The sequence below is a fragment of the Phyllobates terribilis genome, unplaced genomic scaffold, assembly GCF_046119375.1.
Source record: "Phyllobates terribilis strain yellow unplaced genomic scaffold, ASM4611937v1 Scaffold_9__5_contigs__length_417890890, whole genome shotgun sequence".
Classification (NCBI taxonomy): Eukaryota; Metazoa; Chordata; class Amphibia; order Anura; family Dendrobatidae; genus Phyllobates; species Phyllobates terribilis.
The window spans coordinates 374,850,446-374,972,341 of NW_027362769.1; the positions used below are offsets into that span (position 1 = coordinate 374,850,446).

Consider the following 121,896-nt stretch of genomic DNA (forward strand, 5'->3'; position numbering starts at 1 on the left):
TCATGCTTCAAACATGCCTCAATCACACCCATCCTCAAAAAGCCCTCCCTTGACCCATCCTCTCTGACTAGCTATCGCCCCATATTACTTCTCCCCTATGCCTCAAAACTACTGGAACAACACGTCCATTCTGAACTGTCCTCCCACCTCTCCTCCTGCTCCCTCTTCGACCGCCTACAATCTGGTTTCCGACCGCACCGTTCTACTGAAACTGCCCTGACTAAAGTCACCAACGACCTACTAACCGCCAAATCCAAGCGACACTACTCTGTCCTCCTCCTCCTAGACCTGTCATCTGCCTTCGACACAGTGGACCATTCCCTCTCGGCATCACAGACTTGGCCCTATCCTGGATCTCCTCATACCTAACAGACAGGACATTCAGTGTCTCCCACTCACGCACCACCTCCTCATCTCGCCCATCTGTCGGTGTCCCCCAAGGTTCAGTCCCAGGGCCTCTGCTCTTCTCCATCTACACCTTAGGCCTGGGGCAGCTCATAGAGTCCCATGGCTTTCATTATCACCTCTATGCTGATGACACACAGATCTACCTCTCTGGACCCGATATCTCCTCCCTACTAACCAAAATCCCACGTCTGTCCGCCATTTCATCCTTCTTCTCTGATAGATTTCTAAAACTTAACATGGACAAAACAGAATTCATCATCTTTCCGCCATCCCATTCACCCCCCCCAACTGACCTATCTATCAATGTCGATGGCTGTCCACTCTCCCCAGTCACCCAAGCTCACTGCCTTGGGATAACCCTGGACTCTGAACTCTCCTTCAAACCACATATCCAAGTCCTTTGCACGTCCTGCCGACTCCAACTCAAAAATATCTCCCGGATCCGCACATTCCTCAACCATGAATCTGCAAAAACACTAGTGCATGTCCTCATCATCTCCCGCCTCGACTACTGCAACCTCCTGCTCTGTGGCCTCCCTTCTACCACTCTTGCACCCCTCCAATCTATCCTAAACTCTGCTGCCCGACTAATCCACCTGTCCCCCCGCTATTTCCCAGCCTCTCCTCTCTGTCAATCTCTTCACTGGCTCCCCATTGCTCAGAGACTCCAGTTCAAAACCCTAACCATGGCATACAAAGCCATTCACAACCTGTCTCCTCCATATATCTCTGACCTAGTCTCCCGTTACATACCCGCACGCAACCTCCGATCCTCACAAGATCTCCTTCTCTACTCCCCTCTTATCTCCTCCTCCCACAATAGCATACAAGATTTCTCCCGTGCTTCCCCCGTACTCTGGAACTCTCTACCCCAACACATCAGACTCTCGTCGACCGTGGAAACCTTCAAAAGGAGCCTGAAGACCCACCTCTTCCGACAAGCCTACAACCTGCAGTAACCACCGCTGCATGACCAGCTCTACCCTCACCTAATGTATCCTCACCCATCCCTTGTAGATTGTGAGCCCTCGCGGGCAGGGTCCTCGCTCCTCCTGTACCAGTCGCTGTCACATTGTGTTCAAGATTATTGTACTTGTTTTTGCTATGTATACCCCTTTTCACATGTAAAGCGCCATGGAATAAATGGCGCTATAACAATAAATAATAATAATAATAGTTGCATACATCCTGGGGGGCCTTTGTGAGCCCGAAAAGTTCCCTTTGCCACATAAGAACACACCACTATTGAAATGGTAGCTGGGGGCCTATAGTTGACAATGGTCCCAAATTTGCCTGGACTGTCCTGAAATTTCTAGAAATGGTCCCAATAAATTTAGGTATTTCCTGGTCCGAAGTTTAATACTTGACCAATAGTCATTCCCACCTTCTTTTGAGCTATCTCTATTCTACCAACCGAGCACTTGGCAAATATGGCGGCTTTGGTATGAGAAGGGAAGCCCTATACCTTACAGTTTAAAAAAAATGATATGTATATAAAAAAAGAATGCACAGTGAGAATATAAAACTGTATTTATTAAGAAAACAATTCATTAATATAAATGTTCCAAATTCCAACATTTATGACAATTTTCCTCTCGTTATAAAAAGGATTTGTATGATTTAAATAAAGTTTATTGAAGGTCTGCCATTTTCAAATTCTGAATCTCTCTGCTGCCCATAGCAACCAATCACAGCACAGCTTTCATTTTGTATTCTGCTTTTGAAAAATGAAAGCTGTACTGTGATTGGTAACCTTCGCAAGAGGACGGCAACCATTCTGACCAGGTCCATGCCGCTGCAGGGATTTCTTACAAGCTTTTATTTTTGAATTGTGGCAAAATGAATACATAAAAGTGTAATAGATAAATAAAAACATTGGATAAGTAAGATAAGATACATAAAAACGTGGGAATTCCAAAGCAAAAGTCCATTTTCAGATATACTATAATTATATATATGTAATAGATATATATATCTATCCATCCCTCACCTGCGTCCGGTAAAGAAGTGTTCCCATCTCCAAGATGCTATCCCAATCTGTAGTAGATGTAATAATAATATTACCAAATACATCCAATTAGAAATTAAGTACAGTTCTTCTGATTAGCTATATTGCTTACCCCATGGGCAGAGCATTGTAGTAACTTAGGTGTCCATGGTTGTGACCACTAACAGCTAATTGTCACTATATGGGTGGTAGTAACCATGGATACCTAAACTACTACAATGCCCTGCACATGGGGTAAGCGACGTAGCTAATCAGACGAACTATACTACATTTCTAATTGGAGGTATTTGCTAATATTATTACACCTACTACATAGTAGGAAGGATCTTGGAGATAGAAATACCTTTTTAAGCCAGCATGGCGGCCACTATGGTAGCAAAAATGTGCATTGTTTCATGGCGATTTTCCAAAATCATGGAAAATGGTTTAGTTGTGATGCAATCGCGGCAAGAAACGCAATGCACGAGCAGTGTTTGATTCCTTATCTAGGGCCATGGAGGGGTTTCCTATTGCCAAGGCTATGCTCAAGCAGTTTTTTTTGCAGGCGTAAAAAAATACAACAATTTTTCAAAGAGGAATCTGTTTTTGTTTTTTTACCTAATGTGGTACTGAAATTGAATTTTTTCCCCCACACATTCTTTCACAGCATCAAGTTTGTAGCAGATTACACGTGGAATCCTCCTCAAAGAAGTGACATGTAACTTTTTTTTTTATTTTTCCCCATGAATTGTTTTGCAAAATCTCATTGGGGAAAAAAAAAAAAGAAAAACGAATAAAAAAATAATTCTTTCGAACAGCAGCGCGAATTTTCCAATGAAATAAATAGGAAGAGTAATAAAAGTGGATTTTATGCAGTTTAGGAGGAGAATTCTGGATTGGATCTACAGTAAAATCGTCCTTTTAAAAAAAACTGTATGTACAAAACTGGATCTTCTCCAAAATCCTCTTCAAATACTCGAACTATTTCTTCAATGGAAAATAAACTTTGCTGTTCATAAGCAGTTTTTTTTTACTAATGAGGTCTTGAAAAACTTCTTTGAGGTGGATCCTCTTGGAATTTTCCAAGTCAAAAGGCTGCAAAAACATAGGGTAGGTTCTTTTGAAGACAGGAAAAAAAATGAGTTTTTCCAAGAGAAACCCACTTCAGGAAACTTTTTTGGGGATTTTTTTTTCCTGGAGGTGTTTTGAAGAGTATTTTGAGGCTTTTTTTTCTTCTTTTTTTTCTCCATACTGTGTTTTGCAGCTTCTTGACCTGACAATATCAAGTTCGAAGAAGATTCCATGAGGATGTGTTTTTTTTTTTTCCACAGGGCATTTTTCAAACATTTCTTGGTAAAAAAAACAAACAAACAAACAAACAACAAAATAAACCCTCAAAAACATGGAGATTATTCAAAGCGTATTTGAAACCTTTTATACACAGGATTTTGGATTAGATCTGCTTAGAATTCCTAGCCAAACGCTTTAAAAACCTTTTCAAAACAATTTCATGGGAAAAAAACAAAACAAAAAACATTTCCTGAAAATCTTGTTGAACTTTTCCGTCTCCCAAAAAACGTAGTGTGAACTTAGCCTTATATCCCTCTGTTGCTAGAACAAGGGGCCCCATAACCCTGAGGACCGCGATGGGGAGTTGTATACTCTGGGTCTCAGTATGCGTGTTAGGCCATGTTCACACATTCAGTATTTTACATCAGTATTTGTAAATCAAAATCAGGAGTGGAACAATCAGAGGAAAAGTATAATAGAAACACTTCACCACTTCTGCATTTATCACCCACTCCTGGTTTAGGCTGACAAATATTGATGGAAAATACTGACCAAATACTGAACGTGTGAACGTGGCCTTATAGCTCAATACAGTGGGAGCATTCATGGCCGAGTAGCTGCTGTGCAATCAGAGGATCCCAGTGGTTGTGATCCGTTTACTCTGCTTCCTCCGTGCTAGCAGAGCCCTGTGGGCCTTCCAGGGCTTCACTAAGCAGCTGTATCTGTCTGCTCATCTGGGAGGAGAGACTCTCGATCCTCCGCGCCTTCTGGCGCAGCTTGTGTAACTGTTTGTTGTAGGTCTCTTTTAGTTCCATGTAGCAATTGTGCTCGTCTCGGTTTGCAGGGGTCAGCAGCGCTCCGCACCCCATGTGACACGTCTCGCTCCAATACTCGCAGCTTTGGCTGTGGTCAACTATGTCTTTCCTCATCACCTGGGCAGGACATCCAGCATTGGCGCAGGGCACCAGTCCGAAACCGCATGACTCTGCGTGCTCCTCGCTCCTCAGCAGAGGGAAGAGGGCTGGGCAGCCATTCTGCTCGTTAGGACACTGATCATCAAGACAGATACATTATGTTATAGACCTTAAAGTAGATTTATCACTAGGTATAAAATATAGATTTTTTTTTTTTTACCTGCTGTAAATGACGCGCCCCCTGGGCCGTGGGGCACCCGGAGCCGGGCCGGTAGATGCTGGGGGTTGTAGTCACTGTGGCGGTGACCCGGTCCCTGACCCAGGGTGGTCAATCCAAGGGGATGTATAGGTTTTTATAATGTCTGACTACGCCACCTGTGGAGTGCGGCTAAAGGGGGGGCCACCACTGCGGAACAGTCCTCTGAAGCTGGTGGTTGCGCAGCAATGATGGTATAACTCCCCACAGGAAGAGTTAGCTTCAGGGCAGTGTGTGAGGATGATGGTGGTTGTGCTGAGCGTTATAGTGCAGTGAGGGATGGCGCAGCAAGTAACACAGAGACAAGATAGTGCAGTCCCAGGGGCTTTACTCACAGTTATTGCAATCCAGATTATAGAGCTCAATGTAATTGCCCACGTCATTCTGTGCTTACTCAGTGAGGGGCTCAGTCCACCCTCAGGTATTTCCAGAGCACTCAGCAGGACCCCTTTCTGTGTGCCTTCCTCAGCCGTCTTCCTGCGCTGGCTCTCACCCTCCTGCCCTGCGCCTCACAGTCAGTGTCCCAAGCCGGTGGCCTCGGGTCTTGGCAGGCGACCTGCAGTCCCCTGGGCCCTATGTGGCCACCTTTTTGGCGATTGTTAACTGTGGTAGGGGGCAGCTGCACCCTGAAAGTACAGCCACCTCCAGTTGCTAGTTGGACTTAAAGTATCCGTGCTAGTTAAGGGGCCGGTCCCCTCTGCGGCTTGATCCTTCCAATGTCTTGTAGATTCGGGCGGCCTCCAGTACTGCCTGTACCCCTAGGATCCCCTCGTTCCTTCCTCCTGGAGCCTTTCCTGCTCCCCTTCTCTTCTCTTCCCAGACTTGGGCCTCACTGGCCAGGCCCGCCTCTGGAGCAGAGCTCATGCAGAGCCTCTGCTCCTGGCGCTCCTCCTCCTCTGACTGAACACTGAACTAAGATGGTTCCCTATTTTATACAGCTTCCTGTCAAGTGCTCCCAGGATCTACTTCCTCCACCCCATCCACTACATGGTTCCCCCTCTCTAGGTTGTTCCCCCCACTCCAGCCAGAGACCAGGGACTGTGCTCTCCCATAGAAGCAATCTCGCCCTGTCCCTCGGAAATGTGTAGTGAATGCAGTGTTAGGGTCCTGAGCTGTACTCCTTCCTTACCTGAGAGTGAGGTACCACACCTCTGGATGAGATGCAATACCTCTGTGGTGACTGAACCCTCAGGGGCACCACATAAATGCCACCGTTCTCCTGAATATGGCGATGTTTTTCTTTTCTTCCTGCGCCTCTCCGTTCCTGAGATAAAGTCCTTTCTGCCCTGTGTATCTATTATTTTAGCCAACTGGGTGTGGTTCTTCAGAACAAACCCACAGAGAAGAGTTGGGATCATACAGGTAAGAAGCCGCCATATCTCAAGAATGGAGAGGCGCATGAACAAAAGAAAAACATCGCCGGATTCAGGAGAACAGCGGCATTTACACCAAATTAAAAAAAAAATACATATTCATGGCAAGTGATAGGTCCCGCTTAAAGTGGTTGCACAAAATTCAAGAACAAAACATGACTGCTTTCCTTCTCTTAAAGACGCACCACACCTGTTTGAAGGTTGTGTGCGGTATTGCAGTCTCTGAAAGTTCACTGGAACGGAGCCACAATACCAGACGCAATCCATGAACAGGTGGCGTTGTTTAAGGAAGAAAGCAGACATGCTTTGTGTTTCATTTCACCACCATTTTGTAGAACTCTGCCATTAGTAACTAGAATTACCCTTGCTTACACAAAATCAGAAATTCCAACTGCTGGCACAGGTGCATGGTTCATTAAAAGGGCTATTTCAGACATTTTGGGCCAGATTCATTATTGAATTTACACTTTTGTCCAGATTTTGTTTTTTTATTTTTGCCCATTTCTAATTGTTGCCTTTTTTTAAGATCTATTTTATATGTATTTGCCTATTTTTTATTGTGTTTGCCATTGTGGGAAAGTTTTGGGGTTTCCAAATGTTTTTAGTTTTTTTGGCTGATCACAATTTTTTTTGCGAAGATGTACACCACTCCCCACGAAGTGATATTTTCATGTACGTCTTTTACATACGACATCTTCAGTTATGGAAGGGACACAATCACTCTCATTAAATGATGAAGAAATCTATGGCCGCCTTCTATCCTTTACCTTGACTTGCAGACTGTTGATTTTCCTCTTCAGCTTATGCATCTGTACATAAAGTTTACCCCTCACTTCGGTTCTACAGCACGGGCAGGTCTGCTGTCTGGGAAAAGGAAGTGCAGTCAAACAAGGATTCATGGAGATGACCCCCATTGTACAGTCTGTGAGAACCATCAACAAGCTGCTGTTGATGGAGCCGATTTTCAAGTTTCCATCACAGGAAGCTCCAACAAGCTGGAGTTAACGGAGCTGGTATTTTCCACCTATTTAAACCTTTAAATCAGTACTAATATTTTATGTTTGGGCTGTGGGTAGAAAAAAAGAAAAAAAAAAGTATTGAACATATGAAGAAAGAGGTACACAAAGCCCTGGAAACTCATCTCACCAGCTGAAATTATCAGTAATTAGAACGCAATCCTGCCACTTAATGACAAATTATCTCAGTGGGTTCAACTGATGGCCAATAAAAAGGTGTCTCATTACCAAGGTGCCACACAAGAAACCTCTCATGCTGGGTAAAACAAGTGAGCTGTCTCAAGACCTTCGCAACCTTATTGTTGCAAAACATACTGATGGCATTGGTTACAGAGGGACTTCTAAACTACTAAAGGTTCCAGTGAGCACCGTTGGGGCCATAACTCCGAAGTGAAAAGAACATAATTTCAGGATAAACCAGTCACAACCAGGTGCTACCCAGAAGATTTCAGACAGAGGAGTGAAAAGAATGATCAAGAGTTGTCCAAGAGCCAAGTACCAACTGTGGTCAGCTACAAAAAGCCCTGGAATCAGCAGATACAATTGTTTCAAAGAAAAAAGTGATGCATTCAACCTCCATGGCCTGTATGCCCGCTCCCCACGCAAGCTCCGTGGCCTGTATGCCCGCTCCCCACGCAAGCTCCGTGGCCTGTATGCCCGCTCCCCACGCAAGCTCCGTGGCCTGTATGCCCGCTCCCCACGCAAGCTCCGTGGCCTGTATGCCCGCTCCCCACGCAACCTCCGTGGCCTGTATGCCCGCTCACCACGCAACCTCCGTGGCCTGTATGCCCGCTCACCATGCAACCTCCGTGGCCTGTATGCACGCTCACCACGCCACCTCCATGGCCTGTATGCACGCTCACCACGCCACCTCCATGGCCTGTATGCACACTCACCATGCAACCTCCATGGCCTGTATGCACACTCACCACACAAGACTCCATTGCTGAGCAAAAAGCATGTTCAAAGTATGTTGAACAACATTTAGACAAGCCTGTGAAATACGGAGAGACTATAGTCTGGTCAGAACTCTTTGGATGCCATAATACACACCAAAAGGCACTGCATATCACCCCAAAAACACCATACCAGCAAAGAAGTTTGGAGGTGGATACATCATGGTGTTAAAATGTAATAATAAAAAAAAAAAAAAAATGTATCGAAGGAACTAAAAGCTCAGAGTTCATAGAAGGAGCCCACGGGCTCTTCAGGATGTGAAGAGTGTTTGTATGGAAGAATGGGCTAAAAATCACACCTGAGCAATGCCTGCAACTAGTTTCCCCATACAGGAGGAGTCTTGACGCTTCATCACCAACAAAGGCTTTTGTACGAAGTATTAACTACATTTCAGTAAGTGTTCAATACTATTTCCTTGTGAAATTTCTCATTACTACACATAATTTATGGACATCTATGGATGATTTCTTTACCCGTGTGGAGTAGATGGGTTGCTACTGACATCTGGTGAGAACTTCATGTCAACAGCACCTTTAGAAATAGGTTTACTTAGAAAATTAGTGACAAGTTCAATACTTATTTCAACCGCTGTATAAGAAAATAGAGCAGAGCTAACCAGTGGTCAGGGGTGGCATTGCAGACCTTCTCCACAGTGCATGGATGCAAGTTTGGGAAATTGCACATTTTCCGGTCACGCTTGTCCTAGTCATGGACCTCCTCACTCAAGCTGACTGATCTTACATTCTTATGACTTCTCTAACACTAGTGCATCCCATTAACCCGCTGCAGCCTTGATCATACAGAACACACCACACTGATTTTCTCACCTTTTTAGCCACTGTAAAATGCATTTTCGGCAGAAGATGTGCCCACAGGAGATCATGACGGGGCACCTGAGCACACCATGGCAGATAGAGCACAGTAGGTCGTCATCTGGATTTTCCGTAAATATATCTAGATCGTATCCACCTCCCTGAAAGTATGGAAGCACCAGAGGCATAAGGTCATTAATAAAAGGTCAGGGGTACTGGGCAGCTATGGACACAGCATCAGAGCTACCCTGAGACCTTACAGCTATGATCATGTCCTGGCTGCCGCCGTAAAAGCACAAGTACCCACTGGAGACCTTGAATGTACCCTGGCACACGTCACTCCAGTACATACCATTGTGGTATATATGTACGCTCCACTGCCCCAGGGAATCTGTCACATTACACTTACCACCGTCCGTCCCAGTGCAGCCATCCAACAGTGGGCTCTTTCTAGATCCATGTAACATTAGTCACCCTGATCATGTGCGGCAAGCTGAACCTCCCCCCCACCCCCCCGTCACATTCCCCATACGTTCACGTCAGCATTTATTTTGGACACGGTCCTCTATTGGCACTGCAGATCAATGGGCAAATCGCTTTCTAGCTGTGTATTGTCATAAGCCCCAAAAATGCTGCACAATGCAGGACGGGAGTGAACGTGCACCCATTGTTCTGCACCGGGGTGGAAAATTGTCAAATGTGGAGTCAAAAAATAAGGCAAAAAGTTCTGTAGATAAAGTGCAACTTTATTGAAAATAAAACAATTAAACAACGCAACAAGTATCGAAACCTACTGTAAAATTCATACATATGATAAGGACCTGCAGAAAGGAGAGGAATGTCAAATATAGTTTAGGTCCATTCATACATATGAGAAGTCACAAATCAGACTCTGGGCATAGTGGGCAATAAGTGACTACTTTTCCAGGATCAGAAAATATCAGCTCTTATATTACATTACCTTGGACAACTACTTTGACTCCTAGCTTTTTGGACTTGGGAGCCAAAGTATAGCATTTGGTCACTACACTAAAGGAAGTAGTTTTATACAGAATTTTGGAGGGGACTGTTTTGTCATTCTGTAGATTCTCTGACCTGATGATCAAGATATCACAATTTGGTCTTGGTCAGTCATTCAGATGCTCTCACTTGGGTCATTCATCTAGCTTCCGTCACACTTACGAGCTGACTATTCATTTACTGCCCCCTATATACTTAACATTGAAATTGCAACACCAGGTAGTGTTGCGTGAACATGCTCAGATAAGGCGTTAACCGAGCGCACGCTCAAGCCCTAACCGAATATCTTCGGCATGCTCGCAAAATAAGTCTGCATGTCTCGAGTCTGTCAAACAGCCAGGAGACATGAAGCCACTGCGACGCGAACATATTTTGCGAGCACACCGAAGGTACTCTATTAGGGCTTGAGCGTGCTCGGATAACACTTTCTCCAAGCAGGTTCGCGCAACACTAACACCAGGAAGTAAAAGTTGTGGAATTATGGAAACAAGTTAATGATCTGCAAATGGTGAAAAACAGGAAACAAAATTTCTGAATTTATTCCGTCTGGAATATGAGCACCATGTGCAAAAATCCCAGCACTGAGGTTTATTAATTGTCTTTTGAGAATGGTTCTACACTTGGGCAAATCATCAAAATCTGTTGCTAGCAGTTCCTGTGTAATCACCGACCAATGGCATCCCAGATCATTCGATGGGAGACAAGTCTGGAGACGCTGCAGCCATGGGAGCACGTTTAGGCCACGCAGGCTGCTCACAGTAGAGGGGCACTGACTATATAGCTAGCAAAATTACGTATTAATGTTACTGAGCCAACAAGGACTGAATCAGACATACATACATAAAGCTTGCTACTAAATTAGTGACAACTACAGAGCAATAGCAAATATAAAGCTATGGAACAAAATAAAATATTTTATCTGGTTTTCAAGTGCCTCCCACAGATTGGAGCTTAAAAATGCAATTCTTTGCAGATCTTACCAACGATTTCCGTAACCCTACAACTGGTCCTTCTTGGTGTTGCTATTTCAATATTAGGAGGGGATACAGTCATTATCGAAAGTGGACACAGACTGTTGTGAAGAACCAAACCAACATGCTGAACTTTTTTTTTTATTTAGGACACAAATAAGTCTGCGGCTACTGCTAATACACACAACCATGGGCCTTACAGCAACTTATAATCAGTAGCAGGTAATCAAATTCACATAATTTACTGCCATATATATACAGCAGTAAATCATAATGCTCCTGTTATTCAGCCTTAATTACAGATACATTGATGAACAGAACACATATGCAGTAGGATGCCCCCAGTCCTCCTCACACACAGTAGGATGCCCCCAGTCAACCCCACACACAGTAGGATGCCCCCAGTCAACCCCACACACAGTAGGATGCCCCCAGTCAACCCCACACACAGTAGGATGCCCCCAGTCAACCCCACACACAGTAGGATGCCCAAACTACTGATAAAAAACGCATCTTATTCCATTACCCCAATGCCTTGCAGCGTGTGGACTGAGACTGCACAGCAGGCACAATAATGACGTCATCGTATCTGCTGCTGAATGGCGGCACAGGGAGCTAAATGCTCCCTCTTCTGTTCCACCATTGAATTCACCTGCATCCTGAGGACCAAGGCGACATTGCCCAGGTGTGTTTTATGGTATACTGAAATACAATTAAACCTTTATTGACAAATGCATCAAGTTTCAGCAGAGACTGAATATTTACAATGTTGTCCCTTATTTTTTAAGACTTCTGCAATTCGCTGGGGCATGCTAGATATCAGTTTCTGGGCCAAATCCCGAGTGCTTGCAGTCCATTCTTCCCTAATCAGTGCTTGGAGTTTATCATAACTTAAATCTTTTTGTTTGTCCACCTGCTTTTTGAGGATAGACCACAGGTTCTCAATGGGATTAAGATCTGGAGAGTTTCCTGGCCATGAACCCAGAACTGCAATGTTTTGCTCATCGAGCCACTTAGTCACCAGTTTTGCCTTATGACATGGTGCCCCATCATGCTGGAAAATGCATTGGTCATCACCAAATTGTTCCTGGATGGTTGGGAGAAGTTGCTCTTGGAGGAGGGTTAGATACCATTCTTTATTCATGGCTGGGGTCTGAGGCAGAATTTTAAGTGAGCCCCCTCCCTTGGATGAAAAGCAACCCCACACATGAATGGTCTCAGGATGATTTAATGTTGGCATGAAACAGGCCTCAGGGAAGCTCTCACCTTTTCTTCTCTGAAGCATCATTCTTCCAGATGCTCCTAAAAGTCTAAAAGAGGCTTCATCGGAGAAAATCACTTTCCCCCAGTCCTCTACTGTCCAATCTCTGTACTTCCTGCAGAACGTCAGTCTGTCCTTCATGTTTTGCTTAGTGAGAAGTGGCTTCTTTGCTGCCCTTTTAGTCACTAAACCAGCCTCCAAAAGCCTTCTCCTCACTGTGCGAGCAGATGCACTGACTCCTGCCTGCTGCCATTCCAGGGCAAGCTCTGCACTGGTGTTAAACTGCTCCTCTTGCTGAATCTTCTTTAGGAGACTGTCCTGGCACTTGCTGGTCTTTCTTGGACGCCCTGAAGCCTTCTTCGCAGCAATTGAACCACTCTGTTTAAAGTTCTTGATGATCCGATAAATGGTTGATTTCGGGGCAATCGTACAAGCGGCAATGTCCTTGCCTGAAAATCCCTTTTGATGCAAAGCAATGATGTCTGCACGTGTTTCCTTTGAGGTAACCATGGTTATCAAAAGACAATGATTTCATGCTCCATATTACAGCAACCATCAGCTGCCTTGTCCTAGCTGACACTTTCTCCTGAGCCACGGAGTAGATCACTGGAGTGATGTAAGCAGGTCATTTTGTGGCAGGGAATGGGTTTTGCGATAAAGGTTATTAATGGAAAGGAATGACAATATTTTTTTTGCAATTCAACTGATCGCTCTTCAAAACAATCTGGCCACAATCAAAAATGAAGCACCAAAAACAATTTGTCAGTCTCAATACTTTTGATCAGAACCCTATATACCACCTCTGACCGGCTCCATTGTCACAAGATAATCCGTGTTATTAACTTTATCCATAATGTTAACACCTCTGCCAGGTGATCGCTGCACATTCTTCTAGTTCAGCTTCCACAAATTCGGTCTCAACACGAGGACTAAAATAAGAGAAAACAGGAGGTTAGTTAGTGCAAAGTCATATGTGGCACCCACAATCCAGGCATGCACAGCCAGACAAATGTAGGAGCACGGGTCTCATTACAAGCATACAGATTATGGGTAATGAGCTAAATGCTCCTATTCCTATAGGCACAGAGATCTTACTAAAGGCTACAGAAGAGGCCAGAAGCAATTTTCAGTTTGTGCCAAAGTGACTATGCCAATATTGTCCAATACAAGTCATCACCTGACTTCCAAGTTCTCAGCCTACAGCAAACATCCTGCCTATACCCCCTACCCTGGGAGCCCAGCCTATGCCATATAAACCCCCACCCTGGGAGCCCAGCCTATGCCATATATACCCCCACCCTGGGGGCCAAGCCTACACCATATACAGTTATATGAACAAGTTTGGGCACCCCTATTACTCTTAAGCTTAATGTTTTATAAAAATTGGTGTTTTTGAAACAGCTATTTCAGTTTGATATATGTAATAACTGTTGGACACAGTAATGTTTCTGCCTTGAAATGAGGTTTATTGTACTAACAGAAAATGTGCAATCTGCATTCAAACAAAATTTGACAGGTGCATAAGTATGGGCACCCTTATCATTTTCTTGTTTTAAATACTCCTACCTACTTTTTACTGACTTACTAAAGCACTTTTTTTGGTTTTGTAACCTCATTGAGCTTTGAACTTCATAGCCAGGTGTATGCAATCATGAGAAAAGCTACTTAAAAAGTGGCCACTTGCAAGTTGTTCTCCTGTTTGAATCTCCTCTGAAGAGTGGCATCATGGGCTCCTCAAAACAACTGTCAAATGATCTGAAAACAAAAGATTATTCAACATAGTTCAGGGGAAGGATACAAAAAGCTGTCTCAGAGATTTAACCTGTCAGTTTCCACTGTGAGGAACATAGTAAGGAAATGGAAGAACACAGGGACAGTTCTTGTTAAGGCCAGAAGTGGCAGGCCAAGAAAAACATCAGAAAGGCAGAGAAGAAGAATGGTGAGATCAGTCAAGGACAATCCTCAGACCACCTCCAGAGAGCTGCAGCATCAACTTGCTGCAGATGGTGTCACTGTGCATCGGTCAACTATACAACGCACTTTTCACAAGGAGAAGCTGTATGGGAGAGTGATGCAAAAGAAGCAGTTTCTGCAAGCACGCCACAAACAGTCGGCTGAGGTATGCAAAAGCACATTTGGAGAAGCCAATTTCTTTTTGGAAGAAGGTCCTGTGGACTGATGAAACCAAGATTGAGTTGTTTGGTCATACAAAAAGGCATTATGCATGGCGGCAAAAAAACACAGCATTCCAAGAAAAACACTTGCTACCCACAGTAAAATTTGGTGGAGGTTCCATCATGCTTTGGGGCTGTGTGGCCAATGCCGGCACCGGGAATCTTGTTAAAGTTGAGGGACGCATGGATTCCACTCAGTATCAGCAGATTCTTGACAATAATGTTCAAGAATCAGTGACAAAGTTGAAGTTACGCAGGGGATGGATCTTTCAGCAAGACAATGATCCAAAACACCGCTCCAAATCTACTCAGGCATTCATGCAGAGGAACAATTACAATGTTCTGGAATGGCCATCCCAGTCCCCAGACCTGAATATCATTGAACATCTGTGGGATCATTTGAAGAAGGCTGTCCATGCTCGGCGACCATCAAACTTAACTGAACTGGAATTGTTTTGTAAAGAGGAATGGTCAAAAATACCTTCATCCAGGATCCAGGAACTCATTAAAAGCTACAGGAAGCGACTAGAGGCAAAAGGAGGATCTACTAAATATTAATGTCACTTTTCTGGTGAGGTGCCCAAACTTATGCACCTGTCAAATTTTGTTTGAATGCAGATTGCACATTTTCTGTTAGTACAATAAACCTCATTTCAAGGCAGAAACATTACTGTGTCCAACAGTTATTACATATATCAAACTGAAATACCTGTTGCAAAAACACCAATTTTTATAAAACCATAAGTTTAATATTAATAGGGGTGCCCAAACTTTTTCATATAACTGTATACCCCTCCCCCACCCTACGCCATATATACACCCCCCCCCTCACCCTACGCCATATATACACGCCCCCAACCCTGGGGGGCCCAGCCCTACGCCATATATACGCCCCCTCCCCCACCCTGGGGGGCCCAGCCCTACGCCATATATACGCCCCCTCCCCCACCCTGGGGGGCCCAGCCCTACGCCATATATACGCCCCCTCCCCCACCCTGGGGGCAAAGCCTACGCCATATATACGCCCCCCTCCCCTACCCTGGGGGGCCCAGTCTACTCCATATATATTACCCCCCCCCCACCATGGGGGGCCCAGCCTACACCACATATACCCCCCCCCCACCCTGGGGGGCCCAGCCTACGCCATATATACCCCACCCTGGAGGGCCCAGCCTATGCCATATATACCCCCCCACCCCTGGGGGGGTCCAGCCTATGCCATATATTACCCCCCCCCACCCCAGAGGGGCCCAGACAGCAAATATACAGGGTGATCCAAAAGTAGGTGGCCAGAAAATAATAACATTTATTTTGATTTATATATAAAATTATATTTACTAACACAGGCATAAGGCTATGTGCCCACAATGCAGAAATGCTCAGGATTTTTCTGCATCTCCCTGGCAGAAAAAAACGCATGCGGATTGTACATGCGTTTTCCTGCCAGGAACATTCGGAAGTGAAGCGTTCTCCACTTGCATTTCCACATGTGGGTTGTCAAGCGCTTTCCAAGCGATTTTATCACCTGGAAAGTGCTTGACAACTTGGTCTCACTATATAAACCCATGCAAAAGGCATGGATTTATATAGTGTGACCGAAAGAATGTCAAAAAATAAATAAATATATACTTACCCTTCGATGGCCCCCGGAGTCTTGCTTCGCTTGGTCCCGGCTGCCGGCAGCGGTGGATTGAAGGACCTGCCGACGTCAGTGTCGTGTGACCCGTCACATGACTGACGTCAGCGCAGGTCCTTCAGTCCATCGCGAAGTGCCGGGAAGCAAAGAGGAGCGCAGTGCGGGCCGCCAGAAGGTAAGTATATATTTATTTTTTATTTTATTCTTTTTTTACAGCTTTTTTAATGGGACCTGGGTGTGGATGAGACTCTCCTCTCCTCTACACCCGGGTACCATCCGCACATTAGAACGCGCCAATTACACAAGTACAGATGCAGTCTTGAGGAATTGGTGCGTTCTAATGCAAGTCAATGGCGGCGAAAACGCAGCACTTCTGCAAAATAATTGGTAGTGCTGTGTTTCTTCCGCAATGATAATCCGCAGCGGAAATTTCCGCAGCATGTACACAGCACATGCAGATTATCATTGGGGAACATGGCAGGCCTTCTACCATGCGTTTTTGCCGATGCGGAAACGCTTAAAAAACGCATCGTGGGCACACAGCCTAACACTGACAATTACATTTTATTCTGAACAATAATACAAAAGCCCTTCAATTTTACCAACGCAGGCGCTCACACTGTTTTCCATTACAATTTGCACAGCTTTGAAGTCGCCTCTTACGCTTCAACAAACTTTTCTGCACAAGTCTCTTTGGGTGTTAATTTCTTGAAATGCATCTCTTATGTAATTTTTCAAATCACTGACACTTTTTGGTTTTCGACTATAAACTTTGTCCTTGAGTACTCCCCAAAAGAAAAAATCCATTGGGGTCAAGTCCGGTGAACGTGCCGGCCAATCAAGTGTGCCTCTTCGGCCAATTCATTTATTAGGAAATGTTTCATCAAGATACTCGCGGACCACTCTTGAATAATGTGGAGGGGCCCCATCTTGTTGGAAATAAAGGTCATTTGAATTAGGCTGTTGCTGTAACTGGGGAACAACTTGATTCATCAGAATTTCAAGATACTTATCTCCTGTGACTGTTCCATCAAAAAATATTGGTCCTAAAACACCAAAACTTGAAATACCACCCCAAACATTGACACCAGGCTCATTTAGTTGTGGCTCTAATGTTAAATGCATGTTCTCATTATACCAGTAAATACAATTATGTCTGTTAATATGGCCGGAGAATGGGAAAGAAGCTTCATCACTTCACATCATGTTATCTAAAATTACTGGATTTTCTTCAATTTCGTTAAGCATAATCTCACTAAATTGCAGCCGCCTGTCTGGATCATCCTCCAATAAACCATGAATTAGATGTGGACGATCAGCTTCCACCCAATAGATTTCAGGATTCGCATGATAGAAGCTCGTGAAATTCCCAATTCCAGAGAGTTTCTTCTGGTGACTTTTTTGGACTGTGAACAAATCCTTCAGCAACAAGTTGTTTATTATCTTCTGTACAGACGGTTTTGGGTCGAGCAGTTTTTGGAGCATTAAGGATTGAGCCAGTGGCATTGAATTTGTCACGAATGCGGTAAATGGTTTGTCTCTTTGGGGCTTGAGCACCAAATGTTTCAACCCAATTTGCTCTAACGGTTTCAGCATTTTGAGATTTCCAATACTCTGTTAAAATCCATTTTCTTTGATCTGTATTTAAATTATTTGCCATTATGTGTTATCTGAAAAGAAAACAGATTTGGGGGAGATCTATCTGTGAAAACTAGATCTGTGAAACTGGCTCAGTTGCCCTTAGCAACCAGATTCCAGATTCCACCTTTCATTTTCCAAAGAGTCCGTGAGGAATGAAAAGTGGAATCTGATTGGTTGCTAAGGGCCAGTTTCACTTTACACCATGTTTGATAAATCTCCCCCATCATAACCGTATTACACTTTCTGTCCACCTACTTTTGGACAACCCTGTATTTATATTACACACCCCTCCACCCCAGCCTGCACAGCTTGCCTATAAGCCCCACCCTGTGTGTCCATAGTATACCATAGATCCCTCCAACACAGAGGTGCCCAGACATCTCATCTATATCTGTAGTGCAGCACTATACAATGGCAGACACAGATAGAACAGGGCTCCCGTGCTCTATGGGCCCTTTGTAGTGCAATAGCTCATCAAAAAGCAAATTGCCTCCAGTTTTGGAGGTCGTAGTGGCCCCCTGACCGGTTATACCAATGGTTGGTCGACCCCTGCACTATATACACTCCTATCCCAGAGGTGCCCAGCCTCCAATACTACAGATATAGCTATATATACCCGCACCATTACACTCCATACAACACACATTGTTACCATTTCCAGTAAAGCATGTAAAAAAACAAACTAACTGCTCCATACACTAACTACTATTACCCCCATCATCCCTCCTGCAGAGTCTCACCTTCCCCACGAGGCTCAGGCAGTACAAAAAGGATCCTCGCTGCCAGGGCGCCTCCTTTTATAACTTCCGGCTACACGCCTTTGACGTGACGTCATTACCACCCAAATCTATCTGCGCATGCTCGTTGTAGAGCTCCAGCTCTCGCGCTGTTTCGCGGGTATAAGAAGCCTCTTCCGCCGGTTTCCGCCCTTCTAGTCTATCGACATCACGTAAGTGACTGCAGCCGGCGTGAGAGCGAGGGGAGGCCGGGTAGTAATCCGCGGACATCGGGGCCATCCCGCCCGTGCGGCCGCTTGTATTGGGGTCGTATGAGAGTGTGTGAGCGGGTGGCTGTTTCCATGGTGATATTAGTGGGGGTTTCGCTGTAGTTGTGGCGCGGCCTCAACTGTGCCCGGCGGGTCGTTGTCTGTTTCTATTAACCCTTTACAATACCGCTGCTTGTTGTCAGTGACTGGATGGCTGACTCCGGTAATGAGGACCATGTGTTTGTTACTGAAGACCACCCTGAGTCTTTCCTTACAATGTATCACTATAAGGGGGATGGGGGTTCATCCTTCTATAAACTCTTTGATCCTCAATGATCTAAATTTATTTCCTTGCAGCAAATGGCGGACGACGCCGGTGCTAACAGGGGAGGCTTCCGCGGAGGCTTTGGCAGTGGAGGCCGAGGTCGCGGTCGTGGAAGAGGCAGGGGCCGCGGAAGAGGACGTGGGGCCCGAGGTGGCAAAGCGGATGACAAAGAAGTGAGTAGATCAATGAGCCCTAAAGGGGAAGGAGCAGACGGGTCACGTCCTGTGTCACTGGGGGTCTAGGACCCCCCCCCCCCCAATCCTGATACCGAAGAGGCTCAGTGCTTTTCTTAAAGGGGGATTTTCTTACATGGATGCATGTGTTCGGGGCTAAAGAAAATGAAACCCAAATAATTTGGGTTTCATTAAGATTTGCAGTTCTGCTTCAAAGCAGTTTCTCTATACAGTTACCTTTGATGTGGTTATAAATTAGCTGAGAGGAGCTTAGACTCCAGTTACAAAGTCTCCCATTGGACATTGAAAGCGAGCTCATGGACACATTCTTAGTTAACTCATTTTACTTCCTGCAGTAAACTGAGAACTACAAGTGTTATAACAGGCAAGCGATGCAATTACAAAAAATAGCCCCAAATTCATGCACTTAACATAAATGCTCTCTAAGGAGGACATCCCCTTTAAGCTCACTGTGAAGGGAATTGTAGCAGTCCTGTAAGGAGGACATCCCCTTTAAGCTCACTGTGAAGGGAATTGTAGCAGTCCTGTAAGGAGGACATCCCCTTTAAGCTCACCTTGCAGCAGTCCTGTAAGGAGGAAATTCCCTTTAGGCTGTGTGCCCATGATGTTTTTTTTAATTCGTTTTTGCAGCTGCGGAAACGCATTAAAAACGCATGATAGAAGGGCAGCAATGTCCCCCAACGATAATCTGCATGTGCTGTGCACATGCTGCGGAAATTTCTGCTGCTTATTATGATTGCAGAAAAAAACGCAGCACTAACAAATTATTTTGCGGAACGGCTGCGTTTTCACCGCCATGGACTTTCATTAGAACGCGCCAATTCCGCAAGACTGCATCTGTACTTGTGTAATTGGCGCGTTCTAATGTGCGGATGGTACCCGGGTGTAGAGGAGAGGAGAGTCTCATCCACACCCGGGTACCATAGAAACTGTAAAAACAAGAATAAAATAAAAAATAAAGATTATATTCACCTTCCGACGGCCCCCGGTCTCCTTCCCTGTGCTTGCGGGCAGGACTGCAGGACCTGCGGTGACGTCAGTCATTGCAGTGTCGCGCGATCAGCTGGCAGCCAGCACAGGAGTGCAGAAAGACTGCAGGGGCCATTGGAAGGTAAGTATAGGTTTATTTTTTTATTTTTAACCATTCTCTCGGGTCACAATATATAAATCCATGCTGTTTGCATGGATTTATATAGTGTGACCTAGTTGACAAGCACTTTCCAAGTGATGCTAAAATCTTTCAAAGCGCTTGTCAATCCACATGCAGAAACGCATGTGAATCCGCATGTATTCCGCAGGAAAAAACGCATGTACAATCCGCATGCGTTTTTCTGCCAGGGAGATGCAGAAATTTTCTGCTTCATTTCTGCATCGTGGGCACATAATGAGAAACACAAAAGCCCACATTAGGAGATTCAAAATAGGGTGGTATGGATAAATAGCCACTCACACCCCATATTATGTAGCCAACTTGAACAGAATATAATAGAACAGGAGAAAGGCAAGTATAATGGTGTACAAAAGTTTATTATAATTTCATGTTTAAAAAGATCCATATATAGACAATAAAACGGTAAGGTGCTGACAAACAGATCCAAAAGACAAAAATAATAAAATAGAACAGAGTAAGAAATGATGTGACACTTAATGTATAGGGAACACAAATACCATAGTCCTGCACAATGATTCCATTGCTACAGTGTGTATCAAATACATAGTAAAGGTAACTCAGCCCAAAGTATCACACATAGCTAGGGACAAGTGAGGGCAAATATCTGCCAAAGATGGGCTACCTCAAAGGATGTGACACCTAATATATGGGGAACACATGTACCATAATCCTGCACAATTGCACCATTTCTCCAGTATATATCAAATGCATGGTAAGAAGTAACTCACCCCAAGGTATCACACGTGGTTAGAGACAAGGAAGGGCCAGTGTGTCAAAAGAGGCCTCTTCTGACACACTGGCCCTCCCTTGTCTCTAACCACGTGTGATACCTTGGGGTGAGTTACTTCTTACCATGCATTTGATATATACTGGAGAAATGGTGCAATTGTGCAGGATTATGGTACATGTGTTCCCCATATATTAGGCGTCACATCCTTTGAGGTAGCCCATCTTTGGCAGATATTTGCCCTCACTTGTCCCTAGCTATGTGTGATACTTTGGGCTGAGTTACCTTTACTATGTATTTGATACACACTGTAGCAATGGAATCATTGTGCAGGACTATGGTATTTGTGTTCCCTATACATTAAGTGTCACATCATTTCTTACTCTGTTCTATTTTATTATTTTTGTCTTTTGGATCTGTTTGTTAGCACCTTACCGTTTTATTGTCTATATATGGATCTTTTTAAACATGAAATTATAATAAACTTTTGTACGCCATTATACTTGCCTTTCTCCTGTTCTATTATATCGTGGGCACATAGTCTTAAGCTCACTGTGCAGGGAATTGTAGCAGTCCTGTAAGGAGGAAATTCCCTTTAAGCTCACTGTGCAGAGAATTGGAGCAGTCCTGTAAGGAGGACATTCCCTTTAAGCTCACTGTGCAGGGAATTGTAGCAGTCCTGTAAGAAGGATATTCCCTTTAAGCTTTCTGTGCAGGAAATTGCAGCAGTCCTCCCTGATTTGAGTGGGCTGTGATGCTGTTTTGTGCACAGTGGGGGTCTGGGACTTGCTGGATTGTGGGAAGCTCTGAGGAAGGGGCCACTTTATAAAAGGCATCCCCCTTATAGGGGTTGTCGGTGCTATTCACTTCCACTTGAGGTGAATCCGTGCGGATACGATCCCACATACCCGCTGAGACATGTGCACGAGATCTGCCAATCAAGCACCCGTCTTGGCAGATGTGGCATGGTAACCTCATGGACCGCACTCGCCTACAATGAGGAAGTACTTAAAGGCATAGCGATAGGATCTGGAGATTATGGTCAGTTCATACACTCCCTGATATCTATGCTGCCCCTTCTGGATTTGCATTTGGGGGGGGGGGGGGGGGGCAGAGAATGGTTTCCATCCAGAATTAACTTTAATGTTTTTTTTTTTTTTTTATAGTGGGTTCCAGTCACCAAACTTGGCCGTCTGGTCAAAGACATGAAGATCAAGTCCTTGGAGGAAATTTACCTGTTCTCCCTGCCAATCAAGGTAAGTGACGTCTGCCGTTTTGGTCATGAACCCCACCCAGACACACACACTTTGGTCTTTTCAGAGTTAACCCTTCATGTCTGTTCTTCCAGGAGTCTGAGATCATTGACTTTTTCCTGGGCTCCTCTCTGAAGGACGAGGTCCTGAAGATCATGCCCGTGCAGAAGCAGACCCGTGCCGGACAGCGCACAAGGTTCAAGGTGGGTCTCCTATTCCTGTGCCCACCCTCATTTGATTTATACAGACACAAATGTAAATGTTTCCTATTTATATTCAGGCTTTCGTGGCTATCGGAGACTTCAACGGCCATGTTGGTCTCGGAGTGAAATGCTCCAAAGAAGTCGCCACCGCCATCAGGGGCGCCATCATCTTGGCTAAGCTGTCAGTCGTACCTGTACGCAGAGGCTACTGGGGTAACAAGATTGGCAAACCGCACACCGTGCCCTGCAAGGTAGGGAACCCTGGGGGCCTTCCTGATCTTGCGCCCTCTCAGCTCTGCTCAGTCATATATATATGTGTGGTGTGATTGACCTTTTTAGAGAGGCAGAGCAATGGGCCCCTATGCACGGCAGGCTGACTCTATTAATGGGCTTCCTGTTCCTGTTTGAGGCTTAACACCTCATTGTTCCTAAATGTTCCTGTGGCTTCGTGTGATAAAATTACATTATTGTATCTTCCAGGTGACTGGACGTTGTGGCTCTGTCCTGGTGCGTCTCATCCCCGCACCCAGGGGGACTGGCATTGTGTCCGCTCCCGTCCCCAAGAAGCTGCTGATGATGGCTGGTATTGATGACTGTTACACCTCGGCAAGGGGCTGCACTGCCACCCTGGGTAACTTTGGTAAGTTGACCCCTAAAGGTTTGTCTACAATTGGTTTGTACTTGCAGATGGTCATTAACCCCTTTAGAGCCCATGACGTCTTAGTACGCACATTTGCGTACCCCTAGTTCAGTGAGGGCTCCGGCGCTGAGCCCGCACTGAACTGAGCACATGTCAGCTGATTATTACAGCTGACATGTGCCCGCAACAGCCGCGGGTGGAATCGCGATCCACCCGCGGCTGTTAACATGTTAAATGCCGCTGTCAATCTCCGACAGCGACATTTAACGCGCGCTTCCGGGTTGCGCATCTTAAGCCCCGCCCACCGGCGACCCCATCACGTGATCGCGGGTCACCGATGGGTTTGCATGACAACCCAGGGTCTGCAGCAGACGCCTGTGGTTGTTATGATCTCGTCGCTATGAGTGCCACCTAGTGGTCGGCGCTCATAGCACAGGACCATTTCTGCTATATGCAGGGGATCTGCTGATCCCCTGTATGTAGCAGAGACGATCAGACAACTGCTGCTTCTAGTCTCCTATGGAGACTATTGAAGCATGCAGTAAGTGAAACAAAAATGTTTTTAAAAATATGAAAAAAATATAAAAGTTTAAATCACCCCCCTTTCGCCCCATTCAAAATAAAATATATATAAAAAAAACCCACATACACATATTTGGTATCGCCGTGTTCAGAATCGCCCGATCTATCAATATAAAAAAAGAATTAATCCGATCGGTAAACGGTGTAACGAGAAAAAAATTCTAAACACCAGAATTACGTTTTTTGGTCGCCGCTAAAATGCAATAATGGGCGATCAAAACATCGGATCTACCCCAAAATGTTATCAATAAAAACGTCAGCCTGGCGCGCAAAAAATAAGCCCTCACCTGGCCCCGGATCACGAAAAATGGAGACGCTACAGGTCTCGGAAAATGGCGCTATTTTTTTTTTTTAGTTTTTTTTACCAAATTTTGGAATTTTTTTTCACCACTTAAAAAAAAAATAACCTGTACATGTTTGGTGTCTACGAACTCATAATGACCTGGAGAATAAGAATGGCAGGTCAGTTTTAGCATTCAGTGAACGTGGTAAAAAAAATAAACAAACTGTGGTATTGCACTTTTTTTGCAATTTTACTGCACTTGGAATTTTTTTCCCGTTTTCCTGTACATGATATGGTGAAACTAGTAATGGCGTTGAAAAGTACAACTTGTCCCGCAAAAAATAAGCCCTCACACGGCCATATTGACCAAAAAATAAAGATACTATGGCTCTGGGAACAAGGGGAGCAAAAAACGAAAAAGCAAAAACAACAAAATCCAAGGTTGCGAAGGGGTTAAAGAAGTTGTAGACTACTTTATATTATCCCCTCGGGGCCCCTAAGACTTTTTGTAATTGCCTTACGTTGCTGATAATGCCTGTGGCACACCGTATCCCCGTGTCCCCGCGCTGACGTCACAAGTGAGGCGTGACTCGGCGCTGGGCTCCCCATGGTGGCTGCCTGGTTACCCCCCGCGTCACACCCAGCATCCACCGCGCACTTTCCCAATGAATGGGTAGAGGCAGAGCGCGCGGTGGATTCTGGGTGTGATGGGGGGTGTTAACCCCGCCCACAGCCTGGCATCCACCTGGAACGTGGAAGACAAAGACCCCCGGCTGCTGCCAGCACTTGTGACATCAGCGGATGTCAGAGCTGGCTGCAGCTGGGGGTCACGTGATGCCTGTGAGCGGCCAGTGATAGCGCTGCTCATAGACATCTACAACATAAGGCATTTACAAAGTCTTAGGGGCCCTGGGGGGATAAATTGTGTGTGTGGGGGTAATATAAAGTAGTGTATAACTCCTTTAAAGCACTTGCTGCTAATGGCAGTACCCTGTAATAAGCCATTATGGTCATTACATTGTCTGTTCTCCAGGGGGGATAGTAGGGGGCTTATCTCCAGTGTTTGGTGCCCTCATCTTTGTTCTTCGGTGGCTGAATAACCCTAATATGGATGACCTGAATCTGCTTGTTTTCCACTATTCATAAAATAGGGAAGAATTTGCTTATCTGAGAGTCTGACTGCTGGGACCCCCAGCAATCCCAAACTGGGATCTGTAGAAGTAGAGTATGGCACCTTTTATCTTTGACTGCCGGGTATGACAGTCTCCTACACAATGAAAGGAGCAGTGGTTGTGTGCATTACTGACTCTTGCAACACTAACTCCCATTAGCGAGGCTCGGGGTATGCTGGAAGTTGTAGTTCTGAATTGACTGAGCCACAATTTGTGGATCACTCTAAAATAATGGGGTTTAGTCATCAATATATGTGATAAGTTCTGATTCTCTCTGCTCAACCCAGCTGTTTAGTCATCAGTATGTGTGATAAAAGTTCTGGTTCTCTCGGCTCTACCCAGTACATCTGTTTGTGGTGTCGCTGTCACTATGAGAGAGAAAAAGCAACTGAGCTCCATTTGCACGGCAGGGCGGCTGCCATTACGGCTGCTTTGCTCCCTTATGAAGCTCTATAGTCATCTGTGTAATGTGGGAAGCTGCAGTGTGGAGGCCGCACATCGATCACTTAACATGACCAGCTCTTGTTCTCCGCAGCCAAGGCCACCTTTGATGCCATCTCCAGGACCTACAGCTACCTGACTCCAGACCTCTGGAAGGAAACTGTCTTCATCAAGTCTCCATACCAGGTAAACGCGATTCCCTGTATTCCTGACCACCAAGCCGGCTGTGTATTATATACTCACACGTATCTCTCTCCACCTCCAGGAGTATACAGACCATCTGGCAAAGACCCACACCAGAGTGTCCGTGCAGAGGACCCAGGCCGCCGCTGTCCCGGCCACTTCCTAATCGTGTTGAATGAAATAAAGTTCATGATTATCACTGTAACCCCTTGTGTGCTGCATCTTACTAGATGTCACTCCTACCAGGGTTTAGGCTGGCAAACCTTAATCCATAATATTGGCTCTGTCACTAATATGACCCCCTTTTCTAGAGGCTGAGGTGTAAAATTTAGATTTGAGGCATGGCCTGTAGACCAGTTTTTAGTGGAATTAAGTCCAATACTTGTAAAGCATTTTTGGGGAGAGATCTTTAGTTTTCGAGCTCTGAAATAGCTGGTGGCTGACTTGTGGTTGGTTGATGTGGCTGCTTCCAGCCAGGAGCTGCTCCAGGTTTTTCTGGGCCCCGGGCAAAAGTCTCAGTGGGCCCCTGTTAGACATATATACATGCGTGTGCGCACACTAGAAATATTTTTAATATGGGGATTGGGGAAGCCTTGCTCACCTGTCCCTAGACCTGTGTCCAGTCCAGCAGCTCCTCAGGTATGTGGCAGTGCAGGGCCACCACTGGCAGATATGGCCCTGCACCATCAGAGGGGCCCACTTCCTCAGCTCCTGTTCAGGACTGCCAGCGCTGCTTGATTGCCAAGACATGGCAGTGCGCTGTCTCTGCTAGTAATGAGACAGCAGGGGTGAAACACAAGCAGAATTAAAGGCGCCTTGTCATTACTACCAGGCACTGCGAGTGACCATGTCTGGTGAAGCGCCGGCGGCCCAGGCCCCGGCACTTGGGTGCTGACGCCGACCCTGCACCCAGCCCTACACAGACCAGAATTAAAAGTCTGAGCGCAGATGTGAGCATGCATCTTTATTTTAGCCCCATAGGTCGGGTGGGGAATCTTTATTCTGCCAAGGGCTATTTATTCCATCCTTTGGGGGCCATACAAAATTATGAACCTTTGATCAAACATTTAAGTCCCTCCTAATGTGATGGCTGGAGCGGCCTGTTAGGTGGTGTGGATGTTGGTACTTGCAGCTGCTTTTCCAGGTTTGCCACAGTTTTGAGTGCAGGCAACTCTTTGCAATGATAACTTTTTGTAAAGAACTTGCAGCAGTAAGTTGTACTGACACGTGAACACTGATGTATATTACACTGCAGGTCTGCTCATGGGGAAATTATCATTCGTTACATTTATAGAACTCAAGCAGTGAGCTGTGCTCTATATACATCAGGCTCTAACACTGCCACGTGCACCACATAGGTGACTGCGGTATAGACAAGAGATGCTGGGGCTGCCCCTGTGGTTATGTACTGTGGGACAGGAGCGCATCACATTCTAACTCAGCCCACAATGTACATTCTGGCCCTGGCTAGTGTCTGGATGTAATCTCATTGCAGGCGCTGCAGCGGTCAGTAGTGATGTCGTGCGCTCGCAGAGCAAGAAGAAATTAAAGGACCAGCAGCCATCAACATGTAGCTGCTGGCCTGAACACTGTGGTCACTGGGAATCTGCCTGGGGCCTGGAGGAAAGGTTCAGCCTGAGGTTCCCCACGACTGCCGTTAGGTGCTCACTGCTGCATTTACATTTCAGAACCAAGAACCCTTTTAAAGACCTGACAAAAGTTGCACGGGTTATTGGCAGGGATAAAGTTTATCCCCTAATGCTAAATTAGGGCCTGACAGATGTCACTTACACAGAAGCAAACCTGGATTGCTAATCTTTTTACTAAAAGATCAGTGTTCGCACTCCTTGGTGTTCTGCATCCTCTTCTGTAGGAGTTATACTTGCTGCTAACTCTCGGTGCAAATGATGAAATCCACAACAAATTAATACAAAGCAAGATCTGCAGCCCAAGTCTACTTCATTCAGTTACTGGGATAATAGTTGCTCCCAGTCACAGCAATCAATAAGTTATCACCGGAGCACCTCTATAAATCTGCAGTTACCTATATGATTGGAAACCCTGCAGGGATCTAGTACATTCACTAGAATTATGGTGTACGGAGCTCGGTATATAATCCTGCAGACACCACAACACCGATCTCCAGATCTTTATTTTACACTTTAGTTTTATTTCTTTCATTTTGAAACACGAGAGACAAGTAACACGAGATGTACAGGAGATAATTTATTCCAGATTGGCATTTTCCTGTGCGGCAGCCTTCCTCTCCTCCATCATCCTCTGCCGCTGCTTCATGAGACAGTTCCTGGCTCCCCCGTAATATCCCAGGTCCTCATCTGCAAAAAGTAGGGTTCATCTATTAGGGCAGTGATACCGGAAGCAGGAGATCACCGCAGGTGAGGTCGCTGGTGGTCTAGGGGTGACAGAGGAAGGGATTCACGGTGAGGTCGCTGGTGGTCTAGGGGTGACAGAGGAAGGGATTCACGGTGAGGTCGCTGGTGGTCTAGGGGTGACAGAGGAAGGGATTCACGGTGAGGTCGCTGGTGGTCTAGGGGTGACAGAGGAAGGGATTCACGGTGAGGTCGCTGGTGGTCTAGGGGTGACAGAGGAAGGGATTCACGGTGAGGTCGCTGGTGGTCTAGGGGTGACAGAGGAAGGGATTCACGGTGAGGTCGCTGGTGGTCTAGGGGTGACAGAGGAAGGGATTCACGGTGAGGTCGCTGGTGGTCTAGGGGTGACAGAGGAAGGGATTCACGGTGAGGTCGCTGGTGGTCTAGGGGTGACAGAGGAAGGGATTCACGGTGAGGTCGCTGGTGGTCTAGGGGTGACAGGAAGGGATTCACGGTGAGGTCGCTGGTGGTCTAGGGGTGACAGAGGAAGGGATTCACGGTGAGGTCGCTGGTGGTCTAGGGGTGACAGAGGAAGGGATTCACGGTGAGGTCGCTGGGGGTCTAGGGGTGACAGAGGAAGGGATTCACGGTGAGGTCGCTGGGGGTCTAGGGGTGACAGAGGAAGGGATTCACGGTGAGGTCGCTGGGGGTCTAGGGGTGACAGAGGAAGGGATTCACGGTGAGGTTGCAGGTGGACTTGGGGAGAAAACATTAATAATGTAGTTGCTGGTGGTCTAGGGGAGAGGCGTGGTTAGTGGTGAGGTCGCTGGTGGTCTAGGGGTGAGAAGGGATTCATGGTGAGGTCCCTAATGGGAGAGCAGCAGGAGACACACAAAAGCAGGTAATGGTGACGGAGTCCTTACATCTGGATTTAAATGCCTTGCAGACCTCGGCGTACTGTTTGAGCAGCGGTGCACAATTCTGGGCTGCGCTGTCCCCTTCTCTTGTTTTGCACGCCTGCACACGGCTGCGGATAATCTTCACAATCTCCTGATCTACAAGGCTGGAAGACAGAAAAGGCAATAAAGTCACTGCTGGTCAATAATGGCGGAGGACACATGGCTGCCCTAAAGGGGTAAGGGGGTGCTGCTCTCCTAGAAGTGCATGGGGGATGGGCACCTATTTGTCCCTCTCTGGGCCAGTGGGACCACCCTGTACTTAGTGACAGGCATGCTGCACTCACAAGTCTCTTTGCCACTGCATGTCGGCCTCGAAGTGACATACATAGTCCTCCTCCAAGCAGTGGGTCAGGTCGGGGATGCGTCTGAACTCTCGGTGGTAGTAGTGAATCCTCCTCTTCGCTCGCTGACTTTCCATCCAATCTGTAAGAGGTTATGGGGGACATTTAATCATTGCGTTTGCACCTACAATTTTAGGACAATTAGTGACATTTCCTTGTTGTAAATGCCTGCGCCAAACGCTATAAAAAAAACTTAGAGCGGATCCGTCCCCAGACTCCACAATACAAACTGCACACATTATTAAAAGGAACTTCGAGACCCAAGAAGGCTGGTGTACTTACTTACAAAAATCCTTTAACAGTATGGCTCCGTATAATCCTTAGTTAAAATGTTGCTGCCTATAATTAACCAGTTAGCGATATCATTATACGGAGCGGGATCAGGAGCTGAGCCTATTCCATACAGCAGAGTGCCAGCTGTAACAAACAGCCGTCACCGAGAGTAACTGATGTGATCAGAGCTGGCTCCGACTGCACCAGTTTAACCTCTTAAATGCTGCTTTCAAGAGACCTTTAAAAAGGACTCCAAAATGGCTGCCATCATCAGTCCAGAGCCCATCAGCCCCACTCAATCACAGGGGGCTGGGTTGTCATGGCATTGCAGTGTATTTATAGGCGATCAAGAGATCGCAGGTTCCAATAATAAATCTTTATTTATATAGCTTTATTATCACTGTCCCATTGGGGCTCACAATCTACATTCCCTATCATTGTGTCTTTGGAGTGTGGGAGGAAACCGGAGAACCCAGATGAAACCCATGCAAACACAGGGAGAACATACAAACTCCTTGCAGATGTTGTCCTTGGTGGGATTTGAACCCAGAACCCCAGCGTTGCAAGGCTGCAGTGCTAACCACTGAGCCACCGTGCAGAAATACATATAAAAAAAACATTTCAGTTCTATAATAAAAAAAATATATAAACGCTAATAGAAAAAAGTCTTAACACTTTTTTTTTGTACATTACCACTTACAAAAGGTTTAAACATAAAATATATAGATGTGAATTTTATTACACATAATAATCATGTCTATATATTTAATGTTTAAACCTTTTGCTCAAAAGTGAGTAATACGAAAAACAAGTAAAACATTCTGCTACTGCCATGTGCATATTTGCCAGAACTAATAAAATATAAAAATATTTATCCCATAAGGTAAAACACCAAAATGGGAAAAAAAATACAATTTGAAACCTCCAATATTGTCGTCATTTTGGTCGCCGCACGTTCCCAAAATATGCAGTAAAAAGTGATCAAAACCTTGTAAATACCCCAAAATGGTATCAATAAAAACTTCAGCTCAAAGAGCAAGAAAAAAAAAGGGCCCCAATGAACAATTAGTGGTCTCAGAAAACGGCGACAATTTTTTTTTCTTTCAACATTTTGAGTTTTTCAGATTTTTTTTAACCACTAAAAAAGGAAAAAAAAAAATCTAAATAAGTTTAGTATCGCTGTAATCATCCTGATGCGTAGAATTGAAGCGTCAGGTCATTATTATCGCGCAATGAACGCTGTAAAAACAAAAAAACAAAGAAAAACTGTTGCGGGATTAAATTATTTTTTTTTTAACCCAATACATTTTATGGTAAAGTGAATGGGGTCGGTCAAATCTACAACTCGCCCCACAAATAAAGAGCCCTTATGTGTCTACGTAGATGGAACAATTAAAAAAAAAAAAAGTGAATGATCCTGGAAAAATGGGGGAAAAAAACAAAAAACAAACTTCTGCTCTTTAAGGAGTTAAAAAGTTGCACCAAATCTATCAGCGACATTTGAAAAATTATTAATGCACTGAAGATTTGGTGCAAATTTTGACACTTTTTGGATAAACCTGGGATTAGACACAATCATTAAGTTACTTAGACGTCTATGTTAGGCTTAGGCTGTGGTACTACAAGTCCCAGCATTACTACAGTCAGCTCTGCCCTCGCTGTTATCAGCCCAGCGTCCCCTGCTCACCATGGAAGGCTGTGACCGGCTTGTCTATGGCATAGCTGAACAGGCCGGTCAGCAGAGGTATCGGGTCGAGGAGGTTGGACTGCCTGTTCGATACCGGGGTCTGGCGCGGAGGCTCCGGGTACACATCTCTATCCACGGATTCCGGCATTTCTCAGGTCACCCCGTCCCCTGTGACAGTGACTATGGCGGCCGCAGGACCCCAGCAATGCCACCCTTGCGATAATTCACACACTTGGTGGCATCAAATATATTGCATTTAATTTCTTAATACCTAACGAGGTGATTCTTCCCACACTGGACCTCCCCGCATTATCTCATATCTAAATAAATCAGGTGACATTGAAATAACAGGCGCCAAGGGCAGCTCACATTAGTCACGTGGTAACATGTAGCCAATCACATCTTGCCTTGCGTTTCATGCCTCGATTTCGCATTTATTAGTTTTATTATATTTATGCTATTCCTTTACCAGCAGGGGGCGGTCTAACGCAGCTGCATATAAATAAAACACAGCAGCCATTGAATTTTTATTTTCTTTTTTACTGAGATGTTGGGGCTAAAAATTAAATTCCATACCATAATATATTAATATAGATATATCAAAACTAGTGCAAATAGCAAGAGGTTACCTAACAACCAATCAGAATAAAACTCACTTCACAGCAGGACTTTGGAAAATGAAAGCAGTAAGCTAATTGGTTGGTTTTGTGTAACACTTATGTTTACTAAATCTACCCCATATTCAATTACTGGCTACCCCAGTTAACTACAAAACATACAGGGTCAGTGACATACAGGGGTCACTCATAAACTGGTCAGGAATTGTTTATGTACTTTATTAGGTGACTGCTGGTCGTGGAGATCCAGTGTAGTCACCCAGTGACTGCAGCGCCTGTTGCAAGGCAACAATGTAACATGTACCAGCGTTGCCTTGTAAAAGTAACCGCATATTTGGAAAATTCACACATAACAGATTTGAAGTGGACAATACCAGCACCGAATAGTGTGGATTTTGATTTTGGCAGATTCTAATTAACCCTGGTTCAGGCAGGTGTATTTCACAATCTGTACATGGACCGCAATGCCCGGACTGACAGCGTTCTGTTTGGGAGACCCATGGTCAGTTCTAGTATTGCGGTCCGTATACAGACCGTAAAATACATCTGTCTGACCTGGCCTTACTCATTGTTTAAAATGAAAAAGAACAATCCCATGTCCCTCCCATGATGACCTTTCCGATCCCCCGCCAGTCTTTGTTGTCCCGGCTCCATTAATTACATGTTCACACGATCATTGAGACCCTCATAGGTCGTACCCCAGCGACTACAAAGTTATTTTCTGTCCCATGCATATGAAATAACTTGTTTTTTTGGGGAATAACCCTTTAAAGGGGTTGTCCCCTTTCAGAAAAGTTTTTCCTATAAGCTCCGTTAGTAGCATAAAAAAAAATAAATTATGCTTTACTCACCCTCCCCGGGCAAGGCCCTGTGTCTCCGTCACTGGTTCCACAGTTTGTTATTGTTGTCATGTCGACAGCGTGCTACAGCCAATCAGTGAGCTCAGCGGCTCTGAGTGAACCATGCTATCTACATCGGCAGAGCCGCTGAGCTCACTGATTGACTTCAGCGCGCTATAGACATGACATCAGCACTGCAGACATTACCAGATGCAGTAGCAGAGACTCATCACTGGGAAGTGTGAGTAAGGCACAGTTTGGTTTTTCTACTATGAACAGAGCTCAGGGCCGCCATCAGGGCATTACTGCCCTTACTGCTGTATGGGGCCCCGTGAGCAGCAGTACGGGGGGGGGGGCCCAGGCCCATGCTGTAATGAAGGTGCGAAGCGCCGGGGCGTGCGCCGCCTTAGGCGGCACACATCTCGGGGCTGGGTTCCTTACCGGAGCTGCGCAGCTGCAGCAGCTGCTTCATACTTCTCCTGACTTCTGGTCATCTGACAGCGCATACGCGCCATCACCTGACCATAAGTAAGGAGAACCTAGCGGCGGCGTGCATCTCCTCGTTGCAGCAGGAGCGCCAGGATGCTGCCGGGATCGTATGAGGGGTACGTATGGCAACTTTATTTTTTTAAAACAGAATTAATTAAATGGGAATGGGAGGATGAGCTGCACATGGGGAATTGGGAGTAGGGGAGAGGATGAGCTGCACATGGGGAATTGGGAGTGGGGAAGAGGATGAGCTGCACATGGGGAATTCGGAGTGGGGGAGAGGATGAGCTGCACATGGAGAATTCGGAGTGGGGGGGTTGAGCTGCACATGGGGAATTGGGAGTGGGGGAGGGGATGAGCTGCACATGGGGAATTGGGAGTGGGGGCGAGGATGAGCTGCAGATGGGGAATTTGGAGTGGGGGGAAGGTGAGCTGCACATGGGGAATTGGGAGTGGGGGGGAGGATGAGCTGCACATGGGGAATTGGGAGTGGGGGGAGGATGAGCTGCACATGGCAAATTGGGAGTGGGGGGGAGGATTAGCTGCAGATGGGGAATTGGGAGTGGGAGGAGGATGAGCTGCACATGGGGAATTGGGAGTGGGGAGAGCAAATGGTAAATTGGGAGATGGGATTAAGGAAAACACATGATGAATTGGGAGTGGGAGGTGGGGAGAGCAAATGGGGGGTGGGGGAGACTTAATGATGATAAATAGAGGGTGGGGTTGAGGAGAACAAGACATGACATACTGAATTGGGGCAGAGGGTCCATGTAAATATAATGATTCAGGGGAGCAGGAGGTACAGAGTAGGGGGCGTTGATGCAGGAGTGTGACTGGTAATAAATTGGGGGAAAGAGTACTAATTCATTTATATATTTATTAGGTGGGTAAAGTGGCTATTTACCGTTAGTGTGGGCACCGTGGTGGATTACAATTTATATTTGGAATGGTGGGTTGCATAATGACTGATTATATATTAATGGTGGGTGTGTGGCGCCCCTGCGGGTTCAGTCGCCGCAGAGGTACTGCATCTCACCCAGAGGTGTGGTATCCCACTCTCAGGTAAGGATAGAGTGCTGCTTGGGACCCTAACACCTGCATCCAACACACTCCACTTCAGTAGGGCAGGGCGAGATTGCTCCTACGGGAGATCACAGTCCCTGGTCCCTGGCTGGAGTGGAGGGGAACCTAGTGAGAAGGAACCATGTAGTGGGTGTGGGTGGAGGATGTAGATCAGGGGAGCACTGGTGAGGGAGTGATATAAAAGGGGGAACCATCTTGAAAGTTTAGTTCAGTTCAGTCAGTGAGAGAGAGAGAGTGGTGTTGGAGGAGGAAAGTGAGGGGTGCAGAGGCTCTGCGGGAGCTCTGATCCAGAGCGGGCCTGAGGAGAGGCCCAGGACTGAAGGAAGAGGAGAGGGAGCAGGAGAAAGGCTCCAGGAACAGAAGGGATCCCAGGGGTACGGGAAGTGCTGGAGGCCACCCATACGCCCGAATCTGCCAGGCGGTGGAGGGATCGAGCCGCAGAGGGGACCGGCCCCTAAACTAGTGGAGAACTACAAGGCTCAGCTAGGAACCGGAGGCTGCTGTACTTACAAGGTGCAGTGGCCACATCTGCAACTATATCGCCGAAAAGGTGGCCACATAGGGTCCAGGGGACTGCAGGTCGCCGACAAGACCCGAGGCTACCGGATTGGGACACTGGTTGCGAGGCGCAGGGCAGGAGGGCGAGAGCCAGCGCAGGAAGACGACTGGTGAAGGCACATAGAAAGGAGTACTGTCAGGCACTCTTGAATTACCTGAGGGATTGCTGAACCCCTGCCTGGTTAACACAGCACGACGTGGGAGGTTGTAGTCCGGAACCTGTAACCTGAGGAACTTAACAACTGTGAGTAAACTCGGAAGACTGCACCCCACTGTCTCTGTGATTATTGTCTGCGCCATTGTAGCGCCCCGAGGGCTCGGCCGCTACAGGGGTATTGCACCTCAGACCAGAGGTGTGATATTCCACTCTCGGGTAAGGATGGAGTATGGACCAGGGCTCAGTTAGCTGCATGCAGCACACACACCCCATTTCTCAGGGACAGCTCAACGGTGCTCCCACTAGACATAAGTGCAGGCACGACCGACCATGTCCCTGCTGGAGTGGGGAGGGAGGGGTGGAACACCCAGTGCTGTAGGGGCAGATAGGGGGCGGTTCCTGAGTGTAGGAAGAAGCCCATTGGTTGCTGGTCACCTGGGCTCATGGCTAGAGGGAGGTATAAAAGGTGGGCACCATCTTAGTTCTGGGTCAGTTCAGCCAGAGGAGAAGACAGGGAGTAGAGGCTCTGTAGGAGCTCTACTCCAGGAGGGCCTAGTGAAGAGGCCGAGGAGGAGGTGAAGGGGAGCTGAGATTCTGGCTCATCTCAGCTCCAAGAGAACGGAACAAGAAAGGAACAGAAAGGAACAGAGAAAGAGAAGGAGAGACAGAGAAACAGAAGGGCTCAGGAACAAGAAGGTGGAAGGGACCCTAAGAACCCACGAGAATCCAGGGTGAAGGGTCAGGCAGATTAAGGGTACCGGATCCCAAGTTGGTGGAGGAGAAACAACCCTCAGCCAAAGACCGGTCGTCGTGATCATCTATTGGTGCGACACCTCATCAAACCTGCTAGGAAGGCACCATATAGGACAGCGGAGGACGGGGCCCACGTTTAACCGCACAAGTCCGCGGCAGCTGGACAAAAGTGGGCCACTGGTGAGGCAGGCCAGAGAAAGGATTAAAGGGGGTCCTGTGCCATGCTCCTGAACTGCCTGGGAGTTGACCGAGCCCCACACCTGGTGGACGCAGCACGGCTCGGGCGGTCACTATCTGTGCACAAGTGACCTGGACTACCTGAACTGTGAGTAAAAGACATTGGGCTGCAGTACGTTGTCTGTGTGCTCTTTCGCGCCTCCAGCACTTTCAGCACCGGGACCCGCACTACCATCCCTCCCAACATCCACTACACTGCCCTGGGGCCGCACTCTTCCCGTGGGGAGTCACATCACCTCAGCTGCACCCATCATCAGCCCCAGCGGACTGCCTTGCAGCGGCGGTTCCTAATAACCGCAATCCACGGGTGGCGTAGTCGGACATTATCTGAAGTACGTAGCAGACTACCAATGGCCTGACCACCCTGAGCCGCGGGACCGGGCCGCCACTACTACTACCCCCAACGTCTCCCTATCGCCCGGATCCGCGTGCCCCACGGCCCAGGGGGCGAGTCAGCTTTGGCGTAGTCGGCAGGATCGTGACCAACCTGCCACAAATGGGTATTGCGTGCCTGAAGAGAATTACACATGTACCTTAAAAAGAAGTTTCCCGCCGTCCGGAGTCGTTTCCCGCCATCCGGAGCCGATTCCCGCCATCAGACGCCATCTTGGACCGTTTCCCGCCATCTTCATCCGTCTTTCCCGCCCTGGCAGAGCGGACGCCATTATGGGCGCACCAAAAGACAGCAGGAAGCCACCTCCCATCGTGGGCCAGGTCCCAGAATGGCGCCAAAGAAGAAGCCCGCCCCCACCAGCCATGAATGCAGCAGTGGAGATGTCCATCAACATGGGGGGGCTGCCCCTGAAAGTGATTGTCAGCAGAATGCCCCAGGACCACCCCCTCTGGGGGCGGAAAGAGAAGAAAACTGTGGGGCAGGGCGCGGTCTGGATCAGTCTGGCCAGGCCGCACCCGGAGATGGAGGGGGAAATCAGTGCCGGTACCCTGGTAAAGGGCCTGCTGCAAGCAACACCACCATGCAGCCTCACCGAGCTGTTAGCCCATCTCCCCAAGGAGGATCCCGAATACACACGGGCGGCGCTGGAAGAACTGGACCGGAGGATGGTCCGGGCGCAGCAAGAAGTGATCGCCGGATGGAAGGAGGAAGTGGCCCGGCGGGCTGTGATCCTGCAGCCGAAGGCGCCAGCAACAAGCAGCGCACCAGCCAGTGAGGGCCGAGCGGAGGCCGAGGACGACGCCGTGGAGAAGGCCGCGACAGCAGAGGCAGGTAACGGAGACGCCCCTGCACCGAATCCTAGGGCCGCCGACCTGCCCCTGCACCCCGTCGCGGAGCCCCACGCACCGGGACCCGCTGTTGACACCGTGCCCTCACCGCCATCAACCAGCCCCCAGGCCGTCGACGCTGCCAGCGAGCCCCGCCCCACGCCGTGCCCTCTGACCCCGGGCGTGCTCAGCCAACCGCCACCGCAGGCCCGGTCGCAAGGCCTAGCGCCCCCGTACGCCGCCTGTCGACGGTCGTACTGCCGCCAACAGCTGGAGGTGTTCGAGAGGGAGCACCGGGAGCGGCGCATGAAACAGGAGAAGCTGCAGGCCCAAAGTGCGGAGCAGAAGATGAAAGCCCGACGAGATCCCCGAGCTGCCCGCGGTCCCGGAGTCACCGGGACTGTCGTGAAATTTCACATGGAACATGGCTGCGGTTTCATCCGAGACCCCGAGACCATCAGTGACGTGTTTGTGACAAGGAGAGATGTGGAGAGTCACCTACCGAAAGGCCATCGTGGGCGGGATTTATTCCCAGGCGACGTGGTGTCTTACACCCGACACCAAGGCGTGAAGGGGTGGTACGCCCTACACGTCCGCCGAGTAGTAGAGGAGGAGGAACAGCACTACTCGGACGCTGAGTACCAGGAGGGCCCAGACGGGCCTGAAGATCATGAGGAAGAAGGAGCATCAGGAGGACACCGTTACCAGTGAACGGTAAAGTGGCATTGTAAATAGTTACCCGTAAGGGTGCAAAAGAACTGTGTGGGACTGTTTCAAATTGAGTGTGGTCCCCGTTGGGACTGATATAGGACTGTATGAAAATTATCCCCTAAGTAACCTGGCTGAGGACTGAGAACAGCCACCCCTCTTCCCCTAACAGGCTGAGGACTGTGAGCAGCCATTCCCCTATCCCCACCGGCCGAGGACTGGGAACGGCCAATCCCTTGTATATAGTTGCGCTTCTTAAAGCGCCCCCTACTGGTTTTATAAAAAGAACCGCAACGTCTACCTCAAAGTTAAAATGGACTGTTGCACCTTTAAAAAGAAAGAACACCTGGTCGCAAGTTGCACCGCGGCCATGAATCAAGAACCCAAGAATGTGCTTTAGTTAAAAATGTTTTAGATTTTATATGCTGCTAAATAGTAATGAAAAAGTTTTCTATAATGTCTAGTGAAAAGAAAAGTGTGTCCCATAAAGGGAGTTGAACCGTATTGTCTGTTTCTAATGTGAAAAGTTTTAAAAAGTTTTGCATGTCCTTTAAATAACTGTTTTTGCTCTTTTCCAGCCCGAGGACGTGCTGTGCTTTACCAGGGGGGAATGTAGCGCCCCGAGGGCTCGGCCGCTACAGGGGTATTGCACCTCAGACCAGAGGTGTGATATTCCACTCTCGGGTAAGGATGGAGTATGGACCAGGGCTCAGTTAGCTGCATGCAGCACACACACCCCATTTCTCAGGGACAGCTCAACGGTGCTCCCACTAGACATAAGTGCAGGCACGACCGACCATGTCCCTGCTGGAGTGGGGAGGGAGGGGTGGAACACCCAGTGCTGTAGGGGCAGATAGGGGGCGGTTCCTGAGTGTAGGAAGGAGCCCATTGGTTGCTGGTCACCTGGGCTCATGGCTAGAGGGAGGTATAAAAGGTGGGCACCATCTTAGTTCTGGGTCAGTTCAGCCAGAGGAGAAGACAGGGAGTAGAGGCTCTGTAGGAGCTCTACTCCAGGAGGGCCTAGTGAAGAGGCCGAGGAGGAGGTGAAGGGGAGCTGAGATTCTGGCTCATCTCAGCTCCAAGAGAACGGAACAAGAAAGGAACAGAGAAAGAGAAGGAGAGACAGAGAAACAGAAGGGCTCAGGAACAAGAAGGTGGAAGGGACCCTAAGAACCCACGAGAATCCAGGGTGAAGGGTCAGGCAGATTAAGGGTACCGGATCCCAAGTTGGTGGAGGAGAAACAACCCTCAGCCAAAGACCGGTCGTCGTGATCATCTATTGGTGCGACACCTCATCAAACCTGCTAGGAAGGCACCATATAGGACAGCGGAGGACGGGGCCCACGTTTAACCGCACAAGTCCGCGGCAGCTGGACAAAAGTGGGCCACTGGTGAGGCAGGCCAGAGAGAGGATTAAAGGGGGTCCTGTGCCATGCTCCTGAACTGCCTGGGAGTTGACCGAGCCCCACACCTGGTGGACGCAGCACGGCTCGGGCGGTCACTATCTGTGCACAAGTGACCTGGACTACCTGAACTGTGAGTAAAAGACATTGGACTGCAGTACGTTGTCTGTGTGCTCTTTCGCGCCTCCAGCACTTTCAGCACCGGGACCCACACTACCATCCCTCCCAACATCCACTACACTGCCCTGGGGCCGCACTCTTCCCATGGGGAGTCACATCACCTCAGCTGCACCCATCATCAGCCCCAGCGGACTGCCTTACAGCGGCGGTTCCTAATAACCGCAATCCACGGGTGGCGTAGTCGGACATTATCTGAAGTACGTAGCAGACTACCAATGGCCTGACCACCCTGAGCCGCGGGACAGGGCCGCCACTACTACTACCCCCAACGTCTCCCTATCACCCGGATCCGCGTGCCCCACGGCCCAGGGGGCGAGTCACCATCACCCCTGCACTACAACGCCCAGCATCACCTATAACATCTACACTGCCCTGGAGCTAAGCTCTACCTGTGGAGAGCCACACCAGCTTTGCTGCATTTACATCAGCTCCAGAGGACCTGCTCCGCAGCGGCGGCTCCCTTTAGCCGCATACCACAGGTGGCGTCACGAACTTTGTACATAAATCCCCTGTAAATATCTCCTTTTGTTGACCGCCCTCGGTCACGGACCGGGTCACTGCCACTGTGACATCTCCCCTAGTAATGACCGGCCCGGCACCGAGTACCCCACGGCCCAGGGGGCGCGTCAGGTGCACGTCTGTATTCAGCTGCGTAGTGTAGAAGTTGGGGAATGTGCTCTAGATAACTGTGTGTTATGTTAGGCAGAGACGAGTCCTGGCTGGAAGAAGTGACGGTGGTCTGTGCTGGATTTAGGAGAAAAGCAAAGATGAAGGACTTCACTTAGACATATCAGTGTATTACATGTACACTGACACTATATACTATGTACAGGGCTCCTATGTATAATGTCACTGGTGATCACTGTATTACCTGTACACTGACACTATATACAGAGCTCCTGTGTATACTGTCACTGGTGATCATTGTATTAACTGTACACTGACACTATATACAGAGCTCATATGTATAATGTCACTGGTGATCACTATATTACCTATACACTTACATTATACACTGTATACCATGTACAGAGCTCCTGTGTATAATGGCACTTATGGTAATATTAGTATTGTGGGTTTTTTATAATGATCAGTATTGTATTATTCGGTGACAATGTGGTGGTAATATGTGGTCTGGTCATGGTGTGGTGTTTTTTGTCACTTCTATGTGGTATTATTCGGTCACTATGTGGTGGTAATATGTGGTCTGGTCATGGTGTGGTGTTTTTTGTCACTTCTATGTGGTATTATTCGGTCACTATGTGGTGGTAATATGTGGTCTGGTCATGGTGTGGCGGTATTCCTTGTATGTGGTATTATTCGGTCACTATGTGGTGGTAATATGTGATCTGGTCATGGTGTGGTGGTATTTGATCCTTGTATGTGGTATTATTGGTTATTTTAAAAAATGTATATGACACATTCCCTTAAAGAATAATAAATAAAACATATACCTAAAAAGAGTATTGGATATTTTAAGAACATTTTAATAGGTTAGAATACAGTAGGGCCCGGCCAGAAGAGTCTACCTTATCGTGCTGGCGGCTTTAAAAATCTTTTGTCCAAAACAAATCTGCTGGCTATGTGTGTGATCTGGTGTTCACTGGGAACTGGTAATGTGTGATTGGTGAGGACGTGGTGCAGAAGTGGAGTTTTTCCAAGAGTGGGCGGGGTGACTGTAGAAGGTTCAAGGGATGGAGGCGGAGTCTCAAGGGGGCCCGAAAATGTTGCCAGTATGGGGCCCCGAAATTCTTGGTGGCAGCCCTGACTGAGCTTACAGGAAAAACTTTTCTGAAAGGTAAAAGTCAGAAACAAGCCTTGACAAGATTGTGAACATCAACTTCCTAATGAACCTTTACTTATACACAGCAACCAATGTGAATGAGAAAAGCTGCAGTGTAAAGCAATTTTTTAACCTTCCTTCGGGAATTGACGTCTCTTGCTTTTGGAAGATGAACATAGCAGGAGGTGGATTTCAGATTCCAATAGACAATGCAGCTAAGTCGTTAATGGAGAAGGCGTAAAGAGAAGAGAAGAACATTCTCCATAGATCTTGCTGTATGACTTGGATGGCAGCACGGCGTTTCAGTGGTACCGACAACGGGGGCGAGATTTGTTTCCGTGCCTCCTGATACATCGGCCTATTTTACCATCTACACCATTGAGAACAGGACTTATTCAGGATGAGAAGAAAGCTCATGTCCTCCTTCATTCCTAAAGGAGCAGGCGACAAGATGCCAGCGAGCCTCTCACAATGACACGCTCTGTGCAAACAGTGCCACCTTTATAGGTTAACGTTCCTCCGGGAATTCACTTCTCTGACAACTGTCCTTCCCTCATAGGACGCTCCTGATTGATATCAAGGGTTCTCCGCTCCCCCCCTTATACCCCGTGCCTCTGACATGAATATAGAAGACTATGAAGCTTGGAGCTAAATTTGTGCCTCCAACCTCTTAAGTATCACGGTTGGATCAGCACTTGGCACAGGTCTCTTTCCTCCAGCAGCTCGCTCCGGAACAAGTCCTATGGTCTGTATGTCTCTATCAAAACTGGGCGATTTAATATTGACCTTCTCATAGGTGGGATAGGTGGGATTTTTGCTGTCGGGAGGGACAATTATTTTGTGCCCATCAATTTTGACATGGGACCAGTCTTTGCCACTATAAACAGAGGTCTTATCTACAAGGGCAAAGTGCAATTTGGGGGGTAAATTTACTATTACAGTCACCTTTTTCTAATTTATAAGAATTGGCCTTTTCTGGTATCCATTAGTTGGGATTTGAGGGGCCACCTAGTGGGTGACCCAGCTTGGGTGAGAAACCATGTGCTTATCTAAATAGTAAGTGGATTGGGCTACGTGCTTTTATTTTTGGAAATGGAGGACACCATCGGGAATAATATGTTCAATTTTGACTTTGCTTCTTTTTGAACTGAAAGGTATGGACACAGGGCAGACATACAGAGGCCCAAAGGCTCAGTGGGTCCTCTTTGACTATAACCACGAAAACATTAGTCCCTCGCAGATTACACTGTAAGTCTGTAATTTGCAAGTATCTTGTCCTGTTGGAAGGGACCCACAGGTTGTATTTTTGAGCAGGTGCCCCCCCCCCCAGTTGTCCATGTTTGCCCCTGTCTGGACTTAAGACTATAGGTGCATTGTCATAGATTATCCAGCTGTCATTGTGAAGGTTATCCACCTAGAAAATCCTATATAAAGTTGTCACTTTTACAAAGTTTTTGAAACTTTTTTGATTCGTGGTCTTGGGAAATTCTTTTTTTTCTTCCTTGTCTGAACAATTTATGGCTCCAGTGAAGGTCCGGTGTATTGTCTCTGTTGCAAATTTTATCATTTTGGATGTGAAATTAGCCATGCGTGCCAAACTATTTTTCCCATCAAAATGACGGACATATCAACAGACCCCATTATAAGTCAGTAGGGTCTTTTGATCCTGGCCGATGTCCATCGTGTATAACGGGTCTGGCACTGAGTTGTGGTATCTGTTTATGGCGGAAGCCACTTTACAAATGTGTACAAGAGCCTAACGCAGGGTGGGGAGGAACTATAGGAAGAAGAAAAATTTGGGGAAAAGGAAAGAGAAAGATGATGGGTCAAAGAAAAAAGTGGGCAAAGGAGAGAAGCGGGACGTAGAAGAAAGAAAGGAAGACGTTCAGAGCAAGGGGGAAAGAAGAAAAGGAAGGAAAATATAGGGTTACTAATTGGCAAAACGTATCCAAAAAGATGAAAAATACCAAAAAAACATTATTTTGCAGTCATGAGAATATCTCCAGGTGTTTACATGGTCTTACACAGAGTACGTGCAGTCAGTAAATATCAGATGATATATTTACAGACTGATGACTTCACGTCAGAAGACGGATCATGTTACCCCTCTACTCATCCATGTAGAAGCTACAAGTGATTATAAAGCGGCTCTTCCTCTTCTAAATTAAAGCTTTACCAATTCAATGGTGGTCAACATTTCTGGCAGAATAGGAATATGACTACTTATTTTCAATTATAGCTCCAGCGAAAATATTCTCTATAATTTAGGATCAAAGCAGCAAAAGATAGGAACAACAGAATATTTTATTCTCACCCAAAGTAATGCAGAAGATATTGATATCAGTATCCTTCACATTCTCTTCCAAAATGATATTTATTTGCGTGAGTGATAAATGGCCTAAACTTTTCTAAATTTGTTGATATGTCGTTTACAGTCTCATCGTAAGTTCTCAGCCCCCCGTCATGGACATCTTGGGTTTCTCTCCCATAAGCGCAGCAAACGTCATCGGGGTAAAGTGAAGACTTGGCCAAAAGATGACCCCAGCAAACCTATTCACCTCGCGGCCTTCCTTGGATACAAGGCTGGAATGACCCACACTCTGCGAGAGGTCCACCGACCGGGGCTCAGTATGTGGAAAAATATGTGTGATGCAAAATTATATAAACAATCCATCTACTCTGAGGAGAGAAAGTAGAGAATAGTCTTATCCAAAAAGTAGGACTGAGCGTTTTACTAGAGGAGGGAAGAGCCTCATCCAAAAGGTAGGATTGAGACACAGGCCTCCTTCCTCCAGCAACTCGTTCTTGGACATGTCCTATCGTCTGTATCTGTATTTCTCTGGGTGATTTAATATTGACCTCTTCATGCACATAGGAAAGATAAGTGGGATTCACTCTGCCGGCACTTTGTGACCATCAGTTGTGGCATGAGACCATCTTATGCAACTATAAAAAGAGGTAATAGCCATAAGGGCAAGATGCAATTTTTGGGGGAGTTACTCCCCAAGATAAATTTACTATTAGTCTCCTAATTTATAAGGAATTCCCTTCTCTGATATGTATTAGGCAGGGCGTGAGAAAGCATGTGCCTATTCAGATAGTTGAGGGCTCTTTCTTTTTGGAAATGAAGGTTTCTGTTATACCATCTGGAACAATATGTACAATTGTGTTTACGCTTCTTTTTGAATTGAACGGTAATGGGGTGGACATATAGCCTGTTCTTCGGCATGGAAACCCAAAGAGGCAATAGGTCCTCTTTATCCACAATCATCATAACAACATCTTGCTCCACAACCTCCTCAATCTCCATTGGTCCCTCATAGACGACACTGTAATTCTGTAATTTGCAAGTATCACTGTGGAAGGAGATCCACTGGTTGTATTTTTGAACAGAGGTCCCCTCAGTTGTCCATGGCCCTCCCTGTATGGACATGTGAGTATTGTCATTGAGTCTCCACCAGTCGTTGTGAAAGACATTGACCGAGAGTAGGGACGTAGGAAAGAAACATCAAAAAACTGGACTGAGCTTTATCAAAAAGTAGGAAAGAGTCGTATCCTTGGCTAGGGCTGAGCTTTGTCCTTCAGTGGAGACTTATCCAAAAGTAGAACTGAGCTTTATACTAGAGTAGAAAAGAATCATATCCAAAAGAAGGACTAATCATTATCCCACAATAGAGAAGAGCTTCATCTTAAAATAGGGAAAAACCGTATACAAAAGTAGGATTGAGCTTTATCCTAGAGTAAGGAAGACATGTATTAAAAAAATAGGACTAAACTTTATTCCAGAGCATGGCAGAACATTATCCAAAAGGAAGACTAAACTTTATCCTAAAGTAGGGTCAGGGAAGAACAGTATCCAATAGTGGGACAAGTAGAATGTATACTTCTGTAAAAGATAGACTGAACTATATCCCAGAGTAGGAAAGAGCCTTATGCAAAATTAGGACTGATCTTTATCCAAGAGTAAAGAAGAGCCTTACCTAAAATAGGACCAACTTTATATTGGAGTAGAAAAGAGACTTATCCATAATTAGGAGTAAGCTTTATTCAAAAGTAGAAATAAGCGTTATCCAAAAGAAAGACTAAGTTTTATTCAAGAGTAGAGCCTTTTTCAGAAAGTATTTTTTCTGGTTAGCCAATAAAGGTATCACTCCAAGAATACTTTTGTCATTTTTGGGCATCAAAGTATTTACATCACAAAGTAGGACTAAGCTGTATTCTGAATTGGAGTCTTATTCACAAGTAGGACTGAGCTTTATAATAGAGTACAGCCTTATTAAAAAAAATGGGACTAAGCTTTAAGTGAAAGCAGAGAGAAGCTTTTTTTTCCAAAAGTAGAAGTGAGCTTTATCTTAGAGTAGAAACGAGCATTATCCAAAACTGAGCATCACGCTTAAGAAGGGAAGAGCCTTATTTAAGAGAATAATGCTTTATTATAGAGTAGAATAAAACCTTATCCTAGTAAGACTGAGGTTTAACCTAAAGCTGAGACCAGCTTTTTTCCATAAGTAGAACTGAGTTTGGAGTAGTGAAGTGTCTTATCCAAAAGGACTGAGCATAGTCCTAGAGTACCAGAGTACGGGCATTTTTAGATATTACAGCGTAGAATCTATGATGCTTCTATAAGTAAATACATAATAAAAAACTATGTTGTGAAATTAATTTAGAGATTTCTAAGCGTGAAGAAGTGGAAGCAGTAACAATCATAGAAACTCCTCCAATGGTCGTGGTGGGGATAGTGGGATACGTGGAGACTCCTCGAGGCTTGAGAAGTTTGAAGACCATATTTGCTGAGCACATAAGTGACGAGTGCAGGAGACGCTTCTACAAGAACTGGTCAGTCTATCAGGGATGGACCTGTATGAGATCTTGACTATTATTTAATCAATGGTGTTATATAGGTATAAGAGCAAGAAAAAGGCCTTTACAAAGTATTGCAAGAAATGGCAAGATGAACAAGGCAAGAAGCAGCTTGAAAAAGACTTTGCCACCATGAAAAAGTACTGCAAGGTTATCCGGGTTATAGTGCATACTCAGGTAATGAAAGGTCATGGATGAAGAAGAATAGAATTAGTTTAGAACTCAAGATTTTGGTCAAGTAGGTGGAATTTTGAAAATGAGCACAGCACATTTCTTATGTCATCCTATCGAAACTGTTGAGCACTGCCAATCGGTAGAGTTGAAGTTGCAACCTCAAATTGATCCATCTACTTGGTCAAAACCACGAAGTGAATCCAAGTCTCATCACTGATTTGATTTTAACATCTGAACTCTTTAAAGTCATTGATCTTCATTTCTGCAGATGAAACTCCTTCCCTTACGGCAAAAGAAGGCCCACATCATGGAGATCCAGCTTAACGGTGGGACGGTCTCTGAGAAGGTAGACTGGGCTCATGAGAAACTGGAAAAGCAAATCCCAGTGAGCACTGTCTTTGGCCAGGACGAGATGATTGATGTTATTGGTGTCACCAAAGGAAAGGGAATGAAAGGTGAAAGAATGGGTTGTCCCCCATCTACCCTCCAAAAATATAGTCTAGTTTACCAACCACTGAACCAAAATTTCCGGACAATTTCTGTTGCCAATATTTATTAACTATTAATCTTCTATTAGGTGTAACCTCGCGTTGGCACACCAAGAAATTACCCCGTAAGACACACAAGGGTTTACGTAAGGTAGCCTGCATTGGAGCCTGGCACCCTGCTCGTGTTGCTTACACCATTGCCCGAGCTGGGCAAAAAGGCTACCACCATCGTACCGAGATCAACAAGAAGGTACAAAAAATAGTTTTGAAGACAAAAATTGATGATTAAAATCAGCGGTTTGTCTTTTGAGGATCAAACCTAAGTTCCTAATTTACAGGCTACCGATTAGCCATGTTTGTGTTTTTCCCAAAGATTTATCGTATTGGCAAAGGTATCCATATTCTCGATGGAAAGGTTGTAAAGAACAATGCGTCAACACAGTACGATGTCACAGACAAGTCCATTACACCACCGGTAAGTAAATCAGTAAGAAGGAAGCCCCAATGTGATGCAAAAAGAAAACCCTCCAAGTCCTTGAGTGAAGGAGACAGTTAATATGGCCACAATTTAAGCTCCACCAAAAGTGTAACTTGAAGCTCCTACCAATGCAAAATTTGTACCTGGTTCCCCTCAAAGAAACATGTAAAATGTAGAGTGAACTTTATGGTCTTTGAGACACTAGTGCAAACCCTACTCTCCTGGTTGCCACCTACCATTTATCAGACTCCTAAACATCAAAAGTGTCTAGCAATGCACTAACGGGGCATGCCGTCATTGAAATCACCATCATTCAGCAGCATCCCGTGATGCCATCACGCCTGCCTCTCCTGCTGAGTGATGCCCTTAAATTATCACCATTTTTTTGTTCACCAGGGAGGCTTCCCACATTACGGTCCAGTAAACAACGACTATATCATGGTTAAGGGCTGTGTTGTAGGAAGCAAGAAGCGTGTCCTCACCCTCAGGAAGGTAAGTGAATGATCGAGAGTGGTGCAAAAAAGGAACAGTGGTTTGCCCCCCCACATCTATCAATTAGTGGTGGACATAGATAATCATTGACGATCAGATCAAATACGAAGATAATTGATATAGACGATCACTACCAAACAGACCCTATAAGAAGATCGTTAATATAACTGTTAATTAACAATCAGACCAAATAGGAATATCATTGATGTAGATGATCATTATCGATCAGGCTATACACGAAGATTGCTGATGTAGACAATCATTAGCGTCAGACTAAATTTGAAGATCGTCGATATAGACGATCATTGGCGATCATACTATATTCGAAGATTATTTATGTAGATGATCATTGGCGATCAGACCATATACAAAGATTGTTAATATAATCATTGGTAATCAGACCATACACAAAGATTGCTGATGTAGATGATCGTTAGCAATCAGACCAAATTTGAAGATCATTGATATAGATGATCTTTAGTGATTAGACCATATACGGAGATTGTTGATGTGTAGATGATCATTAGCAATTAGACCATATATGAAGATTGTAGACATAGATGATCGTTAGCGATTAGACCATATGTGAAGATTGTTGATGTAGACAATCATTAGCGATCAGACCAAATATGAAGATCATTGATATAGATGGTCGTTAGCAATCACACCAGATTCGAAGATCATTCATTGATACAGTTGGTCATTTGAGATCAGACCATATACGATGATTGTTGATATAGATGATTGTTAGCAATCAGACCAAATTTGAAGATCGTTGATACAGATGATCATTGGCGATTAGACCTTATACGAAGATTGTTGATATAGATGATCGTTAGCGATCAGACCATATTGAAAGATTGTCGATATAGACAATCATTGACGATCATACCATATGCGAAGATTGTTGATGTAGACAATCATTAGCAATCAGACCAAACTTGCAGATCGTCGATAAAGATGACCACTAGCGATCAGACCATATTTTTAGATCGCTGATTGTTGAGATGATCTTCAGCAATCAGGCCATATTCGAAGAATTCTGATAATAATTTTAATAATATTATCCTTTTGACTTATAGAAATGTGTTTCATTGATTGGAACATGTAAGTTTCAAATTCAATATATTTCAGTTTATGCTTCTTTAATAAGCCGGAGTACAGATAATGAAAACCGAGGCCTGTCTTTATGTCTATATCCAGCTTCAGGCTGGTTTTGAAGAAAATAAGCAGCTACTGATTGCTATAGAAAACTGAACCACTTTTGCTTTACACCAGACCCTTACAATATCCTCAATGCCAGGTTGGGCTGGGTAAAGGCCTTGGTAAACATCAGGGTTGGCAACATGACCTATGAAGTCAGCCATGTTGTGACTTCATTGGGCATTTGTCGGGAAGAAGGTCCACTTGCCCAATACAGAGCCAAAAAAAGAATCACTACTGAGTATGATGTCACTATTTCACCACATATTTTCCTCTCATAGTCTCTGTTGGTCCACACAAGTCGTCGTGCTTTGGAGTCCATCGATCTAAAATTCATTGACACCACATCGAAGTTTGGCCATGGATGCTTTCAGACATACCAGGAGAAGAGAGCTTTCATGGTAGGTTCATAGAGGTTTTCCCACCAAAAATGTTTTTCGACTAGGCAGGTCTGATCGATGGGAGTCTGCAATTGATCCCGAGAACATAATTCTTTGTCATGTTTCCCAGTGGAGAATTAACCGGCAACTCTCCATAGGAGATATAAAAATAGTCAGACGCACCTTTTGGTGGGAAACCCTTTAGTATGGACTTATATTGTAGTGCATTGGGAATGATGATGTCAGTATTTGACAAATCACATTTGTGTCACCCCCTACAGGGACCCCAGAAGAAGCATCTGGTAAAAGACAAAGAGGAACCAGTAGAGGAGCTGTAGGCTTTGTGCCATTGAATGTTTCTTTAGTCAAGGAATGGAAATAAAAATGGCCTGATGATGTCATCGCTTTCATATTGTTCTGTTCTCCATCCTGAGTCCAAGCTTTAAAGGGGGGCAATCACTCTAGCAGTGGCATTAGACAGGGGGTCCTCATACACATTATAAAGTCAGTGAATCCTGACAAAAATTTCTGATGAATTTAATCTACTATGCATAGGAGCTTTAAGGGGGATTTGTCACCAAGTTAAATGTCCACAATTTTTGCTCTTATTTTATTTCTGCGTCTCCCCTGAGTATTCGTTTTTTTGTTTTTTAAAAATCTGCTAAACGGTTCCCGAGATATGAGCCTTCTTAATTAGGCCTACTTTTTATAGCCTTTACAAAGGGGCGTGTCTCACAGCAGCTTAAAGACACGCCCCAGAGGATCCTATGAGCCACACCCCCTTGAAAGACCATAAAACTTAGCACTAAAAAGCTCATATCTCTGGAACCGTATGGCGGATTTTAAAAACGTAAAAAACAGAAAACTGAGAATAGCAGTGGGAATAAAAAAGAGCAAAAATTGGCATCTTTTCACCTAGTGACAGGTCCTCTTGATGTGGTCTATTATGACTACCTAAAAGGGAACCATTTTGATTTTTATGTTACCTTGTCTAAGCTAGACCATCTCTGAAAGAATGATACCCCCAAAAGTAGGAAACATTACTTTTGATCCACCCTTCCTCCTCCCAAGATGATGCAGATGAGTTTTTCTTATTGAGTACATCCATCATGACCCTCAGAGACAAAAATAACAACTCGTCAATGCTTGTTTAATGGCGTTTATTCCAAAGTGCCGAGAATTATCCACAGCGAGATGGGATCCATGATGGAATAACACACGACATGGGGAAATTCACTTCATTGGACAAAAATGATATTTTATTGCTTGTGCTCCCTACTAATCACAGTTCCAAAATCAAGCTAATCTTGAAGGATTTCCGATACGCGCTCAGGAGGAGGTAGCCATTTTTGTGGGATCCAAACATAGACATCCATGGCCTTAAATATGGGAATAATCTATAGAGCCGCAGCAATGTAGCCCAATATTAGAAAGAATTGACGGAAATTCCGGGAGAGTTCCAGAAAACTCTAACACAATGTTCTAGAAAGAGCCCCAATGAAATACATCTACTAACACTGACGAAGAGGGTCATGCTCCCTATAGAACGCTGTTATATGCTATACCAGGGCCTTTTAGGGGTAACAGAAACCCCCCAATAAACCTCCCTTCTACTAACCAGAGCAGAAAGGCTTTCTTTTTAGAAGACTGCGGTCAGCCATTAAAATAGGAGCTGTCTTGGACACACAAAGTCCAATCCAACACCATAGCGTTGCCTATTAAGAAGGCCGAGAGTCTCCTCTCCACCGTATCTGCAGATCATACATATCTTCCATAGAAGGATCTTCTTTCGGTGAACTGGACCCATCTTCTCCTATGAACAGATGAGGCCTACAGTAGGTCATGCATTTCACTTCTGTCCAGTTATTACTATTTAACTGTAGGACCATGCAGGGTCTTGTATCCTATGTATTCACAATGGGACTGACATGGACAAGTCGCTTGATGGCTGCTTGGAGGGATCCAGCCCTGACTGCATGATTGGAAATAATAGGTCGTCCATGTTTGGCATCACTAAAATTTTCTGTAAAATAAGAAAAAAATCATAGATAAAATGCTGCCTACCTGCTGCCACCACTAGAGGGAGCTCACTGCACACTGTTCTATTATTGAGTTCTCTGTATGCATAGTCTTCAGCGAGCTCCCTCTAGTGGTGACTATATACAGCCAGAATGTCATCATGTATCCATTTATATCCATGCAGGGTATTTGGAGTGCTGAATCAGAAAAATGGAACTTCGACATATTAAACTTATAATTGGTACAGAATTTAGGATTTATTTAGATAAAATAATTACGTTCAAGACTGGACACTTATTTGATATTTGAGTGGGAATCTCACTGGGTAGGAAGGAGGCTATCCTGGTAGATTGTGTGTGCTATGGGTACCTGAAACTCATCTTGTAGCTTCTTCTCGATCCACTCCGTCACATGCATGAATGTCACTTCCCTTTCCCCCAGTTTTGGCCGAACCTTCATCTCTACGTGTGGCGGCGCCCGAAAGCTGTACCTAAAATATGGGGCAGCGGATGGTGAAACTGTCATCATAGTTACTATTAAAAGAAAATTCTCTAAAATTAAAAAATAAAATCCCCAGTAAGAATAATCCAACTTTTCTTAGTTACTCAAGTTTCTGGGAAAGCTGGGTGACAATTAATATGACCGCTCATACAACTCATATAGGTGTCATAGAACTTTCCCAACTTAGTAGAAACTTTTGGCATGAGGCAACTTGAGGACTTATATTTACTGGGGATTCTGTAATTTTGGAGATGCCCTTTAAGTTACCATATCCGGTCAGTAGGTGGCGGTGGGATGTTCACGGCCAGCGTACCCCCCAGCTCCTGCAGCTCCACTGTCAGCAGCAGGGGGGTGTTGGACACCTCTTCTATCTTCCTCTTGATATACTCGTTCTCTGTGGCTTTCTGGAAGTAGCGAGATTTGGCGATTTTATCTACGAAGCGCAGGATTCGGCGACTGGTGCTGTTTCCACCTGTAAAACTGCAGAATATTCGGGGATGAGAAATCTTTCGGGGGGTTTCAGACTATAATGTTATATCTGTTTCTGGGAAAGCTGGGTGACAAATAATAAATGTTCTAAACTGAGGATACCCCTTTAAGCAATTTCAAGGACAACTCAAGTGCTTATGCTTATGTCTGCTAGGGATGCTGCAGGGTACATTTAAATGGATGCCGTGGCGTAGTGTGGGGGAGTCAGGCACAGGGGAAGTTGCCCTGGGCACAAAATTCTTAGGGGCGTAAAATTTCGAAAAAAGTAAAAAAATAAAGTTCCGCTGCGGTCAAACACCCTGGACGTGACCTGGTCCCCGGGTCTCCAGACGAGAGCCATTTTGAAATGCAGGGCATAGGCATACCCCCACAAAAAATTATATTAATGTCGGTTGCCAATCTGACGTGTAAAGTGGCCCCCCAAATTTCCTGTAACAGATGGATTTCAGGGGAAAGAAGGATCGGACATGTCAAATCCAATGCCCAATCCTTTTGATCACAGGGAAGATAATCAGGACCCGGACAGTGGCGTACCGCCAATGGCGGCAGACCACGCGACTGCTATGGGGCTCGTGAGCCGGGAGGGCCCTATAGCAGTCCAGGGGTGGACATACCGCCGCCGGTGCAGCTGCGCCGGGTCCCCACCATGCAGCTGCACCAAGGGGGCCGCAAGGTGCAGCTGCTCCCTGCACGTGGCGGTCAGTGAGCGATCCCTGCAGCTCTGCTGCTGTCAGGAGGAGAATAGCAGCGGAGCTGGAGGGTTCATCCTCTGCTTCCTCCCTGATCCAGGCGCACGCAGCTTGATGACGTCATCATGCAGCGTGCGCCTGGGTCAGGAAGAAAGCTGCCGGCAACCAGGAGGATGCTGCAGGGGAGCGAGCTGAGGTAAGTTTTTTTTTTTTTTTGTTTGTTTGTTTTTACTGAAACGCTGGGGAGGGGAGGTGGGGGGAGAGCAATGGTGGGATGGTGGGGCTGGGGAGAGCAATAATGGGGCTGATGGGACTGGGGAGAGCAATGATGGGGCTGGGGAAAGCAATAATGCGGCTGGGGAGAGGGCTGATGGGGCTGGGGAGAGGAATAATGTGGTTGATGGGGCTGGGCAGAGCAATGATGGGCCTGGGGAGAGGAAAAATGGGGCTGATGGGGCTGGGAAGAGCAATAATGGGGCTGGGGCTGAGGAATGATGGGGCTGGAGAGAGGAATAATGGGGTTGATGGGGCTGGGGAGAGGAATAATGGGATGGTGGGGCTAGGGAGAGCAATGATGGGGCTTGGAAGAGGAATGATGGGGCTGGAGAGAGCAATGATGGGGATGGTGGGGCTGGGGTGAGCAATGATGGGGCTGGGGAGAACAATGATGGGGATGGTGGGGCTGGGGAGAACAATGATGGGGATGGTGGGGCTGCAGAGAGCAATGATAGGATGGTGGGGCTGGAGTGAGCAATTATGGGGCTGGGGAGAGGAATAATGGAGTTGATGGGGCTGGGGAGAGGAATGAGGAGATGATGGGGCTGGAGAGATCAATAATGGGGCTGATGGGGCTTGGGAGAGGAATGATGGGGCTGGAGAGAGGAATAATGGGGTTGATGGGGCTGGGGAGAGGAATAATGGGATGGTGGGGCTAGGGAGAGCAATGATGGGGCTTGGAAGAAGAATGATGGGGCTGGAGAGAGCAATGATGGGGATGGTGGGGCTGGGGTGAGCAATGATGGGGCTGGGGAGAACAATGATGGGGATGGTGGGGCTGGGGAGAGCAATGATGGGATGGTGGGGCTGGGGTGAGCAATGATGAGGCTGGGGAGAGGAATAATGGAGTTGATGGGGCTGGGGAGAGGAATGATGGGATGATGGGGCAGGAGAGAGCAATAATGGGGCCAGGGAGAGGAATGATGGGGCTGATAGGGCCGGAAAGAGGAATGATGGGGCTGATGGGGCCGGGAAGAGCAATAATGGGGCTGATGGGGATGTGGAGAGGAATAATGGGATGGAGGGGCTGGGGAGAGCAATGATGGGGCTGGCGCTGGGGAGAGCAATAATGGGGCTGATAGGGCTGGGGAGAGCAATGATGGGGATGGTCGGGAAGGGGAGCGCAATGACGTGTTCCTGGGAGAGAGCAATGACGGGGGTGCTGGGAGAGAGCAATGATGGGGGTGGTGGGAGAGAGCAATGATGGAGGTGCTGGGACAGAGCAATGATGGGGTTGCTGGGAGAGAGCAATGATGGGGGTGCTAGGAGAGAGCAATAATGGGGGTGCTGGGAGAGAACAATGATGGGAGTGCTGGGAGAGAGCAATGATGAGGGTGCTGGGAGAGAGCAATGATGGAGGTGCTGGGACAGAGCAATGATGGGGGGGCTGGAAGAGAGCAATGATGGAAGTGCTGGGACAGAGCAATGATGGGGTGCTGGGACAGAGCAATGATGGGGGGCTGGGAGAGAGCAATGATGGAGGTGCTGGGACAGCAATCATGGGGGTGCTGAGAGAGAGCAATAATGGGGGTGCTGGGAGAGAGCAATGATGGGGTGCTGGGAGAGAGCAATGATGGCGGGGCAGGGGCAGAGCAATGACGGGGGTGCTGGGACAGATCAATGACGGGGGTGCTGGGACAGATCAATGACGGGGGTGCTGGGAGAGAGCAATGATGGGGGTGCTGAGAGAGAGCAATGATGGGAGTGCTGGGAGAGAGCAATTATGGGGGTTTCACTTTGCTTGTACTGTGAAGCCTTGTATGTTTTCCGTGTGCACATAGCCTTACAGTTAATTGGGGAGAGTCACAGAGACTGAATAATTTATATTATTGGCCGGTGCAGATTATAGTTAATGGGGGGCACAGTGCTGCCTATCACTTTATATTTTGATTACTAAGTGGCTAATAGTATATTAATGGGGGGGGTACATATCTGTATTCAGGGGCCCAGAGCGGGGGAGACACATGTATGCATACAATATGTGACCTTGTTATTTTCTAGGCTGGAGATCATTGTGACAAGACGAGTCGTGGCTGGGAGATGTGGACATGAAGGTCTGACCAGATGGAGAAGAAGCAGCAGAAACCGACTCTGATCAGATGAGACGTCAGCGGTAAGTGCCTGGATGTAAATATTATTCTGTATCTGCACTGTGTGACTTGGAGTGATAATGTTATCTGTAAAATCTCTTAGGCTATGTGCCCACGTTGCGGAAAAGCAGAAAATTTCTGCTTCATTTCCGCATGTCCTCTCCCGGAAAAACGCATGCGGAATTCCGCACGCGTTTATTGCGCGTTTATCGCGCGCTTATCGCGCGTTTTCCACATGCGGAATTGCCTTGCGTTTTTAATGCATTGCACAAGGCAATTCCGCATGCGGAAACGCAAAATTAATGGACATGCTGCGGATTTTTGAACGCAGCATAAACGCTGCGGAAAAATCCGCAGCATGGGCATAGAACTTGCGGATTCTCATTGGGGACAATGGGATGCGGATTACCAAGCGTTTTACAAGCGTTTCCGCTGCGGAAAATCCGCAGCAAAAACGCTTGTAATCCGCAACGTGGGCACACAGCCTTAGGCCACATTCTCACATTTGTGTGAAATGTCCGTCTGCTGCCAGATTTTTTTATCAGATGGTTCACGGACTCGTAGAGTTATATAGATCCATTCACACATCCATGAAAATCACGGATCTGAAAATGATATCTGTGAGGGTCAGAGAATGTCCTGTTCTGATCCGATTTTGAGGATTAGAATAGGACATGCTCAATGCGTCAGTAAAACAGGGCAGCACACCGACACTGCACACAGATGCAGGAATGTAGCCTTATTGTGTATAGCACAGTCCCTTAGTATATAGTGTACTCACTTATTATGTATAGCACAGTCCCTTAGTATATAGTGTACTCACTTTTTATGTATAGCACAGTCCCTTAGTATATAGTGTACTCACTTATTATGTATAGCACAGTCCCTTAGTATATAGTGTACTCACTTATTATGTATAGCGCCATTCTTAGTTATATAGTTTCCTCTTTTATTATGTATAACACCCTCCCTTATTATGTACCATCCTCTCTAGCTCTAGGGGCTCACAGTTGGGGGATCATACTGTGTTGGGGTCAGCATACTTTGCCCTGGGAGTTGAGGTGGGGTACAGTAGGGTCATTATACTGTGCATGTGGAGGAATTCACCATGGGGGTATCATACTGTGTTTGGGGGGCCCTTTTATTGGCATCACACTTTATGGGGCAATGAAAGAGAGATCTAGGACTTCAGCAGGAGGAAAATTACTATATAAAGGATGTAAAGTTGTGAGATCTGATCTTTGGTGATCCCAACAATTATTTAATTTTTTTTTGGGGGGGGGGGGGGGCAATCAGAGCTTCTGCTATGGGGCCCCATGATTCCTATGTACGCCCCTGGACCCGGAGCTCCAGGCTTACGCCTCTGACTGCACCTTTCAGTATTATTGGGGCTGGCTCTTTCTGCCGGTGTCTCCGTGATAGTGATCTCCTCATCTTCGGATGAGCCGGCACTAGAGGACTCCTCGTCGCTGTCCGTGAAGATCCTGCATCTTGGTATCTTTGCCCTACAATATATACATAGGCAAATGTGTAACGTTACTGCCATCTGGAGGCTGTACAGGATATTACAGCACTTACGCTGTTTTATGTAATACTAAAAAAAACCCTTATCAAAAATAAAAAAGTGCAAAAAATAACAAAAAAAAAGAGGAAGAGCATGTGATTTGTGACATAGTAGAAGTGGCCGTCAGGCTGTAAACAAAAGGAAAGTTAATATCTCCAGAACGGCTAGAAATTTTAATAAGCAATAAATTGCAAAAGTGCTTGTTTTTATAAACACTATCCAAAAAAATATCCAATTATGAAAATGGGAGTAACCCCTTTAAGTGCATAACTCTTCAATGACAACACCTGGAATATCTTAAAGGGGTTGTCTTATAAAGCAGAAATGTCCAGAAAATCCACTTATGTAATAGTGACTTCTATATGACTATGTTTTCCAAATTACAGGACTCCACTTAAAAGAACATTCTGCCTGATTACAATGTCTCCGCAAATAGAAGTTTTAGAAGTCATTTTTCATCACAAATTCTTAAAAATCATCTGTTTTTTTAGCAAGAATTCTATCTACTCTCTAATAGTTCCATAATAGTCAACAGGAAGTGACAGCATTATAACAAGAAGTGGAGTAATCAAAGCAGGAAGTGCTAGCTATCACAACAGGAAGTGCTGTCATCACAACAGGAAGTACTGTTGTTACAACAGGAAGTGCTTGCTATCACAACAGGAAGTGCTTGCTATCACAACAGGAAGTGCTATAATCACAAAATGAAGTGCTATAATCACAACAGGAAATGCAGTCATCACAACAGGAAGTGCTATAATCACAAAAGGAAGTGCTATAATCACAACAGGAAATGCAGTCATCACAACAGGAAGTGCTAGCTTTCACAAGAGGAAGTGCTATAATCACAAAAGGAAGTGCTATAATCACAAAAGGAAGTGTTGTAATCACAACAGGAAGTACTAGCCATCAGAACAGGAAATGTTATATAAATCATAATAGGAAGTGCTATAATCACAACAGGAAATACAGTCATCACAACAGGAAGTGCCATAATCACAAAAGGAGGTGCTGTCATCACAACAGGAAGTTCAGTCATCACAACAGGAAGTGCTGTAGTCACAAAAGAAAGTGCTGTCATCACAGCAGGAAGTGTGGCAGCCATTTTTATAGGGGTCGTCACCTATTTATTCATAACTCTAACAATGACATATTGTTACTTTGTCTATATTGGACCAATATTAATCAAAATTGACATCCAGGAGTCTAGGAAAAACGGGTGACAACTTCCATAACAGCTTTAATGGCTGCTACTTCGCATTCTTAGAAGAAGAAACGGTTGTAACAAGAGGAGAATAATTTGGGCCTCTTGTATTATATTCACTGGGGAGTTTTTGATATCAGGTGGAAATGCCCTTTAAAGGTGTTTTTTGGTGTTTTAAGAAAATAGGCCACAAGGAGGAAGAAGTAGCCCATACTTACCGTTTTATTCTCCCTTGCCTATTTGGTGGTCTCTGTAGGCCTTGGCTTACTTCCTTCAGTGTTGACATGCCATGTGACCGCTGCAGCCAATCACTGGCAGACGGAACGCAGAGACCATCAGGGACCACCAGAGCAGCAGTGCTAAATGATAAGCATAGGATACTTCTTTATCTTATACCAAGCTAATGTGGAAGGTTTCCAAAAAATAAAGGAAAACCCCTTTAAGTCGGAAAGTTATCCTAGTGTTGAAAACAAATCCAACTCTGCTACGTCTGAGCCACATTCCGGACTTTGCTCCATAGACACGACCTGTTTTTGCTGTGTCTTCTGCACATGTTGCTATATTGGGCAGCCTCATGTGACAGGTGCGCCCCCTCCCAGCGGAGGTCATGGTGTAAAGCTTATTCCAGCACTTCTCTTTAATTATCTGTTTCCAGCTGAATCAGGCGGTTCCTCAGTTTTGCGCCTTGTTCTCAGCCTGACAGAGCGACGCTTCCAGCCTCCTCACAGTCTAACTACTCCTCCCAACATACACGGGTGACAATGCCGCCCCCGTCCTGAATTCATTGCTGGCGTGTCTACTTTAACTCTTAAAGGGTTCCATACCCCTAATGAATGTTTTACATAACAATTTTTAAAACGTGTGGGGGAAATGGAAGTTTTGGGCCCTTTTTTATACAGCAATTCTAGCAAAAATATAATGTACAAGGGAGCTGCGGAAACCTCTGGGGTGACAGGAGGCGGATTTGTAGCAGAAATTTTCATACCTGGATTTGAGCAAACTCCATGAATGGGTCAGTCGCAGAACTTTTTACAACAAGTCTGACACATGTGACTCCAGCCTGAGTACTTTGTGGGTGATTTTGCTGTCTGAGGTCCAATCGCAGGTCACTGTCATGTTGCCCTTTTTGCTGTAATTTTCATGTCGTTGCACACAAATGCTGAAGTTTAGCTGCAGTTTTTGTGAAAACTCCAACAAGTGTATTAGATGTAGCCCACAATGGACTGTACTAGGTAACTGCATTAGAAATAATTTAACCCAACTGAACATCAGTGGGATTGTGGAGCTGTGCACCAGTGTATTATGTATCTGCAGGATTGTGGAGCTGTGCACCAGTTTATTATGTATGTGAAAGATTGTGGAGCTGTGCACCAGTGTATTATGTATCAGCAGGATTGTGGAGCTGTGCACCAGTGTATTATGTATCAGCAGGATTGTGGAGCTGTGCACCAGTGTATTATGTATCAGCAGGATTGTGGAGCTGTGCACCAGTGTATTATGTATCAGCAGGATTGTGGAGCTGTGCACCAGTGTATTATGTATCAGCAGGATTGTGGAGCTGTGCACCAGTGTATTGTGTATCAGCAGGATTGTGGAGCTCTGCACCAGTGTATTATGTATCAGCAGGATTGTGGAGCTGTGCACCAGTGTATTGTGTATCAGCAGGAATGTGGAGCTGTGCACCAGTGTATTATGTATCTGCAGGATTGTGGAGCTGTGCACCAGTGTATTATGTATCTGCAGGATTGTGGAGCTGTACACCAGTGTATTATGTATCAGCAGGATTGTGGAGCTGTGCACCAGTGTATTGTGTATCAGCAGGATTGTGGAGCTGTGCACCAGTGTATTATGTATCAGCAGGATTGTGGAGCTGCGCACCAGTGTATTATGTATCTGCAGGATTGTGGAGCAGTGCACCAGTGTATTATGTATCTGCAGGATTGCGGAGCAGTGCACCAGTGTATTATGTATGTGCAGGATTGTAGAGCTGTGCACCAGTGTATTATGTACTGTATGTGAAAGATTGTGGAGCTGTGCACCAGTGAATTATGTATCAGCAGGATTGTGGAGCTGTGCACCACTGTATTATGTATGTGAAGGATTGTGGAGCAGTGCACCAGTGTATTATGTATGTGCAGGATTGTAGAGTTGTGCACCAGTGTATTATGTATGTGCAGGATTGTGGAGCTGTGCACCAGTGTATTATGTATGTGAAAGATTGTGGAGCTGTGCACCAGTGTATTATGTATCAGCAGGATTGTGGAGCTGTGCACCAGAGAATTATGTATGTGAAGGGTTGAGGAGCTGTGCACCAGTGTATTATGTATGTGAAAGATTGTGGAGCTGTGCACCAGTGTATTATGTATCAGCAGGATTGTGGAGCTGTGCACCAGAGAATTATGTATGTGAAGGGTTGTGGAGCTGTGTGCACCAGTGTATTATGTATCAGCAGGACTGTGGAGCTGTGCACCAGTGAATTATGTATCAGCAGGATAGTGGAGCTGTGCACCAGTGTATTGTGTATCAGCAGGATTGTGGAGCTGTGTGCACCAGTGTATTATGTATTTGCAGGATTGTGGAGCTGTGCACCAGTGTATTGTGTATCAGCAGGATTGTGGAGCTGTGTGCACCAGAGTATTATGTATGTGCAGGATTGTAGAGCTGTGCACCAGTGTATTATGTATGTGCAGGATTGTGGAGCTGTGCACCAGAGTATTATGTATGTGAAGGATTGTGGAGCTGTGCACCAGTGCATTATGTATGTGCAGAATTGTGGAGCTGTACACCAGTGTATTATGTATCAGCAGGATTGTGGAGCTGTGCACCAGTGTATTCTGTATCAGCAGGATTGTGTAGCTGTGCACCAGAGTATTATGTATGTGAAGGGTTGTGGAGCTGTGCACCAGTGTATTATGTATCAGCAGGACTGTGGAGCTGTGCACCAGTGAATTATGTATCAGCAGGATTGTGGAGCTGTGCACCAGAGTATTATGTATCTGCAGGATTGTGGAGCTGTGCACCAGTGTATTATGTATGTGCAGGATTGTAGAGCTGTGCACCAGTGTATTATGTATGTGCAGGATTGTGGAGCTGTACACCAGTGTATTATGTATGTGAAAGATTGTGGAGCTGTGCACCAGTGTATTGTGTATCAGCAGGATTGTGGAGCTGTGCACCAGTGTATTATGTATCTGCAGGATTGTGGAGCTGTGCACCAGTGTATTATGTATGTGCAGGATTGTGGAGCTGTGCACCAGTGTATTATGTATGTGCAGGATTGTGGAGCTGTACACCAGTGTATTATGTATCAGCAGGATTGTGGAGCTGTGCACCAGTGTATTCTGTATCTGCAGGATTGTGTAGCTGTGCACCAGAGTATTATGTATGTGAAGGATTGTGGAGCTGTGCACCAGTGTATTATGTATCAGCAGGATTGTGGAGCTGTGCACCAGTGTATTGAGTATCAGCAGGATTGTGTAGCTGTGCACCAGAGTATTATGTATGTGAAGGGTTGTGGAGCTGTGCACCAGTGTATTATGTATCAGCAGGATTGTGGAGCTGTGCACCAGTGTATTGTGTATCAGCAGGATTGTGTAGCTGTGCACCAGAGTATTATGTATGTGAAGGATTGTGGAGCTGTGCACCAGTGTATTATGTATCAGCAGGACTGTGGAGCTGTGCACCAGTGTATTATGTATCAGCAGAATTGTGGAGCTGTGCACCAGTGAATTATGTATCAGCAGGATTGTGGAGCTGTGCACCAGTGTATTATGTATCAGCAGGATTGTGGAGCTGTGTGCACCAGTGTATTATGTATCAGCAGGATTGTGGAGCTGTGCACCAGTGTATTATGTATCAGCAGAATTGTGGACCTGTGCACCAGTGAATTATGTATCAGCAGGATTGTGGAGCTGTGCACCAGTGTATTATGTATCAGCAGGACTGTGGAGCTGTGCACCAGTGTATTATGTATCAGCAGGATTGTGGATCTGTGTGCACCAGTGTATTATGTATCAGCAGGATTGTGGAGCTGTGCACCAGTGTATTGTGTATCAGCAGGATTGTGTAGCTGTTCACCAGAGTATTATGTATGTGAAGGATTGTGTAGCTGTGCACCAGTGTATTATGTATCAGCAGGATTGTGGAGCTGTGCACCAGTGTATTATGTATCAGTAGAATTGTGGAGCTGTGCACCAGTGTATTATGTATCAGCAGAATTGTGGAGCTGTGCACCAGTGTACTATGTATGTGAAGGATTGTCGAGCTGTGCACCAGTGAATTATGTATCAGCAGGATTGTGGAGATGTGCACCAGTGAATTATGTATCAGCAGGATTGTGGAGCTGTGCACCAGTGAATTATGTATCAGCAGGATTGTGGTGCTGTACACCAGTGTATTATGTATCAGCAGAATTGTGGAGCTGTGCACCAGTGTATTATGTATCAGCAGGATTGTGGAGCTGTGCACCAGTGTATTGTGTATCAGCAGGATTGTGGAGCTGTGCACCAGTGTATTATGTATCTGCAGGATTGTGGAGCTGTGCACCAGTGTATTATGTATCTGCAGGATTGTGGAGCTGTACACCAGTGTATTATGTATCAGCAGGATTGTGGAGCTGTGCACCAGTGTATTGTGTATCAGCAGGATTGTGGAGCTGTGCACCAGTGTATTATGTATCAGCAGGATTGTGGAGCTGTGCACCAGTGTATTATGTATCTGCAGGATTGTGGAGCAGTGCACAAGTGTATTATGTATCTGCAGGATTGCGGAGCAGTGCACCAGTGTATTATGTATGTGCAGGATTGTAGAGCTGTGCACCAGTGTATTATGTACTGTATGTGAAAGATTGTGGAGCTGTGCACCAGTGAATTATGTATCAGCAGGATTGTGGAGCTGTGCACCAGTGTATTATGTATGTGAAGGATTGTGGAGCAGTGCACTAGTGTATTATGTATGTGCAGGATTGTAGAGTTGTGCACCAGTGTATTATGTATGTGCAGGATTGTGGAGCTGTGCACCAGTGTATTATGTATGTGAAAGATTGTGGAGCTGTGCACCAGTGTATTATGTATCAGCAGGATTGTGGAACTGTGCACCAGAGAATTATGTATGTGAAGGGTTGAGGAGCTGTGCACCAGTGTATTATGTATGTGAAAGATTGTGGAGCTGTGCACCAGTGTATTATGTATCAGCAGGATTGTGGAGCTGTGCACCAGAGAATTATGTATGTGAAGGGTTGTGGAGCTGTGTGCACCAGTGTATTATGTATCAGCAGGACTGTGGAGCTGTGCACCAGTGAATTATGTATCAGCAGGATAGTGGAGCTGTGCACCAGTGTATTGTGTATCAGCAGGATTGTGGAGCTGTGTGCACCAGTGTATTATGTATTTGCAGGATTGTGGAGCTGTGCACCAGAGTATTATGTATGTGCAGGATTGTAGAGCTGTGCACCAGTGTATTATGTATGTGCAGGATTGTGGAGCTGTACACCAGTGAATTATGTATCAGCAGGATTGTGGAGCTGTGCACCAGTGAATTATGTATCAGCAGGATTGTGGAGCTGTGCACCATTGTATTATGTATGTGCAGGATTGTGGAGCTGTGCACCAGTGTATTATGTATGTGCAGGATTGTGGAGCTGTGCACCAGTGTATTATGTATGTGCAGGATTGTGGAGCTGTACACCAGTGTATTATGTATCTGCAGGATTGTGTAGCTGTGCACCAGAGTATTATGTATGTGAAGGATTGTGGAGCTGTGCACCAGTGTATTATGTATGTGCAGAATTGTGGAGCTGTACACCAGTGTATTATGTATCAGCAGGATTGTGGAGCTGTGCACCAGTGTATTCTGTATCAGCAGGATTGTGGAGCTGTGCACCAGAGTATTATGTATGTGAAGGGTTGTGGAGCTGTGCACCAGTGTATTATGTATCAGCAGGACTGTGGAGCTGTGCACCAGTGAATAATGTATCAGCAGGATTGTGGAGCTGTGCACCAGAGTATTATGTATGTGCAGGATTGTAGAGCTGTGCACCAGTGTATTATGTATGTGCAGGATTGTGGAGCTGTACACCAGTGTATTATGTATGTGAAAGATTGTGGAGCTGTGCACCAGTGTATTGTGTATCAGCAGGATTGTGGAGCTGTGCACCAGTGTATTATGTATCTGCAGGATTGTGGAGCTGTGCACCAGTGTATTATGTATGTGCAGGATTGTGGACCTGTGCACCAGTGTATTATGTATGTGCAGGATTGTGGAGCTGTACACCAGTGTATTATGTATCAGCAGGATTGTGGAGCTGTGCATCAGTGTATTCTGTATCTGCAGGATTGTGTAGCTGTGCACCAGAGTATTATGTATGTGAAGGATTGTGGAGCTGTGCACCAGTGTATTATGTATCAGCAGGATTGTGGAGCTGTGCACCAGTGTATTGTGTATCAGCAGGATTGTGTAGCTGTGCACCAGAGTATTATGTATGTGAAGGGTTGTGGAGCTGTGCACCAGTGTATTATGTATCAGCAGGATTGTGGAGCTGTGCACCAGTGTATTGTGTATCAGCAGGATTGTGTAGCTGTGCACCAGAGTATTATGTATGTGAAGGATTGTGGAGCTGTGCACCAGTGTATTATGTATCAGTAGGACTGTGGAGCTGTGCACCAGTGTATTATGTATCAGCAGAATTGTGGAGCTGTGCACCAGTGTATTATGTATCAGCAGAATTGTGGAGCTGTGCACCAGTGAATTATGTATCAGCAGGATTGTGGAGCTGTGCACCAGTGTATTATGTATCAGCAGGATTGTGGAGCTGTGTGCACCAGTGTATTATGTATCAGCAGGATTGTGGAACTGTGCACCAGTGTATTATGTATCAGCAGAATTGTGGACCTGTGCACCAGTGAATTATGTATCAGCAGGATTGTGGAGCTGTGCACCAGTGTATTATGTATCAGCAGGACTGTGGAGCTGTGCACCAGTGTATTATGTATCAGCAGGATTGTGGATCTGTGTGCACCAGTGTATTATGTATCAGCAGGATTGTGGAGCTGTGCACCAGTGTATTGTGTATCAGCAGGATTGTGCAGCTGTGCACCAGAGTATTATGTATGTGAAGGATTGTTTAGCTGTGCACCAGTGTATTATGTATCAGCAGGACTGTGGAGCTGTGCACCAGTGTATTATGTATCAGTAGAATTGTGGAGCTGTGCACCAGTGTATTATGTATCAGCAGAATTGTGGAGCTGTGCACCAGTGTATTATGTATGTGAAGGATTGTCGAGCTGTGCACCAGTGAATTATGTATCAGCAGGATTGTGGAGATGTGCACCAGTGAATTATGTATCAGCAGGATTGTGGAGCTGTGCACCAGTGAATTATGTATCAGCAGGATTGTGGTGCTGTACACCAGTGTATTATGTATCAGCAGAATTGTGGAGCTGTGCACCAGTGTATTATGTATCAGCAGAATTGTGGAGCTGTGCACCAGTGAATTATGTATCAGCAGGATTGTGGAGCTGTGCACCAGTGTATTATGTATCAGCAGGATTGTGGAGCTGTGTGCACCAGTGTATTATGTATCAGCAGGATTGTGGAGCTGTGCACCAGTGTATTATGTATCAGCAGAATCGTGGACCTGTGCACCAGTGAATTATGTATCAGCAGGATTGTGGAGCTGTGCACCAGTGTATTATGTATCAGCAGGACTGTGGAGCTGTGCACCAGTGTATTATGTATCAGCAGGATTGTGGATCTGTGTGCACCAGTGTATTATGTATCAGCAGGATTGTGGAGCTGTGCACCAGTGTATTGTGTATCAGCAGGATTGTGTAGCTGTGCACCAGAGTATTATGTATGTGAAGGATTGTGTAGCTGTGCACCAGTGTATTATGTATCAGCAGGACTGTGTAGCTGTGCACCAGTGTATTATGTATCAGCAGGACTGTGGAGCTGTGCACCAGTGTATTATGTATCAGCAGAATTGTGGAGCTGTGCACCAGTGTATTATGTATGTGAAGGATTGTCGAGCTGTGCACCAGTGAATTATGTATCAGCAGGATTGTGGAGATGTGCACCAGTGAATTATGTATCAGCAGGATTGTGGAGCTGTGCACCAGTGAATTATGTATCAGCAGGATTGTGGTGCTGTACACCAGTGTATTATGTATCAGCAGGATTGTGGAGCTGTGTGCACCAGTGTATTATGTACCAGCAGGATTGTGGAGCTGTGCACCAGTGTATTATGTATCAGCAGGAATGTGGAGCTGTGTGCACCAGTGTATTATGTATCAGCAGGATTGTGGAGCTGCGCACCAGTGTATTATGTATCAGCAGGATTGTGGAGCAGTGCACCAGTGTATTATGTATCAGCAGGATTGTGGAGCTGTGCACCAGTGTATTATGTATGTGCAGGATTGTGGAGCTGTGCACCAGTGTATTATGTATCAGCAGGATTGTGGAGCTGTGTGCACCAGTGTATTATGTATCAGCAGGATTGTGGAGCTGTGCACCAGTGTATTGTGTATCAGCAGGATTGTGGAGCTGTGCACCAGTGTATTATGTATGTGCAGGATTGTGGAGCTGTGCACCAGTGTATTATGCATCAGCAGGATTGTGGAGGTGTGCACCAGTGTATTATGTATCAGCAGGATTGTGGAGCTGTGCACCAGTGTATTATGTATCAGCAGGATTGTGGAGCTGTGCACCAGTGTATTATGTATCAGCAGGATTGTGGAGCTGTGTGCACCAGTGTATTATGTATCAGCAGGATTGTGGAGCTGTGCACCAGTGTATTATGTATCAGCAGGATTGTGGAGCTGTGCACCAGTGTATTATGTATCAGCAGAATTGTGGAGCTGTGCACCAGTGAATTATGTATCAGCAGGATTGTGGAGCTGTGCACCAGTGTATTATGTATCAGCAGGATTGTGGAGCTGTGTACACCAGTGTATTATGTATCAGCAGGATTGTGGAGCTGTGCACCAGTGTATTATGTATCAGCAGAATTGTGGACCTGTGCACCAGTGAATTATGTATCAGCAGGATTGTGGAGCTGTGCACCAGTGTATTATGTATCAGCAGGACTGTGGAGCTGTGCACCAGTGTATTATGTATCAGCAGGATTGTGGATCTGTGTGCACCAGTGTATTATGTATCAGCAGGATTGTGGAGCTGTGCACCAGTGTATTGTGTATCAGCAGGATTGTGTAGCTGTGCACCAGAGTATTATGTATGTGAAGGATTGTGTAGCTGTGCACCAGTGAATTATGTATCAGCAGGATTGTGGTGCTGTACACCAGTGTATTATGTATCAGCAGGATTGTGGAGCTGTGTGCACCAGTGTATTATGTACCAGCAGGATTGTGGAGCTGTGCACCAGTGTATTATGTATCAGCAGGAATGTGGAGCTGTGTGCACCAGTGTATTATGTATCAGCAGGATTGTGGAGCTGTGCACCAGTGTATTATGTATCAGCAGGATTGTGGAGCAGTGCACCAGTGTATTATGTATCAGCAGGATTGTGGAGCTGTGCACCAGTGTATTAAGTATGTGCAGGATTGTGGAGCTGTGCACCAGTGTATTATGTATCAGCAGGATTGTGGAGCTGTGTGCACCAGTGTATTATGTATCAGCAGGATTGTGGAGCTGTGCACCAGTGTATTGTGTATCAGCAGGATTGTGGAGCTGTGCACCAGTGTATTATGTATGTGCAGGATTGTGGAGCTGTGCACCAGTGTATTATGTATCAGCAGGATTGTGGAGGTGTGCACCAGTGTATTATGTATCAGCAGGATTGTGGAGCTGTGCACCAGTGTATTATGTATCAGCAGGAATGTGGAGCTGTGTGCACCAGTGTATTATGTATCAGCAGGATTGTGGAGCTGTGCACCAGTGTATTATGTATCAGCAGGAATGTGGAGCTGTGTGCACCAGTGTATTATGTATCAGCAGGATTGTGGAGCTGTGCACCAGTGTATTATGTATCAGCAGGATTGTGGAGCAGTGCACCAGTGTATTATGTATCAGCAGGATTGTGGAGCTGTGCACCAGTGTATTATGTATGTGCAGGATTGTGGAGCTGTGCACCAGTGTATTATGTATCAGCAGGATTGTGGAGCTGTGTGCACCAGTGTATTATGTATCAGCAGGATTGTGGAGCTGTGCACCAGTGTATTATGTATCAGCAGGACTGTGGAGCTGTGCACCAGTGTATTATGTATCAGCAGGATTGTGGATCTGTGTGCACCAGTGTATTATGTATCAGCAGGATTGTGGAGCTGTGCACCAGTGTATTGTGTATCAGCAGGATTGTGTAGCTGTGCACCAGAGTATTATGTATGTGAAGGATTGTGTAGCTGTGCACCAGTGAATTATGTATCAGCAGGATTGTGGTGCTGTACACCAGTGTATTATGTATCAGCAGGATTGTGGAGCTGTGTGCACCAGTGTATTATGTACCAGCAGGATTGTGGAGCTGTGCACCAGTGTATTATGTATCAGCAGGAATGTGGAGCTGTGTGCACCAGTGTATTATGTATCAGCAGGATTGTGGAGCTGTGCACCAGTGTATTATGTATCAGCAGGATTGTGGAGCAGTGCACCAGTGTATTATGTATCAGCAGGATTGTGGAGCTGTGCACCAGTGTATTAAGTATGTGCAGGATTGTGGAGCTGTGCACCAGTGTATTATGTATCAGCAGGATTGTGGAGCTGTGTGCACCAGTGTATTATGTATCAGCAGGATTGTGGAGCTGTGCACCAGTGTATTGTGTATCAGCAGGATTGTGGAGCTGTGCACCAGTGTATTATGTATGTGCAGGATTGTGGAGCTGTGCACCAGTGTATTATGTATCAGCAGGATTGTGGAGGTGTGCACCAGTGTATTATGTATCAGCAGGATTGTGGAGCTGTGCACCAGTGTATTATGTATCAGCAGGAATGTGGAGCTGTGTGCACCAGTGTATTATGTATCAGCAGGATTGTGGAGCTGTGCACCAGTGTATTATGTATCAGCAGGAATGTGGAGCTGTGTGCACCAGTGTATTATGTATCAGCAGGATTGTGGAGCTGTGCACCAGTGTATTATGTATCAGCAGGATTGTGGAGCAGTGCACCAGTGTATTATGTATCAGCAGGATTGTGGAGCTGTGCACCAGTGTATTATGTATGTGCAGGATTGTGGAGCTGTGCACCAGTGTATTATGTATCAGCAGGATTGTGGAGCTGTGTGCACCAGTGTATTATGTATCAGCAGGATTGTGGAGCTGTGCACCAGTGTATTATGTATCAGCAGGAATGTGGAGCTGTGTGCACCAGTGTATTATGTATCAGCAGGATTGTGGAGCTGTGCACCAGTGTATTATGTATCAGCAGGATTGTGGAGCAGTGCACCAGTGTATTATGTATCAGCAGGATTGTGGAGCTGTGCACCAGTGTATTATGTATGTGCAGGATTGTGGAGCTGTGCACCAGTGTATTATGTATCAGCAGGATTGTGGAGCTGTGTGCACCAGTGTATTATGTATCGGCAGGATTGTGGAGCTGTGCACCAGTGTATTGTGTATCAGCAGGATTTTGGAGCTGTGCACCAGTGTATTATGTATGTGCAGGATTGTGGAGCTGTGCACCAGTGTATTATGTATCAGCAGGATTGTGGAGGTGTGCACCAGTGTATTATGTATCAGCAGGATTGTGGAGCTGTGCACCAGTGTATTATGTATCAGCAGGATTGTGGAGCTGTGTGCACCAGTGTATTATGTATCAGCAGGATTGTGGAGCTGTGCACCAGTGTATTATGTATCAGCAGGAATGTGGAGCTGTGTGCACCAGTGTATTATGTATCAGCAGGATTGTGGAGCTGTGCACCAGTGTATTATGTATCAGCAGGATTGTGGAGCTGTGTGCACCAGTGTATTATGTATCAGCAGGATTGTGGAGCTGTGCACCAGTGTATTATGTATCAGCAGGAATGTGGAGCTGTGTGCACCAGTGTATTATGTATCAGCAGGATTGTGGAGCTGTGCACCAGTGTATTATGTATCAGCAGGATTGTGGAGCAGTGCACCAGTGTATTATGTATCAGCAGGATTGTGGAGCTGTGCACCAGTGTATTATGTATGTGCAGGATTGTGGAGCTGTGCACCAGTGTATTATGTATCAGCAGGATTGTGGAGCTGTGTGCACCAGTGTATTATGTATCAGCAGGATTGTGGAGCTGTGCACCAGTGTATTGTGTATCAGCAGGATTGTGGAGCTGTGCACCAGTGTATTATGTATGTGCAGGATTGTGGAGCTGTGCACCAGTGTATTATGTATCAGCAGGATTGTGGAGGTGTGCACCAGTGTATTATGTATCAGCAGGATTGTGGAGCTGTGCACCAGTGTATTATGTATCAGCAGGATTGTGGAGCTGTGCACCAGTGTATTATGTATCAGCAGGATTGTGGAGCTGTGTGCACCAGTGTATTATGTATCAGCAGGATTGTGGAGCTGTGCACCAGTGTATTATGTATCAGCAGGATTGTGGAGCTGTGCACCAGTGTATTATGTATCAGCAGGATTGTGGAGCTGTGCACCAGTGTATTATGTATCAGCAGGATTGTGGAGCTGTGCACCAGTGTATTATGTATGTGCAGGATTGTGGAGCTGTGCACCAGTGTATTATGTATCAGCAGGATTGTGGAGCTGTGTGCACCAGTGTATTATGTATCAGCAGGATTGTGGAGCTGTGCACCAGTGTATTGTGTATCAGCAGGATTGTGGAGCTGTGCACCAGTGTATTATGTATGTGCAGGATTGTGGAGCTGTGCACCAGTGTATTATGTATCAGCAGGATTGTGGAGGTGTGCACCAGTGTATTATGTATCAGCAGGATTGTGGAGCTGTGCACCAGTGTATTATGTATCAGCAGGATTGTGGAGCTGTGTGCACCAGTGTATTATGTATCAGCAGGATTGTGGAGCTGTGCACCAGTGTATTATGTATCAGCAGGAATGTGGAGCTGTGTGCACCAGTGTATTATGTATCAGCAGGATTGTGGAGCTGTGCACCAGTGTATTATGTATCAGCAGGATTGTGGAGCAGTGCACCAGTGTATTATGTATCAGCAGGATTGTGGAGCTGTGCACCAGTGTATTATGTATGTGCAGGATTGTGGAGCTGTGCACCAGTGTATTATGTATCAGCAGGATTGTGGAGCTGTGTGCACCAGTGTGTTATGTATCAGCAGGATTGTGGAGCTGTGCACCAGTGTATTGTGTATCAGCAGGATTGTGGAGCTGTGCACCAGTGTATTATGTATGTGCAGGATTGTGGAGCTGTGCACCAGTGTATTATGTATCAGCAGGATTGTGGAGGTGTGCACCAGTGTATTATGTATCAGCAGGATTGTGGAGCTGTGCACCAGTGTATTATGTATCAGCAGGATTGTGGAGCTGTGCACCAGTGTATTATGTATCAGCAGGATTGTGGAGCTGTGTGCACCAGTGTATTATGTATCAGCAGGATTGTGGAGCTGTGCACCAGTGTATTATGTATCAGCAGGATTGTGGAGCTGTGCACCAGTGTATTATGTATCAGCAGGATTGTGGAGCTGTGCACCAGTGTATTATGTATCAGCAGGATTGTGGAGCTGTGCACCAGTGTATTATGTATCAGCAGGATTGTGGAGCTGTGCACCAGTGTATTATGTATCAGCAGGATTGTGGAGCTGTGCACCAGTGTATTATGTATCAGCAGGATTGTGGAGCTGTGCACCAGTGTATTATGTATCAGCAGGATTGTGGAGCTGTGAACGGAATGAATTGTGGAGTTATGGATGTGTTTGTCTGACACTATGAACGCACTAAAAAACAGTCTTAATGAAGGCATCGTTGGAATAAAATGCACCTATTTCATTAAGAATAATAAATTAGGTGCATTTTACCAATGCCGTGCGTCTCTACCAGAAATGTTTCTCTATTCAGGGTCTGGGATATATTTCTACTGTGTAATTTACGTCACAGCATCAATTTTAATTCATTTTTGCACAGATTGCGACATTTCAAGGTGTTTTAAGCTATAAAACTGGTGAACAACCCTTGAAGAATCAGGCCCTATATCTGTCTATAGGTTCAGCCTTATAATATGGATTAGACTATTGTGGTTCTGTGACTTGGGGATAATAGTGTTAAAAGCTAAGCCTACTAGGCAAATCCACCCAGGCCGCAGCATACCCCCATGCATGCTCACTAGATTAACCGTTTAACTCTTTGTTATCTGGACTTCTTAGTTTAGTCATATACATGTGCCGGAAACCTAATAAATATCTGTCCCACGAGTCCACGGACTGTTCTGTCCCTTCACTGGACAACAGGATTATGTGCACAGCATGTCAAGGGTTAACTGGCGTTAGATCGGCACATCTGCGATCGTCTTATTAAAATGAGATGGAGCAGAAGGTCTAATTAAGCCGACAAGCACATTCTAATTAATTCCAGAAAATTAAACCTTCCACAACCCAGTATTTAATGTGTCTGTGGGAGCTAAAACCACGGTGACAAGTCTTATTAACTGTGGGAGGTGATTATATAATGGCGCTGGGGAAGGGGGGGTAAAAAAAAAAAAAAAAAAAGTGCAGACCCCGATTATATTCAGGTGCTTAGGGGGCAGCATTATAGTGGTTGTATTCTTATATACAAGATAAAAGAATAATTTATACAGCTGAACGCAACTAATATAACAATTTTTTTCAACAAATTCATCACAAAATGCTTGTTGTACTGACTACTGCAGACTCAGAATGATTCACATATGACTTAGTAGAGCCCCTCTGGCTGTTATGACCTGCTGCCCCCACTGGCTTTTACAACCTGCTGAATATGTGATAATAATAATCTTTATTTTTATATAGTGGCTACATATTCCACAGCGCTTTACAGACATTATCATTGCTGTCCCCATTGGTGCTCACAATCTAGATTCCCTATCAGTATGTCTTTGGTGTATGGGAGGAAACTGGAGAGAACCCATGCAAACACAGGGAGAACATACAAACTCCTTGCAGATCTTGTCCTTTGTGGGATTTGAACCAAGGACCCCAGTGCTGCAAGGTTGCAGTGCTAACCACTGAGCCACCATACTGCCCTAGCCAGGCATAGCCAGGCACCAGCTTCTGGCCGCATTACTGAGGAACCTTAGCCCAGTCCTCATTGGTAATGACCTCCAGGTCAGTAATATTCTTGGGTTTGCTGCTGCAATCGCCTTCTCAAATCCCATCCAAGATTTTCCATGGGATGTCAACTACAGAATCTTCCAGAATGTGTTCTGATACAAAGCCTTGGTGGACTGGAAGGTATGTTTGGGATCGCTGTCCTATTGGAAGGCCCAATACCGCCCGAGCGTCAGCTTCCTCACAGAAGACATTACGTTTTCTCCTAGGATTTCCTGATACTTGATTGAATCCATCTTGCCCTCCACACGCAGCAGGTTTCCAGCGCCAGCAGAAGCACCGCAGTCGCAGGGCAGCACCAAGCCACCACCATGCTTCACTGTAGACATCACTAAGCCACTGCGCCATGCTTCACTGTAGGCATCACTGAGCCACCTCCATGCTTCACAGTAGGCATCACCGAGCCACCTCCATGTTTCAATGTAGAAATCACAGAGTAACCACCATGCTTTACTGTAGGCAAGATGTTCCAGAAAAGTTCCAGATTTGTGTCATCCCACCACAGAACAGAAACTCAGATCTCATGTGACTTATTTCTATGGTTTTGAGCATATTCGAAGAGAATTTTCTTGTACTTTTGGGTCAGTGGAGGTGACGCCTTATTGTGCAAACTGAAACCTCAGCGCCATTGCCACCCCATCTTCTCCAGATCTTTTGCAGTGATTTGAGGATTTTTGACCACCTGGCCCTTCAGTAATCTGGTGACAGCCTCCTCTTTCTCTCACGTCCAGGTAGTGTAGCCATTATTCCTATTTGATATTTGCTTCTATCTCTATCTCTAGAAACATTCAATATCTTTTTATCTTTTTGCATTCTTTTCCCAGTTTGTGCAAGGAAATGATCTCTTCTCATAGCTTTTTCTCTTGACAACCCAAGAATGTTAGTTACCTTGAGACCATTGCCCATGAAGAATCAGCTAAGACTCCTTAGGAGCAGATATTTGGCGATGCATCACATCTGCAGCAGGTCATAACAGCCAGAAGGGTTCTACTAAGTAGTCAAGAAGGGGGGTGCCAAACTCAGTAGTCAGGAAAAAAAGTGGTATTTTGTGCTGAAACCACTTGTTATATTAGTTATTGTTGAGCTTTTTGCATTGTTATTATTTTATTTGTTTATTGAAAAACAGCAGGAAGTTTTTAACTTTCACTCCTAAACCGATTTTTCAATGGAGGGGGTCTTTTAGATTCCACTATACACTGAATATTGTTGCCTAAGCTGGAAATAGTTTTCGTCAAGGTCTCTTTGAGGTGCCCCATAGTGGAGGTTTGAGAGCTCACCTATGTCTCTTGCGGTCATACGATCCACCCTCATCCACTGCCGTCTCCTTTCCCAGCTTGGATAGGTTCATCTTCGTCTCTAAAGTGACTTGTAAAGATCCGCTGTACGTCACGTCCATATCCATCCATAACCCTGAGGACATATGTAGAAGTATAGACGCGCAGACATAGAGTAGAGTACAAATATCTCCTATTTTACAATACAGATTGATGATTATCCCCGCTGGTCACAATGGGTATTGCAGTTATTCCTGCTGTATACTACAATACTGCACAAACAAAATCCGCTCCCTTTCTGCCACCCGCCTGACACGGCCGCCACTTGGAGCTGTTTATGGGTTAATGGTGCTGGTACTTCACAGTAGAGGCTGATAATCCTGAGCTTAGTCTCCGGCCGGCACTGAATCGGTCTCCTTGATTTGCTTTCTCATAATGGTGTGTTATTGCTGGGGGTAATATCGAGCACACGGCACCCGCCCTTGCTGGCGGCAACAGCTGTCGCCCGTCTAATCCCTAAAATGGCACAAGAAAAATAACTCTGGCATCCGAACCATGATGTCACCCGATGGATTGGGCCGTCTGTATCAGTATAGTCTGCCACAAAATTTTTTTTTTTCTGACACTACGCGGGAACATGTGGGTGGCGGTGTGGTGACAGCAACTTGGCATTAGCGGGAAGGATTAAAAATAACACTTTTTTTTGTCAGTCACTGGAGCAAAATGCAATTTCTGGTATGCCCACACCATAGTTTATCATGTCTAACCCTCCAGAGAAACGTGCCGCCATATGGTGCCTTTATATTGTACCGAATGATGGAGATTTTCCCGGCTTTTAAGTTAGAATTCTTCCATGATTTTGAAACCGATGGGATAGAGTCTATTCGATTTACCATATATACCTGTATGATGAAATCAGAGCCGTACAGCGCTACAAAAGGGCATCGTCAAAATAAGCTCACTGCCGGATTTTCCGTTAACTCATCCGGCAGCCAGCAATTGAGAATATAGGCAAACGGTGCAGAATGTTTAATCAAAACCAATTGTAAAAAAATATTTTTAGCCAAAAAATACATTCATTTAAATAAGAAAAAATAAAAAAAGTTGCCTCTAAAAAATGTCCATATCCTTCAAAAGAATTTTACTCTGTTTATATTGTGCACAATTTTGACTGTTTTGGGTTTTTCGGCTTTTGCCTTCCGAGAACAGAACTTAATGATACGTGAAATGTGCATCCTCTTCCACTGCTCTGTAGTCGAGGAGCCTAATAAGGGGGTAATGCGCTCGTGCCGGAGCTGCTGCATTATAAATAGATGCTCTGATCTGCTTTTTTGTGCCTCGGATGACAGCGGCCCAATATTGGGTATCTTCACGAGACTGGGCACATGTCTGCTAAGCAGTAGTAGTGCCAGAGGTATATAGAGAGGGGGGTCCAGTCAAATGGCCATATGGCCCCTTTCAGCATTTTGAGGTATTGTATAGAGCCTTACTCACCTCTGTCATTCATGCTTGGGGTGGAGATGGTGAGAATCTGGGGGAGCGATGTCCCCATATCCAAGCCTGTTAGTGTCAGTTCATCCATAAAATTTGGCAGCTGGATGAAAAAGTGTACAGAGAATATCATAGTGAGTATAGACAGTGCCTCACTGATATTTCAGATCCTATAAGATACAACGCTATTCATTACTTTTGCTGAATATATGTTAAAAGCTATGGACACCTTTGACACAAAGACATTTTTTTTGGTATCTTAGTGGTCACCTTTAGTTTGTAGCCTTACTTTCATATTTTTCTCTCCCTGAAATATAGGTCTGATGAGGGGCAGGGTTCTGCTGTCTTCATTGGCTCCTATGTGAACCCTGCATCTATCCTGCTCTTATTTACTTTCCATATACTTTCCTCGTTGACTAGAACTTCTCTTCTCCACTCTACATAAGACTTTAAATGCTTTCTCTTCTCTCCACATTGAGGAAATCTGTGTGTAACCCATTTCCTCTCTTTGATGCTTTGTGTAAAACTAAGAGAAGGAAGGGAGTACCAGCTTATATCCTGCACTGATCTCCTCTCTATATGCATTCTTCCTTGACTAGACCTCTTTTCTCTACTCTGCATAAAACTTTAGATGCTTTATCTCCTCTCCACATTGAGGAAATCTGTGTGCAATCCCTTTCCCCTTTTGGCTGTTATCTCTAACACTAAGAGAAGAAAGACAGGAGCAGCTTATATCCAAATTATTTCCTCTCCACATGCTTTCCTCCTTGACTATAGTCTGTTTATTCGGCTCCCCATAAAACTTTAGATGCTTTCTCTCCTCTCTGCATTGAGAAAATCTGTGTACAACCCCCTTCCCCACATTGCTGCTATGATCAGAACCGCTTTTCTCTTCTTGACATAAAACTTTAGCAGCTTTCTCTCCTCTCACTCACATTGCTACTATCTCTAACACTGAGAAAAAGGAGGAGAGAGTAGAGAAAGCCATCAGGAGCTCTTCTGTTAGACATATATATATATACAGTACAGACCAAAAGTTTGGACACACCTTCTCATTTAAAGATTTTTCTGCATTTTCATAACTATGAAAATTGTACATTCACACTGAAGGCATCAAAGCTATGAATTAACACATGTGGAATTATATACTTAACAAAAAAGTGTGAAACAACTGAAAATATGTCTTATATTCTAGGTTCTTCAAAGTAGCCACCTTTTGCTTTGATGACTGCTTTGCACACTCTTGGCATTCTCTTGATGAGCTTCAAGAGGTAGTCACCGGAAATGGTTTTCACTTCACAGGTGTGCCCCGTCAGGTTTAATAAGTGGGATTTATTGCCTTATAAATGGGGTTGTGACCATCAGTTGTGTTGTGCAGAAGTCTGGTGGATACACAGCTGATAGTCCTACTGAATAGACTGTTAGAATTTGTATTATGGCAAGAAAAAAAGCAGCTAAGTAAAGAAAAACGAGTGGCCATCATTACTTTAAGAAATGAAGGTCAGTCAGTGCGAAAAATTGGGAAAACTTTGAAAGTGTCCCCAAGCGCAGTTGCAAAAACCATCAAGCGCTACAAAGAAACTGGCTCACATGAGGACCACCCCAGGAAAGGAAGACCAAGAGTCACCTCTGCTTCTGAGGATAAGTTTATCCGAGTCACCAGCCTCAGAAATCGCAGCTTAACAGCAGCTCAGATTAGAGACCAAGTCAATGCCACACAGAGTTCTAGCAGCAGACACATCTCTACAACAACTGTTAAGAGGAGACTTTGTGCAGCAGGCCTTCATGGTAAAATAGCTGCTAGGAAACCACTGCTAAGGACAGGCAACAAGCAGAAGAGACTTTTTTGGGCTAAAGAACACAAGGAATGGACATTAGACCAGTGGAAATCTGTGCTATGGTCTGATGAGTCCAAATTTGAGATCTTTGGTTCCAACCACCGTGTCTTTGTGCGACGCAGAAAAGGTGAACGGATGGACTCTACATGCCTGGTTCCCACCGTGAAGCACGGAGGAGGAGGTGTGATGGTGTGGGGTTGCTTTGCTGGTGACACTGTTGGGGATTTATTCAAAATTGAAGGCATACTGAACAAGCATGGCTACCACAGCATCTTGCAGCGACATGCTATTCCATCCGGTTTGCGTTTAGTTGGACCATCATTTATTTTTCAACAGGACAATGACCCAAAACTCACCTCCAGGCTGTGTAAGGACTATTTCACCAAGAAGGAGAGTGATGGGGTGCTATGCCACATGACCTGGCCTCCACAGTCACCAGACCTGAACCCAATCGAGATGGTTTGGGGTGAGCTGGACCGCAGAGTGAAGGCAAAAGGGCCAACAAGTGCTAACCATCTCTGGGAACTCCTTCAAGATTGTTGGAAGACCATTTCCGGTGACTACCTCTTGAAGCTCATCAAGAGAATGCCAAGAGTGTGCAAAGCAGTCATCAAAGCAAAAGGTGGCTACTTTGAAGAACCTAGAATATAAGACATATTTTCAGTTGTTTCACACTTTTTTGTTAAGTATATAATTCCACATGTGTCAATTCATAGTTTTGATGCCTTCAGTGTGAATGTACAATTTTCATAGTCATGAAAATACAGAAAAATCTTTAAATGAGAAGGTGTGTCCAAACTTTTGGTCTGTACTGTATATATATATATATATACATACACTGCTCAAAAAATAAAGGGAACACTTAAACAGGAGAATATAACTCCAAGTAAATCAAACTTCTGTGAAATCAAACTGTCCACTTAAGAAGCAACGCTGATTGACAATCAATTTCACATGCTGTTGTGCAAATGGAATAGACAATAGGTGGAAATTATTGGCAATTATCAAGACACCCTCAATAAAGGAGTGGTTCTGCAGGTGGGGACCACAGACCACATCTCAGTACCAATGCTTTCTGGCTGATGTTTTGGTCACTTTTGAATGTTGGTTGTGCTTTCACACTTGTGGTAGCATGAGATGGACTCTACAACCCACAGAAGTTTCTCAGGTAGTGCAGCTCATCCAGGATGGCACATCAATGCGAACTGTGGCAAGAAGGTTTGCTGTGTCTGTCAGCGTAGTGTCCAGAGGCTGGAGGCACTACCAGGAGACAGGCCAGTACACCAGGAGACATGGAGGGGGCTGTAGGAGGGCAACAACCCAGCAGCAGGACCGCTAACGCCGGCTTTTTTGTAAGGAGGAACAGGAGGAGCACTGCCAGAGCTCTGCAAAATGACCTCCAGCAGGCCACAAATGTTCATGTAATTAGAGAAAAATGGATATATAGATCCATTAATTGTGTTATAAGGAGTTACCCCCAAAACTCAATATCTATTAATGTATCTCCTTTTTTGATATCAAAAATATATTATATAAAATAATCATATTCATTCGTATTTAATCAGTACTTTTATTAAATCACAGCAAGCAGAAAAGTGATAGTATCTTTAAAAATTCTTCATTATGCCCATAAAAACATTTAAAACCCTTCCGGGCAATGTGGTATATATATATAGCCTAAGACATATAAATAGCCATAAGTCTCAATGGTTATACACATAAGAATATAGAAGGTTACACGTTAGATGTCTTGAATCAAAGCAATAATTAATTAGAAATATAGAGGGTCACAGATCAGGTGTCCCAAATCAGAACAATAATTAAATCATCATATCACATATAGATTCATTTTAAACAAAGAAATCCTTCTAAGTTTTTTTAAAAGTTAGGTTGTATACATCATAATATTCTATACACTGTTTAGTCAACAAATATATACCATGGTAGAGATCAGTTAATTATATTTGATAGAACATTGTCTGATCAACCATATAGATTGCCACACTGTCCTGCATCCCAATGCAGTGCTATATTAAGCATTTATATACCATAGCAAATAGTTAGCATATTATATTCAGGTATATAGTAGACATATTATATTCAGATAGAGCATTGTATTACCAACCATGTGCCATGTTAAAGGCTACCACATTATCCAGCACCCCAACGCGCGTGTCGCGTATATTGCTTCCTCAGGGGGTATTAAGACATAGTGCAGGCTAATCATTAAATAGCCCCTCATCTTAATGGGCAGGAGGGTCTGGCAAATCACCAGTACCACACAATAATGTTGCCTAATAAGGCTTGATTAATACCAATCCCTGTCCATATCACCGGTGTGTGTTATAGCGCGCTCCTGTCGCCCATACTGCGTTACCCACAGCGGTCGGCGTCCCGGAAGTTCCACCGTGCATGCGCGCGTATTGAAGCCTCCGATTGGACGCCGAGCGCCGGGGGCGAGGCCAGTATGACGCGGCGGGGGCGCGCTCCACCATGGATATTCTGACTCCATTTTACAGATGGGCAAGATTTGCCCTTAGCTCTTCATATCATACGTTCAAGCCTGACATTATATTGTATTCACAAAGAAGATGTACAATATTTGTTATAGTCATATTAAATGTAATACATCTTATACATATATTGAGTCTTTTTTTCTTTTTCATATCTTTTGCTTTATTTCCTCTTTTCTTATTGTTCTTCTTTGTTTTGTGCATTTATCTTCTATGTGAGATCAGATTTTTCTCCGTATTCAGTTGATACGTATCATCAATACATCAATATAATCCGTATTTTGCAATGTTTCGATGTAGTCCGTATTAAATGGATAACTATTCTGAACACGGTTAAGCCCAAAGGGTTGAATGGAGTCAGAATATCCATGGTGGAGCGCGCCCCCGCCGCGTCATACTGGCCTCGCCCCCGGCGCTCGGCGTCCAATCGGAGGCTTCAATACGCGCGCATGTGCGGTGGAACTTCCGGGACGCCGACCGCTGTGGGTAACGCAGTATGGGCGACAGGAGCGCGCTATAACACACACCGGTGATATGGACAGGGATTGGTATTAATCAAGCCTTATTAGGCAACATTATTGTGTGGTACTGGTGATTTGCCAGACCCTCCTGCCCATTAAGATGAGGGGCTATTTAATGATTAGCCTGCACTATGTCTTAATACCCCCTGAGGAAGCAATATACGCGACACGCGCGTTGGGGTGCTGGATAATGTGGTAGCCTTTAACATGGCACATGGTTGGTAATACAATGCTCTATCTGAATATAATATGTCTACTATATACCTGAATATAATATGCTAACTATTTGCTATGGTATATAAATGCTTAATATAGCACTGCATTGGGATGCAGGACAGTGTGGCAATCTATATGGTTGATCAGACAATGTTCTATCAAATATAATTAACTGATCTCTACCATGGTATATATTTGTTGACTAAACAGTGTATAGAATATTATGATGTATACAACCTAACTTTTAAAAAAACTTAGAAGGATTTCTTTGTTTAAAATGAATCTATATGTGATATGATGATTTAATTATTGTTCTGATTTGGGACACCTGATCTGTGACCCTCTATATTTCTAATTAATTATTGCTTTGATTCAAGACATCTAACGTGTAACCTTCTATATTCTTATGTGTATAACCATTGAGACTTATGGCTATTTATATGTCTTAGGCTATATATATATACCACATTGCCCGGAAGGGTTTTAAATGTTTTTATGGGCATAATGAAGAATTTTTAAAGATACTATCACTTTTCTGCTTGCTGTGATTTAATAAAAGTACTGATTAAATACGAATGAATATGATTATTTTATATAATATATTTTTGATATCAAAAAAGGAGATACATTAATAGATACACAAATGTTCATGTGTCTGCACAAACGCTTAGAAACCGACTCCATGAGGGTGGAATGAGGGCCCGACGCTCACAGCCCAACACCGTGCAGGACGTTTGGCATTTGCCACAGAACACCAGGATTGGCAAAGTCGCCACTGGCTCCCTGTGCTCTTTACAGATGAAAACAGGTTCACATTGAGCACCTGACAGACGTGACAGTCAATGTATTATTATTTATCCTATACCATGACGTCGGGCCCTCATACCACCCTCATGGAGTCGGCTTCTAACCGTTTGTGCTGACACATGAACATTTGTGGCCTGCTGGAGGTCATTTTGCAGGGCTCTGGCAGTGCTCCTCCTGTTCCTCCTTGCACAAAGGCGGAGGTAGCGGTCCTGCTGCTGGGTTGTTGCCCTCCTACGGCCCCCTCCACGTCTCCTGGTGTACTGGCCTGTCTCCTGGAAGCGCCTCCAGCCTCTGGACACTATGCTGACAGACACAGCAAACCTTCTTGCCACAGCTCGCATTGATGTGCCATCCTGGATGAGCTGCACTACCTGAGCAACTTCTGTTAGTTGTAGAGTCCGTCTCATGCTACCACGAGTGTGAAAGCACAACCAACATTCAATATATATGTATATATATACTTTGCAAATCACTTAGCTAGCAGGAGGTCTTACAGACACTTGTATGCAGCAAAATGGTAAAAAAAAAATTAAAGAAGACTATTGAGAAAGAGTTTTTTAGGAAGCAAATGCACAATAAAAAATACTGTGCAAAGGTGGACATAACCTTTCATTCTTGGAAAATGTGAGCCAACATAATTTTGGATGATATCCATTGAATTTTTATGGGTATAGGCCGGCCTAGTGACAGCAACACATGGGCTCTTACACCATGTTAATTTTTTTTGGTTGACTTAGGATATTCCAATGAGATGTGGAATAGTTTGGAGTACAGCATCTCATATTGTGGGACAAGCTGACATGGTGTCTCACATCCTCAATCCTTAAAAAATTGTCAAGAAAGCTGTTGGATGGAAATTTATACATGGTTTCCTCGACCTTACCTTGATTTTGGTCAATTTTTTCTGTATTTTATTGGCCACAATATCTTCCCAATACTTCTCCCGCAAAAAGTCCCAGAATATTCGTCCAATAAAGGCATTGACCCAGCTCACATCGGGATTAGTGGAGAGGGACTGCTCCATAGGGGGCTGGGTAAGGGTAAAAACACTGAATTAGGCTTATGTCACTTACACAGAGGCATTTCCGACTTATGATTATGAGTATTGCAATAAAGCCAGATACAATACCATCTTTTTTGGAGGGACCGGGCTACTGGCAGCGCTCTGATGAGGGCTTTGGACTGGACTGATTTGCTCTGTTGAGATGAACCTGGACATGTAGGTGGCATAGTCCAAGAGGATCTTCTGCCTCATGTTCCCTGCCAAGTCCTTTGGCTTAAACATATGGGAAGTGTCCTCTGTGCTCTCCATACTGCTGTTACTTGTGCCCCCCCAACTGCATGGACTCGAAAGGGGGTTTGGTAATGACCCTAAAAAGGTGAAGCCCAAGTCAGGGGATATCCATCAAAGAGCAAGACATTCAAACCCACTGACAAGTCAACCACAACTTACCTGTCTTGCTGTCATTTCTATTGCCCTCTTGCTTTCCAGCCATTGACCCTCGAGACGCCCTCACCAGGTGTTGATACCATTCTTCCTTTTCCCTCCCAGTTCTTCCAAATAGATATAATGTCCCAGCCTTACATTCTGCATTTGACTTCTCGAGGTCATCTGGATATCTTCTTGGAGATTCGTCAATCTCGAGATCTTTGTCCGCAGGTTCTCCATTCTCAACTTCAGGATCTTCGGGATCACATAATTGGATGCAGATTGGATACTTTTTGTTCCAAAGTCTCTTGTTTGCCAGTCTGTCGGGATGTAGGAATACCTAAAATAATCATCATCACCATTATTACCTGCTTCGTACAAATTCCAGAGCTGGAGATGACCACCAGTCATGATGGATGCAAAGGTGAAGATTTCTATGCTTGGGACAATATGATCAGTATATAGGGTACAAAATGTATTTCTAAAGACCATGTTGACCCTAATGTAGAATATTTTGACCAAAAACTCAGTCTTTATGGGGGTTAGTACCTTAAAGAAGGTCCGCATTTTAAGATGGCCTCATTCTCCTTCCACATATATCAATTTTTGGTGGGTGATCCACCTCTTACCTGGGCATTGGCCAAGTTGTTTGTTTCATGACTGACAAACACAGTTTCTGGTATCTCCTCCCCATAGATAGACCTCCGGGACAGGCTGCTCTTTGGATAGCAGCGTTTCAAGATTGTACCTTCTAACGTCACAAACACAGAGTGGGTGAGAGCCGGGTGATAGGTCTCAGGGTCGTAAGAAAAAATCTCGTTCATCCAACTCTGAGAGGCAAAAATAAATCAGTAATTATCTCAATGATTACATTACACCTTAGTCATATGGTTGACAAGATGGCCACACCATCTGTGCCAAAACGGTTAATGCAGCCATATGCAGGCACTCATACATTTTCGGCATTTAACCCCCATCGAACATACTTTGTTTTATATACTTTTGCATTTTAATTTTTCTGGAATTTTTAAGATCTCTGCCTGTCATCGGAGAATGGGATTCTTCAGGAGCTAAAACCAGTTCTCACCTTGTCCTATTCTCACAGGTGTTTGGCACACGTAGTGTATTTGCTGTAGTTTTTCCTCTCAGATTTGAATGCGGACAATCTACAGTGTAAAAGAGTACAAGCTAAGTAGATTCGATTTTACAAATCTAAGCTACACATTGCGTTTCGCAGACAAGCTTCATCTGGGGATGCAAAACACACGTCGGGTGCTGGTGGCTGTCAGGACTCACAGTACCACTTGGTCATATACATTAATGTGCTGTTTGTACTGGTAACACTATGTTTTGACTTTTGTATGTGTCATATTATTGCTCTTATTATCTATCACACTGTACTTTGATCTAAGTCCAGGCAGTCATCTTTTCTCCTGCTTTCTTTTTTTAACGTCTGTCTTACAATCATATCTGTACTTTCAATATATATTTATAATAAAACTTAATGCTTTTTATTTTTTTATTGTTTAACTAATACTTTTTGTCCTGCACAGTTCTTTATTGTACTGAGCGTTGAATTATACACTGTGGGTTTATAGCTTTTTTTTTTGGGGGGGGGGGGTGATAAATTGTTTTTGTTGAGATTTTAATGGGTAAGTTCACCCATTGTGTTCTTTCCCGCAGAAAGTTGTACAAATGTCCCATATTCTTATTATGGCAGCTTTTTATAGGGCCATACCGTGCCTCCATATGCCTTTGATTTTAATGGAAGCTGCAGGACATAAAAAAGATTGCTTCAGAGACCGCGCATCTGCAATCGTACATTGCATGGAACTGTAAGGACTCGGGATGTGAACAAGAATATTTCCATTCGCTTATTGCAAGCAGAGATCTTGACAATTAAATATAATCAGAAATTTAATCTAAAAAAACCCCCAAAATGTGCTCATGTTCTGGATCACAGCTGCCTCTGCTCCGTCCTTGATGTTATCCATTGCGATTTTACTTCTGTTTTTTTTTAATAAATGCACAAAATAATGGTAAGAGTCAGTGAGATTTTCTGATATGACAACACTAGATCAGTATTGGCAGCGCGTGCTGCCCGCTGAGGATGTCACCCATCAAGTGTTATCTGCAGTGCCCGTAATGACAGCCCCCCGGCTCCTGCAGCTGCTCCAGACGCTCTTTATATACTCTTTATACCCATTGTGAAATTACATTTCTGAGAGAGAGTGTGAAGTGATGGAAAGTGTGCAGTCATGCCGAGAATTACTCCTTCGTGTTCCCGAGATTGGCAGGAGCTGGAATGTAGACCATTAATAAGGAAGCGACAATGGGGGCAACGTGTCTACCCTGTGCTGCAAAATGACAGCTGGAAGGCAAGGATATGGGATTTGGGATGTGAGGGTCGTAGGTAGCGATATGTAGTACAGAACCATATCCTCAAATATTCTGACCATGTTCTCATATTTTCCGCCCAGTGCCTCCATATCAATAGCCATAGTGCCAACATAACAGTGCCAGCGAGATGGGCACCTATAAGTGCCAACCATATTCCCCTGATGCTCAAAACAGGACCAGAGTGTCCCAATAATGACGCCATTCCCCCCATATCTAGAGCACATTGGTCCCCAGTCACTTTCTTCTCCTAACAAACTTGGGGAGAGTACACCATAACAGTACCCCACAACAGAGCCAGCCACTATGTCCTCATCAATGACAGCCACATTGCCAGCCACAGTGCACCCATAACATTGCAAACCATCGTCCCCCGATACTCAAACAGGACCAGACAGAGTATCCCCATAATGGCTCCATTCATATCATCCCATGAACAGATTCGTTCCCAAAGACATATTTTTCTCCTAACAGGCTCAGAAAGCGTACCCCATAACAAAGACAGCCACTGTGCCCTCAGATCAATGCCAGCCACATTGCCAGACATCATTGCCAGCCACCCACCCTCTTTAACTGTGATAGCACCCTGCCACCATGACAGAAATGGAGAGTACCCCATAGTGGTACCCCATTACAGAGCCAGTCATTGAGTCCCCATATTGATGACAACCACACTGCTCAATATCATTGCTAAGAACAGTGCCACTATAATGAACACAGACTGAGTACCCATAACAGTGCCTCATAACAGAGCCATCTAGCTGGCCAGAGTACCAAAAACACTAATAATGGCTTAGCCCCATAATAGTACCAATCACATTATCCCCAAAAGTTGCAAACCACATACCAAACTGATCTCAGAATCAGCGGGGTCCTGAAAATCAGACCCACACTGACATGTGAAAACATGAAGGTGACAACCAATATGGCTGCATTTCTCGTTGTCACTTTGGCTAAAATTGTCACAATTAAACCTAAAAATATGAATATTCCTGTAAGTAATAAAAAAGCCGGACGTCTCACCTGCAGCAGATTTGGTTCCTGTAGGTTTTGCATTGATAAAGGAAGCATCGCACATTCCTGCAGGTAACGCTTGTGTCTCCTGGAATATGAACGCTTGGGCACAAACAGTAATACCAGAAAAAATCCTAAAATAAATCCACTAGCAATGCCCATGAACAGCCCCGAGATGTAGGCAGGAAGGGGCCAGATGAAGAAGTTATAGGCTAGGATTGCTAAACAGACCAGGGCACCGCATGGCACGTCATTGTTCTGGGATGGAGATTGGCGATTGTCCATGGTTGAGGTCAAGCCTTGATCTTCTGCATCCTCGCCAGTTAGTTCTACAACCTGGATCATGTCCCCATAAGAGCAGATCTTGTATTTGCAATGGTTCTTTGGTGCCTCTTTGTGGGTAGCTTTAGAGGGATCTACAAAGTCCATGATTTCTCCTTCTTCTACCCGTCCACAGTTGGTAAATGTGTTCTTGGACTCAATACTACCTTGATCTTTTAAATGACTCGATGGGGATTCCTGGTTGAAGAACAACGGGGACATAGTTCTGTGTTTGGGGTTTGGGCTTGTTGTCTCCTCACCTATAATCTTACTGAGCATGCTCAAAGGTTCTTGCATAGCTTCGGACAATCTCCTTTTGGTGTCTTCTAACTTGGCCTCCACTTCTTGGACATTGAAGAACATTCCTTTGCTTTCGGAAGGTGATGTGCTCGGGGAGGATGGAGCTGTCCTTGAGTCTCCATTTTTGCCCTTGGGTTGAGTTATCTGTCTCCAGAGATGAACGTTGAGTTTAGAGTCTGACTTGGATTGCGTTACCTCCGGCTCCAGTCTGGAGATTTCAGTGGAAATGGATTTGACCAAGTTGACGAAAGGATGAGGTTTATGAAGAGTGGGGTCTTTAACATCGATTTCTGTGGAGACAGACTTCACCAAGTTGATGAGCGGTGTGGAGGTGGGTGAACTTGGCATGAGGGGGCTACTATGTCTTTGGGTCTCATTGGACAGTAGAACATCGCCAGCACACTCGTAAGCAGCCAGTGCCAGCTCGTTAATAACAGTCCCATCTTGTTCTCTTGACTGTCCATACACTGGAGAAGTAGTTCTACCTGCTAAGGTGGAGGCCGCTGCTTCTTCTTCATCCTGGTCCAAAGTGAAGATTAGTTCACTTTCATCTAAGTCTTCCCAGTTATCTTCACTGTGCACTTTTGTTAACTGGATCGTTATTCCCTGTGGTTTATGCTGGGAAACTGGTTCATGTTTCGGACCTGGCAAAGAATGGTTGGGTTTCGGAGAACAAGTCGGCACAGGACTAATTTTGGCAGAGTTAGACATTCTTCAGAGCATGGCTGTTCTATCTGGAACAAAACAGGAAACAGTGGTAAAAAAAGGGGAAAAAACACACACAAACACCCAAATCAGTGTCAGACTGGAGCTGATTCTGAGGACCAAGTAATTATCTTTCAACTCCAAATGCGATTGTCTCCTACTGGACCCCTGAGGCCATTGTTGGGTCCATCATAGAATCTTCTTTTGGGCCACTCCAAATGTAAACAGAACTATTAAAATTGGCTACTCCTTTCATATCAGCCCAGTTGGCATCACTTGGAAGATTATCAGAAAGTTAAAGGATTATTCTCTACTTCCATCTTCAGGAATGCATTGCTCCCCTGTCTCCTGGTTTCCCATTTGCTGGGGGATGGTGTGCGCCTGACGATTGACAGTTCAGACCAGAGGCATGGTTGTGCTGATGATCTGAACTGCGCTCTCTCAGTTGCTGCTAGGAGGGACTGCTCTGCCTCTGGAGAATCAGAGGAGCGCAGCAGCACTGAAACTGGCCAGATCAAGCGATCCGGCCAGCTTCAGAGCAGCGCTCGCAAGCTTTATAGCAAAGAGCTTGTAAGTCCTGCTCTCTTTGCTTCGCAAATAGTCACCTCTGATAACCAGCAAAGAGCAGTAAGCTATAGAATAAAAAATCCTTCCACTCCTGAGAACAGAGGAGATTATTAATAAGAAGTAAAATTGCAAAGTGGTTTGCTTTTCCAAACACTTTGCAATTTTGCCCAATTCATATGTTGACAACCCCTTCAAGGTGGCCGCTACTTCCTTTAACATAAGTGGCTCTATAGGAATAAAACATACATGTTTTACATGATATAACAAAAAAGGAGAAGTGTGCAATTGGTGTAAAGAAACCTACCATTTTCAGTCTGGCCGCTGCTGTGCAGCTCAATGTGAATGGGGCTGAAGTGTGATTGACAGTTCTATGTTCATTAATGACCCAGCTCAGTGGTCATCATTTTATTATGCTGTTTATGAAATTTTACTAGAACCCACGAAACTATGAGCACTATATGCACACATAGGCATCTAGTAAACAGCAAGGTTCATTATAATATATACTAAGCATAAAGCAGGATATCTTTTTGCTCTTTCTGCTGACATCTTTCCACGCAGCGCAGGATCCCGCTGACTTCTCCTGAATCCTGACTCCATTCCTAATTCACTTTAAAGTTATTTTCCTCTGATCTATCAGTTGACAGGTTGCAATAAGTGACAATCTCTGTATTAAGGTTGGTGTCAGAACTTAAGTCTGAGAACCCCTGGGAAGTTCACACAGATCCTTTGTTGTCATCAGGATTGAATCCTGCATAATACTTGAGAAGCTTCTCCTAATGCTTGTAATGTGACCGGTCCCATCCAATGATGAGATATTGCCTGCTCCGATGTACAAAGGTATAACTATGAAAGTAAAGCCCCTATGTACAAGAATATAACTACTATAATACTGCCCCCTGTGTACAAGAATATAACTACTATAATACTGCCCCTATGTACAAGAATATAACTACTATAATACTGCCCCTATGCACAAGAATATAACTACTATAATACTGCCCCTATGCACAAGAATATAACTACTATAATACTGCTCCCTATGTACAAGAATATAACTACTACAATACTGCTCCTATGTACAAGAATATAACTACTATAATACTGCCCCTATGTACAAGAATATAACTACTATAATACTGCCCCTATGTACAAGAATATAACTACTATAATACTGCCCCTATGCACAAGAATATAACTACTATAATACTGCCTCTATGTACAAGAATATAACTACTATAATACTGCCCCTATGCACAAGAATATAACTACTATAATACTGCCTCTATGTACAAGAATATAACTACTATAATACTGCCCCCTATATACAAGAATATAACTACTATAATACTGCTCCTATGTACAAGAATATAACTACTATAATACTGCCTCTATGTACAAGAATATAACTACTATAATACTGCCCCTATGTACAAGAATATAACTACTATAATACTGCTCCTATGTACAAGAATATAACTACCATAATACTGCCCCCTATGTACAAGAATATAACTACTATAATACTGCCCCCTATGTACAAGAATATAACTACTATAATACTGTTCCTATGTACAAGAATATAACTACTATAATACTGCCCCCTATGTACAAGAATATAACTACTATAATACTGCCCCTATGCACAAGAATATAACTACTATAATACTGCCCCTATGCACAAGAATATAACTACTATAATACTGCTCCCTATGTACAAGAATATAACTACTACAATACTGCTCCTATGTACAAGAATATAACTACTATAATACTGCCCCTATGTACAAGAATATAACTACTATAATACTGCCCCTATGTACAAGAATATAACTACTATAATACTGCTCCTATGCACAAGAATATAACTACTATAATACTGCCCCTATGCACAAAAATATAACTACTATAATACTGCCTCTATGTACAAGAATATAACTACTATAATACTGCCCCTATGCACAAGAATATAACTACTATAATACTGCCCCTATGTACAAGAATATAACTACTATAATACTGCCCCTATGCACAAGAATATAACTACTATAATACTGCCCCTATGTACAAGAATATAACTACTATAATACTGCCCCTATGAACAAGAATATAACTACTATAATACTGCTCCTATGTACAAGAATATAACTACTACAATACTGCTCCTATGTACAAGAATATAACTACTATAATACTGCCCCTATGTACAAGAATATAACTACTATAATACTGCCCCTATGCACAAGAATATAACTACTATAATACTGCCCCTATGCACAAGAATATAACTACTATAATACTGCTCCCTATGTACAAAAATATAACTACTACAATACTGCTCCTATGTACAAGAATATAACTACTACAATACTGCTCCTATGTACAAGAATATAACTACTATAATACTGCCCCTATGTACAAGAATATAACTACTATAATACTGCCCCTATGTACAAGAATATAACTACTATAATACTGCTCCTATGCACAAGAATATAACTACTATAATACTGCCCCTATGCACAAGAATATAACTACTATAATACTGCCTCTATGTACAAGAATATAACTACTATAATACTGCCCCTATGCACAAGAATATAACTACTATAATACTGCCTCTATGTACAAGAATATAACTACTATAATACTGCCCCCTATATACAAGAATATAACTACTATAATACTGCTCCTATGTACAAGAATATAACTACTATAATACTGCCTCTATGTACAAGAATATAACTACTATAATACTGCCCCTATGTACAAGAATATAACTACTATAATACTGCTCCTATGTACAAGAATATAACTACCATAATACTGCCCCCTATGTACAAGAATATAACTACTATAATACTGCCCCTATGTACAAGAATATAACTACTATAATACTGTTCCTATGTACAAGAATATAACTACTATAATACTGCCCCCTATGTACAAGAATATAACTACTATAATACTGCTCCTATGTACAAGAATATAACTACTATAATACTGCCCCTATGTACAAGAATATAACTACTATAATACTGCTCCTATGTACAAGAATATAACTACTATAATACTGCCCCCTATGTACAAGAATATAACTACTATAATACTGCCTCTATGTACAAGAATATAACTACTATAATACTGCCCCCTATATACAAGAATATAACTACTATAATACAGCTCCTATGTACAGGAATATAACTACTATAATACTGCTCCTATGTACAAGAATATAACTACTATAAGACTGCTCCTATGTACAAGAATATAACTACTATAATACTGCCCCTATGTACATGAATATAACTACTATAATACTGCTCCTATGTACAAGAATATAACTACTATAATACTGCCTCCTATGTACAAGAATGTAACTACTATAATACTGCTCCTATGTACAAGAATATAACTACTATAATACTGCCCCCTATGTACAAGAATATAACTACTATAATACTGCTCCTATGTACAAGAATATAACTACTATAATACTGCTCCTATGTACAAGAATATAACTACTATAATATTGCCCCCTATGTACAAGAATATAACTACTATAATACTGCCCCCCTATGTACAAGAATATAACTACTATAATACTGTCCCCTATGTACAAGAATATAACTACTATAATACTGCCCCTATGTACAAGAATATAACTACTATAATACTGCTCCTATGTACAAGAATATAACTACTATAATACTGCTCCTATGTACAAGAATATAACTACTATAATACTGCCCCTATGTACAAGAATATAACTACTATAATACTGCTCCTATGTACAAGAATATAACTACTATAATACTGCCCCCTATGTACAAGAATATAACTACTATAATACTGCCTCTATGTACAAGAATATAACTACTATAATACTGCCCCCTATATACAAGAATATAACTACTATAATACAGCTCCTATGTACAGGAATATAACTACTATAATACTGCTCCTATGTACAAGAATATAACTACTATAAGACTGCTCCTATGTACAAGAATATAACTACTATAATACTGCTCCTATGTACAAGAATATAACTACTATAATACTGCCCCCTATGTACAAGAATATAACTACTATAATACTGCTCCTATGTACAAGAATATAACTACTATAATACTGCTCCTATGTACAAGAATATAACTACTATAATACTGCTCCTATGTACAAGAATATAACTACTATAATACTGCCTCCTATGTACAAGAATGTAACTACTATAATACTGCTCCTATGTACAAGAATATAACTACTATAATACTGCCCCCTATGTACAAGAATATAACTACTATAATACTGCTCCTATGTACAAGAATATAACTACTATAATACTGCCCCTATGTACAAGAATATAACTACTATAATACTGCTCCTATGTACAATATATGCATTCCTTTCTTTGGGTGGAGTCTGTACATCCTTCAAGTCTTAACCATGTAGTAATATAAACATGATGTGCAGCTTGTTATTGATTTTGACCCAGACAGAAAAAAAATCCTAAAAATATTTCTATATTGCATTCTCTATGAATGGGATCATACATTGTGCCAATCAGCATAACGGCGCTAATTTCAAGCCAATTGCACTTCAGAGCGGTTTGTGGGTGAATGGCCATGTACGTATGCAACTAATCTGCCTTTGTGTGCGTCTGGTTCATCACACCTCGGCCTTTGACTGAGAAATATAGTTCTAGTTTTATTTATTTTATTTTTAAGGAGCAGAATCACTGACACTGCACACATCATGTACACACTGCAGCATGGCGGAGCCCTGAGGACTGTATAGATAGATGCGCTGATCTGCTTCTTGTGTTGGTATTAATCGCTCTCTGACTATAGTGGGACACGGATTTGTAGATATATGAATGACCTAATTTATAGAGACGGGATCCAGGGGAACAGGAAAAAAAGCTTCTCCCAGCCACGGGGTTCAGACAGATTAATAAGCCTGGATCAACAAAAGCCACACAGCTGACCACTTTAGCTCTACTATCTAGGACTAACTGTTATCTATTATCTACCTATCATATATCTATTATCTATCATCTATTATCTATCTATCATCTATCTATTATCTATTTATCATCTATCTATCATCTATCTATCATCTATCTATTATCTATTTATCATCTATCTATTATCTATCATCTGTTATCTATCATCTATCTATCATCTATCTATCATCTATCTATTTATCATCTATCTATTATCTATCATCTATTATCTATCATCTATCTATCATCTATCTATTATCTATTTATCCTATCTATTTATACGTTATATATTTCTCTATTATCTATCTACTATCTATCTATCCATCTATTATCTATCTATTATCTATCTATTATCTATCATCTATCTATTATCTATCTATTATCTATCATCTATCTATTATCTATCATCTATTATCTATCTATTATCTATCTATCATCTATCTATCATCTATCTATTATCTATCTATTATCTATCTCTATTATCTATCTATTATCTATCATCTATCTCTATCTATTATCTATCATCTATCTATTATCTATCATCTATTATCTATCTATTATCTATCTATCATCTATCTATCATCTATCTATTATCTATCTATTATCTATCTCTATTATCTATCTATTATCTATCATCTATCTCTATCTATTATCTATCTGTCATCTATCTATTATCTATTATCTATCTATCATCTATCTATCATCTATCTATTATCTATCTATTATCTATCTATCATCTATCTATTATCTATCATCTATTATCTATCTATTATCTATCATCTATCTCTATCTATTATCTATCATCTATCTATTATCTATAATCTATTATCTATCTATTATCTATCATCTATTATCTATCATCTATCTATTATTTATAATCTATCTATTATCTTTCTATCTACTATCTATTATCTATATCTATTATCTATCTGTTATCTATCTATCATCTATCTATCTATTATCTATCTATTATCTATCTATCTATTATCTATATCTATTATCTATATCTATTATCTATATCTATCTATCTATCATCTATTATCTATCTAATTATCCTTCTATTTACATATATATTTCTCTATCATCTATCTATTATCTATCTGTCTATCATCTATCTATTATCTATCTATTATCTATCTATCATCTATCTATTATCTATCTATCATCTATCTATCATCTATATCTATTATCCATCATCTATCTATCAGTCTATCATCTATTATCTATCTATTATCTATCATCTATCTATTATCTCTCTATTATCTCTCTATTATCTATCTATCATCTATCTATCATCTATCTATTATCTATAATCTATCTATTATCTATCTATCTATTATCTATCTACTATCTATTATCTATATCTATTATCTATCATCTATCTGTTATCTATCTATCATCTATTATCTATCTATTTATCCTTCTATTTACATATATATTTCTCTATTATCTATCTATTATCTATCTATCTATCTATCTATCTATATCTATCATTGTGTGGTGCGGCTGCTTTATCCTTGGTGGTCTACAGACTGTCCTGATGGGGGGTCACCGTTGTACTGACAGACAACACATTGTGCCAATAGCTCCTCTAATCTGATGATGGTGCCTTCAGGTCAAGAATGGGGCCCCATAACAATAACACTGCTGCTGGGATGGGGAGACTTTTTGGACTTTGTAGCACAATAACCCTAATACTTATTCAGGGATGGGTCAGGGGGGATTAGGGATGTACATAGGGGGTGCAGAAGTCAGAACTGTATTGAGACCCCAATGTCTGGGTTTTCGTTCCCCATCCATCAGGTTTTTGTTACACATTGGTTTTGTGCACAATTAGACACAATCTACTGTTCCCTGTTATCAGCCATTTCTATCTCGTCACGCTGCCTGTCCTGATATCAGCTGCTCTCACACGGTCCTGAGTTTGGGGTGAGTGTCCCTTGAGTCTCAGGACATGGTGATTGCACCGATCAATATTTTCCTAATCTGGGACTAGAAGGTTAGGTCTCTTGTCTGATGCTGGGATTTCCAAAAAGAACTCCAGCGCCCCCAGGTTGTGCACCTGTCACCTACTACAGCTGCAGTGAAGCAGGACGGAAGCCCACTGTGCAGCAGAACTCTATCTCCAACCTTTGCTCCATGTAGCAGAGCCGAATCCAGATGCGGACATACCCTTGGTGCAGGTCCCCAGAGGTAAGGGGGCCACTACTACATCCAAAGCTGACCCATATATTGCTCTTACACAGGGGCCCTCTTCTGTCTGTGTCCTCTCTTGGCCGAATCTGCTGTATCACTACATTACTATGATAATGCAGCCTCTTCACCAAGACAAACTCGGGTCTGCTGCATCTTACAAACTCGGCTCTGCTGTGCCGGAGCACAGTGACCTGTTTTAATGTCACGAACACATCATCATCTTCCCTGGCAGAAAACCAGTATAGATCTGAATCCAAGAAGTGCCCCCCACCCCTACTGGTGCAACCGGAATAGGTGATAGGGGACCAGTTGTGTGTCATGCCAGTTACTGGTTGAATAGGCAGCGGGTGCAACAGCTGCAGTGATATGTGCACAGGGGTAGGGGCACCTGCCTGGCATGACTGCGACGGATTCCGTTAAAGGGTATCTAATCGGTTAAAAGTTGGGTGCCAGCGGCTTGCGGTGTCTACCAGACCGGTGCCCTTGAATATGCCGGAATAATTAGTGCAATCTGTAATAGGGACTTACCCCGGATCTTGATTTCGGAGAATGCCAGGCTTCACCCCAGGAGACAGCTGGCATCTGCCAGGTTCAGGTGAGGGCTCTGATCAGGACGTCTGAGCATCTCTGCGTCTTTCCTCCAGTAGACGGGCAATGCGGGGATCTGTGCACTGACTGGAGCCGCCAGCCCTCCTCTGACACACACAGGGGGTGCTCCAGGAGGACAGACACCCTCCAACTCCAACAGGGATGCAATGTGCTGCGGGACTGGGATGCAATGTGCTGCGGGACTGGGATGCAATGTGCAGCGGAGCTCAATGCCACAGGATGCAGAGAGGATAAAACCCTCACTAATTGCTCTGCAGATGGATTGTGCTTCCCCTGCTCCTGTGCCTGCCTCTATTGGCTGTGGCCATACAGTGTAGCGGCTGTGTGTTACTGTATCACAGCCCTGTATCCTGCCATAGTTTATTCCAAGTTTCCTTCCATCTCTTCTCCTCAGCTCAGCACATTGTGAGAGACGCCTGCAGCTGAAGCCTGAGCATCCCGGGAGATCATCGGCCGCCTGCATCTGATAAATGCTGCATTGCACTGAACTGGATGGCGATCGGCGGGAGCTGCTGCGCTTCATGAGGCCGGACCAATGGAAGGACCAAAGAATTGCAAATATACTAATATACATTACATGGTGCTTTATCTATGCACACAACCATTACAAAATATACAGAAAAAATTCATTCAACTCCGCATTATAGGGACGTGATAGGTGCCGGTTTATCAGATATTTTGAACTATTCCTCTAAATTGGCACTTTCTTTTTATTATTCTATGTCAACCACCACTAGGGGGAGCCAAGTGCTTAATGAATACTTATGGAAAAAGCTCCCCCTAGTGGCCGCTGTAAGCAGTAGGTATTTTATAATTTAAAACAGACTTATCACCAGATATCACAATATACCATGATTCATAATTAAATAGAACTCTTAGACCTGATGAGGGTTGTGTACTTACTTTGAAAATCCATATTAGAATGGCTGTATAATATGTTCTGAAAGGTTAAACTCAATCTACCCCGTCTAGCCTCACTGACATCTCCTCAGTGTCCCTACTGACTACTGCTGCTAAATCTCCACCGCCTAGTCTGATTGACAGCACCTCAGTGTCCCTCTTCCCTGCTGCTGCTAAATCTCTTTCTACCTAGCTTGATTGACAGCTCCTCAGTGTACCTGCTGCTGAATTTCTGCCCACCTAACCTGGCTGACAGCTCCTCAGTGTCCCTCTTCCCTGCTGCATCTCTGCCAGCCTAGCCTGGCTGACAGCTCCTCAGTGTCCCTCTTCCCTGCTGCATCTCTGCCAGCCTAGCCTGACTGACAGCTACTCAGTGTCCCTCTTACCTGCTGCTGCTAAATCTCTTTCTACCTAGCCTGATTGACAGCTCCTCAGTGTACCTGCTGCTGCTGCTGAATTTCTGCCCACCTAGCCTGGCTGACAGCTCCTCAGTGTCCCTCTTCCCTGCTGCATCTCTGCCAGCCTAGCCTGGCTGACAGCTCCTCAGTGTCTCTCTTCCCTGCTGCATCTCTGCCAGCCTAGCCTGACTGACAGCTCCTCAGTGTCCCTCTTCCCTGCTGCTGCTAAATCTCTTTCTACCTAGCCTGATTGACAGCTCCTCAGTGTACCTGCTGCTGCTGCTGAATTTCTGCCCACCTAGCCTGGCTGACAGCTCCTCAGTGTCCCTCTTCCCTGCTGCATCTCTGCCAGCCTAGCCTGGCTGACAGTTCCTCAGTGTCCCTCTTCCCTGCTTCATCTCTGCCAGCCTAGCCTGACTGACAGCTCCTCAGTATACCTCTTGAATGCTGCTGCTAAATCTCCACTGCTTAGTCTGATTGACTGCTCCTCAGTGTCCCTCTTCCCTGCTGCTAAATTTCTGCCTAGCTAGCCTGATTGACAGCTCCTCAGTGTCCCTCCTTCCTGCTGCTGATTCTCTGCCCACCTAGCCTGACTGACAGCTCACCAGTGTCCTACTTCCCTGCTGCTGCTAAATTTCTGCCCACCTAGCCTGATTTTCAGCTCCTCACTGGCCCTCATCCCTTTTCATAAATCTCCACCCACCTTGCCTAATTAACAGATCCTAATTGCTCTTTGCCTCTGCTTCTGTTAAACCTCTGCCCATCTAGTCTGACATTTCCTCAAGGTCCCTCCTTCCTGGTGCTGAATCTCTGCTCACCTAGCCTGACTAATAGCTCCTTAGTGGCCCTGATGTAAGTCTCCACCCACCTTGCCTAATTGACAGCTCCTAATTGCTCTTTGCCCCTGCTGCTGTTAAACCTCTGCCCAACTAGTCTGACATTTCCTCAAGGTCCCTCCTCCCTGCTGCTGAATCTATGCTCACCTAGCATGATTGACAGCTCTGCAGTATCCCTCTTCCCTATTGCTGTTGAATCTTACCTAGACTGATTGGCAGCTCCACAGCACCCCTCATCCTTGTTGGTGCTAAATCTCCGCCCTCCTAGCTTGATTGACAGCTCCTCAGTGTCCCTCCTCTCTGCTGCTGCTGAGATCTCACACTGCTCAGTACAAGAACCATGGGCACAGCAGTAAGAGAGAAAACTGGGAGTTTGGATATATAAAAGCAGCTTTCTGTGCCAGGCATGAAATACTGTCCTTCAGTTCCAGGGATGACAGCGCAGACCTGACCCTGTTCTCTGCCTGCGTCACCGACAGCCCAGTACCAAGGACAGCAGCGATCCCAAAAACTTTACACTAAGCAAACTTGTATTTCTTCAACATATCGAAAACTACAGACACCATAAATCCCTCATTGGGGCTAGAATCAGCAGAACACGGGTTTATCAATCATTCTGGGCTCAATTCATTATTGCATTTGTGTCTTTTTTTGTCTAGTTTTTGGTGTTTTTCGCCTTTTTCTTTTTAATTTGCACCTTTTTTAAAGTCTATTTCTATGTGTTTTGCCTGCTTCTTTTTCTCTTTATGTTCGCCATTGTGGATGGGGTTTGGGATTCTAGATGATTTCGGCTGATTTATCAAATTGCATCTCCTTTTGCTCACATATATTCCCCCCTCTCCCGTGGAGGAGCGATTGTACGTATGTCTGGAATTTTTGCAAAAAAAAATATTTGGAACAGTTTAGCAGAACATGTTATTTTTTGCACTAAAAATTAAAAATAAAAAATTACAAAACAGGTTTAAGATAAAAATCATTTAATATTTTGGGAAAAATTCATGAACCATTTTGAAGAATTTGGTGCAAGAGAAAGTCAACGTATTACACAAGACAAAAAAAAAAGAAAAAATTTACTTAGAAAAAAATATGCAAATAATTAGTTGGACCCTTCAGCTCCAGATTTTTTTTTACACCCATAGGTGCAGATTCACCATCAGAAGGTGACATCACAAGCACATGCAAAATAACTGGATAAAATAATAGAAGAATTTGCCTTTAAAGAGGTATTCCCATCTCCAATATCCTATCCCAATATGCAGCAAGTGTAATACTATTAGCAAATACCTCCAATTAGAAATGTAGTGTAGTTCTTCTAATTAGTTATGTCACTTACCTCATGTACAGGGCATTGCAGTAGCCTAGGTATCCATGCTATTAGCTAACTAACTTTCACTATATGAGTGGTCATAACCATGCATTCCTAAGCTACTGCAAGGCCCTGCACATGGGGTAAGCGACATAGCTAATCAGAAGAACTATTCTACATTTCTAATTGGAGGTATTTGCTAATATGATTATTATTACACCTACTACATATTGGGATAGGATCTTGGAGATGTGAATACCACTTTAAGGTTCTCTAGGATTTGCCTCCGCCGTGGAGCGGCCGATTCCCCAACTCTACCCTATTGACTCTTGGCCGCTAAGATTTGGTGATTTGGTTTCAACTTTCCGGAGGTTGAAGAAGCTTCGGCAGCAGCCGCGTCTGAACACAAGCTGTATTTATTCATCAATTCTTAATGTCCTGTAAGAACAAGCCGGGAGATTGGCAAGATGTCCAGCAGCTCCGTGCTTTTCTTAGCCCTGGAAGAGATATAAATCCAGACTATGCAGAAATGCAAATACCTGGCGGCAGCTAGAAAGAGGGTCCGGGTGCCAAAACATGGGATATGGGGGGCTGGGGCCACCGCAGTCAGGGGTTTGGAGACCCAATATTTTACTGCAATTTCCCTTTAAAAAACCTTACCCATAAAACTGTCGCCCCTATCTGTTTTTTTTTTTTTTAGGAAAGCTGGGTGACGTAAAATATGGATGGTAAAGCGATAAATAGCAATGCTATCTGGGAAAGGTGGGTGGCAGGCAATATGGATGCCATTACAGTTCCCATAAGAGTGGGCACCCAGCTTTTCTTGAGTCATAGCAGGAAGCCGAGTGATATTTGATACCACCCCCTTTAAGTCTGGCACCCAGCTTTTCGTAAAAATGATAATTCTATCTAGGATTTCCTATACGGGCGCCATTAAAACTTCTATTTAGGTTGGCACCCAGCTTTCCTACAGTCATGAATGGCAAATCTAACTGGGTAACGTTTTATATGTGCATTGTTACGGAGCCCATAGAGGGTGGCACTAGGCAAATCTGGGTGCCATCAAATATATATATATGCCAGTACAGAGCCCATAGAGGTTGGCACCCAGCTTTCCTTGAGTCTGGAATGGCAAATTTAACTTCGAAAGTTGAGTATCGTTTTATATGTGCATTATTACAGTGACCATAAAATATGACACTAAACAAATCTGCATAGAAAAGCTGGGTGACATCTAATATGGCACCATTACCGAGCTCTTAGAAGTTGGCACCCAGCTTCTGTATAGTCATTCATGGAAAATCTGCCAGGAAAAACTGGGTGATATCCAGTATGGATGCCATTAAAGCATCTGTAGACGTTGGCACCTTGAATTCCTTGAGGCATAAATGGCAAATCTGCTGTGGAAAGCTGGGTGACATAAGATTTAGACATTATTACAGCATGAATGGCAAACGTACCTGGAAAAGCCATAAGGCTGGCATTGTTCCTTGAATCATGTAGGGCAACTATGTCTAGGAAAGCTGGGTGACATCTAATATATGAGCCATTACAGCACCCATACAGATTGGCACCCAGCTTTCCTTTAGTAACAAATGGTAAAAAATCTGGGTGACATTTAATATACATAGTCCATGGAGGCCTGCACCTAACTTTCCTTGAATCAAAAATGGCAACTCTGCTTGAAAAAGTTGTGTGACATTTAATATTGCCGCCATTACAGCACCCATAGAGGTTCGCACCCAGCTTTCCGAAAGTGGAAAAAATGGCAAATCTAAATAGGAAAGCTTGGCTATATTTCATAGGTGTATCAAAGCAGAGTTGGCACCCAACGTTCTTTGCATCATAGATGACAACTCTGTCTGGAAAAGCTGGGTGACATTTAATATTGCCACCATTACAGCACCCATAGAGGTTGGCACTACTTTCATTTAATCTTGCGATGCAAATCTGTCTGGGAAAGCTGGGTGACATCAACTATAGTTTCTATTACAGCACCTGTAGAGGTTGGCATTCAATTTTTCTTGTGTCATATTTAGAAAAGTTGGGTGACATCTAATACTGACGCCATAACAGCAGCTGTATATGTTGGTACCCAGCTTTTCTTAAGTGGCAAATGGCGAGTCTTGGAAAGATTTTGTATGTGTCACAACCGAGTCAGCAGAGGTTGGCACCCAGCTTTCCTTGAGTCATAGATGCCTAAGAAAGCTGGGTGACTTCAAATTCAACACTATGACAGCACCCAAAGAAGTTGACAGTACTTTCCTGGGTAAATTTGACTAGGAAAGATGGGTGATCTGTTAACGCTCCTGTAGAGATTGACACCCAGCTTTCCTTGCCTATAAAAGCTGGTTGACTGCTAATACTGACACTATTTCAGCACCCAGAGAGGTTGGCAGTACTTTCCTGGGTAAATTTGACTAGGAAAGCTGGGTGATCTGTTAAAGCTCCTATAGAGATTGAAACACAGCTTTCCTTAAAACACAGATGTCTGGAAAAGCTGGGTAACTGTTAATACTGACAATATTACAGCACCCGTAGAGATTGACACTACTTTCCTGGGTAATTCTGACTAGGAAAGCGGGTGATATCTTTGATGGTTTCTATTACAGCTCCTATACAGTTTGGCACCCAGCTTTCCTGGAAAGACAAATCTGACCATTAATGTACACAATGTCCATAGAGGTTGGCACCCAACTTTCCTTGTATCCTCAATGGCAGATTGGTCATTCAGGACTCGAGAAAAGTTGGGAATTCTTCCGTATCTTAATAATAAAATAGTTCTGCTGTTTGTAAACTGATTTCTATCCGGCGGTTTCTGTAGTAATTCTCTCCGATACCCCGGAGTGTCAGACACATTAAATATAACCTGCGCCCTCCCTAAGCCTGCTTTACTGACTGAGAGGGGATTGAGCGGCTGAATTCATTAAGGTATCCATCCATTACTGCATTAACTCCCCGGAGCTGCTGATCGCAGGATATTTAAGTTGTCACTGAGATTACTGACGACGTCCGACGTGAAACGCAGAACTCAGCAAAACCAGGCATTTTACATTGGAACGTGACCACTTTAAATTTCCTAGTGGGATTTTGAGATGGTCAGCACCATGAAACGGCAGCATTAAAGTGACACTCCAGGGGGAAGCTGATGTAGCCCCTGCTGATCGGGGGTCCATTTAGCTCATCTAGAAAAGCACAGAGGGATCAGCCATTGGAAATCCCACATGCCAGATCCTTCTCTGACATCATCTGTTCGGGAAGAGTTGGGTGCCCCCCCCCATACCCATTATGCTGTTGGCCAATCCTGCTGATATAAAGTCATGGCCAAAAGTTTTGAGAATGACACCAAAATGATATTTTCACATGATCTGCTGGCCTCTGGTTTTTATTAGTGTTTGTCTGATGTTTATATCACATACAGAAATATAATTGCAATCATATTATGAGTACCAATAGGTTATATTGACAGTTAGAATGAGTTAATACAGCAAGTCAATATTTGCAGTGTTGCCCCTTCTTCTTCAAGACCTCTGTAATTCTCCCTGGCATGCTCTCAATCAACTTTTGGACCAAATCCTGACTGATAGCCGTCCATTCTTGCATAATCAATGCTTGCATTTTGCCAGAATTTGTTGGTTTTTGTTTGTCCACCCGTCTCTTGATGATTGACCACAAGTTCTCAATGGGATTAAGATCTGGGGAGTTTCCAGGCCATGGACCCGAAATCTCTATGTTTTGTTCCATAAGCCATTTAGTTATCACCTTTGCTTTATGGCAAGGTGCTCCATCATGCTGGAAAAGGCATTGTTGGGCGCCAAACTGCTCTTGGACGGTTGGGAGAAGTTTCTCTTGGAGGACATTCTGGTACCATTCTTTATTCATGGCTGTGTTTTTAGGCAAGACTGTGAGTGAGCCGATTCCCTTGGCTGAGAAGCAACCCCACACATGAATGGTTTCAGGATGCTTTACAGTTGGCATGAGACAAGACTGGTGGTAGCGCTCACCTCTTCTTCTCCGAATAAGCTGTTTTCCAGATGTCCCAAACAATTGAAAAGGGGATTCATCAGAGAAAATGACTTTGCCCCAGTCCTCAGCAGTCCACTCCCTGTACCTTTTGCAGAATATCAGTCGGTCCCTGATGTTTTTTCTGGAGAGAAGTGGCTTCTTTGCTGCCCTCCTTGAAACCAGCCCTTGCTCAAAGAGTCTCCGCCTCACAGTGCGTGCAGAAGCACTCACACCTGCCTGCTGCCATTCCTGAGCAAGCTCGGCACTGCTGGTAGTCCGATCCCGCAGCTGAAACAGTTTTAAGATACGGTCCTGGCGCTTGCTGGTCTTTCTTGGGCGCCCTGGAGCATTTTTGACAACAATGGAAGCTCTCTCCTTGAAGTTCTTGATGATGCGATAGATTGTTGACTGAGGTGCAATCTTTGTAGCTGCGATACTCTTCCCTGTTAGGCCATTTTTGTGCAGTGCAATGATGGCTGCACGTGTTTCTTTAGAGATAACCATGGTTAACTGAAGAGAACCAATGATACCAAGAACCAGCCTCCTTTTAAAGTGTCCAGTGATGTCATTCTTACTTAATCATGACTGATTGATCGCCAGCCCTGTCCTCATCAACACCCACACCTGTGTTAATGGATCAGTCACTAAAACGATGTTAGCTACTCCTTTTAAGGCAGGACTGCAATGATGTTGAAATGTGTTTTGGGGGTTAAAGTTCATTTTCTGGGCAAATATTGACTTTGCAAGTACAGTAATTGCTGTTAAGCTGATCACTCTTTGACATTCAGGAGTATGTGCAAATTGCCATTACAAAAAATGAAGCAGTAAACTTTGGAAAAATTACTATTTGTCTCATTCTCAATACTTTTGGCCATGACTGTAAGTGTGTTCGGCTGAATTTTATGGGGGTCTCTACATTTGTAAGTACAACTGTTATGACCCCCAGATACATCAAAATCAGGCGAAACTTTCATAACGAATGATGATCGGCTGGCTCGGCGAAACCAACAATTGTTCATTCCGACCAGGGATGTACATAGAAATCATGGGGCCCCATAGAAAAAGTTCTAATTGAATACCCCTCCTTTCCCTCAAAATAATATTTTCGGTGGAGTAGACGGGGTCATTGCACATAGTGGGTCATACCTGAAATTATAGGATGTCACAAAATCTCATCCATATTTCTGTGGACATTTTCCAGGTGGATTAAATGATTGACATGGTCTATTGCGGATTGTCTGCAGCGTTTTTTTTTCTCTGCAATGAGTAATATAGCGATGAGGATTTTGCTGTAATTACCCCCAGATCCGGAGCAAATTCCGCAGGTGCAGATTAAATTAACGGAGGCAAATCTGCACCGTTTTAAGTGCCAGAAAGCAAAAGATTTCACTGCAGATTTGCTAAGGATTATAATCTGCAATAAATATGACGTAGATTTTTCCTCGCGGCGCCATCTGGTTGGTATCGGTGGTGTCTGTGGGATCATCTCTGGCTCCCATTTACAGGTTTATTTGTGGCTGGCATACTATCTCTGGGGGTATCTGTAACTGGCACTGAGAGATTTACGCTGGAGGTGTCATTTTTTTCTTTTAATGCATTTATGACTGCCCCCTCCGTGGGCACATTTAAGTTCTCCTATAGTTGGCACAGTGTTATTATGGATCCGCTGTGGCTGGCACATTGTTATGGGTGATCAGGCTGGCATGTATGGCTTCCTCTGTGGCTGGCACATTGTTATGGGTGATCAGACTGGCATCTATGGCTTCCTCTGTGGCTGGCACATTACTATGGGTGATCTGGCTGGCATGTATGGCTTCCTCTGTGGCTGGCACATTGTTATGGGTGATCTGGCTGGCATGTATGGCTTCCTCTGTGGCTGGCACATTGTTATGGGTGATCTGGCTGGCATGTATGGCTTCCTCTGTGGCTGGCACATTGATATGGGTGATCTGGCTGGCATGTACAGTACAGACCAAAAGTTTGGACACACCTTCTCATTTAAAGATTTTTCTGTATTTTCATGACTATGAAAATTGTACATTCACACTGAAGGCATCAAAACTATGAATTAACACATGTGGAATTATATACTTAACAAAAAAGTGTGAAACAACTGAAAATATGTCTTATATTCTAGGGTCTTCAAAGTAGCCACCTTTTGTTTTGATGACTGCTTTGCACACTCTTGGCATTCTCTTGATGAGCTTCAAGAGGTAGTCACCGGAAATGGTCTTCCAACAATCTTGAAGGAGTTCCCAGAGATGCTTAGCACTTGTTGGCCCTTTTGCCTTCACTCTGCGGTCCAGCTCACCCCAAACCATCTCGATTGGGTTCAGGTCTGGTGACTGTGGAGGCCAGGTCATCTGGCGTAGCACCCCATCACTCTCCTTCTTGGTCAAATAGCCCTTACACAGCCTGGAGGTGTGTTTGGGGTCATTGTCCTGTTGAAAAATAAATGATGGTCCAACTAAACGCAAACCGGATGGAATAGCATGCCACTGCAAGATGCTGTGGTAGCCATGCTGGTTCAGTATGCCTTCAATTTTGAATAAATCCCCAACAGTGTCACCAGAAAAGCCCCCCCACACCATCACACCTCCTCCTCCATGCTTCACGGTGGGAACCAGGCATGTAGAGTCCATCCGTTCACCTTTTCTGCGTCGCACAAAGACACGGTGGTTGGAACCAAAGATCTCAATTTGGACTCATCAGACCAAAGCACAGATTTCCACTGGTCTAATGTCCATTCCTTGTTTTTTTTTAGCCCAAACAAGTCTCTTCTGCTTGTTGCCTGTCCTTAGCAGTGGTTTCCTAGCAGCTATTTTACCATGAAGGCCTGCTGCACAAAGTCTCCTCTTAACAGTTGTTGTAGAGATGTGTCTGCTGCTAGAACTCTGTGTGGCATTGACCTGGTCTCTAATCTGAGCTGCTGTTAACCTGCGATTTCTGAGGCTGGTGACTCGGATAAACTTATCCTCAGAAGCAGAGGAGACTCTTGGTCTTCCTTTCCTGGGGCGGTCCTCATGTGAGCCAGTTTCTTTGTAGCGCTTGATGGTTTTTGCAACTGCACTTGGGGACACTTTCAAAGTTTTCCCAATTTTTCGCACTGACTGACCTTCATTTCTTAAAGTAATGATGGCCACTCGTTTTTCTTTACTTAGCTGCTTTTTTCTTGCCATAATACAAATTCTAACAGTCTATTCAGTAGGACTATCAGCTGTGTATCCACCAGATTTCTGCACAACACAACTGATGGTCCCAACCCCATTTATAAGGCAAGAAATCCCACTTATTAAACCTGACAGGGCACACCTGTGAAGTGAAAACCATTTCCGGTGACTACCTCTTGAAGCTCATCAAGAGAATGCCAAGAGTGTGCAAAGCAGTCATCAAAGCAAAAGGTGGCTACTTTGAAGAACCTAGAATATAAGACATATTTTCAGTTGTTTCACACTTTTTTGTTAAGTATATAATTCCACATGTGTTAATTCATAGTTTTGATGCCTTCAGTGTGAATGTACAATTTTTAAAGTCATGAAAATACAGAAAAATCTTTAAATAAGAAGGTGTGTCCAAACTTTTGGTCTGTACTGTATGGCTTCCTCTGTGGCTAGTAAACTCCTTTTAAGGTCCACAATGACTGGCACATTGCTGCTGGTGGTCTGGCTGGCACTTTTGGGTTCTCTTATGGCTGGTATAGATATTAAGACACCTCCAAAACGCTCTCTTGTATGGGAACCACTGAAAAAGTGGAATATGGGAAACTGGTGCACATTGAACCCTTTTATTTCCATTCTTAAAGGGGTATTCCCATCTCCAAGATCCTATTCCAATATGTAGCAGGTGTAATAATTATAATAGCAAATATCTCCAATTAGAAATGTAGGATAGTTCTTCTGATTAGCTATGTTGCATACCTCATGTGCAGGGCATTGCAGTAGCTTAGGTATCCATGTTTACAACCACTCAAATAATGACAGTTAGTTATTAGTTGTAACCATGGATACCTAAGCTACTGCAAAGCCCTGTATATGGGGTAAATGACATAGCTAATTAGGAGAACTATACTACATTTCTAATTGGAGATAGTTGCTAATATTATAATCACACCTACTATATATTGGGGATACGCTCTTGGGAGATGAGTATACCCCCCATTAATGTATTTATGTTACTACCAGGCGCGTCCCCGCTAATCCTAGTCTTACGGTTACATTGGAGGTGTTTATTTAGACGCATTTTACCATTATACCTCCAGGATATTGACTTTATGTTACAAAACAGGGAACTAGCTGATGCAACCTCTTGCATAAAAGCATACCAAGCCTTGCCTAATAACAAAACAACTAAGATGGAAAAATTCCCTCCAGTGAGGTAATAGCAGCAGTAACCTCAAATTGCAGCATTATGGAAAAAAACACAGAGCGACACTCTCAACTTATAGGCTGTGTGCCCACGTAGCATTTTTCAAGCGTATATGCTGCGGAATTTCCGCAGCGTAAACGCTTGAAAAACGCATGTATATCCGCACCCCATGGTCCCCAATGGGATTCCGCAAGTTCTATGCACATGCTGCGGATTTTTCCGCAGCGTTTATGCCGCGTTCAAAAATCCGCAGCATGTCATTTAATTTTGCGTTTCCGCAAGCGGAATTGCCTTAGTCCAATGCATAAAAAACGCAAGGCAATTCCGCATGTGGAAAACGCGTGATAAACGCGCGAAAAATGGGCGATAAACGCGTGCGGAATTCCGCATGCGTTTTTCCGGGAGAGGACTTGCATTTATGCAGCAGAAATTTTCTGCTTCATAAATGCAACGTGGGCACATAGCCATATAAAGATTCCTTCCCCAACCAAAATGGCCGCCAAATGCGGACAACACGCAGGCAAAGACGCAGACACGCCTGCTGATGACGTAATGCCCCGCCCCCTCCACTGTAGAGCTTTATACAAGATCCTGACGACCGGTGTGTTCCAGAGTGAGAGGTGGTGGCCGGCGAGGGTCAAGATTAAACGGTTCCGTGGAGCAACGCCATGTCATTCTGCTCGTTCTTTGGTGGGGAGATCTATAAAGATCACTTCGAGAATGGTAATGACGACTTTACTGATCACTTTATAGGAGGGGAGAGGAGCTGCCTGTCAATCAAAGCCTGCAAAAAGTTACTTGCACTGCTTGTGTAATGATGTTATCTAATGTAATGGGGTATAGAGCACTTGTGGTCATCAGAGTCATACAGACATTATATAGCATGCTGGGAATTGTAGTTCCACAACAGCTGGAGAGCAGCAGGCAGGGGATATGTTCTTCAGGATGGCTGTGTTCACACCTGCAGCACCATGCAGTTTTTGTAATGCATTTGCAATGAGGTGGCAAGGCAGCAGGGTGACATTTCTCAGGGTTTCTGGGTGATGAGGCGGTAAGGCAGCAGGGTGACATTTATTCTCAGGGTTTCTGGGTGATGAGGTGGTAAGGCAGCAGGGTGACATTTCTCAGGGTTTCTGGGTGATGAGGTGGTAAGGCAGCAGGGTGACATTTATTCTCAGGGTTTCTGGGTGATGAGGCGGTAAGGCAGCAGGGTGACATTTATTCTCAGGGTTTCTGGGTGATGAGGCGGTAAGGCAGCAGGGTGACATTTATTCTCAGGGTTTCTGGGTGATGAGGCGGTAAGGCAGCAGGGTGACATTTATTCTCAGGGTTTCTGGGTGATGAGGCGGTAAGGCAGCAGGGTGACATTTATTCTCAGGGTTTCTGGGTGATGAGGCGGTAAGGCAGCAGAATGACATTTATTCTCCGGGTTTCTGGGTGATGAGGCGGTAAGGCAGCAGGGTGACATTTATTCTCAGGGTTTCTGGGTGATGAGGCGGTAAGGCAGCAGGGTGACATTTATTCTCAGGGTTTCTGGGTGATGAGGCGGTAAGGCAGCAGGGTGACATTTATTCTCAGGGTTTCTGGGTGATGAGGCGGTAAGGCAGCAGAATGACATTTATTCTCCGGGTTTCTGGGTGATGAGGCGGTAAGGCAGCAGGGTGACATTTATTCTCAGGGTTTCTGGGTGATGAGGCGGTAAGGCAGCAGGGTGACATTTATTCTCAGGGTTTCTGGGTGATGAGGCGGTAAGGCAGCAGGATGACATTTATTCTCCGGGTTTCTGGGTGATGAGGCGGTAAGGCAGCAGAATGACATTTATTCTCCGGGTTTCTGGGTGATGAGGCGGTAAGGCAGCAGGGTGACATTTATTCTCAGGGTTTCTGGGTGATGAGGCGGTAAGGCAGCAGGATGACATGTATTCTCAGGGTTTCTGGGTGATGAGGCGGTAAGGCAGCAGGATGACATTTATTCTCCGGGTTTCTGGGTGATGAGGCGGTAAGGCAGCAGGATGACATTTATTCTCCGGGTTTCTGGGTGATGAGGCGGTAAGGCAGCAGAATGACATTTATTCTCCGGGTTTCTGGGTGATGAGGCGGTAAGGCAGCAGGGTGACATTTATTCTCAGGGTTTCTGGGTGATGAGGCGGTAAGGCAGCAGGATGACATTTATTCTCAGGGTTTCTGGGTGATGAGGCGGTAAGGCAGCAGGATGACATTTATTCTCCGGGTTTCTGGGTGATGAGGCGGTAAGGCAGCAGGGTGACATTTCTCAGGGTTTCTGGGTGTGACGTTAATGTTTTCCCATGGACAACAGTGTTGCTCAACTGTGAACATTTGCTATTTGCGGTATTTTTTTTCTTGAAGGAAACCATCATTATAGTTTTTTTTTTTTTAAGTTCATCCCTTTCAGCACAGGGCTGCTTGGCTGCATTGTCTGATTCTTTATTGCATTTGTGCCTTTTTTTTTTTTTTTTTTTTTTTTTTTTTAAGTTTATCCCCCCCCCCCCCTCATTTTTAATTGCAACTTTTAAAATAATTGCAAAATGTAACTCCAGTCCTGTCCTCCCCGGAGTGCATTTATTTACATCTGAAATTTTTGCAATACTTCAATGGAACAGGCACCTGTTTGCTGTAAAAAAGGCACAAAAATGTGTAAAGGCAAAAATAAAGGGCGTTTTTTTTTCTTGTAAAATTCAATGAATACTATAAGATTAAAAAAAGAAACCTTGCGAGTTACGAATGAAGCCTTTTTTTGTGACCTCTTTAGTAAAAAAAAAAAAAAAAGTTGTATGTCTTGCTAAAATGTTGCAAAATTTTTGCAAAAATGTTCACACATCATGTTTTTTTTCTGCGTTCATTTTCTGCAGCAAAACCTGATCTCTTGCCAGGAGGTTGTTCAGGATTTTTGTTGCTGTTTTCTTGCTTTTTTTTGTTTGTTGTGTGTGTTTTTCACTGTTCTTTTGTCTGTCATGCATGTACATAAAGTGGGGAAAAAAAAACAAAAAAAAACCATCTCATTCTGGTTTATGCAAAAAAAAAATGCTGAAAACTTGACACCTGTGTTTTTTCAGTGTTTTTTTCACCACCCATTACTTCCCATGTAAGTGACATGCTCTATCTTTCAAAAAAAAACATGCAAAGCACAAAATCCTGAACAAAGAAAAGATGGTGTGTGCACATGAGATTTCTGGAACTTCATAAACTTTGCTGGTACTTCAAAACACAGCTGAAAATTTGCATTAAAAAAATGCTGAATAAAACATAATGTGTGAACATAGCCTTAGATCTAAAGTATGGGGAGCTGGATTGTATTACATTTGTGTGAAAACTTTGACTTTTTTTTAAAAAAAAGTTGCAATTGATGAATCGTCAGAAAACATCTGGAAAACCCACATGACGGACATAAAAAAAATAAATAAATAATGAACTCCTACAAAATAGACCTGCAAAAGAAGAATAAGGCACAGATAAAAAATAAATAAATAAATAAATCCGGCCCTTCAGGCTTATTCTGACATCTGTGCAAATCGATCCCAGCCAGGTCTGCAATGCATGGACTGGCCACTACTCCCTGTCGGGATACCCACGGCCAGCCTGTGCATTGCAGACCGTGTTTGGATCGATTTGCACAGACATGAATGTGCCCCTAGTCTAAAATGTGCTCAGGTTGCTGCACAGTTCAAATCTCATGCTTTACACTGCAGCTTCACTCTTCTCTAAAGCGCCAGTGTGAAAAATCTAGCACATACCTGATGCATATGCAAAGAAAAAGAAGAGGTCACGGAGTTTCCTCTGAACTCCATGTCTTGAGGAGCAGGTGAAAGTGACGCTGATAAGATAGGAGAACGGACCTTGTGACCTGTACACCTAGCATTACATAATAGAAGAATTAAAACCATAACTTTCTTCTAGAAACAGCGCCACACCTGTCTATAGGTGGTGTCCAGTATTACAGCTCGGCTCAGTTAAAGTGAATGGTGCTGAGTTGCAATACCATGCACGACCTGTGGACAGGTGTGGCGCTGTTTTTGGAGGTAAGCCGACATCTTTTACAATCTGGTTAAAGTCGCACTATTGGCAAATTTAGTAAACAACAATAAAAAAAATCGAATCCCTGTGACATTTTGGGAGCAGATTTCCGTCCATGATGAGTTGGTGTCACTCTGTAAACCATGAAGATGACTGAATTCCAGCTGTGGTTACCCATTACCTATAATGTGCGCTGCTCAGAGGACACGTTCCAGGAATTGATCACTGATTGTTGTTGCGGCAGAAGTTTTGCAAGGGGCATTGAGTGCACAGGATACAGGGAGGGGAAGTATAAAGCCGCTCGGGGAGGATATGAGGCAAGACTTCCCTTGTGCTTTATTTCAAGGAATTACTAGTTAAGCAACTTCCTGATCAAGTCTCTATTACTCCATTTACATATGTATTAGCGGGATATAGTGTGCTGTTTATGGCAGCCTGCATTCTGCCGAGAGCAGCGGGCACACAAATTTTGCAGGTCACCAATACTTTGTGCCAAAGTCATTTTTTTAAGATCACAACACTTTCACTCCCTTCCGGTGTCGATCCAGCGGAGTCAGCACTGTCTACCCAAGTGATCGCATAACAGTGTGACGGAGCGTGAACCCTGCGGCCAATCTGCAGCCGATCCATTTTCCCCACCTTCGGACGTATCGCAGATGCCTGGAGGAAGAGGGAGAGCAGCAGCGCTCTCTTCCTCCGGACGTAAGCCATTTTTTATTTCACTCAAAGTCCAAGAACCGACTCCCGATTTGGAGAATCTGTTGCAAAAAAAATGGCAACAAAGATCACAAGACAAAAAAAAAATTAACGCCCCCTGAAAAATATGGCAAGCGAAGATCTTGAAAGTGGTGAGAAATTGCAACAGAAAGTGTATTAAAAAGTTGCAGAAGTTTTAGGCTATGTTCAAACGTTGCTTTTTTTTCTGCAGCCAAAATTTGATTTCTTGGCAGTAAAAAGCTGCAGACAAAAAGCAGGTTTTCCTGGCTTTTTTTACTGCTTTATATATGGGTGAAAAAAAGCTGCAAAAACTGTGAAATAAGTGACATGCTGCAGTTTCCCAATTCAATCAGGGAAAAAAAATAAAGTGTGTGTGCATGGGATTTCTGAAATCGCATAGCATTTGCTGGTACTGTAAAAAGCGGCTTTTAATTTGTGTTAAAAAAAAAACGCAACAAAACACGTGTGAACATAGCCTAATGCTATCCTCCCACGATGAGGTTTTTTTTTTTTTTTTTATTCTGCATATTTTCTAAAGGAAAAAAAAACTTCAAGTAACTTATTTTACTTTATGGATGCAGAAATGGTGCAAGATCAAAAGCTCATCATGGGAACGTAGCCTAAATGATACAGTCGTGTACTTATTATGGCTAGTAATGGTATTTTGCTCTCCCTTTAGGGGTCTATGTGTGTGCCAAGTGCGGGTATGAGCTGTTCAACAGCCGCACCAAGTTCGAGCACTCCTCCCCGTGGCCCGCCTTCTCCGAAACCATCCACCATGACAGCGTCTCCAAGTATGTGGAGCGACCCAATGCTCTGAAGGTAAGAAATGGCAAGAAGAGGACTCTGCCTAAGTCAGCCTAAGTGATCTGGGCATGCTGGGAGTTGTAGTTTCACCACTTCCTTTTATTCTTTGTGCATTGCATAGTTGATGCCCTAGGTATGCCATGCATTCTGATTACAGCTGTGGCCATTATCATTATCCCGGGCTACTAAAGGAGTTGCAAATCTTTTTTGTCTTTAGGATGCACCACTCTTCTGCGTCCTAGAGGACAATGTGCTCCTGAAGATTGATAGTTCAGACCAACGTCGTCACAAGCACAGTCTTTGCTTCTGCAGCATCGGAGAAGCACGGGAGCACCAAAGATGGCTGGATCCTGCAATCTGGCCAGCTTTAGAGCTGAATTTTCAAGCTGTATAGTAAACTGCATGCGCTTTATGCCTAGGAAATCTGTCACCACTGATAGACTACAGCGGTGGCAGGTAACCTAGGCAACAAACAGTAAATTCTAGAATTAAAAATACTTATATTCTTAAACGGAGATGAATCGTAATAAGCGTCAAATGGCTAAATTTTATTTTATTTTTATTTATTTTTTTTACAAGCACTTTGCAGTTTTTCTCCCTTTTTTTAAGAAGAAGATTTAACACCATTCGCAATTTTTTTTTTTTTTTTCCTCCAATAGGTCTCGTGTGGGAAATGCGGCAATGGACTTGGTCATGAGTTCCTAAACGATGGTCCGAAGAAAGGCCAGTCTCGCTTCTGAATATTCAGCAGCTCAATTAAGTTCGTCCCCAAAGGTAATGACTATCAAATTAAAGAGACCACTGCAAAATTTTCAGTTTCTCTGATTTTTCTCTTTATAGGTATATTTGAGTAAAATGTACATTGTTATTTTATTCTATAAACTACTGACAACATGTCTCCAAAATTCAATTTTGTATATATTTGCAGCAAATGAGAAAGCGTCAGAATAATAAAAAAGAAACAGAGAAGCAGAGAAACCGTGCTTTCAGACCTCAGATAATGCAAAGAAAACAAGTTCTTATTCATTTAGAAACAACAATACTCGTGTTTTAACTCGGGAAGAGTTCAGAAATCAATATTTGGTGGAATAACCATGAATTTTAATCACAGCTTTCATGCGTCTTGGCTGCTTTCCACCAGTCTTTCACGCTGCTTTTGGGTGACCTTATGCCACTCCTGGCACAATAATGTAAGCAGTTCTTTGTTTGATGGCTTGTGACCAGGGGGTGGATTAAGAGTAGCAAGGGCTCCGGGCAGTTTAGAAGACGTGTGTACACACACACACACACACACACACACACACACACACCCCTGATGTATCATGTGACATGTCACATGATCCCCTGTGATAGATCATGTGATAGTTCACGTGAAATTAATTTGGCACAATATTAATTAGAATAATATTTTTTTTTAGGCTGTGTGCCCACTATGCGTTTTTTAAGCGTTTCTGCAGCGGCATTTCCGCTGCAGAAACGCTTAAAAAGCGCTTAGTAGAAGGTCTGCCATGTTCCCCAATGATAATCCGCATGTGCTGTGCACATGCTGCCGAAATTTCCGCTGCGGATTATCATTGCGGAAAAAAATGCAGCACTAGCAATTATTTTGCGGAAGCGCGGCGCTTTCGACGTCATTGACTTGCATTAGAACGTATGGAATCCGCATCACTGCATCTGTACATGCAGAATCCATGCTTTTCAATGTGCAGATGGTACCCGGGTGTGGAGGACAGGAGACTCTCCTCCGGACCCGGGTACCATAGAACCTGTAAAAAAAGAATAAAAAATAAATATTATACTTACCTTCTGATGGCCCCCGTTGTCTTTATCCGATGCGTCCTGGCTTGCCGGCAGCTCACGATGGTCTGAAAAGGACCTGCCGTGACATCATTTAGTTATGTGACGGGTCACGCAACCGCTGACGTCGACAGGCCATCAGAAGGTAATTATATATTTTTTATTTTTTACCATTCTTTTACGGTCACACTATATAAATCCATGCCGGTTGTATGGATTTATATAGTGTGACCAAGTTGTCAAGCACTTTCCAAGTGATGCTAAAATCGCTTGGAAAGCGCTTGTCAACCCGCATGCAGAAATGCAAGTGAAGAAGGCTTCACATCCGCATGTCCCTGGCAGGAAAAACGCATGTAAAATCCGCATGTACAATCCACATGTACAATCCGCATGCGTTTTTTCTGCCAGGGAGATGCAGAAACGCTCAAAAAAAAAAATACGGAGCATTTCTGCATCGTGGGCACATAGCCTATTGAGCACACGTAGCCATCTATACACAGCAGGAGGCCGCACACGGCGCCATCTATACACAGCAGGAGGCCGCACACGGCGCCATCTATACACAGCAGGAGGCCGCACACGGCGCCATCTATACACAGCAGGAGGCCGCACACGGCGCCATCTATACACAGCAGGAGGCCGCACACGGCGCCATCTATACACAGCAGGAGGCCGCACACGGCGCCATCTATACACAGCAGGAGGCCGCACGGCGCCATCTATACACAGCAGGAGGCCGCACGGCGCCATCTATACACAGCAGGAGGCCGCACACGGCGCCATCTATACACAGCAGGAGGCCGCACACGGCGCCATCTATACACAGCAGGAGGCCGCACACGGCGCCATCTATACACAGCAGGAGGCCGCACGGCGCCATCTATACACAGCAGGAGGCCGCACACGGCGCCATCTATACACAGCAGGAGGCCGCACACGGCGCCATCTATACACAGCAGGAGGCCGCACACGGCGCCATCTATACACAGCAGGAGGCCGCACACGGCGCCATCTATACACAGCAGGAGGCCGCACACGGCGCCATCTATACACAGCAGGAGGCCGCACACGGCGCCATCTATACACAGCAGGAGGCCGCACACGGCGCCATCTATACACAGCAGGAGGCCGCACGGCGCCATCTATACACAGCAGGAGGCCGCACACGGCGCCATCTATACACAGCAGGAGGCCGCACACGGCGCCATCTATACACAGCAGGAGGCCGCACACGGCGCCATCTATACACAGCAGGAGGCCGCACACGGCGCCGTCTATACACAGCAGGAGGCCGCACACGGCGCCATCTACACACAGCAGGAGGCCGCACACGGCGCCATCTACACACAGCAGGAGGCCGCACACGGCGCCATCTATACACAGCGGGAGGCCGCACTGCGCGATCTATATACAGCGGGTGGCCGCACGGCACTATCTATACACAGCGGGAGGCCGCACGGCGCCATCTATACACAGCGGGAGGCCGCACGGCGCCCCCCCCCCCTCAGAGACAGCAGGAGGCCGCACGGCGCCATCTATACTCAGCAGGAGGCCGCACGCAGTCACGCACACACACAAACATATACATACACACATAAACACATCTGAAACACAAAAATCCATATAAGCAGACATCACACAATGATATCTGCCTATACACACACACACACTCGCCATCCCCCGGCTCTGCTCCAGTCCTCCTGCTCTTTTCCGGTGCAGCACTGCAGGCCGGGTGCGCACTGCGTGACGTCACAGCTAGGAGACACGGCTGCGCACAGGGCCGTGTCTCCTAGCAGTGACGCGGCCGGGCCAGCACAGGGAAGTTAACTGCTGCAGTGCTGGCCCAGCCGAAGAAGAAGCTGCGGCCGTGCGCCGCTGCTGGGGGAGCGGTCCAGGGGAACCCCCTCCACTGTCTGCCGGTATGTGCCGCGGCGCCGCACATATAATGAGGGCAATCTGGCCATAGACACCTCGGAGGTTCGGGGCCCCGGGCGGTAGCCCAGATTGCCCTCATTATAATCCGCCTATGCTTGTGACTATCAATTTTCCTCTTGATTATATTCCAGAGGTTTTCAATGGGGTTCAGGTCTGGAGATTGGGCTGGCCATGACAGGGTCTTGATGTGGTGCTCTTTCAGCCACACATTGATTGACCTAGCTGTGTGGCATGGGGCATTGTCCTGCTGGAGAAACCAGTCCTCAGAGTTGGGGAACATTGCCTGAGCAGAAGGAAGTGTTTTTCAAGGATAACCTTGTATGCAGCTTGATTCATACGCCCTTCACAAAGATTAACTTGCCCAATTCCAGCCTTGCTGAAGCATCTCCAGATCATCACCGATCCGCCACCAAATTTCACAGTGGGTGCAAGACACTGTGGCTTGTATGCGTCTTCAGGTCTCCGTCTGATCATTAGACGACCAGGTGTTGGGCAAAGCTGAAAATTAGACTCACCAGAGAAGATTACCTTACTCCAGTCCTCTATGGTACAATCCTTATGGTCTTTGGCAAACTTCAGCCTGGCTCTCCTTTGCTTCTCATTGATGAAAGGCTTTTTTCTAGCTTTACATGACTTGAGGACTCCAGGAGCCCGTTATGAACTGTTCTTGCCGTGCACTTCACCCCAGCTGCCATTCGCCATTCCTTTTGTAGGTCACTTGATGTCATCCTGCGGTTGCTGAGTGACATTCAAATAAGATGGCGGTCATCCCGGTCAGTGGAGAGTCGCTTTCGCCCTCTGCCGGTCTGTAGCTTTGTTGTCCCCAATGTCTGCTGTTTGACCCTCTTGTAATGGACTGCCGTCTTTGAAATTTTAAGGATGGAGGCAACATGACGCTCACTGTATCCCTCTGCTAGAGAAGCCAGAATTCAGCCCTTCTTTTCCTCACTCAAGACTTTTCTTTTCAGCTTCTTTGGCATGGTTAAAGGTTATTTTTTCATTCAAATTACTTTTGGGCTATTCCTAGCACTTGTTTTGCCCTCCACCTTGTCCTATTGCAAGAGGATTGTGAAGACCACAGCAGTGTTTTTTATACTTTCCCTCGTTACATAAGATTTGGTTCAGGTGATCACCTAATCAGAAGCACATTAAGTAGAATGAGGTGGACTGTGGTTGGAATTCAACTGACACTGGAATGGAATGGCTGTCAGACATGGAGAGAAAACTGTGCAGTGGTCTCTTAACAAGAAAATTTTTTTACTCACCATCTCAAGGACCAGCGTGTGCCATCCACTCAGGCAGCGCTGCTGAGCTCACTGATTGGCTGCAGTGCTGTCGATGTGACGTCAGCACTGTAGACCTTAACAAGCCCCCTGGAGCAGCGTCCGAGACTAAAGCCTTTAAGGTTTAGAGGAGCCATATTCAGCTATATACTGATCGCCCTCAAGTGGTGACGAGAGGCAGCTGAAGGGGAAGGGGGGGGGGGGGATAGCAGTTGCATTAGCAACCAATCAGATTTCTGTATTAATTTTTCAGAGCAAGTTTGGAAATAAAAGCCGTGACCCGGTTGGTTGATCCTAACAGCAGTGATCAGATCTAGGTCTGATCGCTGCCGTTTAACCACTTTGGCATGTAAATTGGCACTATCCTCCCCTCGCATCTGTTATAGAGCCCATCATCCCCCTTCCTTCTCTGATACGATTGCAGGGTGCCAATGGGGCACCATCTTGATGCCCCTGAGAATGCCAGCCACATGTTGGGCTCCGTAGGAAACTGTTACTTATACTGCCATACTTCAGTGTATAGTACATCGTACTAGAGATAAATGATCACAGGCTCAAGTTCCCTGGGAGAGGGGACGACTTAAAAAACCAAAGTGATCGGATAAAAAGAGAGAAAAAAACACCATCTTGAATCCATCTTCTTTTCCTCATCCAAAATGAATGAAATAAAAAAAAAAATAGACTATTCAGCATTGCTGCGTCTGAAAAAGTCCGATCTCTGAAAAAAATAAAATTATTTAAACCGGAAAGGTAAGCGGTGTAGAGAAAAAAAACCTGATTGAATCATTAGAATTGCCTCCCCGCAAAATAAAAATAAAGCGATCAAAATGTCGTCTATACCCAAAAATGGTACTACAGCGCCACAAAAAAAACCTCACCTCTCCTTCAATGGAAAAATTAGTTATGGGTCTCAGAAAATGGCAAGACAAACAAATACACAAACAATTTTTTTTTATTTTTCAATTTGTTAAATTTTTTTTAAGCCAGTAAAATAATAATAAAAAAAGTGTTGATAATTTTGTTATCATAATGTCACTGACCTGTAGAATTATGTTGTCAGGTCACTTATACCCCACTTTGGAAAACAAAGCCCAAAAAGCCATGATGGAACTGCGTTGTTTTTTTCTTCCACCATTTCACTCCACTTTTAATTTTTTTTTCTTATTTTTCAGTGCATTTTACAGTAAAATAAATCCTATAATTCAAAACTACAACTCATCCCGCAAAAAAAAAATGTGGACAAAAAAATAAAATTATAGTTCTTGGAACAAGAGGAGGAATAAACTTAAAATGCAAAAAAAAGAAAATTGTCTGCGTCTGCCATTTCTTCCCACAACAGGAAGGCTTGGGATATTTCACAGTCGCTGACTACAGCCTTGTTTCCTGCTATAGATCCCCCAAAAACCCCTTATTAATTGCCTTTTTCTCCTTTTTCAGGCAAAGCCCATGAGGGGGGAGCTAATTGAGCCTCCATAACCCTCCTCGTCAGCTGGACGCCCAGAACCTTCCTGACGCTCCGTCACCGGATGAATTGGATGAGGTAAAGCCGCCGCCGGACGTCTCATCCGAAGAAAAATACGTGATGGCGTCGGACGTGGTTCAAAGCGTCTTTCTTGTCTCGCCCACCATGCACCCGCAGTACGCCAGCTGCACCTCACCCACTCCTCGCCTGAATCATACACACCGGTTATTTTATATGGATGATAGTGCCTGGGATGGCAGCAAAGGGTTAATTGTAAATGGTTATTAGCCGCTAGTGTGATAATGGTGGTCAATATGGACCTCATGTAATTACATTAAGATGATTGTAGCCCCCTGGGTCAAAATGCTTGGTGGATATCTGCCATATTTTTAAAGTTTTTTTTTAGAAGAGATGAATATGTATACAGAACAGCGCCCCTCCTGTCCGCTGGGTGTATATGGTATTGCATTACAGCCCGATTATTGTGAATGCTGCAATACCACGGCCTTTAGACCAGGGTGGCGCAACCCTTTCAATATGGAGGTAAACAGGATCATGGCTTCATATCTCAGCACGACCATTTTTACATAACGGTGTAGTGATGGTTTTGCCGCTGAAGTATTTTACCACAGCAGCAATTTATGTCACAAAAAAAATAAAACCGCTTGACTACTTTTGATTTCTTAGGTGGGGCACGTCACTTTTCTGACCAGTTTGAAGAGGAAAAAAAAGCTCCACGTTTTATTGGATCTCATGTAAAGGAAAAAAACAAACAAAACAATGCTTTATATTTTGCACTAATTTAATTAAAAATCTTATTTTCTTGAGAAAACCGGACTGTTCTACGTTTTTCTATGTTCATGGGGGGAGAAAATGGGAAATTGGGCCTTGTTGCCTGTAGTAACCAATCACAGCGCAGCTTACATTTTGCCAGAGCAGTTTGAGGAATGAAAGCTGAGTTTTGATTGGTTGCTATGAGCAACAGGACCTGGTTGTGTAGTGGTCTTAATGACCGGCCTATAGATTGTTATTTTATATATTGATTTTGTAATCTTATATTTTTTGATTTTTTTTTTTTTTTTTTATTGCAGAAACATATATGTGATTAGCATCATAAACTTTTATAGGTTCGTGTTCTGTGAAAACAAGTGTACGTGATTCACAGGTGTCTGAGCGACACATCCAAATTTGCGCAATAGGATGTTGTTATAGACTGTAGTAGCTAAGAATGTCCACTGGATGG

At 44.4% G+C, this 121,896-nt stretch overlaps 6 protein-coding genes and 2 non-coding genes across 9 annotated transcripts; 4 read left to right on the plus strand and 4 right to left on the minus strand.

Moving 5' to 3' along the window:
- Positions 1 to 2,751: 2,751 nt before the first annotated feature.
- Positions 2,752 to 9,471, minus strand: RNF151 (ring finger protein 151). Its single transcript, XM_073645968.1, has 4 exons — positions 9,423 to 9,471; positions 9,029 to 9,174; positions 6,996 to 7,092; positions 2,752 to 4,734 (listed from the first exon to the last, which is right to left on the minus strand). The coding sequence occupies exons 1-4, from the start codon at positions 9,444 to 9,446 to the stop codon at positions 4,342 to 4,344; spliced, it is 660 nt and encodes a 219-aa protein (XP_073502069.1). The 5' UTR covers positions 9,447 to 9,471; the 3' UTR covers positions 2,752 to 4,341.
- Positions 9,472 to 13,272: 3,801 nt separating this feature from the next.
- On the minus strand, positions 13,273 to 13,400 carry LOC141162748 (small nucleolar RNA ACA64). The gene has a single exon (XR_012250815.1). It is a non-coding gene; the product is annotated as a small nucleolar RNA ACA64 (small nucleolar RNA).
- A 5,121-nt stretch (positions 13,401 to 18,521) lies between these two features.
- On the plus strand, positions 18,522 to 26,080 carry RPS2 (ribosomal protein S2). Its single transcript, XM_073648405.1, has 8 exons — positions 18,522 to 18,665; positions 19,059 to 19,199; positions 22,285 to 22,374; positions 22,467 to 22,574; positions 22,652 to 22,825; positions 23,055 to 23,214; positions 25,787 to 25,878; positions 25,958 to 26,080. The coding sequence occupies exons 2-8, from the start codon at positions 19,062 to 19,064 to the stop codon at positions 26,039 to 26,041; spliced, it is 846 nt and encodes a 281-aa protein (XP_073504506.1). The 5' UTR covers positions 18,522 to 18,665; positions 19,059 to 19,061; the 3' UTR covers positions 26,042 to 26,080.
- On the plus strand, positions 22,858 to 22,994 carry LOC141162736 (small nucleolar RNA SNORA64/SNORA10 family). The gene has a single exon (XR_012250803.1). It is a non-coding gene; the product is annotated as a small nucleolar RNA SNORA64/SNORA10 family (small nucleolar RNA).
- A 1,929-nt stretch (positions 26,081 to 28,009) lies between the features above and the next one.
- Positions 28,010 to 31,688, minus strand: NDUFB10 (NADH:ubiquinone oxidoreductase subunit B10). The gene is made up of 4 exons (XM_073645969.1): positions 31,466 to 31,688; positions 29,449 to 29,587; positions 29,129 to 29,268; positions 28,010 to 28,211 (listed from the first exon to the last, which is right to left on the minus strand). The coding sequence occupies exons 1-4, from the start codon at positions 31,611 to 31,613 to the stop codon at positions 28,102 to 28,104; spliced, it is 537 nt and encodes a 178-aa protein (XP_073502070.1). The 5' UTR covers positions 31,614 to 31,688; the 3' UTR covers positions 28,010 to 28,101.
- Positions 31,689 to 42,095: 10,407 nt separating this feature from the next.
- Positions 42,096 to 49,967, plus strand: RPL3L (ribosomal protein L3 like). Its single transcript, XM_073645970.1, has 10 exons — positions 42,096 to 42,238; positions 43,929 to 44,121; positions 46,161 to 46,329; positions 46,395 to 46,530; positions 46,796 to 46,982; positions 47,105 to 47,265; positions 47,389 to 47,490; positions 47,890 to 47,985; positions 49,470 to 49,589; positions 49,850 to 49,967. The coding sequence occupies exons 1-10, from the start codon at positions 42,236 to 42,238 to the stop codon at positions 49,904 to 49,906; spliced, it is 1,224 nt and encodes a 407-aa protein (XP_073502071.1). The 5' UTR covers positions 42,096 to 42,235; the 3' UTR covers positions 49,907 to 49,967.
- Positions 49,968 to 50,713: 746 nt separating this feature from the next.
- LOC141162365 (testis-expressed protein 2-like) lies at positions 50,714 to 97,265 on the minus strand. Its single transcript, XM_073648407.1, has 12 exons — positions 96,731 to 97,265; positions 87,115 to 88,460; positions 84,324 to 84,524; positions 83,719 to 84,034; positions 83,395 to 83,636; positions 83,149 to 83,295; positions 76,374 to 76,473; positions 74,883 to 75,015; positions 57,006 to 57,137; positions 52,356 to 52,568; positions 51,957 to 52,077; positions 50,714 to 51,591 (listed from the first exon to the last, which is right to left on the minus strand). Exons 2-12 carry the CDS (start codon positions 88,435 to 88,437, stop codon positions 51,481 to 51,483), a joined length of 3,039 nt encoding a protein of 1,012 aa, XP_073504508.1. The 5' UTR covers positions 88,438 to 88,460; positions 96,731 to 97,265; the 3' UTR covers positions 50,714 to 51,480.
- Positions 97,266 to 109,172: 11,907 nt separating this feature from the next.
- MSRB1 (methionine sulfoxide reductase B1) lies at positions 109,173 to 121,485 on the plus strand. 2 transcript variants are annotated; one of them, XM_073648408.1, is made up of 4 exons: positions 109,173 to 109,344; positions 114,049 to 114,191; positions 114,836 to 114,950; positions 120,629 to 121,485. In XM_073648408.1, the coding sequence occupies exons 1-4, from the start codon at positions 109,290 to 109,292 to the stop codon at positions 120,655 to 120,657; spliced, it is 342 nt and encodes a 113-aa protein (XP_073504509.1). In that variant the 5' UTR covers positions 109,173 to 109,289; the 3' UTR covers positions 120,658 to 121,485. The 2 variants fall into 2 exon arrangements, with proteins under 2 accessions (XP_073504509.1, XP_073504510.1); XM_073648409.1 differs by lacking the exon at positions 120,629 to 121,485 and adding an exon at positions 115,105 to 115,251.
- The last annotated feature ends 411 nt before the right edge of the window (positions 121,486 to 121,896 follow it).

Coding starts and splice junctions, on each gene's coding strand:
- RNF151 (XM_073645968.1), bottom strand. CDS start 9,446: ATGGCTGCACTGGGACGGACGGTG. Junction 9,175..9,422: donor CTGCACTGGGACGGACGGTG/GTAAGTGTAATG, acceptor CCATACTTTCAG/GGAGGTGGATACGATCTAGA. Junction 4,735..6,995: donor TCAACAGTCTGCAAGTCAAG/GTAAAGGATAGA, acceptor CTTGATGATCAG/TGTCCTAACGAGCAGAATGG.
- RPL3L (XM_073645970.1), top strand. Junction 46,330..46,394: donor AGACGCTTCTACAAGAACTG/GTCAGTCTATCA, acceptor GGTGTTATATAG/GTATAAGAGCAAGAAAAAGG. Junction 49,590..49,849: donor AGGAGAAGAGAGCTTTCATG/GTAGGTTCATAG, acceptor CACCCCCTACAG/GGACCCCAGAAGAAGCATCT.
- RPS2 (XM_073648405.1), top strand. CDS start 19,062: ATGGCGGACGACGCCGGTGCTAACAGGGGAGGCTTCCGCGGAGGCTTT. Junction 22,826..23,054: donor CGCACACCGTGCCCTGCAAG/GTAGGGAACCCT, acceptor TGTATCTTCCAG/GTGACTGGACGTTGTGGCTC. Junction 25,879..25,957: donor TCATCAAGTCTCCATACCAG/GTAAACGCGATT, acceptor CTCCACCTCCAG/GAGTATACAGACCATCTGGC.
- LOC141162365 (XM_073648407.1), bottom strand. CDS start 88,437: ATGTCTAACTCTGCCAAAATTAGTCCTGTGCCGACTTGTTCTCCGAAA. Junction 84,035..84,323: donor ACAACTTGGCCAATGCCCAG/GTAAGAGGTGGA, acceptor TGATTATTTTAG/GTATTCCTACATCCCGACAG. Junction 83,637..83,718: donor TAGAAATGACAGCAAGACAG/GTAAGTTGTGGT, acceptor TCACCTTTTTAG/GGTCATTACCAAACCCCCTT.
- NDUFB10 (XM_073645969.1), bottom strand. CDS start 31,613: ATGCCGGAATCCGTGGATAGAGATGTGTACCCGGAGCCTCCGCGCCAG. Junction 29,269..29,448: donor ATGCAGTGGCAAAGAGACTT/GTGAGTGCAGCA, acceptor TCTGTCTTCCAG/CCTTGTAGATCAGGAGATTG. Junction 28,212..29,128: donor CAAGGCATTTAAATCCAGAT/GTAAGGACTCCG, acceptor TACTTTTTGCAG/ATGAGGACCTGGGATATTAC.